Source organism: Malania oleifera, chromosome 1 (genome assembly GCF_029873635.1).
Source record: "Malania oleifera isolate guangnan ecotype guangnan chromosome 1, ASM2987363v1, whole genome shotgun sequence".
Lineage (NCBI taxonomy): Eukaryota > Viridiplantae > Streptophyta > Magnoliopsida > Santalales > Ximeniaceae > Malania > Malania oleifera.
Window position 1 is genome coordinate 146,036,918 of NC_080417.1, and position 136,476 is coordinate 146,173,393.

A 136,476-nucleotide genomic window follows, 5' to 3' on the forward strand; every position below is an offset into this window, starting at 1 on the left:
AATCCTCTGGGTGCAGTTGGGCAAGTGGTGCACCTTACCCCTGAACACGTCATAGAACTTGTCAGTCGGAGACTTGAGCTGTACTTCCACCTCCAACTCACCCCTCAGATCCCCCATCTCAATTCGATTACTTAATTTGCTAATCTAAAAAACGCACTTAACTAGCTAGCTAGCTAGATAGCTGCAATGTGGGGAACACTATATAATATATTTATACGCTGGTGGTAGCTAGAGACGAGGGAGGCTGCTAGAAGGGGGAATGAAGAGTGGAGGGGATGGGGTCAAGCAAATGGCTTGGGGCCTTTTATAGATAGATGGGCATGGGATGGGGGTTACAGTAGGTTACCAGTCAGATTAACAGACAGATGCAGTAGGTATGTCATCCTTTTATCTTAACCTTAATTAATCTCACTACTCATAGATACCATGGCAACAGCTAGCGAAAGTAATAGTCATCTGGGCATTCTCAACCCCAAAAACCAACTCATGGGGTGAGGCTTTCCCTCACACTTATTAATTGACCACCAGTCTCTTTTACAATCGATGTGGGATAACCCCAACACCGAGATAGACTTGTATGTCCTCAGGCCATCTGTTGTATCCAACCAAATCACACCTTACGACTTACGCATTTAAGCAGTGTGACCCAGACAATTTATGTGACATTGTTTTAATTGAATTCAGGCAAGTATTCTGATGGTAGCTAATTAAGAAATTTTTTGGTATTATTGTCAATTATGACAACGCATTATATATATATATATATATATATATATATATATATATATTATTTAATCGTATTTTTAATTATTATTTGATTCAAGAATATAACTAAACAGGTGATGAATCAAATTTTTAATGTATTTTAGTTTTACAATATTGTTATCAAGATTATTTATTTTTCTTTTTTAATTCTTATTTCTAATTTCTAATTTTTATTTTTATCAATATTTAGTATTAATGCCTAAAATTTTCACCTTAACATTGAATCCAATTAAAACAACATCACATAAATTGTCACATAAACAACGCAGGTGGATCAATCAAGTTTTTATTTTAATATAGGCATGGGAGCATTTGAGAGAGTAGCCCAGTTGTGTCCATCCCATTCATCTGCGTTGGCTCTACGCAGCAGAGAGAACCGTGAAGACAGACTCCCACTTCAATGAATATCGGGGCAGATTGTGGTGTCAAACTCAAACTTTAAATTCATATTCAATTTCAAATGTGATGTGAGCAAATTTGGGGACACATGACTGTCAGGCTGCCGACAAACTCAAATTAAATTCAAATTCAAATTCAAATTCAAATATAATGTAATCAAATTTGACTGCATTATTAAGACGTCAGCATCAAGACAATCGGATAAAATAAATATCTACTTCAATTTTAAAAAATTTTGATTAGACGTCTGCATTATTAATATCTGCGTAGACTGCATTTTCTTCATTTCAAGAGAAAATGATGTTTTTTTTTTTTTTTTATTATGCATTTCACGTGTCCGTTTTACGGCCCACGTGACTAATCTCACGTTCCTTGAAGTTATTTTCAAAATAATTGAACATATTAATGATCCTAAAATCAAAAATAAATATCTACTTCAATTAAAAAAAATTTGGAGAAAGATAAAACTCCAAAAATTAACAAAGGATATGATATTAACGAAATCATTGATAGATACAAAAATAAAGAATTCAAATCGAAAACGGAGCCAAGTATTCAAGAACTACAAAGAGAAATAAATGAAATTAAAACAATCAAAGAACAAAATGAAAATTTTAAGCAAAATATGTTTCAATTGCAATCAAGAATAGATAAAATAAATACAAAAGAAAATCAAAAATTAAAGAAATTATTAATTCAGGTGAAAAAGAAGAGTTTCAATTCCAAATTAACCAAGAAAAAGAAATATTTTTTGGATATTTATCAAAAATTAATATTCATAAATGGTATTCTGAAATCAAGATTGTAATTAATAAATCATTTGTTTGCCTTATTAGATGAAGGAGCCGATATGAACTTTATTTAAGAAGGTCTTACACCTACTCATTATTACAAAAAGGCAAAAATGTAATTATATTGTGTAACTAATTCAACCTAGAAAACAATATTTGTACTTGTCAAAAATATACAACAAAAAATTATTCTTGGAACACCGTTCTTCACAATGATCTACCCATTCAAGGTAATTGAAGTTGGCATCCACACTTTAATCAGTAGCCAAAATATTACATTTGAATTTATTAGAAGAAATATACCCTTTTCATATAGAAAATATACGGTTTTCATTTTTCAATTATCTAGTGTGTATATATATATATACCTTTATATCCCTTCTAATATGAGTGCATCAATAAAGATTATTATCTTCTCTTCCAAAACTTAACATGGTACAAGAGCTGAGCTTTAGGCTGTTTGACTCCTCCGTGGGCTAGACATCTTCTCACTACTTAGCTCCTTTGTGGGCTGGACTTCTCCTCATCTCATTTCTCTGCATGGGCTCTCGTCGTCTCATTTCCCCTATAGACTCAAAGGAAAGTATTAATATTTGTCCAATCTCACATCATCTCTTGAGTAGTTCTAAGGTTAATATAAGATCCTCTTATATTTTTCTCCTTAACACATAAAGTTTTGAGGATGGGCTCCCTAACATTGTACAGAGCAAACCTAATTTTTTTATTTTCTTTCTTGCGGCGCCGCGCCGCGCCGCGCCGCGCCGCCCCACTATTGCAGGTCTCTCTTGCCGTCACCCTCTCCGGCCTCCTCTTCTCGGCTGATCTGTCTTCTGCAACAATTCCGACGTCTCTCTACTGCAACTCTCGGTACCCTCTCGCTCAGCCTTTCTCCAGCGTAGCTCAATTCCTCCTCTCCGGCGTTAGTCATCTTCGGTTGTCCAGTCTTTCGGCTTCAGCAGCGTTTGTCTTCTCCGGCGTGTTATAGTCGCACCTCTCGGTTGTTCACCTTTTTGGAGGGTGAACTCCGATTCGCGACGCCAACGACACACAAACCGGTGGTTGTCATCGCCCTCACTCATAAGTTCGCCGCTGCACTCTATGTCACCCCGGCACTGTTCCTTCTCTGCACTCACGAGTCCACTGCTACATCTCCGTGTTTCGACGTCGCTCTCTGCTCTCCGTCGTGCTCAGTGTTTGTGGCATCAGCTCTCTGTTTCGGTCGGTGCACCTCCAGTTCATCCTCAGTTCGTCCGACCGTCTCTCATCTTTTTCCAGCATCGTCTCAGTCCTGATCTGGTTCTCCGGCATCCCTCCCAGTGCTCGCCGCATCTCTCCGGCATCCCTCCCAATGATTTGGTTCTCCTGCCTACACCTGCCACCGCTGGCTCTGGTTCACAAGGCGCGACGTCCCAAGCCAGGCGAGGACGTTTCCTGTATCTGCTTCACAATGCACTTCCGATGTTTCCTGTATCTGCTTCCCAACATCCTGCAAGTTAGGATTTTTAGGTCGGTCGCCATTCTCAGTGCACTTCCGGTATTTTGTTTTTTTTCTTAGGCCGACTTGCAGCTCCCAGTGCATCTCTGTTCATCTTCTCCATTTTTCGGCGTTCTTTCTCTGGAGAAGCACCTGGTGTTTGGCATGGTATCTCAGTCTCGTAGCATTGTTTGTCTCAGTGTACCACTCATCTCCGGCAGTCTCTCATCTTCTCTGATCGTCTCCAGTTTTGCATCTCTCCAGCGTGTGTTCGGCAGTACTCTCGTTTCTCTTAGTTCTCTCATTGTCTCCGGTGCTCACGTGTTCTCCACCGCAGTCATCGTCACTGGCACTCGTCGTTCACTCTATCTCTCCGGACTCTCGCTCTCTCTCATCCCTCAGTTATAAGTTCTTACAGTGAGATTATTCAATCGAAGGTTTATTTTTTGGTCGTCGCAAAGATCGTCTTTGACCCGATTCGGCGGTCTTATTTATCTAAACTATCTGACGTTATGGAAGTATCTAGTTCTTCAATGATTGAACATAATGTCACAGATTCTTTAACCTCTTCTAAGATTGTTATCCCTGGTCTTTCCAGTGAATAATACCCGTCAATTCTTGGATCTTGTATCGCCCTTGAACACCAACTCTGCCAATTATGTTGGTAACCTCGCATCTTGTCATTCTGTTTCGCTTTCTAACACTGAATGGATTGTTGATTCAAGTGCCTCCGATCACATGATTTCCAATTTATTTTCTATTGATAATATTCAGCTTCTCAATCAATCATGCTCCATTAAACTTCCAAATTGTGACATTGTTTCTATAACTCATATCAGCACTATGCAGTTTTCTCTCTTTCTAATGTTCTTTATGTACCTTCATTTAAATTTAATTTATTATCCATCAGCAAATTTACCAAGGATTTCAATTGTATTGCTATATTTTTTCTCACCTTTGGTGTCTTTCAGAACCTATCAACAAGAAAGCTGATTGGAACGTGTGAAGTACGAGATGAGTTTTACCACTTTAAACCTCCCTCTGCCTCAGTTTTCCACTCTCAATGTGTTTTTGACACTACTCTTTGGCATCAACATCTTGCTCACTCTTCCATTTCATATATTCCGAAAACCTTAAATATTTTTTCTTCTCATTTGCCTTGTGATGTTTGTGATAAAGCAAAGCACACTTGTTTACCTTTTTTCTTGAATACACATAAGAGCACATTTTGTTTTAATCGGATTTTTTGTGATATATGGGGTGATTATCCTACAACTTCACTCTCTGGTGCATATTATTTTTTAACAATTGTGGATGACTACTCACGTGCTACATAAGTTTATCTTATGCGTATGAAATCTGATACTTTCATTTGCCTAAAATAATTTTGCGTCATGGTCAACAATCATTTCAATTGCACTATTAAGTATGTACGCACTGATAATGATCGAGAATTTCTATCCACCCCGCTTCAAACTTTTTTCCATGATCAACGCATTTTTCACGAACGCACATGTGTGGATACACCTCATCAAAATGGTGTTGCCGAACGTAAATATCGCCATCTTCTTAATGCGGCTAGGTGTTTACATTTTCAAACCAATCTTCCCATCTCTTTTTGGGGCGAATGCATTCTAACAGCCACCTATTTAATTAATCGCACTCCTTTACCCAACTTCAATCACAAGTCTCCTTATGAACTTCTTTTTCAGAAACCACCATTGTATACGTACTTGCGAGTGTTTGGAGGCTTGTGTTATGCCCAAACCACTCGCCAACATCGCGATAAATTCTCTCCTCGTGAATCAACAATCCATTAATGTAAGGAGACTTATGATTGAATAAAAGAAAACATATAAAATCTTTATCAAGAGAAATTTATCATAAGAAAATAGAAGAACAAATCCAAAATCCAGAAATCAAATCTCAAATTGATTTATTCAAATAAAAACTTGAAAAAGAAGTTTGTTCGAACTTACTAAATGCCTTTTGGAATAGGAAGAAGCATTCTGTTAAATTACCTTATACGAAAGATTTTACAGAAGATAAAATACCTACAAAAGTAAGACCTATTCAAATGAACAAAGATTTGCTTGAATACTGTAAAAAAGAAATACAAGATTTACTTAATAAGAAATTAATTTGAAAAAGTAGATCTCCTTGGAGTTGTGCAGCATTTTATGTTTAGAATCAAGCTGAGATAGAAAGAGGGGCACCGAGACTTGTCATTAACTACAAACCATTAAATAAGGCATTGCAATGTATTAGATACCCTATACCTAACAAAAAAGATTTACTCAATAGACTAAATACAACTTCAATATATTCAAAATTTGACATGAAGTCAAGTTTCTGGCAAATTCAAATTGCAGAAGAAGACAATTATAAAACAGCATTTACAGTACCATTTGGACATTACGAATGGAACGTAATGCCCTTTGGATTAAAAAATGCACCTTCGGAATTTCAAAATATTATGAATGAAATTTTCAATGCTTATACAAAATTTACCATTGTCTACATAGATGATGTCCTTGTATACTCTAAATCAATAAGTCAACACTTCAAACATCTCAATGTTTTTTATGATATTGTCAAAAAAAATGGATTGGTTGTTTCTCAACCAAAAATTAAATTATTTCAAACTAATATAAGATTTTTAGGTCATCAGATTTATCAAAATAAAATCACTTCAATACAGAGATCATTAGAATTTATAAATAAATTTCCTAATGAAATTAGAGATAAAAATCAATTGCAAAGGTTTTAGGATGTCTCAACTATGTTACAGATTTCATTCCAAATATCAGGATTTTAGTCAAACCACTATTCAAAAGACTTAGGAAAAACCCTCCTGCATGGTCTGATGAGTGTACTCAAATTGTTATCAAGTTTAAAGCTTTAGTTAAAACCCTTCCCTGTCTTAGTCTTTTAGATCCTAAAGCTTTTATGATTGTTGAAACTGATGCTTCTGATGCTAGATTTGGGGGTATTCTTAAATAAAGAGTCAATTCAAAAGAAACTTTAGTAAGCTATTATTCAAGAGCGTGGTCAGGACCTGAAATCAATTATTCAACCATCAAAAAAAAAAATTTATCAATAGTATTATGCATTCAAAAATTTCAAGATGATTTATTCAACAAAGAGTTTTTGCTAAGAACTGATTGTGCAAGTGCCAAAAACATTATTGAAAAGGTTATTAAAAATTTGGTTTCAAAACAAATATTTGCAAGATGGCAAGCAATATTGTCTGTATTTGATTTTCAAATAGAATTTATCAAAGGGGTTTCAAATTCAATTCCAAACTTCCTTACAAGGGATTTTTTGACTGGTCCAAATGCCAGGAATCACAGCTAAAAACCTTTATTCAAAACCTCAATCTTCATAAGACCCAAAAACCCAACCTTCGAAAGAAATTCCTTTTCATAATAGGTTCAATCCCTTTTTAAGGCCTTGAACTGCTCAAGTTCCTTCTTTTAAAGATGTTACAGAGAATCAAGCTCAGTCCTCCTTGGCCCAAACTCAAAAGGTATATGTTACGAAAAGATATTTTTCAAAATGCTTCAAAGATCTCATTCCTATTAAACCCGAATGGGATGACTCTACTCCCTTTGAAGTAATCAAGAACTATTTCTTCACTGGGTGCCATTTTGACACTCCCGATCCATTGAAAAATAGGAAGTTTTACTAATTAATTCTAGTAGAAACTAATTCGGTCGTAATCAATCATAATTACGATCTTCATGATTCTACTAAAATTAACTTTTCAAAATTCAAAATTTTCAAAATTATTTCTCCCTCTGAATGGGGATCTCATCCAAGAAATTCAAAACATTTTAAAGGGGTTTTTATTCCACAATTTTTTGACTACAAAGACTACATTCACGCTTGGTCAAATATATTATTCTTACGCAATTATTCTCACGCAATTATTCTCATTTTTGGTTTATACATTTTGACTCAAAAATTTGCAAAACTTTCCCAACTTAGTTTCTCAAATTGTTTAAAAATTTTGGTCCTAAAAAAGAAATTTTCCTAGAAACAATTCAAGATGATCATGATTTGTTTCAAAAGAATTCCATTTTCTCTCAGGATCAATTTGACCTTTCTTTCAAGTTCCTACAATTTTGTTCAAACTTTGTAATTACATGGATTTTCTGCTAAGATTACATTTTTGTTTCGCCAGAAGAGAGTACTTTATGTTTTTCAAAAATTGTAAGAAAAATTTTCAAGGTTTGTTGGTGGGAAAAATTTACTTTACTTGAAAGACAAGTTTGTTCATGGCTCATCCAGCAAATGAATCAATCTCCAATTTCTCAAGGTTCTCTATTAAAATCAAAGGATAGATTAAAAGTCCTCAAAAATAATGACATCATTTCAGTCTCCTCTTCAAGAAAATTAAAATCTTCAAAGTCAGGAAAAATGAAGGCTCAATTAATCAAAATGATCAAGCAGTTGGAAGAATCAGGGGACTCAGATTATGCTAACAGTCAAAATGAACTGTTGATCTTGATCTCAGTTCAGATTTTTGTCAAATCCTTCCAAATGATCCAAAAACTATCTCTTCAAAGGGAAAGGTAAAGAAAAAAAAATAATTCTTTGCCCTCAAGTCAAAAACTACGGCTCCCCGGTCACCAAAGATTGTGTGTGCAAAGGGTATAGTTGAATTTTCTCAATTTTTAAAAATTTTATGGATACATATCTTCTATTGTTTTAGTAAAAAGACATAAATATTTTTTAAAAAAAATTATATTTTAATTTGAAAATAATCATACTTAAAATAAATTAGCATTTTCCATATAATTTTTTTAAAAAAATAATTGTAAAATTTGGTATCTTTTTATTACGCTTCATATAAATTTAGCTTGTTTTATTCTGAAAAAATCTAATTTAAGATTTTTGAGTAATGAACTGAGTGTTATAAAAAATATTTTTACAATTGTTAGTCATGGATTAATTATAACATTAATTATGTAAAAATTAAAAGGTAATTGTAGTTATGAATTTTTTTAATATTCTCCTACAGCTACCTTTTAATTTTTACATAATTAATATTATATATATATATATATATATATATATATATATATAGTAACATTTCGCAATACTTTGCAAGTAAGGCTGCAAACGAATCAAGTTGCTCTCTCAATAAGGGTTTGTTCGAACTTGTTTATCACCCAAATGAATAAGTCTCTAGGCTTGATTTGTAAACGAGCCGAATGTGACCACAGTCAAGCTCGGCTCCTGAGCGACTCAATAACTAGCTTAAATGAGCTCGTTTATTAGACTCGTTAAGGAGTTCGTTAATGAACTCGTTAATAAGCTTATTAAGTTGATCCAATCCTAAGAGTCCAATACTAGTTCAATTGCTTGAGAAGAAAGATAAAAATTTTGACACAATAACAAATAAGCCGAACTCAAGCCCCAGCCCAAGCCAGCCCAACTTTCTGAACTCAAATAGAGTATAGTTTGAGTCCAAGTCAAGTTCCGACTCTTACCAAATCAAAGCTGAGCATACTGAAATTTCGCTCAGCTCGGCTCATTGACAGACCTACTTGCAAGGAATGCGTATACTGTGGAGGTAACTGAAAAGGATTGCTTTTTAAAAAAGAAGAATTAAAAATTATAGGAAGACTTTGAGGATGCTCGTATCTACAGGATGGCTATCACCATTATTGGAGAAAAGGAAAAGTAATAAATTTCATCCTTTCTTCCCTTCATTTTTCTTCTCATTTTTCTTTTGCGACAGTGAGCAACTCAACATCAAAGACCCCCGTAACATCGTGGGCTGATGAGGAAAGAAGAACAGGGGATGGGCCTGCGTCTCACTCAAATGAATAGAATTTCTCAAAATGAAATTGTGCATGGAACTGGGCTAATCATTTTATATATTGTCAACTAGAAATGGCTAACAGTTACATTCTATCGCTTCATTGCACATAAAAAAAAAAAAGGAACAATTACACTGCTACTGTAACCATAATATTATCTGCCCAGCTGACTGGGCTATGAGAAAAATAAGATATGGGGAGAATTTTCATCTTTGTATCAAAAATTTTTGCCTAGTTCAACTTTTTTCATCAGTCTTACAGTGTTGTGAAGAACCGAATCCAATATCCCAGCAACCTGAAAACCACAAGAAAAGAATGTTTGATAATTACACTTACAGATGATAATTCTTTTATTTTAAAAAAAGTTAAAAACGAGAAATAATAACACAAAGGAAAAACACCAACCGTGAAAATGCCTCCAATGATGGCACAAACATTCGTGAGAAAGTGAGAGAAGGACTTAGGGTTTTCTGTTATTAAGACCTGATCCAGAACAGCAGGAGAGTTAAGAAATGACAAAGCAGAGCAGCAGCAGCCTAAAGTGCAAAAATTACGCTATAGGGTCGGCTATATGAATCTGTCCTTCCATTATGTTCAATGCAATTGGAAAAACAAAAGCGAGTAAAATCATATCTCAACACAAGAACTAGAAAATTTTATTCTAGCAAACCTGCATGGGAGAGAGCTCAAAATGGAACTTAGCAACTGGGACATGCATACTCTGCACCATACTACTATGGGCCGTGTACTCGTACTCTTCGACCAATTTTTGCTCCCGCAAATATCTCTGTGCTATTACTTCTGTTTTCACAATCTGAAGATAATGCTCTATCTGCAAGCTCAGTCATTAGGGATAAGTGAATAATATGCTATGTATAAAACACTAAAGAGAATACACAACATTCCAGCAACTATATAACTACTGAATTGCCTGCAAACATTCTAAAAAAATGCAGATATAGAAGTTTTAAGTCTGATTATTGTGAGCTGAATAAGGATGCAAACATGCCGAGCCGCTCATGAGCTACTCAGTCAGTGGCTTGGCTTGATAATGGCTCACTCGAACTTATTTATTAAATTAAATGAGCCGAGCTCAAGCTCAAAATTCAAGATGATCATCTAAACCAGCTGAGCTTAAGATGAATCATATTTGGCTTGCTAGGCTTGCGAGCTGGCTCGATATGAGTCATACTTGGCTCGTTTACTGGCTAGTACTCATGAAATACCTAAAAACAAGAAAAATATCATGACTGCCAAGGTTGCAGTAGCAAAAGCCCTTGGATTTTTTATTTTATGCATTTGAAAAATCCGTTCATTATTAATAGGCCAAGAAAAGGGAAGAGAATAACTTATAGAGAAAAGAAATGATTTAGTTATTCATCAAAGTTTTAATTTATTCAATGACCAGAATTAGACAAGGATTTATAGCTCAAAGATGTAGAACAAAAATTCATTTTATTTGCATCAAGCTTTCAAAGGGAATTCAAGGTTTACTCGAACTATTACTCAACAGAAAATAAGAGCTTTGGTTTCGGCCCATCAGGATAATATTTAAATTTGTGAACTAACTCAATGTTAGGCTCATTAACTATATAACTTTTAAATTTTAAAATATATATCTGTACTAGTTATCAATTATCTTTTACTCATTTATTGTCTTGACATGTTTATTAATTTGAAATGAGCCTTAATCGAGTCGAATTTGAGCTTGAAATTGAACTTGCCAGAGTTATACTCAAGCTAAGCTTGTTTATTAATGATAAACAAGCTTTAATAGAGTCATGCTCAAGCCGAGCTTGAGTTATGCATTTATTAAACGAGCCAAGCTCGTACAACACAATTTAAGCTCGATTCCAGCTCAAGCTGAGCTCAAGCTCTCTTTCAGACAATCAAACCAAGCTTGAGCTGGTCAGCTCCGGCTCAATTCATTTGCAGCCCTAGAGCTGATTTCCATTGTGTAAAGGATGAGACTGACCTTAATAGCCCCATCTGAAAGACAAAAACCACAAATCAAATTCACAAAACAAATCACCTAAATGAATCTTCTTGCCCTACTACAAGCCATCACCATATACTTTCCTTCTCACCATTTGAAAAAAAAAATTTAAGTGCTCTACGTAAAAGAGAAGGGACAAATGGTTAGGTCATTAAAACAGGATAATATGCAGAGAAAACTTTTTAGGATGGGATAACAAAATGTAAAGAACCATTTTCATATGTACGAACATCCATAAAAACTGTTCTGAAGGACCCAAAAATCTAAATATCACATTCTTCTCTAGGCTTTGTAGAAAGGTACAGATAAGCATTGCAGATCAATTTGGCAGCAATCTTCATATCATCAAATTGACATACTAACGCTAAGCATGCAGAGAACTTTATAGAAGCAAATAGACTAACATATTCATATAAAATGAGAAGCTTACAGTAACAACTGCATTCAAATCATGGTGATTAATGTATGACTGGCCATTCAACCTGTCATGGCTTCGACCAAAATAAGGCATCAACTGCTTTGCATGTGTGAACACCTTCGGAGAAATATTTCTACCAAATGAAAAATGGGATATAAAATGAGACATGTTCATGTGAGAAGGATCAAAGGAATGGGATCCAGAACGAGCTGCAATGACAAGGTCACCAGGAACCTGCATGGTGCCAAGCAAATATAATCATACAGAGCCTAGCAGATATAATTGTGCTGTAAAAATCTTTGTGCGTGCATGCGTGTATGTTCACCTTCTTAACGCGGACAAAACCTTCAATTCTACATCCTCCTGCTAATGGTGCAGGTCTTTTTGTATCATGCGTCACATTGCTAGTTTTATTCGCTGAAGCTAGCTTTTGAGACTCTACTGGAATAGATGCAACTAGACTTTCCATTGTCTGCAAGAGATGAGAACCAAAAATCAAGCAAGCCAAACTTCTGTGATAGGCAAAGATGTGTAGGGATAGGCCAAAGGGAAACAGAAGTGGAGACGGAGGAAAATTTGAGAGGGAAAAAATTTAAGTTAGGGTTTTAGAGGATTTGAGAGAGAATTTGGAATCAAGAGAACTTAAATATCAATCAGTGGCAACTAGTCCAAGGCTCTAAGCACATTAAAGTAGCCTCTTACATAGGGCCAAGTCCCAAACCAAATAAGGAAGCTAATTAAAATCATGAGATTGGAAGCATAACAAAGAAATCCTGGTACAAAAATTTCCTAATTTGCATTTTTATGCCTGTATTGAGCGACTTGTTTTCCATCTGTATGGTCAAGAGTCAACTACTAAGTATTTGAATGGTAGAGGGATGAATTTAAACATGGAATGGAGTGATTCCAATACAGACTTCAGTTTGTTCATACCGCAACCAGACTATCAGTATCTCGATCTCCATAATAAGCTTCATGGTCATGCTGTCCATGGTCATCCCTGTGGCAGAAAAAAGTCCATAAATAAGGCTGAATGATGAAAGCTAGACTTTAAAAAGCTAGAACTGGCACTTTATGAAGTGGCACAGACAGTACATCTATAGAGATGGGATAGAATTAACTCAGATGCTTCAAATGGAACTAATAAGTTGAGATAAATCACCATGTTCTTAAACTTCAATAATAAGTTGGCATCACCATCACATAAACTAGCTCACACGTTAAAACTGTGCAGAACACATATCTACATGCTCTTAAGATTTAATTTCTATTCCTTTTTTCTAGTCAGATCAAGCTGTAATTATGTTGCCAGGAGATGCTGGCAAATTCTCAACCACAGAAGCAGTTATTCCTGTTAGAATAAAACTTTACCTAAAAGCATAAGCTGTTAATAGCACGTGGAGAGATAAATACACGATAAATAACACCCGTTACAGGGAAACAATAATTTTTCAGAACACAACAATAAATGTGGGCAACAAGACTTGAACCTAGGACCTCCTAGTAACCAGTCCTGATACACCATGTTAGAATACCACTTCACCTAAAAGCCTAAAGCCGTTAGGCTGTGGGCCAAAAATGTATATCAAGCTTTAACAATTCCTATTAAGATATTCACAGATTTTGGTCTGACGACAATTGCCAGTTTTAACTTTCCCCAATTCATGCTTTTATATATTATATATTGTTTTTTTGGTCGAACGTTGGCTAAAATTTCTACTTGCATAACTGCACAACAAAAGGCATGTCATGAGTAGCACAGAACTAGCCAATATTGGTGATTCCAAGTTTTTTAGTCTATGCAAATTCAAATGAATTGCAACAGCTACAAGCGCCAACAACTAAAAGTGCATTGGATCCAATTGCAAATGATTATGAAATCATCACAAGTTTAACTCAACACATCCGAAACAATCTAACCACCTAATAAATTGAATCTATTGCCAACATATCAGTAAATTCAGAAATATCAAATTAAATTGATCAATGTCCATCTATAAACGGTAAGTTGCTCCTTTGTGACCATTTGGTCATGGATTCAAGTCCAGGGAAACAGCCCCTCTGCAGAAAGCAGGGGTAAGGCTGCGTACACTGTGAGAACCCTCCCCCTACCCTAGCAAAGCAGGGAGCCTTGTGGCCGAGGGGATGCCCTTAAGTTTATGTTTAATGTACATCTATAACCTCTGCAGTGGCATGTCTGTGTATGCTCAGACATGTCAAGAACTGATTTCAGTTATTTAATCTCTTTATATTGGGGGTGGGGGTGGGGCGAACACTTCATTTTCAAGCTAAAGAGTGCCATTAGAATGTCTAGAAAAACAGGGTTAAGTGATTTACAGGGCATTCAGTGAATAACCAATATACGTACAGAGAAGTTAGGGCCGTTCAACATGGCAAACAACAGAAATCGAAATTTATTGAAAATGTAAATATGCACAAAAAGTCAAACACCACAAAGAACAAGGACGATGATATTGTAATTTAATATAAATGATAATCATGTTATGTATCAAACCTATCGAAACTCAGTGAAGACATTAAATTATAAATGTAAATAGTAGTAAATGGAATCACATCTTTTGTCAAGTCTTAAGGACTAAGAGGGAAATTGAAGACAATGAGAATTTAACATGTCAGAGGATACAAAGTATAAAACATATGAGTTTCACCTATAAAAACCATATTAAATCCATCTTAGATACGCACATGCACACTCATGGACACAGGGCCAGCGCAAGACATGTCAGCTGGCTGAGTTAGCAAGCAATATAGCAAGTTACATTGTCACGCACGGACAATCATGCGCATACACCACTCCATTGAATAAGTGTATTTAGCTTATCCTACTAAGTGAACCAACTCAATTTTGTTATTACAGAGTCACAGATTTAAGTTTTTTAAAAAGAAAAATAAGAAAGAAAATTAAAAAACTGAGATTGAAGGTAGAGTAACAACCATGCTAAGATGAGAACAGTGCTGGACAACCACAGTGGAACAAACAATAAACCAAGAGAAGGGGAGGGGAAGGCGGAAGCAAAGCACAGCCTCTTGCCTCTTTGCACATCTTCTACCAATTGAGAGCTCAATTCTTTAGCTGATTTTTATGGCTGTCTATACAGAAATGTCCACAATTGGACTAATCCGGGTGTACTTTTATGGAAGCTCAACAAAATGGTACTTAATGGTCACTTCCTTCCACAACCAGCTAGATAGCCCCTCTAAGAAAAGTCTTAATTTCCCACAGAAAGCTATTTTGAAAACTCTTGTCGCACCAAATTTGCTTGCTTGGTTTGGGAAGATCCTCACTCTTAATAATCTTCAGACAAGGGATTTCACCTTGGTCAATAGATGCTTTCTATGCAAAGAAGATGCTGAAATTGTTGACCACCTACTGCCCCACTGCTCCTGGACCATTTTTTTATTTTTGGAATCAGGTCGATGCTCTCACAGGACAGCTCTGGAACACTGCTGAAACTGTGGGAAAGGAAACCTGGGCAGGGAAGGGTATTTCTATGAATAGAGAAAGGAAAAGAGCCTTGTCCTTGATCCCACTCACTATTTTTTGATTGTATGGGAAGAGAGAAATGCTAGAGCTTTTGAATGAAGAACTACTTCCCCCACAATTTTTAAGGATATATGGCTTATCACTCTTTCAAGCTGGCTAAGTGAGGTGTAAATGCTGGACAGATACAATTTTTGACCTCTTAGCTATAGTATCACACATTTGATTCATTTTTCTGTTCTTTCTTTCTTTCTTTCTTTGTACATGGACGGCACCCCCTTGGTGCCCTATTTATGAAATCTCTCTTTACTGATTAAAAAGAAAAGTTCGGATCAGAGAAACAAAATAAGAGGGATAAAGTATGGCTCACAATTTGCAATCTTGCACAATGACAAAGGAAAATAGGAGATTTTGGAAGCAAACAACATAGAAGATAATGGGGTACTAGGGTTTAGGCATGATGAATCAAACCAGATACTTTGCTAAAGGGGCAACCAGAAAAAATCATAGAAGCACTTTTAACAAGAATAAATAGCATAGATATAGGTATATGGCCTATAAAGTGGTAGAAAAACCAAGATTGATTAGCCAATGAGTCAAAGATCAAACTCAGTTTCTTCAAAACTCAGTTTCTTCATGACAAGGAATAACAAAAAATGTGCTTTGAACTAAGCATGAAGAAGGTAGAAGTGATAAACAGTGTATGGCCAATAAGAAATTTTTTTTAGAAATGCGCCAAATCCCTTAGAACTTAGAGAGAAAGAGCAAGAGAGAGAGAATATGGCAACTAGTATTCCGCATCTCCTCTTTCTAATACTATAAATTTATACCTTACTACACACGAGATAATGTGCCACACCTGGAATCAAAAATATAACCAGCAGTCTCAAACAGTTTCCTTATGCGCCTGTCCATATACAGCAACACGAGTTTGCAGAGATGCACATTACACAGCATTAAGACAGGACAAGAAATACATATGTTCCTTTGTTGCAATATGGAAAGAATTTGGGGCAAGGAAATGAAAACACATTTGTGTTCCATCTGGACCTATGTATTTCGAATTTGGAAATGTCCAAATAAAAATGAACTACTTGGGTTCAACTTTAAAAAATAAAATTGAATTTGAGTAAAATGTACAGTTGATTTTCAAGCCCCAAATGAATGTGTTAGAAGAGAATATGTTATTTCAGCAATTCGCTAGTGTGAGTGGGGATATTTTTGTCCTTAAGACTTCTATTATTAATAATATATATGAGGGTACACATGGAGCTGTACGTAAGTGTCCAGGAAACCTCAGTTTTTCTCTTGCTTTCTTCTTCTTTTCTTTTCTTTTCTTCTTCTCTCCTCCATCTCTGACTACACAACATGGTATCAGAGAATTACTGACCTCTAAATCTGATTTATCAGCTGTTTCTTTAGATACTCTGCTTTTTCATTTTTTCTCTTATCTTCCTCTAATTAATTCTCAAATCTGATTTTCTGGCAGGTTTGAGATTCACTTAGGGACTTTTTTTCATTGTGGTTTTTCTGTGCAGCATCCTTGAGAGGATGCTGTTGGTTTGTGGTGGTTTGCTGATGTGAAGCAGTTATTCTCTGTTTTGGATATGCTGCATGCGCTGTGTTCTGGTCGGTATTGGCATGATGAAGCTGTTTTAATTTTACATGTTCATGATTGTTAAGCTTGCTCAAAATCTTGTTTCAGTTTCTGGTGGTCTCAATTGGTGTTCAATGAATTTGCAGTCTTCTAGTTGCTACCAGCAATAATTCCTGCAGCTTCTGTCCTACCATATAGTTTTAAACCATTGTGCTTGTGTGGGCTGCCTGATTCTCCATAGTTTCTGCGTTGTCCATTCTCATTACTCGTGTGCGCTGATTGTAGTGTATAAGGGGTGGTTTTCATGACCTCTATAGAGAGAGCTTCAGCCAACTGTCAAAGTACATATCACAGCCATCAAATTGGTCAGATCCTCCAACTAACTGTTGTAATCTCAGGTAGTGCGCGTGTATATTTACACGAAAGCGAAGTCCAATTTGGCTGATACTGTCAACATACATACCGCAGCCATCAAATTGGTTGGATCCTCCAATCTCAGGTGGTGCGCATGTATATTAACACGAAAGGTAAGTCCAAGTATTTGTTGCATTCTCCTCCATCTCTAGACTCCAAGGATTAAAAAGATTGGATGAAAGAGAATGATATATTGCTTGTGGGATTATGGAATAGCATGGAGCCACAAATTTCCGCGAATATGATGTTTCATAGAACAGCCAAGGCCGAATGGGATGATCTTCATGAAAGCTACTCTCAAGATAAAAATCAAACTTGTATTTTTGACCTATATAAGAAGTTTTTCAAATATGACCAAGAAGGTAGGTCCATTAGTGAGTATCATAGCACTTTGACGGGTATGTTGGAAGAAGTAGACATCTATCAACTAGTTATTTCTGACATTCAGATGATTAAGAGGCAAGGACAGAATTTTTGGCAGCCAAGTTTTTTTCTAGATTTTCTTAGCTTCAACCCATTCGCAATCAGATTCTTGCTTGTGAATCCATACCATCCATGACTGAAGCATACACTAGAATCCAATGGATCACCAAAGATGACTTGAAACCTTCCCCTCAAGCTTCTTCTCACGATAATTCAGCCATGTTTAGCACTGCCTACATTAGTAGTAAGGGAAGTGTTCAAGGACAAAGATGGGGTTTGGAAGGCAGAGGTAATGTATCTAGCTAAGGAGCTTGTCATGGCAATTCTCGCATTTGCACACATTGTAGCAAGCAAAATCATACTGCTGATTGTTGTTGGGATCTTCAAGAAAAATCAACTTGGGCTAATAAATCCTGTTGCTGAGGGTGACTCCATCGTTAAAACTTGAAAGTTCAAGTGCACCTAGCCACTCCCCTGGGGAGTTGGGTGCATCATCTACCATGTGCTGAGAAGAGTATAACAATCTTGTCCACATGGTTCAACAACTCTCCAAGCTCATTCTTTTACAACTAATGCTATTGTGGGCCATTTAGGTACAACAGGAATTGGGCTTCTTGCCTCTTCATCCTCTTCACAATGTTATTGATTCTAGTGCCTCCTCCCATATGATAGGTAGTCCTAATTTATTTTAATCCTTGAAACCCACTACTTTACACTCTAAGTTTACTCTTATAGATGGTTCAATAACACCAATTTCCATTTGTGGCAATATTGTCTCGTTTCCTTCTATGCCTCTTTCCTTTATCTTATATGTGCCTATATTTCCCTAGAGGCTAGAACTTATTATTAGATAGTCAACAAACAAAATTGCATAATTGTTTTATGGCCTTCTTTCCTTGTCATTGTTATTTAGGATCTCCAGAAAAAGAAGAGGATTAATGGAGGGCTTGAGAAAACAGCTTGCACTATTTCAATGGTGGTGGTGGTTGATCCAATTCTTGTATACAGCTTCCTTAATTTCTACTCATGATGTTTCTCTTGATCAATGGCACACTAGTTTGGGTCATCCAGTGTTCTAAGGGGGCAAAGACCCTTCTTCATTGTGTATCCAAAAACATCCATGATCTCTGTCGTGTCTCATGTCTTTGGTTGCACATGTTTTATTCATGTTCCACATACTAGACAAGTTCTCTTTTTGTGTTGTTAAATGTGTCTTCGTCAAGTACTAGAGAACTCAAAACAATTATAGATGTTATGATCCCTACTCTCACAAGAAATATGTTAGTGCATATGTCACTTTTTTTTAAGGGACCCCTTATTTCTCTAGTGCAGTGTCCTCCTTGGATAATCTATCTTGAGTCCATCCAATACAGACAAAGATAAAAAATTTAGGGTTTATAAAAAATGAAAAGCAACCATAGACAATGCTAGCACCATGCAGTTGCCTCTATTGTCCATCATCATTTTGACTTCTAGTTATGGAGATCCTTCCCAGTGTGTCTTGGATTTGCCCATTGCTCACAAGAAAGGTACTCGAACATATGCACAATCCTTATCCTATTGCTCATTATGTTTCAATTCTTCGCCTTCCTAGTCCTATGTTTTCTTTAGCCTTGTCTATTTCCTTTGTTTCTATTCCTTCCTCACATGTTGAAGCACTTGCCAACCCTAGGTGGAAGCATGTAATGGATGTAGAAATAGATGCTTTGACCACTCGAGGGACATGGGACTTGGTGGATCTTACTCCTAGTAAGGAATTGGTTAGGTGTTGATGAGTCTACACTACTAAATATCTTCATGACAGCTCTATTGATTGGCTTAAGGCTCAATTAGTTGCCAAGAGGTACACCCAAACATATATGGTATTGATTATTTAGAAACCTTCTCTTCTGTTGCTTGACTTAATCCACTTCATGTTTTGATCTCGTTGGCAATTAATTTTGATTGGCCTTACACCTGTTGGATATTAAGAATGCCCTTTTATATGGAAATTTGCAGAAAGAGGTATACAAGGAGCAACCTCTTGAGTATGTTGCTCAAAGAGAGGATGGTAAACTGTGCAGGTCACATGAGGTGATTTATGGTCTTAAGCAGTCCCCTTGAGCCTGGTTTGGAAATTTCAATGTGGTGGTCTCTACATTTGGCTTCATCCAGTGCTATTCTGATCATTTGATTTTTGTCCACAAAACAGAGGCAGACATGGTATTTCCTGTCGTCTAAGTTGATGATATCATCATTACTGGCAGTGACCAAAGTGGGATTGCAGATGTTAAACAAAGGTTTCAAGCTAAATTTCAAATCAAGAACTTGGGTACTCCCTGTTACTTTCTTGATATTGAGATTGCATAGTGTAGGAAAGGGTTGAGTCTATCTCACAAAAAATAAACCTTGGACTAGTTTGTTAGGAGCTAAACCAATAGATACTCCTATGGGTCCTAACATGAAGTTGTCTAGGGATGTTGGACTAGAATTCAAAGACAAACGTCAATATAAGCAGCTGGTTGGCAAGTTGATCTACTTGACTGTCACTAGACTTGACATATCTTTTGCAGCAAGGGTGTTGAGTCAGTTTATAGAAAATCCCAAACCACCACATTGGAGTGTTGTTTGTAGGTTTTTTTCATGTCTCAAAGGCTCTCCCAGCAAAGGTTGGTATATAAATATAATAAAAAATAATGAGATCATAGGATACTCTAATGCAGACTGGGTTAGCCATGTTGATGATTGAAGGTCTACTACTGGATATTGTACATTCATGGGAGATAATCTTGTAACCTAGCATAGTGTCACGGGCTAAGCTTGTTCAGGGCATTATGCTTGCCTATGACCGCTTATCTCGTGTGTTTGGGATGGGTTTCCATCATGTAAATACTAGTGTAGGGTTATTTTCTAGTATTTCTTTCATTGTAAGCCAAATAAGGCAGTATGACTCCTCGGTCACTTTGATGTTTCCTAGTGCTAGAGTGAGAATGGCCTAGAAAGCTCTTTAGGGGAGGGTGAGTGTTCATCAATCATTGTAAAACTCACTAGCAATTGTCAACGTGCTTAGCCTACTTGCCTCCCTCGCTAAGTACAACATGTCAACGGAGGATTTATTAATGAATTACGTTTGCTTCAATATTTACTGCTTGGTTGCCACGGCTTTCATGAATCGATTATAATTTCCGCTGCTATCTGATTGAATGTTAATGAAAGTGCTTCGTGGATGAATGTTGGTAAACAAAAGGCTGGCTAGTTAAGCAAGAGTGCTTTAGCTAGCGCCGCACGGCCCTTCACAACGGTGTGAAATAGGCGGACCGTGACATTTGGTATCAGAGCCCAAGTCGGTGACACTTGGTGAGAGCCCAAGGTTGAGTTGCTACGTGAATTCGATTGCCTTCGTTGTTGGGTTTGGAAAGCTTTGGTAAGTGACCATGGCACCAAACAATGCTGAGAGGATCAGCGTGCTGGAAGCACAGGTTGAAGAGTCAACCAACACTATGGCCGCGGAGGTGGCCCAGATGAGAGAACTTGTTGATGAAGTGAGGGGATCACAAAAACATCAAGCAGGTTTGATAGGCGACATGTCAGAGGACTTTCGCCACACGGTGGAAACTTTGCAAGCCCGGATGGCAGATCTGGATGCAAAGGTGAATGTGATGGTTCTTGCTATGGGGAACTCCAACACTCCGGGAGTTAGCAAAACCAAGGTGCCAGAACCCAGGACGTATGGGGGTGCCCGAGATGCCAAGGAGTTAGAGAACTTCTTGTTTGATGTGGAGCAGTACTTTCGCGTTGTGAGGATGGCCTCAGAACAGGCAAAGGTGGATACTGCGACCATGTACTTGGTTGGTGATGCCAAACTGTGGTGGCGTACCAAGTACAGAGAAATTGAAAATGGAAGCTGTGTGATTGATAGTTGGGCAGACTTGAGGAGAGAGCTCAAGGCCCAATTCTTTCCTGAGAACGTTGAGTATAATGCAAGGAGAAAACTGAGAGATCTCAAGCATACGGGTTCAATCAGTGAATATGTGAAACAATTTTCTGCTTTAATGTTGGATATTCGGGATATGTCGGAGAAGGACAAGTTGTTCTATTTTCTTGAGGGGATGAAACCGTGGGCAAGAACTGAACTTCATAGACAAAGGGTTCAAGACTTGTCAACTGCACAAGCGGCTGCAGAACGCTTGACAGACTACGCTGGTGATGAGACCACTTCGTCCAAACGGTTTGGCGGAGAGGGAAACGGTGGAAAGTCTTTCAAGAATGGCAAACCCAAGAGTGGGGGAGCCGACCCTAATTCATCAACCTCACAGGAAGGTTCGTCGTCTCGAGGGTTCAACACACCCAATGGAAAGGGGAAGAGTAAAATTGAGTGTTTCTTGTGTCGAGGTCCTCATAGAGTTTTTGAGTGCCCTCACAAAGCGTCACTTAATGCCTTACAGGCTTCTATTGTAGAACAGGCAGTGGAAGACGATGGGGAAGAGGATGATGCCCCGAGGGTGGGTTCAGTGCGGTTAGTGAACGCATTGGAAAAGCAGGCAAAAACACCGAAAGTTACACGAGCAAAAGGGTTAATGTTTGTGGACTTGAGGATAAATGGGAAGAGTACTCGCGCTATGGTGGATACGGGAGCTACTCATAATTTTGTTTCGCAGTTGGAAGCAGGAAGACTCAACTTATCCTTAGAGAAGGATACAGGACGCGTGAAAGCAGTTAACTCTGTAGCCCAGCCTACTCTGGGAGTAGCCAAGCAAGTGGTGATAAAGCTTGGACAGTGGGAAGGTCATGCGAATTTCACAGCGGTGCCATTGGATGACTATCCAGTCATTCTAGGAATGGAGTTCCTAATGGGGACGAGGGCAGTGCTGATGCCTTCGGCTGGTTCCCTGTGTCTGATGGGAGATCACTCGTGCATGGTGCAAGTCGTTGCAACGAAAGGAGACGAAGGGAAGTCCCTTTCAGCCATACAACTCAATGAAGGATTGGGTCAGGGTGAGCAGACACGTCTAGCCACGGTGGTGGTAGACAAAGAAGTAGGCCAAGAGCTGGAGCCTACGCCCATCCAAGCGGTGTTGGATGAGGATAAGGAGGTGTTGCCGGATAAGCTGCCTCAAAATGTGCCTTCACGACGGACTGTGGAGCAAGAGATCGAGTTGTTATCAGGAGTGAAACCACCTGCTAAAAGGCCATGTTGGATTGCGCCTAGAGAGATAGTAGAGTTGGGGAAGCAACTTGATGAAGTGGAAGCGGGATGTGTTCGCCCTTCCAAAACACCGTTGGGAGGATCGGTGTTGTTTCAGAGGAAACATGAAGAGCATCTACGGAAGGTGTTCGACAGGCTGAAGGGAAACAGTCTGAATATGAAGAAGGAGAATTTCTCTTTCGCTCGGCGGAGCAACAAATTCCTTGGTCAAGTCGTTGAACAAGGTCGTATCCGGAGGGGTATGGAGAAGGTAAGGATGGTTCAAGAACGGAAGATCCCCACGACAGTGAAGGAGTTGCGTTCCTTTCTTGGCCTTACTGGATGCTGCAGGAAGTTCGTTAAGGGGTATTCGCGGAGAATGACTCCAATGACAGGACTACTGGGGAGGTATTATTGGCCGCACACGCGGGATGATGTGGTTAATTATACCAAAACTTGTCTCACTTGCCAACAAGACAAGGGGGAGCGGAAGAAGTATGGTACTTTCATGGCCGCACCAAAGTACTGTTCGGCAGAGGGGACGACACAATTGTTCCTTGTGACCATTGTGAAACTTTGGGGTTTTCCCCAAGTTATTATTTGTGACCAAGATTTAATGTTCACTGACAACTTCTTAACAGAGTTTTTCAGGATATTCAGGTCACACCTTGACATCTCTTCGAGTTATCATCGACAGACAGACGAACAGATGAAGAGATTCAGAGAGCTGCTAGATGAGTACTTGCGCCATTGTGTCAATGACAACCAGAAGAGTGGCGTGCAACTACTTGATGTGGCTCCATTCTGTGGCAACGCCCAAAGGCGCTCAACTACCAACAAGAGCCCTATTGAGCTTGTTACAGGCCAGCTGCCACTGTTACCTCACACAGTGGGCGAGCCGTATAGACGAAAGAGTCCTAAGGCGTACATCTTCACCAGTGAAGGGAGAAAGAATGCAGAGTTTGCCCAAGCCTATCTGGAGAAAGCTTCTAAGCAGATGAAGAAATGGGCAGAACAGGAGAGAAGACCGCAATTTCATGTCAATTGCCTCAAGCCATTCAACGCCAACACCAACAACCTGAGCAGGAGTCAGTCAAACAGCATAGAGTTGAAGACAGTGCCACCTGACAGACATGATGTTGAAGAGATCCTTGCAAACAGAATGTTCATATCCTCAAGGAAGAAGCGGCAGAAGTTCCTAGTGAAGTGGAAGCGCCTTGATGACAAAGAAATCAGCTGGATTTCTACGGAAGATTTGAAGCCATTCGTGGACAAAGTTGAAGTGTACCTATCGCCAAAAGTCTACGAGGCCGTCGACCGCATAAGTGGGGGAGAATGTCACGGGCTAAGCTTGTTCAGGGCATTATGCTTGCCTATGACCGCTTATCTCGTGTGTTTGGGATGGGTTTCCATCATGTAAATACTAGTGTAGGGTTATTTTCTAGTATTTCTTTCATTGTAAGCCAAATAAGGCAGTATGACTCCTCGGTCACTTTGATGTTTCCTAGTGCTAGAGTGAGAATGGCCTAGAAAGCTCTTTAGGGGAGGGTGAGTGTTCATCAATCATTGTAAAACTCACTAGCAATTGTCAACGTGCTTAGCCTACTTGCCTCCCTCGCTAAGTACAACATGTCAACGGAGGATTTATTAATGAATTACGTTTGCTTCAATATTTACTGCTTGGTTGCCACGGCTTTCATGAATCGATTATAATTTCCGCTGCTATCTGATTGAATGTTAATGAAAGTGCTTCGTGGATGAATGTTGGTAAACAAAAGGCTGGCTAGTTAAGCAAGAGTGCTTTAGCTAGCGCCGCACGGCCCTTCACAACGGTGTGAAATAGGCGGACCGTGACACATAGCAAGGAACAAACTACTGTAGCAAGATCAAGCGTTGAAGTACAATATCAAGCTATGGCTCATACTATGAGTGAGCTTATGGGGCTACGATCTCTTATGCCAAAGAATGGGATTTTCAGTAACAAAGCCAATGGATATGTTCAGTGATAATCAAGCTGCCATTTATTTGCTAGCAATCCAGTATTCTATAAGAGGACAAAGCACGTTGAACTTGAATCTAAGTGTTAGAAGAGAATAGGTTACTGAAGCAATTAGGTGGTGTGAGTGGGGGTATTTTCGTCCTTAAGATTTTTATTATTATGAAGACATGAGGGGGAAAACATGAAGTTGTACATAAGTCCCTAGGAAACAGCCGCCTCACTCTTTTCTCTTGCTTTCTTTTTCTTTTCTTCTTTTCTTCTCTTCTTCTTTTCTTCTCTTCTTTTATTCTTCTCTCCTCCATTTATAACTTTACAATACAATGTGTTTCAAACTACTCACAAACCTATGAATTTCAAACACAAATTCAATATCAAAAGCCCTCACACACTTGATCAGCCGATTGCTTGATGATATTTGAGGGGAAGCTCCTTCTACATTGCTGCAATAGTTGAGAGGTCCTTCTCCATAGTGAAGTTCCTTCTGTGCCACAATATCCTTCTCCACACTGAAGAACCATTTAAATATCCTCTATTACATCTTAAATCTTAGCTGAGCCCGTAAACTCTCCTTAGTTTTCATAGCAGGACAAGTCAATTTACATGGGAGAACCCCCTGATCCAATGCAAATCTCAACCAAAGATCAGGTTTCCTTGAATCATCTCAAATCTCTCTTTCTTAGACATCATTCTCAATTTTGCACATATGTGAAACTGAGACTATATTTCGGGTTCATTCAGTGAGAGCAGTGCTTACTAACTCAGCAATTCTTATGTAATATTTTATAGCAAATGGGAAGAATTTTATCTTTGCATACTAATCTTGATGTGTATATATGAACATATATGGCTTCAGAATGACATCAATTAGCCAATAACTAATTTCCCATTATTAATTATGAGAAATCTGCTGAAATTGTCATGCAGTAGCAGCAGAACACCACAGAAGTAATGCCCAGGGGGAAAATAGGGAGATAAATAGAGAGGAGAGGAGAGGAGAGTAGAGGGGAAGAAGAAGATGAGAGGAGGAAGATGGAGACACAATTGGGGTGAACCACACACGCATTCAATTCTCAATTCCAACTTCCAAAAAGACTACCTCTTACATGGCTTTCACACACTACTTATAGAAAGCCTAAATTACAAGAAACTACACATAAAACCCTAAAGATGCATCAAAATTACAAATGAACCCCTAAAGGAAACATATATTACAAACAACCTCCCATATCCAATCATCCTTAATCAGCCTCTGACAAGGGCTCATCTATAACCCTGCTTCTTGTTCTACATCAATCTCCCCTGGTAAGAAAAATTCAGCCACAAATTTTGAAATGCTGGAGGATTAAAAAAAAGAGGCAATGAGCTTGGATTCTTCAAAAGTCAGTGCCGGAGTGATGCAAGAAAACCTTGTTCCTTTGGTTGAGAATCAGCATCAATAAATATATCGTGAATGACAAACTCAACAATAGGAAGTTTTGAAGACTTTTGATGTGTTTCAAGCATATGCATGCCCTTGCTTGTACTGTCTTCAAGTTGAATAAATTTGGCATAATCAGTATAGCATTTTTCTTTTTCTTGGTTGATTGGTAGAGCAGGTTTCAGATAATCTACTATTATATTGAAAGATATGTGTTCCCACTTCTCATGCCCTTGAATCATACTAAAATCATCCAACCAAGAACAACCAAAAAGTACATGGTCAATACTCATGGGTATGATATCAAACCAAACATTATAAAAATAGTCACCCATTTGGACAGGAATTGAACATCTTTCACAAAAATGTAAGATAGTGTTATGTTATCAACCCAAGAGATATCATATGGCGCTGGGTGGGGCTCCAGATGAAGCTGCATATGAGTGATCCAGTTCATTGGACATCTTCCATCAATGAGGATTTTGCAAATATTTTCTCCCCACATGAGAAAAAAATGAATAAGGCTTGAAGTGCCCAAGACATGAGGAAAGACATCCTTTTTCCCAATAATTTGTGACCATGTTGCTGAAATTTTTTTTTTCACTGCAGCCGATCCTAGTGAAGCAAGTCGATCCAGGAGCTGCTTCTTGTCTGAAGAAATATGCTGATGTGACAGGTAGGATGATGTGCAGGCCTGCTGATATGATGGAATACAGCAGCTTATTCGTGCTGATGTGGCTGAAAGAAGTGGCAGTGGTCGTTGGGTTTAAACTGGCAAGTCTGGGAATAGTGAAAGATTTATAAAGGCCTGGTTCTGTATTCTAACGCTATGTTTGGTATGCAAGAATGGAATGAAATGAAATGGCCATTCCAATATTTTAATTCCATTCCTATGTTTGGAAATGCTTGAAAAAGTGAGAATGGCCATTCCCCAAGAATGCTCATTTCAACTTGAAGTGAGAATAAAAGTGGAGGAGGAATGCCTTCTCTCCAAATGGGAATCAGATTTGAGCTGCAACAAATGCTATCCCCAACTCTCTCGACTTCTCTCCCTAAGTCTCTCGACTCTCTCTTGCTGTAGTTTGTTAAACCAAGGGAATCTTCTCAATCAAAACTACATTTGAGGAAGGAACAAGAGGAACACCAAATCAAAGCGCCATGAATCAGGTTTGGTGGTGTTATCCAAAATCCAAGCTATGGTGACTCCCCTTGTTCTACAAACTTGCACTGTACATATCAAAATTGGTTTAAATCCGGATCTATATCAGCCGCTTAAGTCTATATGTTTCGTCAAGTTCTAGGATTGAGTCTCAATCTTGCTCTATATGTCTGGTTTAATCAGATATATTGGCACTGCACAGAATCAATCAACATTTATGCTCAGGTTCTAGGATTGAAATTGTTCCTTTAGAAATGGTTTATGAAAATTAATTCTGCTGACACATTTGTGCTCAGAACATTTATTTGTATGATTCTTAACTCATGAATAAAAAACTATGCTCTACTAATATAATAAGTTCTGACATAAAATCCCAGCTGCAGATGAGTTTTGCTGAAGTTTGTTGGGGTTATGCTGGGAAAAATATGAAGTGTACCGTGTAGGCTCATGTTTTGTTTATCTGACAAAATGTTCTGTGTTCATTCAGTTCTATATAAATAGTGTTTGTGATTCTGCCAAGCTGTATTTATAAAGTTTGTGTATGTTCACGTTTCGTTTATCTGTCAGTATATTCTGCGTTCATTAAGTTCTATACAATTGTGTTTATGATTCTGCCAAGCTGTATTCATTGGGTTCTATGTTTCTAATTACACATGGCATTATTCAATTTTTTTTTCTATCAATAGATACTTAGTCCAATCCATAGATCAACTTTGAATGGACGATTCATGAATCATCCGATTACTAATTATAGAATCTCTTCCTTTTTTAGTTTCACTTGCTCATATACTTCTCTCTACCCAAATAATAGAATTGGATTTACTTTTGAAAGCTTTTTTATTATTCTTATCAAAATGCTTTTGATAACCCAATTTTTTGTTTCTTTTGAGACCTCTTCCAGAAAGAAGAAAAATGGGTTGCACCCTGAGCTTGAGACATGAGGACTCAAGGAAGCTCTCAGGTTGATCCTGCGGTTGGATTTGTGTCAGTTGGTTAACTTCAGAATTGTCGTATTCTGGACTGTGTTAATTATCTCGTGAGGGATTGGGTTGTGTACCCTAACTACCCTCGATGCTGAAATCAGTTGTGTATTGAGAGTTTACTTGGTGTGAACTCATCCTTGGAGTTGTGTTCGTGAGACTCCTTGGGTGTGGAATCACCTTTGGAACGGGTTGTCAGCTCCAAGCTTGGTTGGCTTGTTGGTAATGATAACCCTATGGTTTTGAATTTCATTGTTTCATGAAGAGACTTCAGGGTATGGATCCATCTTTGGAATTGTGTCTTGTAAGACTCCTGGGTGGAGACTCACTTTGGGAACAGTTTGTTGGTTTCGAGTTTTGAACTTTTCTTAGTTGGCTAAGTTTTGATGGTCTGACTTGAAGAACCTCCAAGATGGCATCTATTCTTGGATGGTAAGGTTGGTTTGGAACCTTGAGATTGTATTAATCATCAGGAGATGGTACTGTACAGAGTATCAGAATTGGGCTATGATAGAACCTAGATAAGATGTGATTTTGGGTTGTAAGGGCTGAACTGAGATAAGTCTTAGCTGGTTTCAGATTGAGTTTGGGTTTTGGGAAGTGGTTTGTGAATCGGCAGGCAAATGCTCTTCAGAACTCCAGTAAAGAGTTTGGACTTAAGAGACAAGGTTGTAAACACAGATCCATATTAAGGATTTAGGTTTCAGTTCTGGGAGTGTATTAATCATCAGAATTGTTGGTATGCTGGTTGGCAGTCAGCTTGCGGTTGAGTTGTAACTTTAGACATGAGAAGTCCTAGGTTGGATCAAAGACCTCAATGTTGGTTCAGAGGAAGTTGCATTTGAGTTTGAATTTGAGTTTTTGGGTTGAAGACCTTACATTCAGAGATGTGTGGCACAAACGACTTTGGATCAGAACGAGATCAAGTCTACCATGGGATCAAAGACGAGATTGGCTCCTGTGAGGAGGTTCAGCTCGTGGTTGGCTGAAGCCTCCTGTGCTGGGGTTCAGTGAGTCTTACCGAAACGTGGTTCGTGGATGTTCATCGGCGAGGACATTGATAGACTGAGTGGGGGAAAATGTTAGGATCTTAAGAGTTCTAGAACACTAACACATGGTTTTAGTATATTATTATTGACTTGAAGGTATGGTCAGTTAACCTTGGTGTGGTTATGCAGTTGTCATGGGGATGGTTTCAGTATAATCTCTATGACATTGTGGCTGGTCCAAATAGTTCTGATGGTGGTGTTCTTGGATCTAAGATGTATGATCACTAGATCCTTGGTGGTTACTCGTATGTGACCGAGAATACTTCAAAGACGTAACTTCTGGGGGAACACCAGGTGAATAGCTCCCCTCCCAATATCCTAATGGTTATTAAGTGAGAACCTTGAGGAGCTCTCAGGGACGGGCTCTTGACATCCTCAAGGGGTGTCCTAGGCTTCCGTGCAGGATTGGGAACCCCACGAACAATCCATACGGGAATGAGATCACATGAGTCTCTCATACCAAAGGTTTGGTGTACGTCCTTTTTAGTCACCAGCTATACAATTGGATGGTGTCATCTAAGACCTCAATTGTGCTGTTGGGGATGAGTTACATTCAGTGCTAATGGAACTTTACTGTTCGAGTTCGGGTTCATCAATGATGACCTTAGTTGGTTCACGGACTGTTGAGTCGTGAGACTTGACCACTGGGTTAGGTAGTTTAAGTGTTTCCTAGGATAGGGATGAGTATTGCAGGGCGGACTTGGTGTAGTCTTGCTGCCACATGGGCAAGATTCATTGACAGTTTAGGAGGATCTTGGCAAGGGTGATTCCTTTTGGCCATTGAGAACTCCATGTCCGTGACATATCCTTAATTCAAACAACTTCCTTTGATTAATTAAAAGGGGCTACGGAATTCTAATGGGTTAACCTTGTATCCAGTTGCTTATGTTGTGAATGTCGGTAATGAACATGCTGATCATGCCCCGATTCTCTTGTCAACCACCAATGTACATAATTAGTCATACTCACCAAGTCTCAATCATTTGAATGCACTAGCCTTTCCTGTCATGAGATTGGATACACTTACAAGTTGTGGAGCGGAATTTGTTCTATTTCTCTATATTACTTTATATCTTCCCACAGCAAAATCATAAATCAATATCTATTGCTATCATTAGTGTCTAAGTGTTCTACATGTGCACCCTACTTTTGGCATACATATCATCTTAGATTACATCACCCTTTTTTGGGGCATTTTTTAGTATTTTTTTTAGAATTAGTTTTAATTCTAGTGGACTGCAATACTTATGCAACTAATGATCTTGAATTGTGATGTTCCTAAAATTTCAAATTTATTTTTAGGAATGGCCTTGGAAATGATGACTTGGAAAAATGAATATATTGGAGGTGCTTCTCACATAGAGTTTTTTGCTGCCCATGCACATGCTCCCCCTACTACTGGTGAGGTGAGTTTGAAGAAAAAAGAGGAAGAAAAGAGTAGATAGTGGCGAAGCATTTTTAGAGATCATACGAGAATTTGTTACTTTTCTCAGCAATGAGCTATACAGGTCTAGTGAGCAAGCTAGCCAAGCAATTGAAGATGCATCGGTTAGAGAATTGAAATTGAAGATCAATGATGAGCTTTTGAAGATATAGGGTCTAAGTATGATTGAGCAGCAATGATAAAAATTGGATCTGATCAAAGGCCAACTAATATTTTCTTCACTATTGTAGATAAGGTAAAACGAGAATAGATGAAGATCATTCTTAGTTTTATTTTGCGATTGTTAGCTTTATTTGACAAATGGTATAAATACTCGTGACAATGAACAATTGGTTTATGTTTTTACTTCATTGAATGAAATTATTGGGATTCATTTTGTCTAAATCTGTATTCAAATTCTGGATTTGTGTATTTAATGAAGTCTTTAATTTTTTTCCCTAGTTAAAACTAATCCTTGAAAGAGTTGGGCATTAAGGAAAGTGAAAGAAAATAAAAAATATATCTACACTAACAGTACTTGATGTAGAGAGAAAATATAATGGAAAATGATTTTCCTTCTTATTTCCATCCTTTTTCCCTAAACAAAATCCTTGATCCCAATAGATTTTTATTTTTAAAAAATTTTATTAGATTTATGGGGGGAAAAAAAAAAGAATTCCATCTGTTAATATAATTACTAAGACCAAACATGATGGAAGTAAAAATGGGACTGTCCACTCTATTCTAGCTTGATTCTATGTCTGCAACCAACTAATAGAATGTGACTGGTCATTCCATTCTATTCCTGTACCAAACATAGCATAAGAAGACAGGTTGTGTTTGTTTTTAATAGGCTAGCAGATAAAGATGTTGGCCTGGGCTTAACTGGTATTAATGGGGCCGGATTGTTCAAAGAAAGAGGACCAATGCCTTTTCTTCCGGGCTCGGTCTAACATACTAGGGCGAAAATGGGCCTAGAAGAAAATGAACCAATACAGGGACTCTGACGTACTAGCAGGTGGTGGAGTTTCTGGCAATGTGTGGTGGTGCATCAATGAGGCGGTGGCAATAGCGCAACAGATTACTGCCAGTCAGAGATCTCATATTGTGATGGTACAGGAGATTTTGTGTGATGGCTGCTTGAGAAAATGAACAAAAACAAGACTGAAAGATCCAGATTTATATATATGTGTGCGTGTGTATCTATATATATATATATATATAATGATTTGAAGTGATTGAAATCTATGAAAGGAGTGAATCTAGGGGAAATATTGAAGATGTCTGGAATTTTGGAGTTTAGACTGAAATTTTACAGTAGCAAAAGGATGACTGGTTTTACTTCAATTAAAGCAGCCACAATGGTAGTTTTAGCCTTTCAGGCAATTTAAATAAATAATCTGTAACTAGTAATTGAATTTGTGAATGCTGTGGAGAGGAGAGACTGACAAAGGCAGGGATGAATGGAGAAGATCAAATATGGACGTGGGATCAGAGATGGAGAAGATTATTCATGGAGGGGAAGAATATGGAATATTAGTGGGAAGGTAAGAAGAGGAAGAAAAGATTGAATGTGAATACGAGGGGATCAGAAATGGACTAAAGAGATCAAATTGGGCTCTAATACCAAATGATGCAGTAGCAGCAGCAAGGGTGACCAGCAGAACAGTATGGGCACGGCCCAGAAGGAAAATAGAGAGAGAAATTGGCGAGAGGAGAGGAGAAGAAGGAAGAAGAGGAGAGGAGGAAGCAGATAAAATTGGGGCAAACACATCAATTCTCAATTCAAATTCACATAACTACCCTGTACATGGCCTTCACACCATTTATAGGATTTGCTGCTGCCAGTGGAGGAGCTCATCCTCCAAGAGAAACTCCAAGCTCTTAAGAATGAGTTAATGTTTCCAGTAATTTTTCTACACATGGCTTTAGGTTTTGTATCTTTCTGAATGCATGTTAGACTTTGATTCCATGCATCTCACTCGCATTATAATACTGTTTTACATTATACTTAATAGTATTATCTGCCTTATTTGTTCATAAATAATTTACATTTATTTATATGGCCGATTAATCAAACCACTTTTTTACTAGTTTTTTTTTCTGCCTGCCCTACTGAAAATATATTTTATTAAAAGAACAAATGTTTAGCTGTTTGTACTGGTGCTTTAAAAAATCACAGTTTACTTATTAAGTAGGATATTTTGCCACACAAGTAGAATGCCTCCAAAGAATCCGGTATAGCATTGTTTGGCTGGTTTTTTCAGAGTACTTTACATACTTTGTGAAAGCAAAAGTTCGTTCTGAATTAGAAATACTTCCGATATGGTGGCCAAACAGTACTCAATGAATGTTAGTGGAGGGATAATGTTTTGAGTCTTTTTGAAAGTTCAAATATTTATTGTTTGGCTAGTGTTGTCAGAGTACTTTACATACTTTGTGAAAGCAAAAGTTTGTTCTGAATTAGAAATACTTCCGATATGGTGGCCAAACAGTACACAATGAATGTTTGTGGAGGGATAATGTTTTGAGTCTTTATGAAAGTTCAAATATGCATCTTCATGAAATTTCAATCTTGCATTGAGGCATATTTCATGTGGATGGGAATGGAGCGTGTCTTTTCATTGTAATGCAGGCTTCTTATGCTTTCTGCCACACCACTTGAAACTGATCGTGCAGTCTCAGGAATATAAAGCCGTTCTACTTTCCAGTTAGGTGGAAGCATCTTCAATACTTGAATTTTGAGTTTGATCTTACCCAATAAATATTACTTGCGGATTGATCAAACCAACATAGTTTTGTTTGGATATTATGAGAATAATGTAATCTTTTTTTAGGTTGCATTTTTATTGTTTACGGTCAAAGTGCTACATGACCGTGCATGAAGATGAATGATAAAGTCATTTCATTTTCCCTTCAAGAAAAATTTTTTTAGATAGTTAAATCCACGGTTAATACTCTTTGTTTGGTGGGAAATGAAATAACTATTTCTAAAAATGATAAGCAGCAGTGGAATGCATACAAACATAATTTCTCTCAGTATTGAAACTGACTACGTAAGAGATGAGGTATTTGTTATACAAGTCATTTCATTTTCCATTCATGAACAGTGAACATACCTTTCTGTCGATCTGGACATAAGGAATGCCCAAACAGAGAGGTAATTCATTTCCTTCTGTGGGGTTTGTTCTACCCTTCCTCTCGCATCTTCTATAAAATGCTTAGCTTTTTACCTTAGCCATTGCTAGATTTAAAGTTAGAAGCAAATGGACAATATACAAGCAGCACATATATTCTGCTTTGCTGCTTTAGCTTGCTGCTAATTTTGGGTTGAGCTTGATCTTTTTTATTAGTAAGATCCAATTCTCAGGATTATTAAAATGTTCCTAGCTAATATTTTTTTTTCCTTGATAGCAAAAGATATTCATTACATAGAATAAGAATGTACAATCAGGAGAAGAAGCAACTCTTTAACAAAGTAAAAGAAACCCCAGGGAAAACAAAATAAGAAAACCAAAAAATGTAAAAAACTGCCCAAGGGATTCCGCACAGCCTAAGAAGTCAACAGAGAATGCCAATCCCACTGAATATCTGACCGAGTTTTCTGCTATCTGTAAATGACACTGTTCTTATTAGTGATTGTATTTGACCAAGTTTTCTGTTCTAGTTTTTATCTGAGCTGTTTTTAGGTAAACAAAAAAGCAGCTCCATATACAAACAACGAAGTAGAGAATTGGGATGATATTGTAATTTAGGGTGGGAGATATGGGATTATTGGGGACTTAAACATTTGAAGATGCAGCTAAAGCAATGGCAGAAGAGGAAGAAAATTATGTGGAATTGATTCCAAGTATTCTGCCTTCAACAACCTTCAACATCTTCAACTCTACAACCACATCAATAGAAGAGAAAGAAATACTTGCTGGTGAAACTGCTAGAGAATTGGCCACCTACCTGAAGACGAAAAAGAAATCTGATTCCAAGGAGATTAATGGCTCATTTTGTTCACAGAATAGCTATACCTTGGAATAAGATGGAATATAGTGAAAATTTTTTAGAATGTAAGTAATAGCTATTCCTAGTATGTTCCTTATTATTTCATTCAACGTGTAGTAAGAAAGGAATAAACATTTCCCATGGTGAAATAAGGGAATAATTATTCCTTGTCTACTCCTTGATATGGACTCAAAAAGTTTCACATAGTTATGTGTTTTATAGTATTATCATAATTTTTTCTATAACTAATATTAACTAACCTATTACAACTAATCTATTCCTATGAATAGACATTCCGCGAACCAAACGTAGAGTTTTAATGTGGTTTCAAAGTTGTTTGTCTGATTCAATACGAAATTTCTAAATGTGTTCAAGTGCTAAGTGACAAAAGAATTTAACCAGTTAAAAAGTCTCCCTCCCCCCCCCCCCCTCTCTCTGTCCTAAAATTCATAGTCCTTAATATTACCCATGCATTTGAAATACACATGTCAAATGCAAATTTGCATTCCTAAATGCAGTCTCCAGAAAATTTGCCAGCTGATCTTATACATGTTAAGAGTCTAAATATAAAAATTTAGCAAAAGAATCAAAATTTAAAAGCATCATACGCATGGATTGCAAAAGGTTGCAAAAATGCACAAGATTATATTGTATTACCTGACGTCACTTCCTTTACGAAAAATACGAATAGAAGGATATCCTTGAATGTGATGCCTGAACATTCAAAATAAGGTACACATTATCAGCATAATCTTAATAGTGAGCAACTAGTCAAACAAGAAGAGAGTAAAAACGGAACAGCTAATCCATGGTAAAAATTTACGACTACTCAAATCTACACAGATTGTAAGAAATGATTTTACATCATACACACGAGCAATCTTGTTTGGAGGCTCTAACAAACAAGTGCATTCCGAACTGTAAAATGAAGATAAACGTACTTATAAGACATGATCAAGGACTTTAATTTGGATTTTGACAGATGTTTTGAGGATCTCAATTTATGAAATTTAGATTTTCAGAGGAATTTCAAGTTCAATTCAAAGAAATATTGGAAAGAATATAAACTATGGAAATTATGAATGATACTTTGGGAAACAAAGCAAAGAAAGGTCATAAACCTCTCTTTCATTAAGACTCCTAATTCCTAAAGAAATGGAAGTCCCAAGAAAAAGGACCTCACTCTAAAAATAAAAAAGTTGTAATTGGATGAAAGTGTCGAATCTAAAAAGGTGAGGCACCAACAGCTCCAACAAAACCTCTCCCAAGCAAATATCCTCCCAATATTAAATCGTCTTACCATTTCCAACTTTGAATCAATTAAAAGGAAAGAACAAACAAGAAACTTGGGAAAAAAAACTTTCAAAGAGCTGTTATGAGAAACATTTCCAATTCCTCCAATATTCCATTCCCAACCATTTTGATGAACTCCATACTTTTTGCTGGGCACTAATGAACTCCCATCACTTCTAGTAACCTAGTGCCACAAGGAATTAACCTCTAGAAGAACCTCCATAACCATTTTCCAACTAATGATATATTTTCAGATATCACATCATCAAACCCCAAACACACATCAAGCTTAAGTCTCCTAACCACATATCAACTAACAAGATGATCCCTCTTCACAGCACCAAACTCTCATAATCCTCACCAAAACCCCTGCCACACTAGCTGGAACTCTAAAAATTGTTTTTTTCTTTTTTTCTTTTTTTAAATGTAAGAACAATAGAAAAGGAAGTGCTAACAAGAGTAGTACAACCCTATTAAGTAAGCTCTTCTCCACCCCTCCAATCTTCTCCCCACTCTCTAAACCATTGGGTACCAAAAAGCAGCAGACAAAGGGTTAACCCCTAACAGCCTAACAGAAGACCTAGATAAGATAAAAGTCAAGTCAGTAAAGCACGACCAGCTAAAGCCTTGAAACACTGTAAGTCAGTATGATCAAAATTAATGCCAGCCAGCCCACCCCTGGACTTGTCGATATTAAACCCCGAAATCTATTTAAAAATTCTTAACAAAATAAGGATCTTTTGAATAGGCCTAAAATCATCTCTTTCACCCATTTTATCCTCGACTTTTCTTACCAAGTCATTTTTTCTCTCCACCTCTAGCTCAATAAAAAAGATGAGGCCTTCTAGCCCTATCCTCCTGACTCAACATCCAACACTCCTCCAACCTATCCAACCCTACAATTTCAAAAAATAATATAGACAATATATATATATATATATATTTCTCTTTGATATTGGAGGATGAAGTGCAAATGGATGGTGGCAAAAATCAAAGATGAAAGGGTCTAAAGAAATTAGCAAATTTTACGAGCTCAATAAAGTACGATGGAAAGGATTTGTAAATGGGTTCCTTGGTTAATTTTGTTTAGTTTATTCTGCATACTTGTGTTTCTTCACTTTCCTTCTTTTTTTCCTTTTTTCTTTTGTCTGTTTTTCATTTTTTTTTTGGTGGATTCCTTGTCCCCACATGTTGCACCTTCTCTTCTTTCTATCTAATATACTTTCTTTTGTTACCAAAATATATATACATTCCCAAACACTTTTATTCTATTGTTTCAACTTATTTTTCACAAACTTCAATTTTTTCATCACTTTAAAGCCCTCCCACCCTTGAACATTACGCTACCTCTACCAAACCTCAGCATTGTCCCAGTAAGAAAGATGTGACAACCACATATTCTCAAATTTGAACACACTAGGACCCCACTAAACAGGATTGGAATATAAAAGTACTGGACAATGACCAAACATAGGCCTAACCCAAACCTCCTAGACAACATTCAGAAAAATAAATAAATAAATTTTCCCAAGCATTTGTAAATAACCAATACAAGAAGGGGCCTGACTATGGTGTGAAACCACCCAAGTAAAATTACCATTGTTCAAGGGAACATCCCTAAGGTTACAACCTCAAATTATAAAATCAAACTTCCTCATACCATTGCTCACCCCCAATATACTTAGCCTGTCTATACAACTCCTAATAGCATTGGAGTCCCTCCCTACCACCCAGCAAGGAGAACAAAGTCTAATGAGGCTAGCTAGCTCATTGAAGAAGGCATTGCATAGAGAAAACTGTTTGGGACCATAGCATAGACTTACATAAACCACCATCCCAAAATCCCTAACCTCTAACAACACCGATAAAGAGAATGATCCAAAAAGACACTCTAAACATAGGAACCCTATTATCCCAAGCTACTATCTGAAACCCCCCACCCCACCCCCCCACCCACCCACAAACTTTATTAACCAATGTATTAACCTAACCATCCTCTTATTATCACTCCTGAAACCTTGCACATTTTAAGAAAGAAGCCTCACAAAATCCTACTATTAATGGCCAATGACCTACCCCCTTTGTCATACTTGATTGAAGAAGTCCCTACCCAACTTATTTGCGTTTTTTCATATTCATTTTCAATTACACAATTCCTCTGCTACATAGCCAAGCAATTGCAAACCCTTCCAAACACAAAGTCACTGACACACTTCTTTTCCAAATTTCAACAAATGCAGCCCATGCAATTTTGTCTACCTCATAGACTCTTCTTTCTCCATTACATAGCTACGCATTTACTCCATTACATGGCCAAAAGTCACAAGCCAAGGTTGTTCAGGGCATCATGTTTGCCTGTGATCGCTTGTCTTGCATACATGGGATGGGGTAACCATTGTGTAAACGCTAGTGTAAGTTTTATTCTTTGAGTAGGATAATGTCTTAGTGAAAATAGTGAGTATGACTCAGTCAATTTGATGTTTTCTAGTGGCAGAGTGAGAATAACATAGAAAGCTCTTTAAGGGAGTGTGAGCTTTTATTAGTCATTGTAAAATGCACAACCTATTGTAAACGTGTTTAGCCTACTTGCCTTTGTCTTAAACAAATACTGACTAAGGAGGTGTGAATAATGAATTGCGTTGCTTTACAGTTTACCGCATGAATTTCATTTGTTTTCATGTTTGCTTATTGCCTCCACTTCATTTGCATTCGATGGTTATGAATTTGTTCATCTGAAAACCGTGGTATGCTTTCGATTGACTAGTTAAGCTAGTGTTCCACACGTCCCTTTCACAAGGTGTGAAGTGCTCAGTCTGTGACACCAAACAATTCCTCCATTATATAGCCAAGCAATAGCAGAGCACTCCAAACATAAAGTCGTTTACGCACTTCTTTTTTTCATGATTTCAACAAATGCAGCCCAAGCAAATTTGTCTACCTTCTAGACTCTTCCTTCTTCATTGCCTTTTCCATTCAGCACTAAGCATTTTTAGAGAGTAGAAGTATTGGTAATAATTCAATCGTTTTTATAGTATGACATGAATAAATCCCAAATGCTAACCTTCTGAACAATTACTTGGAAATAAAAACTCAAAAGAATCAATATGATTATCAATGAATTCTTAAAACTATTTTCCATTATCTACGCCACTATAAATTCAATTTAGAAATGATTGAAACATCATAAAATACCTCCTACACAATTCAACTTCTTCGGTACAATCAACCTTTCCCATGAGAATACGTCCATCCATTTCTAGATCATATCTGCAAGAATGTAAAGAAAAGAAAAAACAAACATGATAATTTGGTCCTTCCCCAAACCCTACATACGCAGGAGCTTTGTGCACCGGGCTGCCCCCCTTCTTTTTTTTATGTTATCAAAATGATGCAGTTAAGGTGTTTCATACAAAACCTAATAGTAAGTACTTTTCCCTGTCAACCAATAAGATATAGAGATGCAAAGAGAAGTACTTTTGTTTTATTATACTAGCTGCCTTCTCCCATGAAGGTTTCTGAAACAAAGAAACAAAAGTGAGACAACATAACAGTAAAAATACAGTATGTGCACAATGGTGTCATAAAATGTCAAGATTGTTCAACAGGCTGAAAGTGAACAAGCAACTGAAACCAGTCAATAATAGCCCACTTTTTTTTTCCCTTTTGGCTAGTTTAATAAAAATGTTGAACATAATATGCAATTTATCACTATCTTACAGCATCCTTAAAATATTTGATTGAGAATCGCAAGCAAATAACAACCACCAAATGACTGCAAAAATGAAAGCATAATATGTTAGCCAAAGTGACTCAAGATTGGCAGCAGGAATAAGACAATCTTTTAGGAGGTCATTGCAGGTGGAAAAAAATTCAAGAGTTTAGATACAAACATGTATCAACTGCAACTGACGAGGGTGCCTTGGATCTTCCCTGCATTTTTTTTATCTTACCCAAGTGCAATGCAGATACATTCAAAGGTTCTAAGGGTATACTCCTGAGGGTGGGTCAAGGTTTCATTTTCTTGAAACTGCTCACAAACAAAGCGTGCAAAATTTCCGAGGATATGGGCAGAGAGAATCCATACTTTTTTCTAGATAGCATGGAGGCCTATAGATTGTGGAATCCTCAGCTGGTGTGACTAGTCTTAAGGACAAGAACAAACAGAGGGTTGAAGGTCCGGCTTAGCAATGTGAGGATTGTGAGAGAAGCATGTGGAGGTCTGAAATATAAAATGAAACCAGTGTGATTCAGCCACGTCTAGTACCAAGTTGTATGTCTATGTGCTTAGCACTCCTCCAGTGAAGGCCTCTACAATTTCAGTGAAGCTAGGGTTCGGCATAGCAAAGATCTATGGGGTTACCAAGTGGGAAAATTTCTGGCTGATTCAAATTTCCACAAAAAGGAGAGATTCTATACTTTCTTTGGAAATTTAGTTTGAATTTGAATTTGAATTTTAAAGGCTTAGGGTCAACTTGCTCTGTACTTCAATGTCTTGGTTCTAAGCTTAATGGGTTTCAGGATAGAAAGTTAAAGAACCAGAATCGAGCCAATAAGAAGGTAAAACATGTTGAGCCTAAGACCACTCAACATCATTGCCAGTGGGTCATTAAAAAAACAATCCCAACTGGGACTGACTTGAAGGAGAAAAGGCCCAACAAAAATCATTCTAACAACCACAGCCCACATGAGAAAGGCTCATACTGATATGGGTCTTGAAGGGTAATCCATGCTCCAAACATGTCCCTCGCTAGAAAAGCTACAGGGGAAAGGAAAAATTCCGGGAAGGACAATACAGAATTGAAGACAGCCTAGTTCAAAATTGATACAGAGGCCGGGAGAGGTTTCGAAGGCCTTTCCAAGTCAGACAGAGGCTTCAAGTTCTGCGGAAGGCTGAGGATGGGGAGATGGCTGGTGGCTTTTTCAGTGTCAACGTGAACGTGGAATATTCTCAACAGTAGGATGTCTTTTCTGAATCTGATCAGCTACTGGACGAGTTGCTCGAGGAAGAAAACCATCTTCTGCAGGAAGAGATTCACGAACATAAAGACGTATATTTGTAAACACCTCCTCGAGTGGATTTGACAGACTCAGATATTTTTGCAGATCACAACACCTGTGAATCTGTTAATGGAGATGGGACCCCAAAGCAAATGACTGCATGTTAGGGGACAAAGACTCTTGATTCTTCTTCAATTCCGAAGCAACATGGTAGGATATTTTCAAGGATCCCTACGTCCACAGAGGGGCCATCAGCTGGAGAAACTTTGTCTTTCAGTATCCTTCCAGAAAAATATGATTCCTGCTTTTCTACTCTTCCAGTAAGCAACTACTTTGTTCCCCTAGGCATGAATCTCTTGCCATCCAGAATGAGTTTGTTAACTTTGATAAAAGTATTCTACCTACTCCTGTTGATGTCTCAATTGAAAAGGATTTTCTATGCGAAAGAGAGATATTGAAGGGAAGATCATGACCTTAGGTCTGCTGGGAGATGATAGGAACAACTGGGACCCACAGGAGGTCCCTGAGAACCTATGAGCGGGACCTCAAAAAAAAAGTGAGAGAGTAGAAAATGAAATGCAAAAATTGGCCTCAATTGGTCAATTATGGATGCAGGGAGGATAAGAAAGGTGAAGTGAGTCAGGTGTCTAGATGAAGCTGTTGAATTGGAAAGTTTGGGGGCTGGGGAGTTTGAGGAAACATTGTCAGACAAAGGAGATTATCGGTAAAATTTCATCTGATATTGTCATGTTTCAAGAGGCTAAGTTGGAGTGAGGGGATGGGTTTCTTGTATTCTTGTTATTAGTCTTTGGGATTTTGGGTTCAAGGATTGGGTGTTGCAAGCATGAACTGGTTCCTCAGATGATATAGGTTTTCTTGCAAGCTGGATGTTTTGCTAGGCTCCTTTTCTGCATCTGTTTTTCTAGAGAAGTGGGTATGGGGCAGCGGCTGCTTAATTTGGTTTATGATCCCAATTGACCTCAGTCGAGCTGATTTTTATGGGATGAGCTTGCAGCAGTCTATAGTCTCTATTCTCCTTATTGGTGTCTTGGCAGTGATTTTTATGTCATTTGATCATTAATGACAAATCAGGAGGTTCTAGGATCAATCCTAGCATGTAGCTTTTGTTTCTTTCATTAGGGTTTGTGATTTACGGGATATTCCTCTTGCTAATGCTCAGTTCACCTGGTTTGCTGCTAGTAATAGAGCAGTGGATACTAGGATTGACAGATTCCTAAAAAAAGGGGCGTCCCTGGGCCACAAGGCTCCCCGCTTTGTGAGGTAGGGAGAGGGTCGTCACGATCTAGGCAGGCTTACCCCTACTTTTATGCAGAGAGATTGTCTATACAAATTGAGAGGATGCCTTTCCTATCCTTACTCAAAGTGCATCCTAAATTCATTTCTGATCATTGCCTTCACAGCTTGAATCAAATCCTATAAAATGGGGTCCAAGTTCATTTCATCTTGAAAATATTTTTTCTGACCAGTAAAGGAAATTTATTGAAAGGGCATTAAGGGGATGCCACCCAGAATACAGAAAGTCAGCCACCCTGAAGAATGTCACAAAAATCAAGAATTACATTGTGTTCATTCACTACAAGCCCACTACGCCAGCTGGTAACAGCAGTAATTCACTGCTCTTTGCTGATCTGAAGCGGTGTGATTGAATTTTTGAACACTCCTATTTCTCTCTTTCCAGACACACCAGAAAATTGCAAGAGGAATGAGAGACAAAGCCTTTCTCTTTTCCATTGTTGCCCAAATCCCTCTCCAGGCCCAAAGCTCCCCTCCCACATATCTGGCAGTAACCCACCGTTGTCCAATCAAGTCAGAGCCATGTTTCAAAGGTTCCTGGTCCATGGACAATGAGGACGAATGTGCTCAACTTATTCTGCATCAGCCAGGCAAAGGGGGCATCTGTTGGTGAGGGGCAACCCCTTTCTCTGCAAGTTATCCAAGGTCAAGATCTTCCTTGTGTTGCCTCCCAGGCAAGAAAGGCAACCTTTGTGGGGTCTTCCAAATCTGAGTCCAAGGTGAGTTAGTGCTGTTTGACTCCAAAGGAAAAAGTGTACTGTAGAAGGATCTGACAGTGAAGACTCCTTTCTCAAATAAGGTCCAAACTGGATGATTGGGAGTGTTTCGGTGACGAAAGTTATAAAGATTACTGCAAAAATTGGTGAGCTGATGAAGTTCCCAGTCTGCCACCAACTAGGAGGTCAGTTAACTGATCATCACCAAGTTCTCTGATACGGGGTTGCCTCTAATCGACAAAGGTGAATTATCTCTAACTCTGAGAAAGGAGCTCTGGGCCTGGAAAGGGATTTGGACCACAAAGGCGAAAAGAAATCTTTGTCCCTCATTCCCTTCGCAGTTTTCTGGCGTGTTTGGAAGGAGAGGAATAGGCGAGTGTTCAAAAATTCATCCTCAACAATTCAAATCAGCAAAGAACACTGGTTTACTGCAGTTCACAGCTGGCATAGTGGACTGTTATTAATGATTTTGATGTAATCTTTGATTTGTGTGACACCCTTCAGGGTGCTTGATTCAGTGTACCATGGGCTGGCATCCCCTTGATGCCTCTTCAATATAGTTGTCTTTACTAATCAAAAAAAAGAGAGAGAGAGAGAGAGAGGGGATTGGATTTTGAAAAAGCTTGTGATCATGTTTGTTGAGACTTGAGATTTCTAGAATAGGGTGCTGCATACAAAAGGTTTTGGAGTGAAATGGAGGAATTGGATATTAAGGGATGTCTATCCTCTGAAGTCTTTTCTTTCCTAGTGAATGAGGAAGCTAAATCTTGGTTTAGAGCCTCTAGAGGTCTTAGACAGGGAGATCATCTATCCCTTTCCTTTTCACCATGGTGGCCGATGCTTTGAACAGAGTAATTGATAGAGCTGATGATCCCATTCTCTTTCTTTATGAAGATATGGGCAGTTTTTCCAATATGTTAACCATTTTACACATGTTTGAAAAAGTGTAGGGTCCTAGGATTAACTTCTCTAAGAGTGGCATTGTGGGTATTGGGATTTGGGATCAACTTGAGTCCTTTTGCTCAGTTAGCAGGTTGAAGTGTTCTAAGTTGGCCTCTTAGGTGGTAACCCTACAGCTAATTCTTTTCGTAACCCTACTGCTAATTCATTTTGCACATGATTGAAAAAGTGCCAGGTCTTAGGATTAACTTCTCTAAGAGTAGCATTGTGGGTATTGGGATTTGGGATCAACTTGAGTGCTTTTGCTAGGTTGGCTAGTTGTGGTGTTCTGAGTTGGCCTCTTAGGTGTTACCCTACAGCTAACTCTTTTTGGGACCTGGTTCTTGTGAGAGCTGTCAAGAGGTTGTATGGATGGAAGGAGGCTTTTTCACTCCTGGGCATCACATTATTAAAGCTCATGCTTGTCTTTCTTCTACCCCACTGTATAACCTGTCCCTATTCAAAATTCCAGTGAGAGCATTGTCTTTCCATGAAATTGTTGAAATTTCCGCGAAATCTCTGCTTTCCAGCACCCTCGAAATCGAAATGGCTGTCAATTTCCATCTTATATAATTTCCATTGAAATTTCAATAAATCATCCAAAATTTGTCAATCAAAATTTTAGCGAAGCTTGTCGAAAATTTAACAAAAAAATAAAATTTCTTGAAATTCAAATGTGATATTTAGGCACAAAGTGAAATTTCTCTCTTCATTTTGTCTTTTTTTTTTTATTGAAACAACAAATTATTACACGAAGGCTTTTAAAATTATATGAAAAGCTGAACTTACAACAACATTTTATTTAACCATTCATGTCTAAATTATTTTTATTTATATAATAAATAATATTTATTTGATTTATGAAATTCATTTATATTAACCAAAGATGTTTAATACACATTATGAATTTCATTTATATTACCCAAATATGTTTAATGCACATATTATATTACGATATGAATATTATATTACAACTATTGAACCTCATACGCCTCATAGATGTATTGAATTTGAAATATATTAGTCCTGAAACTTAGATTATTATGTCTATTAACCATTTCTAAACTTTCATAAAGAATTCCATGCTTTACTACTAATTTCCATTGTTTTTTTCCAAATCAACTCAAAATTGACATTGAAATGGAAATTGTTGAAATTTTAGTTGAAATGGAAATTTAAGACCTTCAGTGAGAGTGGCTCACAAAAAAAGGGAAATTGATGAGGGAATTCTTATGATTGTCAGTAGGTGAGAGAACATCTTGTTAGTTAGGTGGTCATAAGTAGATCCAAAAGGGAGAGAGATCTGAGTCTAGGTAATTGGTGTCCAAAAACACTTATTTGGTGGGGAAATAGTTGCGACGCTTCCCTATAAAACCAAACTCTCTTTAGCACATGGTAATCCACAATAAATTTAGACATCTTCAAAATAGATGGGATGCTAAATTTAAATTTCTCTCTAAATTTATCTTATTTTTTTATTGAAACAACAAATTATCACAAAGGATTTTGAAATTATATGAAAAGTTGAACTTACAACAACATTTTGTTTAACCATTCATGTCTAGATTATTTTTCTTTGTATAATAAATACTATTTAATCGATTTATGAATTTCATTTATATTAACCAAATATGTTTAATACACATATTATATTACAAATATGTTTAACACGCGTTATATTACAACTACTGCCCCTTTTACACAAAATAGATGTATTTAATTTGTAATATATTAGTCCTAAAACTTACATTATTATGTCTATTGACCATTTCTAAACTTTCATAAAAGAAGTCCATGCTTTACAACTATGTCCATTATTTTTTTAAAATCAAAATCAAAATTGACATTGAAATCAAAATTTCCATACTTTTGGAGCTTCAAAATTTTAGACAAAATGGAAATTTAAGACCTTGAGCAAGTGGCTCATAGATTAACAAAATTTATGAGGGAATTCTTATGATTGGGAGTAGGTGAGCGTGATAGAGATCATCTTGTTAGTTGGGTGATCTTAAGTAGATCCAAAAGGGAGAGAGATTTGAGTCTAGGTAATTGGTGTCCAAAAACATTTCCTTGGTGGGGAAGTAGTTGCGGTGCTTCCCTGTAAAACCAAACTCTATTTGCCACATGGTAATATGCAGTAAATTTAGACATCTTCAAAACAGGTGGGATGCTAAAGTTTGGAATCAACATTTTACCTATTTGAGTCCTTTGAAATTTGTCATATTTATCACTCACTTTTCCCTCATGCTTGATACAGTGTAGGTAATAGGGAGAGAATCTGACAATCTGTTTCTAGGAGAATCATTGGATTGAGGAGGCTCCTTTGGATATTATGTTTCCTTATTTCGATAGATCATCTTCTTTCGATTCCCCCATCTCTGCTTTCTTCCCCTCACAAAAGAGTGGGCATTTATAGGATTTTCACTTTGTAAGGAACCTTTATAAAAGAGAGAACAAGAAGATTGCCCCCTTGATCAATGTGCTTCATTCTTTTCAGCTCCAACTGGGGATAGAGTGATAGACAAAAAAGTTTGAGATGTAGATTCTTCTGGGGATTTTTCTTGTAAATCTTTCTTTTCTCATTTGATTCATGTTTCTAATGCTACTCCTATGCCGTTTACTCTTTCATTTAGGAAGCCAAAGTTCCTTATGAGGTTAAGGCCTTTATGTGGACAGCAATCTTGAAAAAAATTAATACGATGACTTGCTTCAAAAGCATAGACCTAACAAGCTTTTATGTGTGTGTCCTCTGTTTTAAGAGTGGAGACCTGTTCACGCTTGTTCTTACATTGTCATTTCTCTCGAACCCTTTGAAATAAATTGTTCGGTTTTTTTGGAGAGAATTGGGTGTGCCCTTCTTCCTTTAGGGCGATTTGCGTTTTAAAGGGAAGGAAAGAAAGTCTTCATGGCAGTGTTCAGTCTTGGCTATCATTCGGTGTATTTGGATGAAGAGAAATGTCAAAATCTTCAAGAAATTGCTTTGAAATAGAGTGGTGTTTCTTACGTCACTGCGGGTTTCAGAAATGGTTCCTTTTGCCATCTATCTATAGCAGGTTGACAGCAGGACAGGGTTGCTTTCCACAAGTAGAGCTGATTAGTAATTGTTAATGTTTATTTTAGTCTTTTAGTATTATTGTTAAGTGTGATAGTGTTATGTTAATTAGTGAGAGTTAGTAAGGGTATTATGATCATTAGAATGTATTTGATTTGTATTACAAATAGAGGGAGAGACCTATCTTTGAGTTAGGCCATTCATTAAATCAAAAATCTCAACATGGTATTAAAGCCTTAAACGTTTTCTAAAGACCAAGTTTCAAACTAGAGATTTGGGGCCATTGAAATACTTCTCGGGTATAGAAGTATCCAGAACTTGTATGGGAACTATTTTGTCACAAAAGAAGTATGTTCTTGATCTGTTGGATGAGACTGGGCTATTGGGATCCAAACCGGATGACAGGATCCTAACAACAAGTTAGTGTCGGATATGAGTGATTTGTTGCCTAATCCTAGATGATACCGAAGATTTGTTTGAAAGTTAAATTATATCACAGTCACTCGACCGAACATATCTTTTGCAACAAGTGTTGTCGTCAATTTCTAGATTCTCCAAGGACGAGTCACTAAGACACAGTAATTCGCATCTTGAGATATCTGAAAGGTCCACCTAGGAGAGTTCTTTTATATCAAGATAAGGGGGACGCACTTATATTTAGGGATATACAGATGCAGATTGGGCTGGATCATCTTTCGAATGAAGATCCACAACCGGGTACTATATCTTGGTTGGTGATAACTTGATTTCTTGGAAAAGTAAGAAACAAACTGTGATGGCTAGGTCAAATGTTAAATCAAAGTATAGAGTTATGGCTCACACTATGTGAGAACTTGTTTGGTTAAAAGAATTAGGTCTTCCACATTCTCAATCTATGGAGTTGATGCGTGATATTCAAGTTGCTCTTCATATTGCCTCCAATTTAGTCTTCCATGAGCAAACGAAACACATTGAAGTTGATTGCCATTTTGTTTAAGAGAAACTTGTGTAGACGCTCATTACTACCACGTATGTGAAGTCCAATATGTAGCTTGCTGATTTGTTCGATAAAATTTTGGGGGTGGTCATGTTAAATTTATTTGTAACAAGCTAGGAGCATGTGATATCTATGCTCCAGCTAGAGGGGGAGTGTCAATGGTTATTTTAGTCTTTTAGTATTATTATTAAATGTGTTAATGTTATGTTGATTAGTGAGAGTTAGTAAGGGTATTACGGTCACTAGAATGTATTTAATTTGTATTATAAATAGAGGGAGAGACCTATCTTTGAGTTAGGTCATTCATTTAGTCAAAAATCTCAATAGTAATTTTCGTTTTCTAGGATTTATAGTTTATTCTTTTCTCTTTTATTTTGGGGGATATCTTCTCTTCCCCATTTTCTCTTAATGGACTCTTTTTCTCCCTTTCTAATAAATTTCTTTCTTTATTTCAGTGTTTTAAAAGGCTCAATCAAGGCTCGCCTCAAGGCAAGGCATGCTTAAAACGCCTTGAGGCTCAATATAAAATACCAAATTCCAAAAAGGCTAACACATTACATGCTGAGGCTTACGCATTTTTACAAAAAGCATGCCATTTGCATCTTTTAGTTGAGACTTACGCATTTTGTGTGTGTGATTCAAGTTAGAATTGGTTAGAAAATTTTAACTACCTGTTTGTATAAAAGGAATGTCATAATGTGAGTTTATTTCTAATAATCTTGTACCTCAACCTTTCCAAAATAACTTGAGTTGTATCTTATATCATCAAAATAGTATGAACTTTGCAATGGTATAGCTATCTCTTGTCAAGATTTATGTCATGAATTCAAGTAGCATTTTTGGATGGCCAACAAGTATTTTGCACAGTACATCTAGTTTTTCTTTTTTACATTATATTTGTCATTTTCTTAATTTTTACTTTATTTTAAATATTTTTGCCTTAAAAAACAAATTCTCAAAAGGCTTAGCCCCAACGCCTTAAGGCTTATGCCTCGCATTTTGAGGGTTAAAACGTTTCTCCTTACACCTTCTCCTTTTAAAGCGTTGCTTTATTTAAAAAACAATTCCATTATTCATAGAGACTCCAACATGCTCATGCTGGAAGTCCGTTCAAGGTTTACACCCTGCCGTTTTGTATTGGTTCATATATAAGGGTATCAATGAGTACGTAACACTATTGAATGAAGCAGTAGCAAGGGGGGCCTAGGTGTTCTCTTTTTTATGTTAAGCTAATTGCCCAGCTCATTCAAAAATAATCAATATTGGCATTTCTAACATGAACAGGAACAAAATTCTACAGGATAGGAGATGCAATGTTTTATTTGCTGTCTTGTTGTCACACAGCTGCAACTCAAAAGTTCAACAGCCATCAAAATCAGTAATAACATAAGACCACACAATCACTGCTTTAAGCATGCAACTCTTCATCACATTCTTCAGCGCACTGGAAAAATATTGCAATCTTCAAATACTAGTTTTCAAGATCTTCCACTTTGAATAAATCAGGCACATAATCATACTGATATTACTGTACAAATAGGCAACAATACCAACACAAATTTTTTATTTATATTTTGAAAACAATTTAAGCAATGCAACTAAAGGGGATAAAAAATGTTACCAGACGGTTACTCCAGTAGCACCAAGGAGCATAAAAATTAACGACCAAAATAGGATACCTGTAAAGTTAAATGCTTAAAATAAATCATATAAAAAAATCAACACAATCAACTAGTAACAAAGAAAATCTTCCACTGCCAGAACAATAACTGGAAATAATCACAACTTAAAAACTGTGACCTGGTCCACTTACAGATGCGAAAATCTATCAAAATTACGGCTGATTAGTGGAACAGAACCTTCACCATATTCTTCATCAGCATCATCTCCATGTTTAATGGCATTTGAAATTGGTCCTGAGATAAACTCAGATCCAGTTGGCCTTAAATTTCGATCTATTGGAAACTTGCTGATTGTTTTTGTTATGTTTAACCTGTTCTGAGAATGAGAGAAAACATATTTAGGCAAATTCATACTGCATTCAAAAACTTCTATATGAAGAACAACTTGCAATTAGGGAGCACATCTAACTGACAATGCTATAAATTTTTTGAGGTAAAAATAGAAAAATAAAAAATAAAAAATGAAAAATATAAATGAAGACAAGTTCAATCTCAGATTGACTTGGGTAATATGCAAGCTGAGCTAGAATAGATTCGAAACATAACATACTATACAAAAATACAATCATAAACAAACATAAAGATAATGCATGTATAAAAGAATGAGATTGCAACGTTATAAAAATTAAGTGCTAACACTGTTATAGCAAGGTTACAAAGATGTGCAAACATATAGGCAGACTAATGGCAATAAATAAGGATAAAAATAGTATAAAAGAAGAAGAGGAAAAAATAGAGCCTGCAAAAGGAGGAGAAAGACAACAACAACAAGAAGCAGCCTTAAGTCCCTCTAGGTGGGGTTGACTACATGAATCCTTTTCCGCCAATTCACCCGATCCAGAGCGTTTTCCTCTATTAAATAACTGGTCTCGTAATTTTGAACCAATTCACTAAACTAAAATGTTTAATTGTACCACTTAATGTTCTCTTAATGCCTCTAAACCAATTAGACATTACTGCTTAATGCAGTCTTAGTTGTATACAGATTCTTCACAAATTTAAACTTGATTTAATGATCAACGCAAGACTTTATTTTATCAAATGATGGTCCCCCGAACAAAAAGTCACAAAATAAAAGAGTTTTAGAGGACATTTCACTATTCTCGTAGCTTACTTTCTCTTCTTCATTTTCTTCTTTCAAGAAGCATCTCCCTTGCCCACTTCCCTGCCATCATCATCTCAACCATCTTGTTCATCAACATCATCTTCTTCTTTGGAGTAAATATAAAACTAATACTAGTTTGTAACTCACCAATTAATTGAATGGGTATCTGATGGTTTTATTCACTCATTTATAAAATGAGTTACCTTGCATGTTGACTCGTTTAACAATCACTCATTAGTTACTTGTCCTGTTGATCCATACCACCCATAGAGAAGAGAGAGTAAGATTTTTGGGAGAAAAATATATTATTTGAGAGAGAACCTTAAAATATTAACAATTTTAATAAATGAAGAGAGGGAAAATACCTCTCGAACATGGCGCAATATGGACTACTTGAACTATATTGCTATTTAAGCAATGGTGCATTTAAAATAGAAATAAACAATTAAGATCAATAAGAGAGAAGAGATCAACAAGCCAGAAATGTTCCTGCGATCTCTTTGTAACTCCTGAAAAGTAGCCCCTCTGAAAAATCCCAAACTGACACACTACGATGAGGCCAAGTACTGAAATTTGTCCCAACCCAGCACCCAAATTAATTCCCAGAAAAAATCTGTGCATTATACTCCAACCATATCCCCATTAACTGCAAAAATGCCACACTTTGATAATGTGGTTCTATCCTTTCTTCTACCAAATCTTACAAAAGAAATGGCCAACAAGTCTTCCACCAAAGAAGGACATACCCAGCTCTCCACATAATACCAAAAAGCTTAGTCTAAATCCTCCAAGCAAATTCACAGTGCAAAAGAAGATGAGACGCTGTCTTGGAATTCTTGTAACAGAGCATGCATGCATCGGAAGAGAGAGCCTTCAGAGGTCTCTTGATTTGCAGCAAGTGATTAGTATTTATTTTATTAAGCACAACCAACCAAGTGAAAGCCTTAATTTTTTAGGAGCCTTGGCCTTCCATATAATAGGATAGAACGTAAAAGAAGAATTGGAATGGATCAAGAATTCAAAAAAAAAATTGCAAGAATACACTTCCGGACTGATCCAAAGACCAAGAACAGGCATCCCTCCCCAAAAAATGGTTACTACCATTCAATAAAGATAACAAATATGACAACTCCACCATCTCCCTATCATTAAGGGGTCTCCTAAAATGGAGATTCCAGGAAATCAAATACTGCTCAGATCACCAACAAAGAAGGATATGGCACTATTTTGCTCAGAACTCAAACAAAAAAGATGAGGGCAAAGTGGAAAAGTAACAACTGCAAGGACCACAAGAAATAAACAATATACTCAAATACTATTAAAAGAAGCCTCTTGCAACAATAACAACCAAGCCTTAAGCACTGGAAGGTGGCTACATGAATCATCTTCCATCATTTTGCACAATCAAGGCCAATATCCTCAAAAAGATGGAGTGTTGTCAAATCCCTTCCAACAACCTCAGTACAAGTTATTCCCCTTGCAGCAGCTTCTAACATCAACTAAATCACTCTCTTTTGCTATTTTACAAACCATCATAGCCACCCCCTACTTTTATTTTATCTTCAACAAGTGCTATGCCTAGTCATCTAACTTACCACAGATGTGCCTAATCTTTCAGAGTAATACTGCTCATCCACATTAACATTCTCATTCCTGTTACATTACTGTCTACATATGTTGTTTCTTAGTTAGCCAACCTTCTGATTGGTATAAGATAGCTGACCGTAAATTCCCTTAGTTTTGAAGGTATTCTATAACCACACAACATACCCAATTCATTATCCTTTACCCAACTTACTTTAACTCTATACATCGCATCTTCTTCAATTTTTCCATCTACTTCATGATAGATTCAAGGTAACAAAATTTACAGCTGGCAGGAATTCTTGATGATCATACTGAATATTTTCTGCATTATTCCTCCTAGAAATACTAAAATTGCATTTCATGTATTATTTCTTACTTCTACATATCTCAAAAGCTCAGATTCTAAAGATTCCCCTGTTAATTACAACTCAGATTCTACTCTTACCTGTTTCATATATCAAGATAATATTATCCACGAACAAAACCTCATTTTTCATAGGCCTAGTAAATTCATCCATAACTAAAGCAAAAAAGATACGACTCAAAGCAGACCCTTGATAGACATCTAATATGATTGGAAATTCTACCATGCACATATCCTTAATGATATCTATAAACCCATTACCTACTCCCTTTTTTTCTAGAACCCACCATAAACTTCCTTACGGAACCTACTGTAAGCTTTGTCTAGGTCAATAAAAAACTATGCCTAAATCGCTCTTTATTTCTAAAATTTTTCGATTAATCTTAAGTACATGGGTAAAAGAAACCACGTCCATAATTGAATGCATAAACAATAAAGGCATTAAAAATTCTATTAGAATAATATAATTGAAGCATAATAAAAAAAATTGTACAATAATGAAGCATGTTGAAAGATAGAAACTTACTGTTCCCAACACATCACTCACATCAACTGATGCAAATTCACATGAAAGTGCAGGAAAACTACAAGAACAATGACAAAAAGTCAGCCAATGAAATTAATAAAAAAAAAATAACGTACCAATATTAGTTGATGCCAAATGTGCATTGCAAAACAAGAAGTGAAATCGAAATGCAAAAGAATTGTAAAATGATGCGCACAAAAAGAAATGCTCAAAAAATTCTGAGTAATGAGCCAAAATAACCATATAAGGTAGATATACAGTATACTATGGTGAATGAAGTTCATGCTTAATATAAGGTAACCATGGCATCTGGTGACACAAACACCATGTCTTTTGCCACCAGCTAACCTTTCTTTCCCTTTTTTTTTGGACAAGTTTTGTGCTAGTTCTTCTTTACTAGCAGAATCCCACCTCTTCTGCTATAGTCCCTAAAGATTGTTATCCCATTATTCAGAGCCAAAAGCATCAGGTGTCTTAATATGCTTTAATCAACTGGAATTCTTGCCCCAACAAAGCAAAACTATCACCCATTCATTTGTAAACTCTTCAATTGGAATTGAAAATATATTTATTTTTCAAAATTTTAGTTTGGTGATCTCCAAATATTTTGAATGAATTAAATATGGGATAAGATTTTAATCTTCTTTTTCTCTCAAGCGTTTTTCAAGTGTAATTCTTGGAGTCATCTGCTCAAGGCATAATCAGGCCCTATGCCATTGTTACAGTATCCACAATGATCTAACATTGCAGATGCTTTGAAAGATGGTGGTTATTTTTCCAAGCCTTTTAAATCAAAACAATAAATATGGATAAGTTAAAGCTCTCTCTCTTCCAAGTATTAAGCAAGCTGCCAAGATAGGAATCTACCAAACACATTGGTTGTAGGGTTAGTCAAGAATCAAGATGTCATGAAGTGGATCGAAAAGACAAATGTGATTGTATTGTGTCGCATTTATTCAGATTTAAAAAGAAAAAAGTTATGTATAAATTAGAGTTCTTGTTCAGATTGCATTGAAGGGGACACCCCTCACAATAGGAAAACCCTTACTTATAATAACTTTTTTGGTTGGGAGGGGGGGGGAGTGGGGCAAAGCTAAATGTCTTTTCCTATTCAGTTCGTCAAACAGTTGGGGCATCTCTTCTTTTCTATAATTTTCTTTTCTGTTACTATTTCTCACCTCTTTAAAATTTAATCTACCATTTTCTTTTCTCCTTTAATTTCCAGTATGTGTGTGTTTACACACAAATTGACCCTATATAGCAGGAAGCTGAAAAACAAGACATTTAGTTAGATATAGTCAAAACAAGAACTAAGAAGGGGCATGAAAATATAAGAACAGTTTTTTTCTCATAGAAAAGAATGATAAATTAAACATGTTTTATATGCTTCACACAAACCACAACTAATACAAAGTAATACATTTGCTATTGCTTTTGTTCTTGTTGCAAATCTGGCTCATGGGATGATTAAGTATTATAAAATGATACCGAAATAACCCATACAATCAATAAATAAGAAAGATTGAAAATGATTCAGAAGAACTTCACAAACTTGTAAAATATAAGCGTGAATGCCACAGAGCTCTACCTGATATTAAATTCAATGCGTAAGAAGTCACCATCAGAACTCTTGTCCACAACAACAGATGTGGTGGTACTCACTGCCAAATAATTATTCAGTTCCTGCAACATGAAAATCATGATATACTTCTGGATACAAAATAAAACCATTACAATGATGATGAATAAGCAAAAAAGCCACTAAAAATAATGCAGACAGACTCACATGGTGAGACTATCGGAGGAAATGAGTCCCAAAAATAGTAAGTTTTAAAATTTAAACACACAGAACTTTAATAAAAATTTTATAAGGATGAATAAAACATGCAGGTGAACAATATATCAACTTAAAGAAGCAATGGAAACTCATTATTACAACCAATGTCGCCCAAAGAGGTGTGAACTACCTACCATTCCAAATAAAAACATCATAGATAGGGCTGCTATAATGGATAATCCGGCACCTGATAATGATGCCTCTGTCAAATCTCTGGGTATTTTCCTGCGAGCAAACGAAATAAATTGATATTTCAGTGCATATTATTATGATTATTATCCATATTGAATATTCATGCCCTCAAAGGGTTTGCCATAGATAAATTTTGGATCAAAAGCAGCAGTTTATTGATTAAAAAGAACCATATATCACCAATCTACCACAACTCTAGCTTCAGTGCAGTAACAATATTATGCTCCAAAAGAGGAAGAGCATAAAATATAATGGCTAATATTTTCATCATCCACCTAAACTCTAGTTCAAAACATCAAAATATACCATCCACGATGCTTTTACAGTCATAACATGGATGCAAAAACTTTATACGTATAAGCCATTTACTCATATCCGAAACATGGAGATAACAGTAACAATAATCTCAACATTCCTTAATGGATCCAACAAAAATAACTTAAAAAATGGAAAAGGACAACTACTCTCAGCAGCATGGACAACAATAAACTGTGGTAGGTGAGGACAGCAAGTAAGGCATTATCCCTAATGTTTATGAGGTGTTTTTCTACCAGTGAGTTTCAAGACCACTCATTTTTACATTGTGCTACTTCTTGGTCCTTGTGGAATAATTTTTTCACTGTTTCTGGTGAGTGGTGGGTTTGTCCCTAAACATTGGAGTATTTGCCTCATATGAAGTTTGGAAGTTTGGAGGTGCCTGGAAGAGGGAAGGTGAAGAAAGTTCTGTGGAGGTGAGCTACGGTTGTGGCTCTGATATCTACCTAATTGGAGCAGAATGCAAAAATCATTGGAGTTCATAATCTCCCTCTACAATTATTACGGGACATGATTGTTATTATAGTTTCATTATGACATTTAGCTGCAGATGCCTCGGAGGAAGTGCCTTGAATCGTCTCCAGTGTTTGTGGAATGCTATTTTACATTGATCTCTTTTTTGTTCTCTTGTTTTCTTTTCAGTTTTTTTTGTCTTCTTTCTCTTATTGGCAGATGACTTATGATCTCCAGCATTCATGGAATGTTATTTTACATTGATCTCTCCTTTGTTCTCTTGTTTTCTTTTCAATTTTTCAAGTCTTCCTTTGATGGATGACTTATGATCTACAGCATTTGTTGAATGTTATTTTACATTGATCTCCCTTTTATTCTTGTTTTATTTTCAATTCTTCTAGTTTTCCTTCTCTTATTGGAAGATGACTTATCCTCTCCGCAATTTCACTCTCTCTCTCTCCTAAGGAACAAAATGGCAGTAGTAATTGTTAGATTTAGTGGCTACATGATCTCATTTGTCTTGTTTTGATGACAACAAACCATTAGTGGTTCTAAGTAAGCTTATTTTTGACAAAAATCTTTTTGATGACTTAAAACATTCTTAGACAAAAGTATATGAAATAATATTAAGTCTAATAAAGTTTAATACTTGTCCAAATGAGTTTTCCCTTGAATATAAGATATCTTGATAATAAAAACACATTTGAAAACTCGTTTTGATATCTTATATGCTTAATATTTCCTTTATAAAATATTCTTGACTTTCTTAACACTTTAGGACAAAAGCTCATTTTGACACAAATGGGACCAAGTATGAAAATGTTTATAAAACTAAAATGTTTGAAAACTTTGTCCCTTTGAAAACGTATTTGAGCTTGTGATTCATTTGACAAACTCTCAAGTTTAACTTTGAAAACTATGAAAGTTGAATTTATGATTTTAGTGCAATCCTATAAACTTACGTGTCCTAATATGCATGCATTTGCTCAACTCTTGCTCAAAAATCATGCAAGAAACACACTCGCAAGAGTTTCAACATTGATTACCTCAAACACTCCATAAAAACATATAAGACTATATTAAGCTTCCTTTGGTCATGCTTGGGTCCTTCCGAGTACGTGTTCTTTTGATCTTTCCTATTTGATGTCTACTCGGCCCGATCTTTGCTTCTCAATTGGTACCTCCGCGTATCCAACACTTTGTACCTATACTAGATAAGATCTACAAAGATGGAAAATACTAGAAACAACAAATAGGTTGATATCATCAAAACATATAAACCAAGATAGTGTAAATGTTAGCCCTGACAGCTACACTATCTTGGTTTATATGTTTTGATGATATCAACCAATTTGTTGTTCCTAGTATTTTCCATCTTTGCAGATCTTATCTAGTACAGGTACAACGTGTCGGATACACAGAGATACCAAATAAGAAGCAAAGATCGGACCGAATAGACATCAAATAGGAAAGATCAAAAGAACATGTACTCAAAAGGACCCAAGCATGACCAAAGGAAGCTTAATGTAGTCTTATATGTTTTTGGGGAGTGTTCGAGGTAGTCAATGTTGTAACTCTTGCGGGTGTGTTTCTTGAATGATTTTTGAGCAAGAGTTGAGCAAATGCATGCATACTAGGACACATGAGTTTATAGGATTGCACTAAATTCACAAATTCAACTTTCATGGTTTTTAAAGTTAAACTTGAGAGTTTGTTAAATGAATCATAAACTCAAATACATTTTCAAAGGGACAAAGTTTTCAAACATTTCGGTTTTATAAACATTTTCATACTTGGTCTCATTTGTGTCTTTTGTCCTAAAGTGTTAAGAAAGTCAAGAATATTTTATAAAGGACATATTAAGCATATAAGATATCAAAACAAGTTTTCAAATGTGTTTTTATTATCAAGATATCTTATATTCAAGGGAAAACTCATTTGGACAAGTATTAAACTTTATTAGACTTAATATATTTCATATACTTTTGTCTAAGAATGTTTTAAGTCATCGAAAGGCCTTTTGTCAAAGAAAAAACAGAGCAATCGTCGACTAACGTAGTGCAGCCTTGAGTCCTGGACACCCTTCCGTATTTCAGACATAACTTTTTTCTAGAAGAGTCTAAAAATGACGATCTTGGTGTCTATGGAAAGCTAAGAAAAAATTTCACAACTTTTAAGTTGGAGACTTTTTCTGATTGAGGGCAATGGTCGACCATATCAGGGGAATGGTCGACCAGAGTAGGGGAATGGTCAACCAGATCAAAGGAATGGTTGATCAACAATTCCAGTAGCTATTTTTCCTCACAGACCAAGTATATGGTCGACCAGAGAAAGTGCATGGTCGACCAGTGGCCTCGTGCCCAACGCTGTTACAGGTAGAAAACGGCTGGTTTTGTTTGGGAGTTTCTCCCAACAGCTATAAGAGCTTTTTGGCTATAAATACAAGTCCATATACTTGTTTAGCATGGTTTTTGTGATTTATACAAGCATTTAGTGAAAAATCTCTTTGATTACAAAACCTAGGCACTAAATAGCATTTAGTTCATTCATTCAAAAGTGTTTAAACTCTCTTGTTCTCCAATCTTGTTTGATACAATCCTTGAGAGAGTGTGTAAGGTTTGGTTTGTAATTTATATCAGCTCATTTGTGGAGCATCCTTTGTATTTCCATCATCTTGTAAGGTTTCTTGTGAACCATTTGTTGGAAGGTTCTTTATGCACCGTTTTAATGGGGGTTCTTTGTGAGCGTGTAGGGATTTATTCCCACATGTAGGGTTGTGTACCCAAGTTGTAAGGCTTGCTCTGCTGGGGAAGGAGCGTTGATAGTGGATTGTGGAATCCTTGGCTTGGTGCTAAGGCGTGGATGTAGGCTGGGTGCTAAACCACGTTAAAATCGGTGTTCAGCTTTTCTCTCCCTACTCTTTATTTTAAGTCTTGTGCATGATTTACTTTTTCTTATATTGTGATATAATTACTTGAAATCTTGCCAAGAATTTTATTTTGTAGAGAATTTTTAAATACGCAAAAGAGCCATTCACCCCCCCCCCTAACTCTATACTGCATATCCGCTGCAGGGCACACGTATATACTCCTGGGCTATGACATTTAACAATTGGTATCAGAGCGGGTCGCTTGCATTCTACAGAGTAAATTCCAGAGCGCAAAGATCCAATGACGTTTTCGGCATCCACCTCCCTTGGACAATCCATCTATCAACCACCCAAATTTGAAGGCGCCGACTACCCAGCATGGAAAAATCATATGGCGACGTTCTTACAATCGTGCGACCAAAATTTGCGGCAAGTCATTGCAAAAGGGGACTTCACCTTCAAAAATGAAGAAGGGGAACCAAAAGAAATAAAGGAGCTCTCAACAAATAAAAAGAGGTTTGTTGAATTAAATTTTAAAGCAAAATATTTTATTTTTTGCGCTTTAAATAGTATGGAAAAAAGTCGTGTTTGCAGATGTAAAATCGCAAAAGAAATGTGAGATTTGCTTCAAAGCACCCATGAGGATCCTAGGAAAGAAATAGACCCCACCTTAGATACATCTAGTACTATTCACCAAGTCACCTTAGGCGAAGCACATTCTTGCTTCGTAGCAAAAGCACAAGAAGAAATTAGTTCTGATGATGATGAGGATGATGCTCCCTCATATGATGAATTGGTGGATAGTTGTACTAAATTAATGGATGAATTAGTTTTAGTAAAGAAAAAGAGTAAAATTTTTTAGAAAGAGCTTGCCATTGTGTCACGGTCCGACTATTTTCACACCGTTGTGAAGGGCCGTGCGGCGCTAGCTAAAGCACTCTTGCTTAACTAGCCAGCCTATCGTTTACCAACATTCATCCACAAAGCACTTTCATTAACATTCATTCAGATAGCAGCGGAAACAGTAATCAATTCATGAAAGTCGTGGCAAGTAAGCAGTAAACATTGAAGCAAACGTAATTCATTAACAAATCCTCCGTTGACATGGTGTACTTAGCGAGGGAGGCAAGTAGGCTAAGCACGTTGACAATTGCTAGTGAGTTTTACAATGATTGATGAACACTCACCCTCCCCTAAAGAGGTTTTTGTGTAATTATCATCCTGGCACTAGGAAACATCAAAGTGACCGAAGAGTCATTTACAATGACTCTACTAGCAAATAACCCTACACTAGTATTTACATGATAGAAACCCATCCTAAGCACACGAGATAAGTGGTCACAGGCAAGCATAATGCCCTGAACAAGCTTAGCTCATGACATTCTCCCCCACTTATGTGGTCGACGTCCTCGTAGACTTTTGGCGATAGGTACACTTCAACTTTGTCCACGAATGACCTCAAATCTTCCGCAGAAATCCAGCTGATTTCTTTGTCATCAAGGTACTTCCACTTCACTAGGAACTTCTGCCGCTTCTTCCTTGAGGATATGAACTTTCTATCTGCAAGGATCTCTTCAACTTCATGTCTATCAAGTTGCACTGTCTTCAACTCTGCGCTGTTTGACTGACTTCTACTCAGGTCGTTGGTCATGGCGTTGAATGGCTTGAGGCAGTTGATATGAAACTGCGGTCTTCCCTCCTGATCGGCCCACTTCTTCATCCGCTTAGAAACTTTCTCCAGATAGGCTTGGGCAAACTCTACATTCAGTCTCCATTCTCTGGTGAAGATGCACACCTTGGGACTCGTTCATCTGTACGGCTCACCCATTGCGTGAGGTAACAGCGGCAGCTGGTCTGTAACAAGCTCGAAAGGGCTCTTGTTGATTGTTAAGCGCCTTTGGGCGTTGCCACATAATGGAGCTACATCAAGTAGTTGCACGCCATTCTTCTGGTTGTCGTTGACACAATGGCACAAGTACTCATCTAGTAGCTCTCTGAATCTCTTCATCTGTCCGTCTATCTGTTGGTGAGAACTCGAAGAGATGTCAATATGTGACCTGAATATCCTGAAAAATTCTGTCAAGAAGTTGTCAGTGAACATTAAGTCTCGGTCACAAATAATAACTTGGGGAACACCCCAATGTTTCCCAATAGTCACAAGGAACAATTGTGTCGTCTCCTCTGCCGAACAGTACTTTGGTGCGGCCGTGAAAATACCATACTTCTTCCGCTCCCTTTTGTCTTATTGGCAAGTGAGACAAGTTTTGGTATAATCAACCACATCATCCCGCGTGTGCGGCCAATCATACCTCCCCAGTAGTCCTGTCATTGGAGTCATTCTCCGCGAATACCCCTCAACGAACTTCCTCAGTATTTAGTAAGGCCAAGAAAGGAACGCAACTCCTTCACTGTCGTGGGGATCTTCCATTCTTGAATCATCCTTACCTTCTCCATACCCCTCCGGATACGACCTTATTCAACCACTTGACCAAGGAAAATTTATTGCTCCACCGAGCGAAAGAGAAATTCTCCTTCTTCACATCCAGACTGTTTCCTCTCAGCCTGTCGAACACCTTCCGTAGATGCTCTTCATGTTTCCTCTGAAACAACACTGATACTCCTAACGGTGTTTTGGAAGGGCGAACACATCCCGCTTCCACTTCATCAAGCTGTTTCCCCAACTCTACTATCTCAAGAAGCGCAACCGACATGGCCCTTTAGCAGGTGGTTTCACTCCCGATAACAACTCGATCTCTTGCTCCACAGTCCGTCGTGAAGGCAAATTTTGAGGCAGCTTATCCAGCAACACCTCCTTATCCTCATCCAACACCGCTTGGATGGTCGTAGGCTCCAGGTCTTGGCCTACTTCTTTGTCTACCACCACCGTGGCTAGACGTGTCTGCTCACCCTTACCCAATCCTTCATTGAGTTGTATGGCTAAAAGGGACTTCCCGTCATCTCCTTTCGTTGCAACAACTTGCACCATGCACGAGTGATCTCCCATCAGACACAGGGAACCAGCCGAAGGCATCAGCACTGCCCTCGTCCCCCTTAGGAACTTCATTCCTAGAATGACTGGAAAGTCATCCAATGGCACCGCTGTGAAATTCGCATGACCTTCCCATTGTCCAAGCTTTACCGTCACTTGCTTGGCTACTCCCAGAGTAGGCTGGGCTACAGAGTTAACTGCTTTCATGCGTCCTGTATCCTTCTCTAAGGATAAGTTGAGTCTCCATGCTTCCAACTGCGAAACAAAATTATGAGTAGCCCCCGTATCCACCATAGCGCGAGTACTCTTCCCATTTATCCTCAAGTCCACAAACATTAACCCTTTTGCTCGTGTAACTTTCGGTGTTTTTTCCTACTTTTCCAATGCGCTCACCAGCCGCACTGAACCCACCCTCGGGGCATCATCCTCTTCCCCATTGTCTTCCACTGCCTACTCTGCAATGGAAGCCTGTAAAGCATTGAGTGATGCTTTGTGAGGGCACTTAAAAACTCTATGAGGACCTCGACACAAGAAACACTCAAGTTTACCCTTTCCTTTGGGTGTGTTGAACCCTTGAGACGACGAAACTTCCTTTGAAGTTGATGATTTAGAGTCGGCTCCCCCACTCTTGGGTTTGCCATTCTTGAAAGACTTTCCACTGTTTTCCTCTCCACCAAACCGTTTGGACGAAGCGGTATCATCACCAGCGTAGTCAGTCAAGCGTTCTGCAGCCGCTTGTGCAGTTGACAAGTCTTGAACCCTTTGTCTATGAAGTTCAGTTCTTGCCCACGGTTTCATCCCCTCAAGAAAATAGAACAACTTGTCCTTATCCGACATATCCCGAATATCCAACATTAAAGCAGAAAATTGTTTCACATATTTGCTAATCGACCCCGTATGCTTGAGATCTCTCAGTTTTCTCCTTGCATTATACTCAACATTTTCAGGAAAGAATTGGGCCTTGAGCTCTCTCTTCAAGTCTGTCCAACTATCAATTACACAACTTCCATTTTCAATTTCCCTGTACTTGGTACGCCACCACAGTTTGGCATCACCAATCAAGTACATGGTTGCAGTATCCACCTTTGCCTATTCTGAGGCCATCCTCACAACGCGAAAGTACTGCTCCACATCAAACAAGAAGTTCTCTAACTCCTTGGCATCTCGGGCACCCCCATACATCCTGGGTTCTGGCACCTTGGTTTTGCTAACTCCCGGAGAGTTGGAGTTCCCCATAGCAAAAACCATCACATTCATCTTTGCATCCAGATCTGCCATCCGGGCTTGCAAAGTTTCAACTGTGTAGCGAAAGTCCTCTGACATGTCGCCTATCAAACCTGCTTGACGTTTTTGTGATCCCATCACCTCATCAACAAGTTCTCTTATCTGGGCCACCTCTGCGGCCATAGTGTTGGTTGTTATCTCAACCTGTGCTTCTAGCACGCTGATCCTCTCAGCAGTGTTTGGTGCCATGGTCACTTACCAAAGCTTCCCAAATCCAACAACGAAGGCAATCGAATTCACGTAGCAACTCAACCTTGGGCTCTCACCAAGTGTCACCGACTTGGCTCTGATACCAAATGTCACGGTCCGACTATTTTCACACCGTTGTGAAGGGCCGTGCGGCACTAGCTAAAGCACTCTTGCTTAACTAGCCAGCCTATCGTTTACCAACATTCATCCACAAAGCACTTTCATTAACATTCATTTAGATAGCAGCGGAAACAGTAATCAATTCATGAAAGTCGTGGCAAGTAAGCAGTAAACATTGAAGCAAACGGTAGTTCATTAACAAATCCTCCATTGACATGGTGTACTTAGCAAGGGAGGCAAGTAGGCTAAGCACGTTGACAATAGCTAGTGAGTTTTACAATGATTGATGAACACTCACCCTCCCCTAAAGAGGTTTTTATGTAATTATCATCCTGACACTAGGAAACATCAAAGTGACCGAGGAGTCATACTGCCTTATTTGGCTTACAAAGACCCTACTAGCAGAAAATAACCCTACACTAGTATTTACATGATGGAAACCCATCCCAAGCAGACGAGATAAGCGGTCACAGGCAAGCATAATGCCCTGAACAAGCTTAGCTCGTGACACATAGTCAAACAAAGGGAATCCTCATTAAAAGAACAAAATGAGAAGCTTATTTCAAATTCTCAAAAAGAGCATGTAAAAATAAAAAGCTTGGAGGAAAAATTGCTAAAATGTAAAGATAAGGAACCTTGTCTTTGTTCCTCCTTAAAAGATGAAAATGCTTCCCTTAAAAGGGAAAATGAGAAGCTTTTAAAAATTGCTCAAAAAGACCATGAGATTTATCAAGAAGAGGTTTGAAAATTGAAAAATCAAATTGCAACTATTTTAAATGAAAATACTATATTGAAAAAGCAAAATGAAAATCATGGCAAGGTGATAAGAGGAAAAAAAAAACTTGAATAAAGTTTTGGAAATCAAGAAAAATAATCCTTCGAAAATAAATTTAAAACCCTCTTGTGAATCACATACTCATGCTTCAACAAGCAAAAATAGTGCAAATAAGTCAAGACCCTCACACACAAATAAAATATGTCTATATTGTGAGAGAAAGGGTCACATACGGTATTTTTGCCCTTTTAGAGGAAATAGAAGCAAAGAGAGGAAGATGAAATGGGTTGTCAAGAAAAGAAACCATTGAGACCCAAAGAAGAGGGGGTACCCAAAGTTACCTAGCCCGGTTAAACACCACTTCCTTAGAACCTAGGATTAGGAATTAGAATTTAGGTTGACCTAAGTTAAAAGTTAAAAGTTAAAAGGGATATAGTGACTAAGTTTGTGCTTAAAATCTAAAAATCCTAGCTTATGCATTTTAAACTATTTAAATTACTTTGCTGGGAACTTTTGATATCCGTGTCAATATTGATCTTCAAATTTGAAAACCAATATAATGCTTTAATTGCATATATCCTCATTTGTTTGGTTCATTTCGTTTTGAAATATTGGCTATTGCTTATGGGATGAAATAGCATGCAAAGCTTGTTATTTAGAAATAAATTTTTATGCGATAAATGACAAAACCTTGTTCTTCTTATGTGAATTACTAAGGTTTTAAATATAAAATTTCTAAAGCTTCGATGTTAGATAAGCCCATCTCTTATGAAGAAGATATATTTTCTTAGTCACATAACTTGTTTTGATGATATATGATTGCTTGGATATACAGTTAGAATGTCTAGATCATAGCATTCATGAAATTAATTTTTAGTAAAAATCATCATAACAACAAGTGGTATTCAAATGAAGTACTAACATGTAATATCTTTATAACATATGTTTTGAATACCTTCCCTTTAGTGGCAATTTAGGAGAACATGTCTCCTAGAGCATTATTAAGTTAAGTCTAGTATACCCCTAGTGCTCTTTGCCACGTAGTAAGGACATACATGTTTTGCTTAAAGTACAAGCATGAATTTTTGTGCTTATTTTTGAAAATGTCCATTTTTTATTACTTTGGATTAATATATTAAATGGTAAGATGGCTCTACAGCTATTCTTAAATCTAGAGAACAATGTCAAAGTAATTCACGTAGAGGTCATCTTGGACTTAGGACTATTTACCTCTACTGGGGATAAAGTAGCATGCACACCCTCACAAGCTCTATAGTTAGGCTTGTCCTATAGGATTCGTAAGGAATGAAACAATATTTGCTATTGTGAAACATTAGACATCATTTCTCCAAAATGCAAGGCAAAGGGACTGAAAAAGCCTATTTTTGGGAAAAAGGTAGAAACCTTTAATTTCTAATATGAAAAACTTAGGTGTTAAATAAAGGTTCAGGAGCATGCTATAGTAGGTAGATCCATCTCTTATGGACAAGAGATATTCCTTAGTTACTTAATCTATTTTTTTTAATGATATATGCTTAAAATTTAGAAACATAGTAAGTACATCTAGAGTATAAGCATATTTTATCCCTCCATAAGAAGTTGAGTGTTAGGAAAATTAATTATAATGACATGGGAACTACAGACCATCCAATCCTAAACTCATCTTTGAATAAAAGTCATCACTGAGAAATCAAACTAGTAAAAAGTTTCTAGAAACAATCTCTAGTACTTACCAAAAGATATCCCATCATGATCATTTAGAAATATCAACCTAGGAATTCTTAGTTATATTGAGTCGAAGATAGAGTATTCCCTCTATGGTTGATTTAAGGGAAACTTCTTAACCTTTGTTAATGCAAGAGCATTCCCTTCCTCAACAAAATGCTACCATAGAAAAATACTCCTGGACCAAATGACATACTTACCATGCTTAAATCACAAGCATGAAGTCTTCATAGGAAAAATGTCAATTTTGATTACTTTGGAACAATTTACTGAATTGGCAAAATAGCTCTCGAGCTATACTCAAATTTTATAAGCATCCCCTACCAAGGAATGTATGACTCATTTTTTTTGGATGCAAATAAAACCAAAGTAATTCAAGAAGAGGTTATCTTGACATTGGAATTATCTACCTCTTATCTTAGATTTACTTTGTTGAGATATTTGTTCAACAAAAGCTTCAAGCACTCAATAAAATTCTTAGGAAAATTCAATATCATATATTAGAGCTGCTAAACTGCCACATAATTCAATGTCCCTTACCTTTAAGAGGAAAATTTGTCCTCTACAGTGGCAATAATGCAAGCTTTTGATTGACAAGTGATGAACTGACTAGATCTTATCCTTAACTCACTTGAATCAGGTCAAGCATCTGTTTGAGAATCAAAACTACATATATATCCAAGTCAATAGGATGAAAAGAAATTTTTTGAATAAACTGGGAATTCATCTTATCATTACCTCAAATCAATAATGGATTCCCAAAATGAACATTCATTCTTATCTAAGAAACCCACACCCAACCATGAGCATCAATGTGTTTGTGATATGCAATTTGGTTTCAAGTATTCACAAATTTTTTGGTTGACTGAAAAAGAAGAAAGTTTCTTCTTATACTCTTATTCATCCATTGTTGAATTATCCTTTAATATAAGAATATTCTACCTTACTTTAATATCAGCTCTTAATCCTTAACAAATGGTAATAAACCTGAGAGATCATCATTCGTAAGTGAGTAAGTAAGCCAATCTAGGCACTTCAACTATTATAATTTAGCACCAATAAATTGGTCTTTATATATTTAGCACATACTCACCTCACCACCATGGAAACTAGTCTTAATAGGCTCTTAGAGTATTTTTAAGATAAATGATTAGCACCTCTCTTTTTGATGATGATCAAAGGGGGAGAAGATATTTGGAGTTATCCATGGGGATAAGATTTATGGTGTTATATATGTGAGGGAAAACATGATGTATGCGTGGGGGGAAATATGCATGCAATGTTATAAAAGTTTGGTTTACTTAATTGTCTATCTTAAATAAACTTTCTATTTTATGGAATGCATGTTTAAAGCTCAAATGAACATGAATTGTTTTTATGCCTTATATGCATATAGTAAGGGGGAGAAAATTATAAATATAATTTAACAATATGCATAAATTAAGGGGGAGGGCATAAATTAAGGGGAAGCTTTAAAACATACCCCATATAGAACACCAATGGTTTGCCATCATCAAAAAGGGGGAGAGTGTTAGCCTTAGTGGCTACATGATCTCATTTGTCTTGTTTTGATGACAACAAACCATTAGTGGTTCTAAGTAAGCTTATCTTTGAACAATAAACCTTAGTAAGAACAAACACAACTGCAAAGATTAAGTAGATTCTTAATAGGTTAGACATCATCAAAAATGGGGAGAATGTTAGCCCTAATAGCTACACTATCTTGGTTTATATGTTTTGATGATATCAACCAATTTGTTGTTCCTAGTATTTTTCATCTTTACAGATCTTATCTAGTACACGTACAAAGTGTCGGATACGCGGAAGTACAAATGAGAAGCAAAGATGGAACCGAATAGACATCAAATAGGAAAGATCTAAAGAACACATACTCAAAAGGACCCAAGCATGACCAAAGGAAGCTTAATGTAGTCTTATATGTTTTTGGGGAGTGTTCGAGGTAGTCAATGTTGTAACTCTTGCGGGTGTGTTTCTTGAATGATTTTTGAGCAAGAGTTGAGCAAATGCATGCATACTAGGACACATGAGTTTATAGGATTGCACTAAATTCACAAATTCAACTTTCATGGTTTTTAAAGTTAAACTTGAGAGTTTGTCAAATGAATCATAAACTCAAATACATTTTCAAAGGGACAAAGTTTTCAAACATTTCGATTTTATAAACATTTTCATACTTGGTCTCATTTGTGTCAAAATGAGCTTTTGTCCTAAAGTGTTAAGAAAGACAAGAATATTTTATAAAGGACATATTAAGCATATAAGACAAGTTTTCAAATGTGTTTTTATTATCAAGATATCTTATATTCAAGGGAAAACTCATTTGGACAAGTATTAAACTTTGTTAGACTTAATATATTTCATATACTTTTGTCTATGAATGTTTTAAGTCATCGAAAGGGTTTTTGTCAAAGAAAAAACATAGCAATCGTTGACTAGCGTAGTGCAACCTTGAGTCCTGGACACCCTTCCGTATTTCGGACATAAATTTTTTCTAGAAGAGTCTAAAAAGAACGATCTTGGTGTCTATGGAAAGCTAAGAAAAATTCCACAACTTTTATGTTGGTGACTTCTCCTGATTCAGAGCAATGGTCGACCATATCAGGAGAATGGTCGACCAGAGTAGGGGAATGGTCGACCAGATCAGGGGAATGGTCGACCAGCAATTCCAGTAGCTATTTTTCCTCACAGACCAGGTGTATGTTCGACCAGAGAAAGTGAATGGTCGACCAGTGGCCTCGTGCCCAACGCTGTAATGACTAGAAAACGGCTAGTTTTGTTTGGGAGTTGCTCCCAACGGCTAGTTAACGGCTATAAGGGCTTTTTGGCTATAAATACAAGTCCATAGACTTGTTTAGCATGGTTTTTGTGATTTATACAAGCATTTAGTGAAAAATCTCTTAAAATTACAAAACCTACACACTTTGCATTTAATTCAATCATTCAAAAGTGCTTAAACTCTCTTGTTCTCCAATCTTGTTTGATACAATCCTTGAGAGAGTGTGTAAGTTTTAGTTTGTAATTTATATTAGCTCATTTGTGGAGCATCCTTTGCACCATCATCTTGTAAGGTTCCTTGTGAACCATTTGTTGGAAGGTTCTTTATGAACCGTTTTGGTGAGGGTTTTTTGTGAGCCGAAAGCTCTTTGTGAGCGTGTAGGGATTTGTCCCCGCGTGTAGGGTTGTGTACCCAAGTTGTAAGGCTTGCTCCGCTGGGGAAGGAGCGTTGATAGTGGATTTTGGAATCCTTGGCTTGGTGCTAAGGCGTGGATGTAGGTTGGGTGCCGAACCACATTAAAACCCGTTGTTCAGCTTTTCTCTCCCTACTCTTTATTTTAAGTCTTGTGCATGATTTACTTTTACTTATATTGTGATATAATTACTTGAAATCTTGCCAAGAGTTTTATTTTGTAGAGAATTTTTAAATATGTGAAAAGAGCCATTCACCGCCCCCCCTCTCTGACTCTGTACTACATATCCGGGGGCACACATATATACTCCCGGGCTACGATGTTTAACAGTAATGTTAAAACCAATATCAATGCCAATGCGACAAGTACATTTTGAAAAACCCACCCTGCACTGTTCATAGCGTTGTAGTTCACTAAAATGCCCAATTAATTAGTACATGTAACGTGAGGAACTGAACTATTTCTTTTATCAGCAAAGGAAGTTCCATTCAAGGGCATCAACGGGATGCCACCCAAGCACCCCAGGGTATCACAAGAACTCAAGAATTACAAGTGAGCCAACAAAAAACGTGAGGAGCTGAACTATGTGAATTCGTAAACGTTCACGTAAATAGCCCAGCCGTCAAATAAATGCTAAAAAATCTCACTCCGAGCAGGAAGGAGTTTGTTCAGTGATTTTTCACATTGGAAGCACAAATGCTTCTATTGCAGGTCCAATTAAAAAGCGAAGATCAACCACCCGCGAACAATGAGACTAACAATAATTCAAATCAAAGGAAGCCAGAGTGGGTGGGGAAAGCATTAACACAATTTGAAATCGAGGGGGTAAAAAAGGTCAAAAACGAAAAAAAAAAAAAAACAAGCAAAATGTCTCGCACATGGATTGATACAAATCTCAATTCCTCAATAGGCGTATACAGTAGGAAACAACGCGAAGGGACAAAAATAACAAAAATAGACAAATAAATGGAGCGATCTGAATCTGACCTGTAGAAATCCACAGATTTAATCTTGCTAGCCGTAATCATGGTTGCAGAGAGAGACAGAGATATCAGAGGTAGAGGGGGAGAGAGTAGGAGAGCTCAAATCCCACTGGTTAGTGTTAAGGATCGCTTCCGCTCAAACAGAAACAGGGAGAGGGCGATATAGGCTTTCCGTTAATTGGTGCTTCCGGGCAAGGAGAGCAAATGAAGGGAGCCTCCTGCCTTCGGCATTTGTGATTTGTCTGTCGCAAACGTACGGTCTGTTTTGCGCTTAATTCGGAAAGGAAAACATTCCACCAAGCTACATCCCTATAAGCTGCTGCCATTTTTGGAAAAATAATTTGTTTGTATAAAGTTTTAATTTTTTAACTCCAAATTTAAAATTTTGTTCTTTTAGTTTTAAATTTAAATTTAGATAGAGTTGAATAAAAATCTAATATATTGATGCGTAAAATTTTATTTAAATCTATTCAATATATTAATTTCTTAATTTAAATTTAAAATTTCGTTCAAACATAAAATTAATAAAAAAATATATTTAAAAATTTAAATGAGAAATTTTATATCAAATTAAACAACTCATTGCCGATGACGGGATCAACCATTGAGTTTTGACCCTTTTTACCATCCCTAAAAATAATGAAAGAGATAGAAGATGAAATATAAGTTTGTATAGCATATGTTTTAGTGCGAACTTGCAATTGGTTAAAAAATTAATTTGTCGTAAGCTTGTCCCATAGATAAAAGATTACCTACTCTGTTGAGACCTAAACTCGTATAAGCTGGGTTCGTCGGCAAAGGGTCACGTTCATCAACGAAGTCCTTCAGATCCTCATTGGCAAAATTTAGAACCTCGTCGACGAGTAAATACTGAGCAAATCAAAGAAATATCTGGAACTTGGACTCGGCGACGAAATGATGGCCTCGTCGACTAGTTTGACTTGGTCAAAGACCCTATAAATATCTATTTTAGTTGTTTAGAAGTTAAGTTTGCTTCCAAACTCTCTCTTTCTCTCTCTACCAACAAAATTTCTCTCTCTCTAAGAATCTTCGTCGTTCGACGCCCATTCCAAAAAACAGAAGTTCCTGTGGGGATCAGAGGAGAAAGTTCTACAACTTTAGCGGATCAGATCGTTATTTTGAGGATTTTCGGATTTTCCCAAAAATCAAGATAAGGATCTGATCTCAAATTTTATTTGATATTTGGATAGTAGTCGAAGTTATAGCAAGGTTATGTTCTATGGTTTTTAGGTTTCGAGGATCCCGGGTCGTTAGTTTGGACCATTTCGTACGTGATTTCGTTTTTGAGATCTATGTAAAGGGAATTTGATTACAACAACACTTTTTGGAAAAATTAAACCGCTAAAAAGTTAGTTTATATTTATATGTATGATTTAACTGTTTATTTGTTAAATTCTATATAATAGAAATGACGGTTTTACTATTTTACGGTTTTTGGTAAAAACAAAGATTTTGGCGTATGATCTCCAAATCTTATGAAAATCACTTATTTGCATTTATATTGTAATAGGAGATGCTTGAATCATTTACTTTTCCTTTTAAATGATATTTACTAGATTTATATCATTTAGCGGATTTTTTTTAACTAAATTTGTGTGATATATGTTGAAATGGAAATGTATGAATTTTCTATACTATTGATATAGATTATAGGAATGGAGTTCCAATTTGTTATACTAAGTATGTTGAAATGGAAATGTATGAATTTTTTATACTATTGATATAGATTACGGGAATGGAGTTCCAATTTGTTATACTGAGTATGTGGAAAACAGAGGTCAGTGATACACCGAATTATATCAGTAAACAAAAAGGGGTAAACTGAGTGGAAAGGCACCGGTTTGAACCCAATGTGATTATCTGAATTTGTGAAAAATATTGGAATTGCACAGGTTACTATATTTTGCTATAAATTGTATATATGATACTGGAACCACAGCTTGTAACCAAAAGAAGTTGAAAGAAACTTCAGAAAAAGGGGTTGAAAGATACTCCAATTCGGGGGTTGAAATAAACTCTTAGGGCTAGGTACCGATGCTGGCAATACAGTGCAACCATACATGAGAAATCAGTATGGGTACGTTAGATGGTCTACCCGTGAGGAGTTAGTAAGCTGCTGGTAAAAATAAACCAGGGAGCGATCGGACCATAAAAGATGCTCGGCTTTGTTTGCACGAACAAAATACTATCAGAGGCAATCAATGCACAACCCATGCCACGGGATAAATAGGCAAATTGTCATATCAATCTAAAGGTGTTCTAATAATCATATGCATGATTTAAATACTTGATGTGCAGATAAATGTTATATGTTACAGTATTATAAACAAATGTTTCAAATGTATGAGTTTGTATGAAAATGTGCATATATGCAATCACACACTGTTGTAACACTTTCTTCCTTACTGAGAGGTGTCTCACCCTATTATACAACCTTTGTTTTCAGGTCCATTAGTACGTCGGTCCTAGTAGCTAAAGAGCCTGGGAAGACTATTTTTGGTTTAGTTTATGTAAGCATTTGAATCCTGTATTAAACTTAGATGAAGTTCTTTTCTGGAGAATTGTAATAACAGGATTTATTATATGTCTGACTTTATGTAATTGTGGATGTATTAGTAAGCTCTGATATAAGACTAATAGAAATTCCAATGGATGTTTATGTTTTCCATGACATTTACATCAAAATTATGTATGATTTATACCCGTATGTCCCTGGTTAGGGCGGATTGTTTACATATCTTGAACAGGTACAGGTGTTTTGTATGAGTGAGTGACACCTGGGTCCGTACCAAAGGGCCAAGTCATTACATACTCCACATCCAATCCTATGTATCATGTGTGTATTAGGATGAAACAAAAAAAATAAAATAGGATACCTAAATGATGCTTGTGTTTTTTAAGTCTTTGAAATCACATTAATTTTGTAGATTAAGATTTTTTGCAATGTTCAAATGAAATAGCATTGAACTAAGGGTTTGTTTTCATTTATCTACGATGAAAAAACAATTTATAAAAATGTGTTTATTAAGTTGTCAAATTGTTTTTTTGTTGTTGATTTCTAACTATTTGTAAAAAAAATTTAAAACTAATTTTTATAATTTTTAGTTGTTCTAACAAGATGTTGTCAAAATAGTTTAATATCTAAAATAAATTTGTTTTCATTAAATCTTTAATTTTATACATATTTTAATTTTAAAAATAAAATAAAATTATCATATGAATTTAAAATATAATTAAAATAAAAATATCCATAAATTTTTTAAAAAAATAAATATTATTTTAAAATATTTTTATGAATCTTTAACTGCCATGTACAATAAAATTATTATAAAGTGAATTCATAAGTATAATAATTAGGTAAAATAGTTATAATAATTTTTATTTGTTTAGTATGCTTAATTTGTACTATTTTGTACTTTTATTGTCTTTGTTATTTGATTCAATGTTAAAAATGTGCATTTGTTTAATCAAGTTCTTAATTTGTCTTAAATTTTATAAATATTAACTAAACAGATTGCTAGTTTTTAATTTCATATTTTTATTTGTAGTGTCGTTTCTTATTTTCATTTTCGTAATTTTTTTATAATGATCTGATCGACTCCTTTATTAGTATCTTTATATTGTCGAGTAAAGAGAATTATAATCCTACTTGAAGTGAGTTCCCTCCTCCTTCTTTGAGTGATTTTCTTTTTAATAAATAAAACTTGAACATAATGTGTTTGATAAATTATATTTTTAGATTTTAAAATTTTAATTTTACAATTTTACTCTTACTTAGTAAAAAAAAGTTGAGTTTTTAAACAAGAAGTGGTAGTTTTTCCTTAATAAATTATTTTATTCGTAATTGTCCTTATTTTTTCTCAAATATTATAAAATTAACCAAGTATTAATTCTATTTCTTATATTATAAAATTAACCACGTATTAGTACCTCTATTTTTTTTATGAAAGATTATTTTATTTCATTTTGATATAGTCTTTTTTAATAAGAAGGGCAAATAATTTTTGTAAAGCTGAATAAATTCCTTTTTTATTTATTCCTTTTAAGTTTATTTTCATTGGTAAGGACCAAAGTGGCCCTAATTCATTGGCATAGCTCATAGAGAATATGGCAAGGCAACAAGTTTGAAACAAATGAACATGGATAAACAAAGAAGGAAAATACATTTTGGAACATGGATTACGGACTTTAAATTTAAATTTGAATGAATTTGAACAAATTTAAATATAATTTTGTATTAAATCATATCTAAATCTAATACAGTTCCAAACTTAATGTCGCTTCAAACAAGGTTAAATCACTCGTACGCGCACGCAAACAGTCACAGGTATTTAATAAAACTTGTGCGTATACTTTGGTCATTTTTGTTATTGTCTTTGTTTGATTGGTTTCCAACTGTGTAGGTTTAGAAATTTGGCGTCCAATTGAATGATGCAAAATATTTTTTTTCTTTGGGGTATTGAATTTATGATGAGTTTGACCCTCCTTTATTGCATTAATTTTTTTAAATAAATATTAGGCATAACCTGTTTGCTAAATAGTTTTTTTAACTTTTAAAAGTTAATTTTTAGTTTTTTGTTTAGTAGCTTTTGGAAGTTGTGTATTTGAAGCTCTTAAAAATTAAAAACTAAGGGTTCATTTAGTTTTGGAAAATAGTTTTCATTTTTTATTTTAGTTTTTCAAGACTACAAAAAATTAACTAATTTTACCTTTTTTTATAATATTTAAATAAAACAAATTAACAACAATAAACAGTTTTATCACTATTTTCTTCTAATTTTTTTATTTATATTTTTTAAATAATTGCAAAAATACACCTTATTTTTTTAAGTTTTCAAATTTATATAGAAAAGTTGGACTTTAATTTGTGTGATTATGTATATAATTTCTTCTAAATCAACACAAATTTAAATTTAAGTACCAAAATATATGATTCCAGATATTACCTTGTACAAAATTTGAAAAATTGGGAAACCTTATCTTCTCTATGATTATTTGAAAATCTAAAAATAAAATATGATAAATTATGTTATGGATTTAAACAAACATTTTATAATTCATTGGAAAACTAAAAATTATAATACGAAAAAATGTTTTCCATAACCAGGCCCTAACTTTTTTTCCAATAAGATATTATGTTCCACTGTTATCCTTATTTTTTTCAAATATTACAAAATAATCAAAATATTAATTACATATTCATTTTAATCATTTAAAATTTGTTTAGACACATTACAACTTTTTTACCAAACACTCAAAAGTTTTTTTTTTCTTTCTAACAAATTTTTTTTTTCACATAAATGACAAACAACTCTTACAAAAAATCTCTATTAACTCCTTCTCATAAGTTAAAATTTTTAAATCTCTATTGGCTCTGGGAATTTGATAAGGATTGTTGACTTGGCGGCGATCTGTCCGTCTTAAGAAAACACAAATTGGATGGTCAAGATCGCGACATGTAATTCTCTATCCGCACAGCTCCAAATGCTTCACATGTCAGTTTTTTACGATGACACGTGTTCCACTAATGATTTTTTTTCTTTTTCTTTTATTTTATCTCCGCTCCTCTCTCCCTTCTCTTTTTTCTCCTATTCTTTCTTTCTGCTCTCTCACACACTACTTTCTCTCTCTCCCTCTATATTTTCTTGCACCAGATCTCTCTCTCTCTCTCTCTCCCTCTTTTCAAATTTCTCTTTCTCTTCTATCTTCTTCTCTCTCTTTTTTTCTTCCCTTTTCTCTTTCCACTGATCTCTCTCTACCTCTAGCTCGTTCTTTTTCTTTGTTCTACCTTTTTCCCTCATACATATCTTTCTCTCTCTTTTTTGCTCATCTCTCTCTCTCTCTCTCTCTCTCTCTCTCTCTCTCTCAGATATTTTATCTATTTCTCTCTCTCTCTATTCTTCTAACTCATCTCTCATTCTCACTTTTTTTGCAGGTTTTGAGTGGTGCGTGTGGTGTTAAGCTATTGTCTCAATTCCCAAATCCAAAGGTAACCCTCTCAAATTCCACTCTCATTTTCTCAATTTTCCCTTTCTTCCATTATTTTCTTTGATTTTCTTGGATTTTATATGACATTTCTCACGTTTTTCCGCAAGCTAAACAAGGGTTTAAAGGCTAGTTGACCGGGGCATTAACCTAGGCTAGATTAGGTTGGGTTGGGTGTAAGATCTTGGTTAAGTTGGAGCCACGAGGTCTTAGGCTTAGTCAAGTTGGAGTAGGCGTAAGGTTGGGCTTGAGTGGGGTCTTTCGGGTATGGGCTTTGGCTAAACCAATTGGACTAAGGCATGGGGCGGTTGACATAAATTGATTCAAACCCAATTGGGCCTTATGTGTTTTGTGCTCAAATTGTAGGTGGGTTCTAGGCTTAGGTCAGTTAAGTCTTTAGGCTAAAGTTAGTTTTAATTGACCCAAGTCCACATTGACTTGGGAAGGGTTTGCATTAGATCTGAGTCATTGGACCTGCATTGGGTATTCGAGTCCATTAACTTAGACCCAAGTTAAGTTGATTTGGATCCAGGTCGAATCTAGGGCATTCGAATCTAGGTTATTGGATCGGGAAGTGGGTTTGGGTATACGAATCTTAATTTGGATCTAAACTCTCGAATCCGGATCAATCTATTTACATGATTCAGTAAGGATTTTTTCAAGTTTAATTAGTTAAAAATTGACTTCTATTCAAAGATTGTTCAAATTTAAACTCAAATTACAAAATTCAATTTTTACATATGCCTAAAATTAAGTTGAGTAATACAAAATTTAAGGAACCAACCTCTTGTTTCGCAATATTATATTGCTTCTTCCTTTGCCCGTACTCTGTCTGAATTCCCTTTTGCCAGATGTCCAGTGCTTCTGCAATTCAAGCCTCTCCGTCTCCTATTTTTCTTCACCTTTTCAATTTCAATAAATCAAACTCTAAGCAATTCTTTCTCAATTTTTCAATAAGTAATTCCTTTGTTTTTCTCTCATGTCTTAGCCTCTGTGTGTCCTCCTTCCCTCATAAGCCCACAATTTATAAGTATGGGGGATTACTCAATTTAACACTGATTGGATCAATCAATGCCTAATTGGATCAATCAAATTTATTTAAATTTACTCACATGTTTTAATTCACAATTCTCACATGTCTAATTGCATAATTTCCTTTCGTGCTTGTAGATTTGAAGTTGAAGATGCTAGCCCACCATTTTTATTTCATTTCTTAATTTTTTGTGTGTTTTTTTTTTTTAATGTTAATGAAACTTCCCTTATATTTTTTTATTTTTCCTGTATTTTCCTTCATTTACTGCATTAATAGATTTTTATCAATTTATATTATATAAGCCCCAAACAAAATAGGCTGTCTACATCCTCCATAGTTTTAAATTGGTATTTATGTTCTCTCCTAACGTATAATCAATATTAGATTTAATGATTCAAGATATTCAATTTCAATTTACTTTCTAATGTTTGAGATTATGTTCAATGTTTCTCGAAATTTATAATTTAAAAAATATTATTCCAAATTGATGTTATTAAACTTGATTTGACTAGACTTTGATAGTCGACCTATAAAACTAGATAATTTGATCATAAATTGAATTGAATATTTTATTAATTTAAAAAGTACATGACCAAGTCAAAATATTCTATACACTTTTTTATTGATCTTATATTTGAATAGCCTTTGGATTTGGATTTGTATTGGATTTGGACAAAATGTAATACGAAATCGTATAAAAATTTATTCAAATCAAAGGTTCGAAATTTATGCTTTTTAAACATAGCATGAATGTTTTTGTAAAAATTAGTAGTTTGTGAGCATAAAAGATGGGTTGGAATTATAATCAACTCATATAGTCAACCTGTAACGCCCCGAACCCGACAGGGATCTACAGTGCTACTATCTATAAATACTATATGGTGGAAGCAAAATAAAACCTCAAATATATTTTATACTAAAGTACTAAATAGCATCATTACAATAACATCTTCAATATCAAAATTTTATTGTTAAAAATTTCAAAACATTAAAACACAACCAACTAGTACTACATTAATATTTATTCTAAATTTCTCTTTCTAATCCCACACACGCACTTGCTATGCCTAATTTCTAGTACGCTGTAGAGACCCGGAAAATAGAAATGATTAGAAGAATAGAAGAAAAGAGGAAAATGATTTGGTGAGGAGAAAATCAATAACGATTTTCTAGAGTACTAAGAAAGCCGTTGATGGTTATATAATTACCGCAACCGGGTAAAAGGGTAAACAGTGAAATCGGATGGGTTAAACACAAAATCGGAGACAGTTTTCTAGGAGTCCAAGAAAATCGTCGACGATTTCTGCCAAAGACAAAATACTATAAAAGGGCTACAAGTCATTTTTCTTGTAAAAATTCAAAACTCTCACTCTCTCTCTACTGCAGCTTGGTAAACCCTCTCTCTCTCTCTCTCTCTCTCTCTCTTCATTTTCTCACTCTAAAATCACCCCATCGACGATCAGACTTCGTATTTAAGGCCTAGTAGTGATCCTCATTAATTTGACCCAGGCAGAATTATGTTTTGAGGATCCTAGACACCACTTCAAAGTTGAGATAAGGGTGGTAAATGTTGGTATTTCATTTATTAAATGAACGATATGAGTTTATAGATATTTAAATGAGTATGATTGTGGGGTAGAAGTTGATTGAATTGGCAAAAATATAAATTTCAGGGTTTTGGTGCGAACGCCGAAGGCACAGGTTTAGGGTCCCTGCGGACGTTTTCTCAGGGAATGAGGTAAGAGTAATAAATAGTTGGTTGTGAGATGTTTTATTAATTAAATGGAGTATGTGGGTTCGGGAAAATGTGAATGTGATATTATTCTGGGGAATACATAATTTTAGGGTTTTTGAGTTCTGAACGCCGCGGGCGTGATTATAAATTTTAGCAGGCCTCTTGATAATCAAGAAAGGGGAATAAATTAAGCCAATTAATTTTTCAAAAATTTTATCAATTAAAGTATAACATGTGTTTATGGGATTTGATTTTTATATCTATTATATGCTTGTGAAAATTCAAAAATTTGGGTTATAGGAAAGTTTTACACATGATCTATATTATTTTTATATATATATAAGAAAATACTGTTTTTCCCGTATAGATTATAGTATAAGAATTTCATTTAAAATTGTGTGGCATAAGAAATATCAAATATAGTATAGAGATTTAATAAAGAGTTTTATACAACTGTTATCGAACCATGATTACATACAACTTTTACAGAACCATGATTATATACAGATTTTATAGAACCATAATTTACAATCATTATAGAACCATGATATATAGTTCTATGAATTACAGTTGTTATACAGAATCATGGTAATACAGTTTATAAAGAATCATGGTAATTTTAGTTATATAGAATCATGGTAAAACAGTAATATACAGACATAGTATTATATAGTATAAGAACCCTGATGGACCAAAGCAGATCACAGAGCACAGTACCGTAGCTATACAGTATAGATAGTGCAATCACACATCTTAGATAGAGTGTGGAATTGACAGTCAATTGTGCCTAAAGGAGATACGAAGGCTCCCTGGCAGTCAGGTCCAGGTTGAGGAGGTCAATCGTACTACAAAGGTTATAGTTTGACTTAGCCTGGTAGGTCAGCCAGAGTTAAGTCCAGCCCACAAGTCACACAACCTGAGCATGCGGGGTTAATTCATGCATACAATTATTCATCTAGAGAAGCTTTCACAGTTATATAGATAAATGTATATAGTTTTACAGAGAATAGGAACTATCTATAACAGTTAAAAGTATGTTTAGGCACTATCGACTGTCAATTCCACACTCTATCTAAGATGTGTGATTGCACTATCTATACTGTATAACTACGGTATTGTGCTCTGTGATCTGCTCTGGTCCATCAGGGTTCTGATACTATATAATACTATGTTTGTATATTACTTGTAACACCCCGAATCGCCACGTGGGCCTGGGGTGCTACTTTAGTGACGTTTATGTACCTGATACCTTATTCCTCATATATGAAACACATATACGCAATGAAAATAAAATACAAAATCCTCAAATTACATTATCAGAGTTCTAACTATCTTTATACACAAATATCTCCATTTTCACATAATTACATCTCATAAAACTATATAAAAATAAAATCTCTATCCATACATACCACCTACATAAATTTAAACCACTAACTTGGCTCCTCTATCCTGCTAGACCTGATCCCTAGGATTTCCTGAAAAGATAGTTTGTAAAGTAAGGGTGAGGCACAACTCAGTAAGGAAAAGATTAAATTAATGTCAGTGTGTGGCCAACATGCATTTAGTGTATAGAAAATAATTAGTTCACTAAGTAAATAAACAAATTTATGAAATCATTCTTATTTTACACTCACATACACAATTAGCTGAGGATAGGGAAGATTATCCACCCATACAAGTAGTTTCCCTCTACTCTAATACCATTACTGCTATTAGGGCACTCACCTTTCTTAGCAAGCCCTCGAAATTATCTTATTAATTATTCGTATTCACATAAATTAACAGATATGCATATAAGACACTTCTTGTGACTAACACGCCATTTACTTCCCTCATGGCATGAGTTATGCAGCCTGAAGGCTGGACTAATGTCCTGGGGGATCCACCCAGACAATAGTCATTTGTACTCTCTGCTAACATACTTCGTAGGTATATGCAGCTCCAGCTACAGGTCCGATTGCCTTTACCTAGGGGGGTACATTCTCCTCATATAGGCAAATCGGACAAGGTCATCCTACACCTCTCAGCACAGGTGTGGGCGTACACGGTCACATAACAAATCCCTTGCAACGGTACCGTGCTCACAATACACTGGTCTCTAGGGTTCCTAAAGTATATCATGCAATTTAGATAATCGAAATCGCCATTTAAAACATCAATTTACATATATTTCTTGTTATTCCAAAAACCTGGCTCCTGGCTACAAATACAACTCGGCATATAGCCGTCAATTAAAACTCGGCCCTTGGTCGCTAAATAATAATCCTGACCCTTGGTCAATCAAACAATACCCGGCCACTGGTCGTTATTTCAAACTCCTGCATTTCATAAACAGTTTTAGTATTTTCGCAAGTATTTCTAGTATTTCTCAAACAATTTAGTATTTTATAATTTCCAACCCATTCAGATCATCTGCCACACAATTTCACATTTAAACGCACTTATACAAAATAAATAAATAAATATATATATACATATATATATATATATATTCAAATATCCACTATTCATTTTATACAAAATTACATATCATATATCCTAATTTTGTAAAATGAATTAATCTGAACGGGGGTTTTCGAAAATAACTTCTGAATTCTCAAATCAAATTATATATATAAACATAACAATTAAATTGATTCAAATTCCATAAAATTACTAACTTAACTTAATCCCCTTACCTGAACTAAAAAGTCTGGTAAAAATTCCAACCCACGCCCGAAGCGTTCAAAACTCCAAACCCTGAAATCACATTATCCCCAATAAAATAAACTCAACCCCAAAATTATAATTTCCATAATATTCCAAGGCTTACAAAATTCCCAATAACTATTTAACATTTCTTATGTAACGACCTGCTAAATTTCCATACATTTTTTTTCCTTTTCCTTAAATAATACAAACCAATATAATAAATCCAGCAAATCATGATCAACCTAAACCCATGGGTATCAGGGATATAATAGAAACACATAACGAAAGCCTAAGCAGCAGGAAACATAAAATCTTAATATCATAAACACAAAACCATCCATCTCAACACCAGAGTTACTATCTCCATTGTAATTAGGTATATACATCCTAAAAATAAAGACCTAGGGACATTTCCCACAAAATCCAACTGCCCCACCAAAATTTACCCTTCAGAGAGGGCAGATCAATAGTATTATATCAGCGGAGCTTTATCCGCTCTCCTATTAGGGGCTCCTGAAATGTTTATGAAATTTTGGGATGAGACACCTCTCAGTAAAGGAAATAAACTAATACTAGTGTGTGGCAACATGAGTATTTCCGTGTTCTATATAAAATCATACATAAACATATTAGTATAATTGTCTATATCATGTATGGGAAACATATATTCTCATATCGTGGCAAAACATACAAGATTTTCATAAACATAATTCATCTCATATAATATAATACGAAAATAACCCTAGTAGGTTAGCTGGCTGTTGTCATGTATTATCCCCACATGACTGGGTTGTGTGGTCCGAAGGAGGGACCTGATAATGGTTGGCTGACCACTGTCAAGTCAAAAGTACAGTTTGTAAGTCTGATGGATCTGCCAGACCTGGTCCGTACACCAGGGGCGCTCACATTTCTTAAAACCAAATCAACTATCCAACCTCATGCTACTCCTTACGGCAGCGTTAACACAATATCATGATGATCATGAACACATAGCAGCGGTACCGTGCAAGTGCTAACCTAAACCAAGCCAACCAGGTTTTGATAACATATAACATATAATCAAATTGTGATACATGGATATTTCATACTAATAATTGTCAAGTTTATCATCACATAATTTTGCGTATATATACATCATGAAAATCGTCGGTTCGTACGCCGGCATTTCGTATTTTACCATAGCTTGGCTCGTATGCTAGTAAAACATATCCACAGCGCGGCCTGTACACTACCAAATCATATCCATAGCACAGCCCGTACTTCGCCAAATCATATCCATAGCACGGCCCATATGCTGGCAAATCATATCCATAGCACGACCCGTACGCCGGCAAATCATATCCATAGCACGACCTGTACGCCGGCAAATCATATCTATAGCACGACTCGTACGCCGGCAAATCATATCCATAGCACGGCCTATATGCCGACAATACATGTAAAAATTCTCGACTCGTACGCCGATTTTCATTACAAAGATCTATATCATTATCATATTCCCAGAAAACAATATTTCATTATAAAATTCCACTCATGCCAAACGAAATAGGTTTTATACATATTTAAACATATCATCTTTATAGCAATATTTTCCAAACATAAAGCATATATAAATATATTCATTTTCTTGAAATCAGATGCTGTAATAACATACATACATTTTCATAAAATAACTAGTTTAGTTTATCCCCTTACCTAATTCTTGAGAAGCCCTTAAGAATACAGTCCCGCACCGTTCAACACCCTAAAAACGACATTTCCTAGAACTAAACTTCAGTATTTCTATGCGTACTATGCTTTCTACAACTGTCAAGAAGTCAAATATTGAGTAGAAAGTCTTACCCTGAATTTGGGATGAATTCCAAACTCGTCCCACCAACGATCCGCTCCGGCATACTTGTAGAGAACTTTTCCAGGAGCGTCGTGGTGGCTTCAGATCGTCGAACCAGTAAAAGAACGGTTTGAGATCTTAGAGAGAAGTAAGAGGAACCGAAATGAGGAGTGAGAAAGGATTCCTGCAGGGTTTCAGCCATAAAATGAAAGTTTGGCCTATTTATACACTGGCCCTCGTCGACGAGGTCGCAAAGACAATTCATCGACGAACTCTTCCCTCGTCAACAAAATTCAGGAAAGCCCAAACTCACTCTTGGTATCTTCTCGTCGACGAATCACACCCTCGTCGATGAGTCCAATATGCCGCGTCGTCGACGAATGCTAGGCTGCCGCCGCCTTTTATCCTAATTCCATTTTCCTCTCTTTTTAATATTTAAATACCATTACTCTACGGGTCATTACATGTAAGAACCCGAACCGTTGTATGTGGAGTTGATTTTGTAAAAGAGGAGTAAAATGGAAATTCTGTAGGCTTCGTCAACAAAGCCAGAATTCGTCAACGAAGGTAGTAGGATTTTCGTTGACGAAATTCAGAGGTTCGTCGACGAAGAAAAGCCGCGAGGCGAAAAATGGAAAATATCAGGGTTCATTGACGAGGCCTCCGTTTGCTCGATGAAATGACGGATTTTTCGTCGACGAAGACACCTTTTCGTCGACAAAATCCCTCGGGTCAAAGGTCTATAAAAGGATATTCAGGGGGTTGCTTAGCTCCTAAGTTTGGTTTCTCTCTCTCTCTCTCTCTCTCTCTCTCTCTCTCTCTCTCTTCGATTCCTTCGCCGTTTGTCGCCGGATTCACAAATCCACAGTTATTGCGAGGATCTGAGAAGGATTCTCTACGTTTCTATTGGATAGGAATCTCGTTTCGAAGGATTTTGGGTTTCGGGCCAAAATTGAGGTAAGACTTGGTTTCCATTTCTGATTCGATATATGTATAGTAGTACGGATAGTAAGTATGTTTTGTACTATGGTTTGAAGGTTTTGGAGTCTCAGTTCGTAGTTTTGAGGACCGTAGAGTTCGTAGTTGGAATTCGGGTTAAGGTAAGGGGATTCTGTTTATATCAGTTCATTTTTGAAATGAGGATCGGTAAGCCTGTAAGCTACAATCGTATGTACGTTTTGACTACTTATTTGGGGAAATCTATCAAGTAAAAACACGGGATTTTTGGGTTACAGTTTTCAGGAAAATTGGGGGTTTCGGGTATCATCTCTTGTTTGTTTGGAAAATTGTTTGTTTGTTTTAAAACTGTATTATTGAGATGACCGTAATCCATATTTGCATAAACTGTATACTTGAAATTGTAAACGATAGAATTTGCCGTAAACCAAATAAGTGTGGTATGTGTGTATGTATGTAAATGTTCCACGTATTTATAAAAACAGCTATGTGGCGGCTTATTACCATACGCTGAAATGTATAGGGACGTGAGTTCCAAAATGATTCCAGGTATTTGTAAAATAGCCAGGTTTCGGGTAGTTACCGTGGCGAGAGTGGTCGGCTCTATATTCGGGGTGTGAAATATCACCAGTATGGTTCGGCTGGTCACCGAAGGTGTGATCTACACCATTTGTAGCAATGGATTCATAGTAGGCCTAGGTCGACGCAGAGTAGTTTGACACGTGGCAATGTAATCGGGGTGAGACTAGGTGACCTTGTGTAGTTGCGTATGTAGCAATGGATTCACTATTGGGCCTGAGTCGTAGATCTTCGTAGTTGCATGTGTAGAAACGTAACCACTGTGAGACTAGGTGACCTTGTGTAGTTGCGTATGTAGCAATGGATTCACCATTGGGCCTTGATCGTCGCAGCGTAGTTGCGTATGTAGCAATGTAATCCTTGTGAGACGAGGTGACCTAGTGTAGTTGCGAACTAGTGTGACGACACTGACGTATGTATGTATGTATGTACGTATGTATTTGGGTATCGTATGAACTGGAATGGGTTTTTTGTGAAAATAATGGAACTGTATGGAAATGTATGGAACTGTTTTGCAACTGTACGAATTGTTTCAACTGTATCGTATGTATAGTGTTATGAAATATGTAAAATGATACTGGTATGCCACACACTGATATAACCTGTTTTCTCCCTTATTGAGAGGTATCTCACCCCGAATATATACAAATGTTTTTCAGGTCCTTCGGGTAGCTGAAATTAGCATCCTAGCATCCGGAAGCGTGGGGTGTTGTTTAGCTACTACTAGTGCCTGATAGGTATGAGTTTTTGTAACCGGGTTGTCTTGATGGATTTTGTAGACACCCGTAGTATGTAGGGTATTTGTAGGGATGTATATCCTTGTATGGTATAGACTCTAGTATAATACAGTTTGTGTAAAGAAAGACCATATTCCGCTGCGTATTTTGATGAGTATGGATGATTGTATGTATGTATGTAGGGCATCCGTTCACCCTTCGGGGGACCCTCTTTGTATGTGGTATCATGTATGTTTTAATTGATACAGAGACAGGTTAGGTTACTTAAATTCACCCCTGGGTCCCATTTCCGGGTTCGGGGCGTGACAGCTTGGTATTAGAGCTAACCAAATTGTTAGGTCTTGTAGACTTGGTTAGGAGTATTGATGTGTACATACTAGAGTATAGGATGTAGGAAATGGGTAGTGTTGGTCGAGGGTTGTTCTGTTGCTAGATCGGGAGGTGTCGGTAGTATTCCGTGTTTTTCCTAGAATGATGATTCCAGTAAAGGCAGGGCAGACCATTGATAGACTCATGTCAGTGTGACAGGACAGGCTTAGACCTGTGAGAGTAATAGTTGACATGATTAGGTCTGTGATTATGTTAACTGTGTACGATATAGGAATTCTAACAAATTCTTATTCTGTTTTCAGTATGGAGCCCAAGGATAATAACTTGAAGAGAGGCTCTGAGGAGACGGCGAGCGACGAGTCTCCTTCTGTATCTCGTGGTTTGGCGAGACAGGTGATTTGGGAAATTGGACAGAGTGTTAGGAGACGCGAGAGCTCTCCTACTAATGCAGGGTGTACCATTGAGAGGTTCACATGCATGCACCCTCCGATATTTACGGGAGGACCTGATCTGATAGTGGCAAAGGACTGGATTAAGAAGACTGAGAGGATTTTGGGAGTCCTCCACTGCACTGAGAAGTAGAAGGTCTTGTACGCTACCTTCCAGTTGACTGGGGAGGCAAGGCGATGGTGGACAGCGGTGAGTCTGCTTGAGAGGCAGAGAGCTGGTCCATCTGATATGACGTGGAGCCGCTTCAAGGAGGTATTCTTCAAGAGATACTTTCCAGTCTCCACCCGAGATGCGAAGGCTAATGAGTTTTCGGGCCTGACGCAAGGAAATTTGACGGTGTAGAGGTATGCTTCCAGATACATCGAGTTATCTCGATTTGCACCGTATTTGGTTTCGAATGAGCATGAGAAGGCGCGGAGGTTTGAGAAGGGTCTGAGGAAAGATATCCACCGTCTTGTGGGGATGCTGCAGATCCATGATTTCTCTGTTTTGGTGGATAAAGCCACCATAGTTGAGACCGACCTTCGGGGAGATGAGGTAGTGCAGGTTCAGGGAAAGAAGCCAGTGTCTTCTGGTCCTCAGAGTGGCCCTCAACAAGGTCAGTGGAAGAAGAAGAAGAACTACAGCTCTGGTTATCGGTAGAACACCGAGCGGCCGAATGCTCAGGGGGATCCATCCTCCGCACCATGCGCCAAATGCCATAAATGGCATGATGGCGAATGCCAGTCATTCTGGGGTGTCTGCTACAATTGTGGTGATACAGGCCACATGGCGAAGAGATGTCAGGAACAGAGGAGGATTATGCCTACACAGAGTTAGAACTGTGGGAGTAATCAGATGCCTCGAGGGAACTACCAGGCGACTACGACTCCGATGAGGGTATATTCACTTTCTCCTGCAGATGCGGAACACGCTGGGAACGTGGTGACAGGTACCATGTTGTTGCTTTCGAATAAAGCTGTGGTGTTATTTGATTCAGAAGCAACCCATTCGTTCATATTTGCTAGATTTGTGAAATTGTGTGGGATTGAAACCCAACTTTTGGAGGAATGTTTGGCTATAACTACGCCGACAGGGAGTATAACGATTTGTAGTAAAATGTTAGGAAATTGCCCAGTTGTGATTCAGGAGAGATTGTTACCGGCGAATCTTGTAGTATACGACATGTTAGGTTTTGATGTCATACTAGGAATGAATTGGTTGTTTTCCAGCTATGCGGTGATTGATTGTCGGAAGAAGGTGGTAGTTTTCGACCTCCTAGGAAGCAGAAATTTGAGTTCGCCGGATCGTGTGTGCGTTCTACGCCACAGATTCTATCAACTTTACAGGCGAGGAGGTTACTCTTGGATGGTTGTCAGGGGTACCTAGCTTGTGTGAAGGAACCGCCAAGGGATGAGTTGAGACTCGAGGACATTCAGGTGGTCAACGAGTTTCCAGATGTGTTTCCGGACGACTTACCCGGTTTATCTCTGGATCTTGAGGTGGAGTTTACGATTGAGTTACTGCCTGGTAAGGCACCGATCTTTAAAGCTCCGTACCGGATGGCTTTAGCAGAACTTCAGGAGTTAAAAGAGCAGTTGCAGGAATTACTGGACAAGGGATTCATTCAACCTAGTGTTTTGCCTTGGGGAGCTCCAGTATTATTTTTGAAGAAGAAGGACGGGTCGATGCGTATGTGCATTGATTACCGTGAGATCAACGAAGTGATGGTGAAGAACCGTTACCCTTTACCTCGTATAGATGATCTTTTTGACCAGTTACAGGGGACGCAGGTCTTTTTAAAGTTTGACTTGCAGTCAGGATATCATCAGGTGAGGGTTAAAGCAGAGGATGTAGCAAAGACTGCTTTCCGAACCAGATATGGCCACTATGAACTTTTGGTTATGCCATTTGGGTTAACCAATGCTTCGGCGGTGTTCATGGATCTAACTAATAGGGTTTTCCATGAGTACCTAGATTGATTTGTAGTGGTATTCATCGATGACATTCTGGTATACTCGAGGAGTACGGAAGAGCATATGGAACATTTGAGGTTAGTATTACAGATTCTGCGGGAGAAGAAGCTATACGCTAAGCTGAAGAAGTGTGAGTTCTGGTTGAATCAGGTCGCGTTCTTAGGCCATGTGGTGTCTGAGGGCAGCATTTCCGTTGATCCCAGTAAGATTGAAGTTGTGGTCGACTGGGCTAGACCGAAGAGTGTGTAGGAGGTTTGGAGTTTTTTGGGATTGGCGGGTTACTATCGTCGGTTCGTGGAGGGTTTCTCTAAATTGTCTGGAACTCTGACACGGTTGACTAAGAAGGGAGTGAGGTATGACTGGACTAGTGATTGCGAGCAGTGCTTTCTTGAGTTGAAGCACCAATTGGTTACTGCTCCAGTATTGACCATTCCTTCAGGGGATGGGAGTTTTGTGATTTATAACAACGCGTCGTTGAAGGGTTTGGGATGTGTGCTTATGCAACAGGGTAAGGTGGTAGCTTATGCTTCTCGGCAACTGAAAGAGTATGAGAAGAATTAGCCTACACATGATCTGGAATTGGCTGTTGTAGTTTATGCCTTAAAGATCTGGCGACACTACTTGTACGGTGTTTAGTGTGAAATTTTCACTGACCACAAAAGCCTTAGGTACTTTTTCACGCAGAAGGAGAGGAATATGAGGCAGAGGCAGTGGCTAAAATTGATTAAGGACTACGATTGTACGATCAGCTATCATCCAGGAAAGGCTAATGTGGTAGTAGATGCGTTGAGTCGGAAGTCAGAACATGCAGCAGTAAGTGCAGTTATAGCTCAGCATCATGTTAGGCGAGATCTGGAAAGCCTTGGTGTAGAATTGGTGTCTGGTGATCATCAGGCTTTCATTACTAACTTGGTGATTCAATCGACCTTGTTTAAGCGTATTAAAGTTGCACAGGCTAATGATGGAGAGTTAGCAGAGATTGTGGAGAAAGTGCAGTAGGGTTCGGCTGCAGATTTAAACATTTTGGATAAAGGTGTGTTGAGGTTTGGGACTAGGCTGTGTGTTTCAAATGACGATGAGATCAGAAGGATGATTCTAGAGGAAGCGTATCGTTCTCTGTATACGGTACATCCGAGTAGTACGAAGATGTATCGAGATTTGCGTGAGTCCTTCTGGTGGAGTGGTATGAAGAGGGATATTGCCCGGTTTGTGGAGCAGTGTTTAACGTGTCAGTAGGTGAAAGCTGAACATCAAAGGCTGGCAGGGCCGTTGCAGCCTTTGCCTATTCCGATATGGAAGTAGGAGCACATTTCCATGGACTTTGTTACCGGATTACCGACAGTGCTTCACGGACATAATGCTATTTGGGTAATTATGGACAGGTTGACGAAATCTGCTCATTTTATACCGATGAAGGTTAGCTACCCTTTGAGTAGGCTAGCTGATATGTATGTGCATGAGATTGTGAGAATGCACAGGGTACCGGTGTCCATTGTTTCAGATCGGGGTCCGAGGTTTACTTCTCTATTTGGGAGGAGCTTGTAGGAAGCACTGGGGACGAAGCTTACTTTCAGTATAGCGTTCCACCCCCAGACTAATGGACAGTCAGAGAGGACGATATAGATCTTGGAGGATATGTTACGAGCTTGTGTATTGGACTTCGGTGGTAGTTGGATTCAGTTTCTGCCACTAGTGGAGTTTGCCTATAACAACAGCTTCCAGGCTAGTATAAGGATGGCACCGTTCGAAGCTTTGTATGGTCGGAGGTGTTGATCTCCTTTGTATTGGGATGAGGTCGGTGAACGTCAGGTTTTAGGACCTGAACTCGTGTAGCAGGCATCTGAGAAAGTAGGTTTGATCCGGGAGAGGATTAGATCAGCTCAGAGTTGGCAGAAGAGTTACTCGGATATTCGCTGCCGTGAGTTGGAGTTCGAGGTAAGGGGTAAAGTATTCCTTAGAATTGCTCCGATGAAAGGAGTGATGAGATTCGCAATGAAGGACAAGTTGAGCTCGAGGTATATCGGACCATTTGAGGTACTCGAAGAACCTAAAAAACATTTGTATAATCGGGGTAAGACACCTCTCAGTAAGGAAGAAAACAGGTTAAATTAGTGTGTGGCATACAAGTGTCATTTCGACATAAAACATAACACGATATAGTTCCAGTATTTTTCACAATCTAGTTCCAGTACATAAGATACCAAACATACGGTCAGTGTCGTCACACTCAAACACCCGATACCCTGCAATAACCAAAGCCTCATAGAGATATCGTTGCTAATACGGTGTCCACTCACACCCATCGGTAACCAGTTGGAACAAACTGGCGATATTTCACACCCTCGGATATAGAGTCGAACACTCTCGTCCACGGTATTTAGTCGAGACGTGGCGTTTGCCCACTGTAATTAGCCGAGACATGGCAAATTTCACAAAACCTGGAACAACTCTGGAACTCATGTTCCTATACCCCTCAGTTTACGGTAATTAGCTGTCACAGCTGTTTTACAAAACCTAGAACATTTTACATACAACAGTTCATTCCACACTTATTTGAGTATACAACAAATCATATCGTTTTCAGTTCAAGAATACAGTTTACTACAAATACAGGTACGATCATCTCAATACTACCATTTAATACAACATATGATTTTCCAACAGAAATAGAGATGATACCCGTAATCCTCAATTTTTCCCAAAATTGTAACACAAAAATCCTGTATTTTCACCTCATAGATTTTCCCAAATAGGTAGCCAAAACATACATACAATTGTAAACTACAAAATTCACTTTCTCTCTCTCTCTCTAAGAACTCAAAATTCACTTTCTCTCCCTAGATTTCTTCGCCGATCGTTGTCTGAATCGATGATCCAACGTTATTGTGAGGATCAAGGAAGGATTCTCTCCAAGATTTTTGGAATGGATCTTCATTCCGAGCATTTTCAGGTTTTGGCTTAAAATTGAGGTAAGGCTCGATTTTCATTTCTGTTTCGGTAGTTATGTAGGGATAGAATTGTGAGTATGTTCTGTACTGTGGTTTATACGTTTTGAGAACTCGGTTCGCTATTTAGGAGTTGTAGAGTTCGGGATTGGATTTTCAGGGAAAGGTAAGGGGATTATGTTTATGTGGAGGAGAGATGCAGTGCTCCCTGGCAGACCCAGGTTGGGGCGTTACACTGGGTCCCATTACTGGGTTCAGGGCGTGACAGTTTGGTATCAGAGCTAACCAGGTTTTTAGGTCTTGTAGACTTGGTTAGGTGTAACTATGTGTACATACCAGAGTATAGGATGTGGGAGATGGGTATACTAGGTCAAGAGTTATAGTGTTGCTAGATAGGGATTCGTTGGTGGTGTCCTGTGTTTTTCCTAGAATGACATTTTCACTAAAATCATGGTAAACCATTGATGACTTTTGTGTCGGTGTGATAGAACAGACCTAGACCTGTGAGATAGTAGTTAACATGATTAGTTGTAAATAATTGTGTTAACCGTACTTACATAGGAGTGCTACTAGATTTCTATCGTGTTTCAGAATGGAGCCCAAGGATAATAACTTGGAGAGTGGTTCTAAGGAGACTGCGAGTGATGAGTCTCCTTCTGTGCCTTGAGGATTGATGAGGCAGGTTATGTAGGAAATCTGGCGGAGTATTAGGTGACGCGAACACTCTCCTACTATTGCGGGGTGTACCATTGAGAGGTTCACACGTATGCACCCTCCGACGTTTTCAGGAGGACCCGATCTGATGATAATGAAGGACTAGGTAGAGAAGATCGAAAGGATTCTGGAGGTCCTACACTGCACAGATAAGCAAAGAGTCCTCTACGCTACCTTCCAGTTTTCTGGGGAGGCGGGGCGTTGGTGGACTGTAATGAGTTTGCTGGAAAGGCAGAGAGCCAGTTCTTTAGAGATGACATGGAGCCGTTTCAAGGAGGTGTTTTTGAGAGATACTTCCTGGCCTCTACACGCGATGCTAAGGTGGATGAGTTTTCTGCTCTATTGCAGGGAGATATGACGATGCAAGGGTATGCTGCTCGGTATATAGAGTTGTCCTGTTTTGTGCCGTGCTTGATCTCAAGCGAGTATGAGAAGACTCAGAGGTTCGAGAAGGGTTTGAGGAAGGACATCCGTAGACTAGTGGGTATGCTTTAGATTTGTGAGTTCTCAGTTTTGGTGGATAAGGTCACGGTGATTGAGACCGGCATCCAGGAGGATGAGGTGGATCAAGAATCGAAGAAGAGGACAGTACCTTCTGGTTTTCAGTCGAGATCTCGTCAGGGGTCATGGAAAAATAAGAACAAGGGTTCGAGTTACCATCAGAATACTGAGCGTTAGAGTTCTCAAGCGAGTTAGTTGGGTGATCGTTGTATCAAGTGCCACAGATGGCATAGCGGTGAATGCCAGCCATTTGGGGGTAACTACTACAACTGTGGCCAGTCAGGTCATATAGCTTAGGATTGTGATGCGCCAAAGAGGGGTACGCCCGCTTCGAGTAAGAATTGGGGAAGTAATCAAGTATCTCGGGGAACTTATTAGGAAAACACAGCTCTGGCAAGGGTATACTCACTTACTTCAGCAGATGCTGAGCATTCGGGGAATGTGGTGATAGGTACTATGACGTTACTTTTAAATAGAGTTGTGGTTTTATTTGATTCGGGTGGGACCATTCCTTTATATTTGCTAACTTTGTAAAAATGTGTGGGGTTGAGACCCGAGTCATGAATGAAGAATTTTCTGTAGTTACACCATCTGGGAGTGTATCATTCTGTAGAAGGATGTTAGAAGACTACCTAGTGATAATTCAAGGAAAGTTGCTACCGGCGAATATTATAGTATACGATATGTCAGGGTTTGATGTCATATTGGAGATGGATTGGTTATTCACCAGTTATGCTGTGATCAACTGCCATGGAAAGGTGGTAGTATTCAGACCTCCTGGGGAGCAGGAGTATGAGTTTGTGAGATTGTGTGTGTGTTTGATGCCACAGGTTCTATCGGCATTATAGGCAAGGAGGCTACTCTCGAACGGATGTCAGGGGTACTTAACTTGTGTGAAGGAACCACCGCAGGATGAGTTGAGGCTCAAGGATATTCGAGTGGTTAGCGAATTCCTGGATATGTTTCCAGAAGACTTACTTGGTTTACCTCTGGATCGTGAGGTGGAGTTTACGATAGAGTTGCTGCCTAGAAAGGCACCGATCTTTAAAGCTCCATACCGGATGGCTTTAGTAGAACTTCAGGAGCAGTTGCGGGAATTACTGGGCAAGGGCTTTATCCAAACTAGTGTTTCGCCCTAGGGAGCTCCACTTACTTTTGTGAAGAAGAAGGATGGGTTGATGCGCATGTGCATTGATTACCGTGAGATCAATAAGGTGACTGTGAAGAATCGTTACCCTTTGCCTCGTATTGAGGATCTTTTTGACTAGCCACAGGGGACGCAGGTCTTTTCAAAAATTGACCTATGGTCAGGGTATCATCAAGTGAGGGTTTGATCTGAAGATGTTGCGAAAACTGCTTTCCAAACTAGATACGGTCACTACGAGTTTTTAGTCATGCCTTTTGGGTTGGCGAATGCTCCGGTAGTGTTAATGGATATGATGAACAGGGTTTTTGATAAGTACCTGGACCAGTTTGTAGTGGTGTTCATCGATGACATTCTGGTATATTCGAGGAGTTTGGAAGAGCATGAAAACCATCTAAGGTTGGTACTACAGATTCTGCGGGAAAGGAAGTTGTATGCCAAGCTAAAGATGTAACGACCTACTATTTCTTTGATATTTTATTTTTTTAATTATTTTTTTATAATCATATACACAAATATTCTCTGTCTGTAATACTACTAATAATTTCTCAAGCTCAAAGGAACACTAAAGAAACTCTATGCACCATACATATCTAAGCAGCGGTATACAAAAACTGGGAACTACTATATACAATACCAGAAAACTACCATGTTCTGAAATTTATTTACAATACAAAAATACCCAGTGATGTCACTATAGTCTGAAAACTATCCCAAAACATTGGTATCTCAAAAATACCTACCCTTTCCTATAGGGCGGTACAAGCTAATCTCTATCCGCGAGCCTGATCCGCTCGTCTAGCTGGATCTCCCAAAAAATAATAAATCACTAGGATGAGTCGACGCTCAGTAAGAGGAAATATGCTATTACTATGTGTGGCAGCTGAGTTACACATTTAAAATACTGAAATAATATTGATATTGTAATCTGAGTAAGCTGATAAACTGTATAGAATATTTAGAATATAATTTAAAACATAGTTGTGTATCTAAGTTAGCTATCTGAAGGTACTGCTAATATAATAGTATAAAGTGCTACTGTGTGATATATCTGTACATAGGAACTTCTGCTATACCCTAGGATCTGTATATCATGATATATCCCCTCATGATAGGGTTGTGTGGCCCGTAGGCTGGACTTACTCTAGTTGGCTTACTAGGCAAGTCAATCTGAATCTCTAACATCTACCAATCTGTGTAAATCTAGCCCACTGCAATCACTCTGGGCCATCTCTAACCTCTATCATTGTCTAACCGGCTACCACAACCCAGCATGCTAGGGAGACTGCAATCTCTCTTCGCACGGTTAGACGGAATCCACATACTATCTAAGTCATGTGGTTACACGTGTTTGAAATAACAACGGTGTAGTGACCCGAAGAATAATAACATTTTAATAATAATAGGGAGAGAAAATAGATACAGAAATAGAAGGAGGCCGTCCGCGTTCGTCGACGACATTGCATTTTGGAGATAATATTAAATAATCATAGTTGCGGGAAATTGCCAAGCTTCGTCGACGAACACAGGGTTTTGTCGATGAAGGCTTTAAGGATTTCGTCGATGAATACAGGGCTTCGTCGACGAGAAAGTACCGAGAGGGGTTCTGAGGTAGCTTGAATTTCATCGATGAATACAGGGCTTCGTCAACAAATTTAATGAAGGATTCGTTGACGAAGTGACGTGTCTCCTCGACGAATCCGGCAGTATAAAAATGGAAAAACCAGGATTTTTATCATTTTCTCGCCGCTCTCTCTTTCCTACGACTCTCTCTCCCTTCTCTCTTCATTTCCGGGCCCACCAGTCGCCGGATCAATGATTCGAAGCTACCACGACGCTCCTAGTGGAATTCTCTACAAGTTTGCCGGAGCGGATCATTTAGGAAACGAAGTTGGATTTCATCCCAAATTCAGGGTAAGGTCTTTTATTGAGTTTTTGACTTTTGGCAGTTGTAGGAAATGATGTAGACTAAGAAATACTATTGTTTTGTTCTGGGACATTGTGTTTTTTGGATGTTGAGTTAGGAATCCTGCGGGTATAGAGCCTGATTTTTATAGGGGCTTTTCAAAGTTGAGGTGAGGGAAATATGCTATGATAGGAGTTTTTGTAATGATATTAGAGATTTTATAGATGCATAACTACACCATTTTACTATACAAAATTTTCAGAATATGAGTTTGAAACAGTATTTGTTTTAGAATATGAGTTTAAATGCTTGTGTGGCCTGAATATATTTTTATGAGATGAAGAAATTTATACAGTTATTATAATATATCATACCATACTGAATTGAGGGACGACGATACGTAACGCCTCAATATCAGTGAGAGATTATACAGATTATATAGATAAGGATATACATATATAGATAAATTTACATGCATATACAGTTTTTATACGAGTAGTTTCATGAACAGATATTTATATATATATATATATACATATACATGTATGCATATTTATTCAGATCAGTATGTGTATCACAGTTTTATACAGAATGTTATATATACAGAGATTACATGTAACGACCCGAATAAAATGGTAATTAAATAATGAAAGAAAAGGGATATGGAAACCGGAAACAGAAGGAAGCCGTCGACTTTGTCGATGAACACTTCGTGTTTGTCGACTACATTGAACTTTGGAAGGACTAAAGGAAAAGGGGGTCAGCAGGGCTTCGTCGACGAGAAAATACCGAGAGGGGTTCTGAGGCAGCCTGAATTTCGTCGATGAATACAGGACCTCGTCGACGAAATTTGTGAAGGACTCGTCGACGAGGAACGGGCTCGTCTACGAAATCCCCTGTTTTATATATACGAAAATCCATGAATTATTTCATTTTTTAAGAAATCTCTCTCTCTCTTCTCTTTCCCCCCTTCGGCTCACTCTCTCTCTCTCTCTTTTCGTTTGTGGGCTATTTTTATGCTGGATCAACGATCCGAAGTCACCACAACGCTCCTAGTAGAGTTCTCTCCAAATCTGCTGGAGCGGATTGTGGGAGAAAGCTAGTTGGAAATCATCCCAGAGTTGAGGTAAGGCTTTTTAAGCCATATTTGGTCTTGCGCTAATTATAAGAAATATTGTGCGCATGAAAATACTAAAGTTTAATACTGGGGGTTTTCTGTTTCGGAGTATTGGTTAGGAAACCCCTCAGGTGTTAAACTTGAATGCTTTTGGGTAAAAAATTTTCTACTCAATATGTGGGTTTTTAACAGTTAAGGAAAATATTGTATGCTTAGAAATACTGAACTTTAATTTTGAGATTTTTCATTTTCAGCGTATTGAGTTAGGAACCCTACGGGTGCGGAGCAGTTTTATTAGGGTCTTTCTAGGGATCAGGTAAGGGGATAAAGTAAGCTAGTTTCCATTTTTGAGAAAATGCTTATATATATATATATATATATATATTTATCATTTGATTTATGGAAAATGTATATGTTTGTATATATATATGTTTTATATTTGCAAAATACTGTGAAAATGATTGTATGTTGAATATGTGGAAAATCTATTGTGTGGCATGAGTAAAAATGCTGTGAAATACTGTTTTTCTGGGAATGTGGGTGATATGGATTTTTATGATGGAAAATTGGCGTACGGGCCGAGGTTTTTATGTGATTTACCGGCGTACGGGTCGTGCTATAAGATGTGATTTGCCAACGTACGGGCCGTGATATGTGATTACTGTTTACCAGCATACGGGCTGTGCTATGTGTAGCTGGCGTACGGGCCGAGCTATGATAAAATGTGTAATATCGGCGTACGGGCCGATGATTTTCATGATACATGTATATATGTGAAATGATATGATTGATGTAAAAATAAATGATATGAGATATTTATGTATCACGGTTTCAGTATATGTATATGATATCAGAACCTAGTTGGCTTGGTTTAGGCTAGCACTTGCACGGTACCATTGCTACGTGTCCATGGTCCTCGTGATCATGATATCTGTGTTAATGCCGCTGTACGAAATGGTGTGAGATTGGATGGTCGATGTGGTTATGTTCGAGGAGTGTGCTGTTATCGCCCCTGGTGTACGGATCAGTATGGGTAGACCCATCGGACCTACAGACTAGACTATCGACTTAGCAGTGATCGACCAACCATTGTCAGGTCCCGCCTTCGGGCCACACAACCCAGTCATGTGGGGGTAATACATGACAACAGCCAGCTAAACTACCAGGATTGTTTTATGTTATTATTATTATTATGACATGAGTTGAGATATGTTATGAAAATGCAGTATGTTATGCCGTGTTGATTTATATATATATATATATATATATATATATATATATATGGTTTCCCTGATTTGATGAAACAGTACTAAATGTGTTATATATGATATATGTTGAACACGAATTACTCATGTTGCCACACACTAGTATTAGTTTATTTCCCTTACTGAGAAGTGTCTCACCCCTAAATTTCATTAACTTTTCAGGAGCCCCGGATAAGAGAGCAGGAAAAGTCTCGCAGAATTAGTGTTGTTATTTGCCTTTTGCAAAGGGTAAGTTTTGGTAGGGACAGTTAGATTTTGAGGGAATTGTCCCTAGATTTATTTTTGGGTTATGTATACTGAGAGTTAGTGGTTGTAGTACTCTGATATATATTGGGCACATTATGATGAGATGTATATAATTTTATACTTTCTGCTGCGTAGGCTTCTGCTGTATGTTTTGCTATATCCCTGGTACCCACGGGTCCAAATGGATGGTGACCTACTGAGCTGGATTGTGGGATATGTAGTATTGATTTTATGATGATATTATTATAAAAAAAATATGTGAAAAAATGAGCAAGTCGTGACATTACAGCATTTACAGTACAGAAAGGAGTTACGGTAATTTTGGAAATATGATGAAAATAGTAAAAGAGTATATATATGTATATATGTATATAGTATCAGATCCCTGAGGAAAGATACACAGATAGATACAAATTACAGAGCACGGTACCGTTGCTAGATACAGATAGAGTGCAACCACATATCTTAGATAGTATGTGGGTACCGTCAGCCGTGCTTGGAGAGTGTGCAGCTCCCCAGTACATTGGGTTGAGGGGGCTGGTTTGAGGAGGTAGTAGTCAGTCCCGAGCTTAGGAGAGGATGCAGTTTGGTCGGGCTGAGGTAGTGTAGAGTATGATGACTTATCTGGAGGGCCAACCAGATAGAGTCCCGCTTACGGGCCGCACAACCCTGTTATGAGGGGTCAAATCATGACGTACAGAGTCCAAGGATACAGAATAGTTATATGTATGAAAATAGTTTTACAGTATATGATGAGAATAATATGATATATTATCAGTATGAAAAGTAGAAAACATATGATAGAGTATATTTTAATTGAGAAAGAAAGAAATGTTTGAAAGATATGTTTTACAGATTATTTATTGTAATACTGTTCAGTTGCTATTTTTAAGTATTCTTAATTTAGTTGCCACACACTAGCTATAACATATTTCCACTTACTGAGTGTCGACTCACCCCATTATTTTACCATTTTTCAAGTGAGCCAGCTAGGCGAGCAGATTAGGCTCGCGGATAGAAAATAGTTAGATCACCCTGGTTATAGGGTGAGTTTTTGTCAAAGCTTTATATCTTTTTGAGTAGATGACACTGGAGGGATATTTTTGTATGGTCTGTATATTCTAGATTCTGGTATTGTACAGTTTATGTATAAATGGTTTTATGATTTGTGTTTCCGCTGCGTAGGAATGTTTATTATATATATTTAAAAAAAATGAAAAAAATGAAAAATGAAAAGAATTTTCAGGTTGTTACAAACGGTACCGTGGTCTACTGTATGTCTCTATCTGTAATATCCACAGGGGTCGTAACCTGTGTAATACTGTATACATATATAAATATATACAATCATCTTGCTGCTTTTAACATGATTTCAAAACAACCATAACACTATAAATATGAGCTATAATATCTGAAATATCTATCTAAATTATTTGTAATATCTATTTAAAATATCTAAAATATTTTTCTGTAATAACTGTGATATCTATCTGTAATTTTTGTAATATCTGTATATCTGTCTGTAATTTCTGTAATATTTGTCTAAGTGTTATGGTTTAGAAATTATGTTATTCTAAGAAATACTGCAAGTCTCATTTATTGCTATAACCTATAAACTCATGTCACACATTTGGGTAATTAAAATCTCATGCTTAATTTCTGTAATTCTACTGTAAAAATAATTTTCACGCTATTCTGGAAAAATAATCTGATCTGCATGCTTATAAATACTCATTCATAATTTTCTGTTATATATATAAAAATCTCTAGCATAGCATATTTCCCTTACCTAAACTCTGGAAAACCCCTACTGTACGCTGGCCCTATACCCACAGGTTTCCCTGTTCAACATCCTGAAAACATCATCCCCTAGAACAAAATATCAGTATTTTATTGCATACTACATTTCCTATAAATGTGGGAAAGGTAAAAACTGGATAAAATACCTTACCCTGAAATTGGGATGAATTTCAAACCATCTCCACCAACGATCAGCTCCGGCAGACTTGCAGAGAACTTTGTCAGGAGCATCGTGGTGGCCTCAAATCTTCAATCTGGCGAGAAATGGAGCCGGGATCGAAGAGAGAAGGAGAGGAAGACGTTTTAGAGAGAGAAATAGAGTTTCTCACGAGATTTCCTACTGAAAATTCGAGTTTCAACTATTTATAGGGCCGGCTTCGTCGACAAGTTTCAGTCTGCCTTGAACCCTCTCTCGGTATCTTCTCGTCAACGAGATGTGTCTTTGTCAACAAGATCCTCATGTATCCTCGTCGACGAATCCCCTGTGTTCGTCGATGAGGCCCTGATTAATTACTCGAGTTATTACAGAAGAAGTGTGAGTTATGATTGAATGAGGTTGTGGTTTTAGGCCATGTGGTGTCTAAGAGCGGTATCTCAGTTGCCCTAGTAAGATGAAACCGTGGTCGGCTGGGTGAGACCGAAGAGTGTGCAGGAGGTTTGGAGTTTTCGGGGACTAACAGGTTACTATCGTCGATTCGTGGAGGGATTCTCTAAGTTGTCTGGGCCTCTGAAATGATTGACCAGGAAGGGGGTGAAATTTGAGTGGACAGAGGATTGTGAGCAGTGTTTTCAGAAGTTAAAGCACAGTCTGGTTACTGCTCCGGTTTTGACCATTCCTTCTGGGGATGGAGGTTTTGTGATTTATAGCGACGTGTCTCTGAAAGGTTTGGAATGTGTGCTTATGCAATAGGGTAAGGTAATAGCTTATGCTTCTCGGCAACGTAAGGAATATGAGAAGAATTACCCTACGCATGATCTGGAATTGGCTGCTGTAGTATGTGCTCTGAAAATATGGCGACACTACTTGTATGTGGTGCAATGCGAGATTTTCACTGACCACAAAAGCCTCAGGTACTTTTTCACGCAAAAGGAGTTGAATATGAGGCATAAACGGTGGCTTGAGCTGATCAAGGACTACGATTGCACCATTAGCTATCACCCGGGGAAAGGCAATGTGGTGGCTGATGCGTTGAGTCGGAAGTTAGAGCATGCATCAATATCTGCAGTAGTAGCTCAGCATCATATAAGATGAGATCTGTAAAGCCTTGGCATTGAGTTGGTGGCCGGAGATCATCAAGCTTTTTTTTGCTAGCTTGGTGGTCCAGCCGACTTTATTTAAGCGTATTAAAGCCGCACAGGCTAGTGATGCAGAGTTAGTTGAGACTGTGGAGAAAGTACAACAGGGTTTGGCTGTGGATTTTAACATCTATGAGGGAGGTGTGTTAAGGTTTGGAACCAAGCTATGTGTTCCAAATGACGATGAAATCAGAAAGACGATTCTAGAGGAAGCTCATCATTCTTTGTATACGGTACATCCTGGTAGCACAAAGATGTATCAGGACTTGCACGAGACCTTCTGGTGGACTAGTATGAAGAAGCAGATTGCTCAGTTTGTGGAGCAGTGTTTGAGATGTCAGCAGGTGAAAGCTAAACATCAAAGGTCGACAGGGCCGTTACAGCCCTTAGCTATTCCGGAATGGAAATGGGAGCATATTTCCATGGATTTTGTGACCGGATTGCCGCCAGTACTTCACGAAAAGAATGCTATTTGGGTGATCGTGGACAGGTTAACAAAATCTGCTCACTTTTTATCGATGAAGGTTAGCTACCCTTTGAGCAGACATGTACGTGCAAGAGATAGTTAGAATGCACGGGGTACCGATATCCATTGTGTCAGATCAAGACCCGAGGTTTACCTCTTGTTTCTAGAAGAGCTTGCAAGAAGCACTGGGGATGAAGTTTACCTTTAGTACAGCGTTCCACCCCCAAACTAATGGACATTCGGAGAGAACAATATAGATCTTGGAGGATGTGTTACAGGTTTGCGTGTTAGACTTCGGGGGTGGTTGGATGCAGTTTTTACCACTTGTAGAGTTTGCCTATAATAATAGCTTCTAGGCTAGTATTGAAATGACACTATTTGAGGCTCTGTATGGTAGGAGGTGTCGATCTCCTCTGTATTGGGTTGAGGTTGGTGAACGTCAGGTGTTAGGACCTGAACTCGTGTAGCTGGCGTCTGAGAAGGTGGGTTTGATCCGGGATAGGATTAAATTGGCTCAGAGTTGGCATAAGAGTTATGCGGATGTTCGCCACCGTGAATTGGAGTTCAAGGTGGGGGTAAGATATTCCTGCGAATCGCTCCGATGAAAGGGGTGATGAGATTTGGGAAGAAGGGCAAGCTAAGCCCGAGGTATATTAGACCATTCGAGGTTCTTGAGCGAGTGGGTCCAGTAGCACATAGAATTGCACTACCCTCAGCACTCTCGAGGATCCACGATGTGATCCACGTATCCATGTTGAGGAGGTACGTGCCGAATCCATCGCATGTTATTAGTTATGAGGGCTTGGAAATTGGGGATACTTTGGCATACGAGGAAGTACCCGTCCGGATTCTGGACCATAAAGTTCAGATGTTAAGTACCAAGGATATACCACTACTGAAGGTGTTATGGCAGAATCACGAGGTTAAGGAAGCTTCTTGGGAACTGGAAGCAGAGATACGTCGAAACTATCCATAGTTGTTCTGAGTATATGTGTATTACCCTACTTTGTATGGAATAGGTGGTTAGTCTTTGGGAGTGTGTGTTATTGTGAACTCCTATGACGGTTTATGTATGTAACTACGGTATTCCTCCACCATAAGTGAGGGTATACGTGTATTGTGTCGGGGCTTCGTTGTAATAGCCGCCGATTCTTTCTAGAGTCGAGTGTGTGTTTAGTTGTGTGAATGAGTTCGTAAATTAGAGATTACAAATTTCGAGGACGAAATTTTTGTAAAGAGGGTAGGTTGTAAGAACCCAGACCATGATACATGGAATAAAAAAAAAAAGAGGGGCAAAATGGTAAATTGAGCAGGCTTCATCGACAAAGGCCCTTTGCTATTCGACGACGAAGTTCAGGTGCTCGTCGACGAGGAGAAGCCCAGAGGTTTTGGGAAATTGGGAATCTCAGACTCGTTGACGAGACCACCATTTCATCAATGAACCGTCTACTTTGGCTCGTTGACGAAGACGCCATTTCGTCGACGAGGTCGGCCAAGTCAAAAGGCTATAAATATCCTTTCCATTTCTTCCAAACTAAGTAATCAAAATATCCTCTGTCACTCTCTCTCTCTCTCTCTAAGAACTCGAAATTCACTCTCTCTCTCTCTCTCTATAGATTTCTTCGCCGATCGTTACTTGAATCGACAATCCGACTTTAGTGCGAGGATCAAAGAAGGATTCTCTTCAAGATTTGTGGAACGAATCTTCATTCTGAGCATTTTCGGGTTTTGGCTTAAAATCGAGGTAAGGCTCGATTTTCAATTATGTTTCGGTAGTTATGTAGGGAATAGAATTGTGAGTATGTTTTGTACCGTGGTTTATAGGTTTTGAGAACTCGGTTCTTTATTTAGGAGCCGTAGAGTTCAAGATTGGATTTTCGGGGAAAGGTAGGGGGATTCTGTTTATGTCGATTATTTTCGAAATCGGACTCGGTAGAACTATGGTTCACGATCCTGTATATGTTTTGGTCACTCATTTGGGGGGATCTAACAGGTAAAATTATGGGTTTTTCATGTTACAATTTTGGGAAAAAGGGGGCATTGGGCTGCATCTTTAGTTTTGTTAGAAAACCATGAATATATTGTGATATATATGTTATGGGGATGGTAGTGCCTTGACTTTTTCAAATTGTATATTTTTTGAAAATCATGATTTTAGATTACCAAATGGGTGTGGATTGTTTGGTTATATGAACATGCATGAGTTGTGTTTTGCTGCAATGAAATAGGAACTGGGTTCCGAATTGTTCCACATTGTGAAAGAGTATCCGACTCTATATCCGAGGGTGTGAAATATCACCTGCCATGTTTGGTAAGAGTGTCCGGCTCTATATCTGAGGGCGTAAGTCTTACCGACTGATCACCGAAGGCTGTGGATCCACTAGTTGTACGGGTACGATGCCATGGAAGCCTGGGGCTACACCATGTGCCGAGGATGCCGTGTAATGCGGGCTGGCTTCGGGCCAAAGGGTGTGACGACACCGGGTTACTTGATCATGTGTGTGTGCATGTGATGCACTATACTGGAATTATTTTGTGAAAATACTAGAATTGCAATGAACTGTGTATGTTTATTGTCATGATAACACTCATATGCCACACACCCATATAACCTGGATCTGCCTTACTGAGATATGTCTCACCCCTATTATACGTACATGTTTTTCAAGTCCTTCATGTAATCGGAACTAGCGTCCTTATGTAGGGAGCGTAGTGGTCAGTGTGCTGTGGATTGCACTTGTGTAAGTGCTAGGACTTTATCGGGCTGTCATTTTAAGGTATGGATGGCACCCGGGTTTATGTTTTGTTTTATAGAGCCGAGACTCCTTTTGTATAGACTTTGGTATGGTACGATGTATGTATAGAAAGAATATTTTTCGCTGCCTATTCGTCGTATTTGTGAATGTGTATAGGGTGCTTAAGAACCCCACGGGGTTGGACCCTCATTCATTTGGTATTGCATCATTGGTGATTTGTATGATATAGCGATAGGTTAGGTTACTAATTCATCCCTAGGTCCCATTACTGGGTTCGGGGCATGACAGCTTGGTATCAGAGCTAACCAGGTTGTTCGGTCTTACAGACTTGGTTAAGTGTAGCTATGTGTACATACCAGAGTATAGGATGTGGGAGATGGGTAGAGTAGGTCAAGGGTTGTTGTGTTGCTGGACAGGGGTTTGTTGGTAGTGTCCTGTGTTTTTCCTAGAATGACGATTTCAGTAAAATCACGGTAAACCATTGATGACTTTCGTATCGGTGTGATAGAACAGACCTAGACCTATGAGATAGTAGTTAACATAATTAGTTGTAAATAATTGTGTTAACCGTACTTGCATAGGAGTGCTAATAGATTTCTATTGTGTTTTCATAATGGAGCCCAAGTGTGATAACTTGGAAAGTGGCTCTGAGGAGACTACAAGCGATGGGTCTCCTTCTGTGCCTCGAGGATTAACGAGGCAGGTTATGTGAGAAATCGGGCGGAGTGTTAGGAGACCTGAACGCTCTCCTACTGTTGCGAGGTGTACCATCAAGAGGTTCACACGTATGCACCCTCTGATGTTTTCAGGAGGACCCGATCCGATGATAGTGGAGGACTGGGTTGAGAAGACCGAAAGGATTCTGGAGGTCCTACACTGCACGGATAAGCAGAGAGTCCTCTACGCTACCTTCTAGTTGTCTGGGGAGGCGAGACGTTGGTGGACTGTAGTGATTCTGCTAAAAAGGCAGGGAGTTGGTTCTTTAGAGATGACATGAGCCATTTTAAGAAGGTGTTCTTTGAGAGATACTTCCCGGCCTCTACACGCGGTGCTAAGGTGGATGAGTTTTCTGTTCTTTCACAGGGAGATATGACGGTGTCGGGGTATGCTACTTGGTATATAGAGAGTTCCTTGTTTCACGTCGTGTTTGATCTCAAGCGAATATGAGAAGACTCGAAGGTTCGAGAAGGGTTTGAGGAAGGACATTCGCAGACTAGTGGGTATGCTTCAAATCTGTGAGTTCTCGATTTTGGTGGATAAGGCCATGGTGATCGAGACCGGCATCCGGGAGGATGAGGTGGATCAAGAATCGAAGAAGAGGATAGTATCTTCTGGTTCTCAGTTGGGAATGTGTATAGGGTGCTTAGGAACCCCACGGGGTCAAACCCTCGTTCATTCTGTATTGTATCATTGGTGGTTTGTATGATACAGGGACAGGTTAGGTTACTAATTCACTCCTGGGTCCCATTATCGGGTTCGAGGTGTGACAGTTCATTTAATGTCATTCTTTATGAAGCCGTTGACATAAGCTCCGTTCCTAGCACCAACTCAATATTAAATTCAATCTCCTCTTGGAGGTAACCCCGATAAATCATCTGGGAAGAATATCTAAAAATTGATCACCTAATGGATAAAGAAGTTTGAGATTCATTAACTCGTATGTTTCTTTCATTGCTGCCAAAAAACCCAGACATGTGCCCAAATTCTATCATTTCACAAGCACTCAAGATGTCAAATATGAAAGCTTGTTAATTAGAAAGAAAATCCTCACTCCATTTGGATCTCTGAGTACTATTTCCTTTTGGAAACAATCAACTAGGTGTATGATCAATAAATAACCACTAATGGTTAACCTTATTCTTAAACAAAGATCTTGCAATGATGACTCATACTCATCAAGGACCTTACCTGCTGGAACATCTCATACCAAGATGTGTAATCATTCGCCTCTCAAATTAGACGTATAAAAGGCACTTCAAAACTCTCATCATAACTTTGTAATTCGTTTGAGTAAAAATTATATGAGCTTCTAAACATTCTCTGAAATTCTAATCACCAATTCTTTTTTAATGCTAAACTAATACATAGGCTTACACCTTAAAATCAGGGTGAAGTATCATTTTCCTACCAAATTGGTTTCTAAATTTTTCTTACTTCCAACAGTTTTAAGATTCCACTTCCAGCCTATGTTGACAAACGTTGAATATCAAAATATAGTTGGAAGATATCCTCAATGAAAAACAAGGATTGCAATTATGGCAAGATCAAGTCCTGGTAAACTGACTCAAGCCAACCCTAATCTGGTTATAGTGACTAGACAATATTCAATAAACACGTGTCTTGGTTCTTAGTACAAAATACAATACTAATGAAGTTGTTTAATCAGCTATGATCAATGATCGAACATTATCTGGCAGCATGAATCTTGTGTAAAATGGACCAAGAAGGAAAGAGTGCTATTCATTTGCACTAGAGAGTTGCTAATAGTAGAAGGATTAGATTTTGGAGATAGCTTCAAAAACTACAATCAACTGCAGATCACCACAAAAGATTCCACATTAAGTTGTATACGAATCAAATCCCATCTGAGCTGATGCCCAAGCTATTAAATTAGTGTCCCATTTCCTAGTAGGATTTGCATAGGATAGAGCAAAAAGATAAAGCTTCAAGTCCTAGCATGTATGGTTTTCCTTCTGGATAGTAGTTTTTTAATGGTCTGAGTATCTGTTAACTTTGGTGTGATCCCAAGAGAGGGGTGAATTGGGTTTTTAAAACTTTTCGGCTAATTTAAATGTTACGCCGATTCACCACATATCATATCCCATTCATGAGACAAACGAGTATGTAAAATAGTTAAACTATGAGTGCGGGCATACATACACGTGTGCTGCATATCTCATTTAAATTAATTCTGTGTGCATGCAATATGGTTATAACAAAACATGAACAAGCATACACATACCGAACTTAAAGTGTGTAAAATAAATGAGATAAGGAGAGAGTGACACACAGATTTGTTATCGAGGTTCGGCCAAACCAGCCTACGTCCTTGCCTTCGATATACCCCCCAAGGATTCCACTATATCTACTCACTTAACCGGACGAAGCAGAAGCTGTTTACATCCTCTCCTTACGAGACAATGAAAATCCCAGCTCAATTACTAGGTTGAGCCGAACTAGTCTCACTTATGGGGCTGAGACTCCCCAGTTTAATTTTTAGACTGAACTGAACCGGTCTCACTTACGGGGCTGAGACTCCCCAGTTCAATTAACAGGATGAACCCAACCATTATATGGAAAACATTTTTGTACATGAAAATGCTTCTAAAATATACAAGCATAAATGTACACAATAAAGCTCATAAATTATGCATTCTCTAAAGAAATGAAATAATGCCCAGTAGAGAACAGGTGTGTTTCTCAAAATGATTTTTGCATTATAAAGATTTTTTTAATGAAAGCATGAATGCAAAACTATATTTCTCCAACAACATATTTACCATGGAAATATGTGAAGAAATCTCAAAGCTTACTCTGAAGATGATTTTCAAAGTGAAGAGTAAATGAGAGTGTGGAGCTTTGAATGAAAATAAAATGCCCAAATAAACACTCTCTTATAAAAATAATTTTCAAGAAATAATTAAAGAGAGTTATTGGAGAGTAAAAATATTTGCCCCAAAATGATTTTTGAAATGAAATTGTAGTTGGGGGAACTTTGATTAACTAAAAACATTGCTAATCAAAGTTGCTAATTTTGACAACTGAAGGGGTATTTATAGTTTTTCTAAAAATTATGATCGTTGGGGACCTATTGGGAATTTTGGAAATATTTTAATTAAGTTTTAACCTAAATTGCCCTAGTAAAAAATTTGCAACCCAAGAGTTTCGGTCACCCGAGCCATAGGTTCGGTCGCCCGAATACTCACAAAGCGAAAAAGTAAGTTTTAAATTCGGGTGCCCGAGGGTAAGTTCGGTTGTTTGAAGTTAAGGTGATTTTCCAAAAGTCTGAGATTAGGGTGCCCGGTCCTGAGTTCGGTCTCCCGAGGGTGATTTGAACGTGAAGTTCGGGTGCTTGGGGAAGGTTAAAAGTGACTGCATAAAGGTTCAGTCGCCTGGGGACGCTCAGTTCAATTTGGTTCGGTCACCCAAACCAAGTCAAACTTGTTGACCAGTTAACCATTCGGTCGACCGAGGCAATTTGACTTGCCTGGGTTCGGTCACTTGAAACCTCACAAACTAAAGCTTAAGTCCTGTTTCAGTTAAAAATTAAGTGCGAGGACCTAGGGTCTATCTAAGGTCTAGGCATATTAATTTACCCTAAAAAACCTGGCGTCAGTAGACGCCGTAAGGTCATTTGATTAAGCTACGGTCTGTCTATGGCATTACTGAGCATCCAAACATATCATGCATGCATATGCATTATATTACAGACCATATAGAAAAATAAATGCATATACAACTGAAATATGTCTTCTTCTTCCTTCTTTACTTTTTGACTCCATGGAATATTCTATATTTGAGCTTTAAGACCTCCCTTGGCTTCCATGTTTTCTTGATCTTATGTGTGACCTGAATAATACTTGTTCATGCACTAAAACACGCACACAAGAAACACTTGTGTTTGTCAGCATCAAAATAGAGATCGGACTCAAAAAGCCAACAATATCATTATGATTTTTCTTCTAGAGTTTCTAAAGATGATTCTATTAGGTGTTATTTGCTTCATAGGATCCTTCAGAATTCTTGGCAATGTGTTGCCCATGACATCTTATTCTTATGTTTGTTTCCATATTATGGCGATAACATTACTTCCCAGGAAATAAAGAATTTCCCCAAAACATAAGAGTCCAATTGTTGCCCACTTAGTATCTTACATTCTTATGGGCATCTTAATTTGAGGATTAAACAATCCCCACTATTTTGGCTGACTTATGGAAATATGAAAATATGTAGTCGATGCACATTCTCACCGACCCATTTTCTTTTTCACAAATAATACCGACGCTTCCCAAGGTTACACGTTGGGCCTAATAAACCCTTATCTAATAATTCTTATAACTATTCCTTTAACTCTTTTAATTCTGCCGGTACTATTCTATACGGCGCTTTAGAAATCGGCACTATCCCCGTAACTAGATTAATAGTAACCTCTACCTCACGATCAGGAGGTGGTCCCGACAAATCCTCGGGAAATATATTAGGAAAATCCCTTACTACCAAGATATCCTTTAATCTCAACTCCCCTTATGGGGACCCCCTCGAGATGCCTGATTACTTCCTCGGTACTGATGTTGTGGAGGTGGATAGTTCAATGTCGCGCGGTAGTCCCATGCCATATTTTTAGGCCCACCGCACCGATAGCAAACAGCTGGTCTTCCCCTGCACTTGCCCTAATGCCTTTGATGGCATTTGGAACAGATAGGACGCTGCGAACTCCCCTGACGAACTTGAGATCCCGTATCCTGTCGCTGGCCTAAGAAATTACTAGGTCACCTCCATGAGCCCTGACTAGTGTTGGTCTGAAACCCTTGAGGCAAGGGTCTCTTCTTCTGGTTTGCGGCTTTCTCCTCCTAAATATTGGCCTCAACTGCAGTGGCACTGTCCACCAACTCAGGGAAAATTTGAGTCAACAATGCCACCACCTGTGCGCATATTTCCTGCCTTAGATCTCTCTTGAACATCCGAGCTTTCCTCTACTCATCCACTATAACTGTAGATTTTCTCCTTCTAATCCACGTAGAAACCTCTGAGCATTGAAACGGAGGACGAACGGCGAAGGATCGTAGAGAGAGAGAGAGAGAAAGAGAGAAAGAGAGAGAGAGAGAGAGAGAGAGAGAGAGAGAGAGAACTCGCTGGTTCTAGAGAGAGAGAGAGAGAGATTTTGGGTTTTCTTGAAATGATATTTATAGAGCCTTTGACCGAATCAAATTCGTTGATGAAGTGGCGTCTTCGTCAACGAACCAGCCACTCAGTTTGTGGGTGAAGCTCTACCTTCGTCGACGGACCCTATTCAAATATTTTTTTTGGTTTCACTCGGTATCTCTTTGTCAACGACTCTCTGAATTTCGGCGACAAAGAGCTGAAGGGACTTTGTCGATGAACATACTGCCTTCGTTGATCAACCCTGCTATAATTCCCTTTTTACCTTTTTCTTATTTATTTTCCATATTTACGGGTTCAGGTCTCTACAATCTCCTCTCCTTATAAGAATTTTGTCCTTGAAATTTGCTAATGGATACTACGCATATTCTACACTTACGGCTCAGTCTTACCAAAGAGCTGACAGCCACCTATATAGCAGCTCCGGCCCAAGTTTATTACATACCCTCACTTTTGGCAGAGGAATACTGTGGTTACAACATAATACTTTGGGAGATTATAATATACATACAAACTCCCGCAAAGTCATACATACTTTACTAAACACACATACATTTACTTACATATCCTTTGGCTTTCCTATATAACTCTAACTATCTCTGAATAAGTGAGGGTACTTTTGGCATATCTCGAACTCTAACTCCCATGAAGCTTTCTCCACTGCATGGTTACACCATAATACCTTCACTAGCGGTATTTCCCGTAACTGCTGAACTTTCCGATCTAATACGTGTACTGGTACCTCCTCATACGATAAAGCATCACTGATCTCTAGAGGTTCGTAACTCAGCACGTATGATGGATCTGACACGTACTTCCTCAGCACTGACACATGAAATACGTCATAAACTCTGAATAGTGTTGGTGGTAAAGCCACTCGATAAGCAACCAAACATATCCTTTCTAGGATCTCGAAAGACCCATTATACCGAGGACTTAGCTTCCCCTTTTTCCTGAACCTTATCACCCCTTTCATCGGAGTGATCCTCTGGAATACCATATACTTCCTACCTCAAACTCTAGCTCTCATCATCGAGTATCAGCATAACTCTTCTCCCAACTCTGAGTTGCCCTAATTCTCTCCCTGATCAACTCGACCTTTGTAAAGGCCTGTTGAATCATTTTCAGACCTAGTATCTGCCGCTCACCTACCTGATCCCAGTACAATGGAGATCGACATCGACAACCATACAATGCCTTGTAAGGTGTCATCTCTATGCTAGCCTGGTAACTATTGTTATATGCAAACTCAAAAAGCAGTAGATATCATATCCAACTCTCACTAAAGTCCAGTACACAAGCCCACAACATATCCTCTAACGTCTGAATAGTCCTCTCAGACTGCCCATCTGTCTGCAGGTGGAAAGACGTACTGAACGTCAATTGTGATCCCAAGGCATCCTGTAGACTCTTCTAGAAATGAGACGTAAAACATGGATCTTGATCTGAAACAATAGAAACAGGGACACCATGGAGTCGTACAATCTCCTACACATACAACATAGCCAGCCGATTTAAAGAATAGCTGACTTTGATTGGAATGAAATGTGCAGTCTTTGTCTGCCGATCAACTACAATCCATAACATTTTTCCCATGCATCGCCGCAAGTAATCCCATCACAAAATCCATCGAGATGTGCTCCCACTTCTACTTGGGGATGTCAAGTGGCTGAAGTGGTCCTACTAGCCTCTGCTGCTTTGCCTTGACCTGCTGACACGTTAGGCACTGCTCTACGAATCAGGCGATCTCTCTTTTCATGTTCGGCCACCAGAAAGATCCCCTCAGATTTCGGTACATCTTCATACTGCCAGGATGTATGGTGTATAGCGAATGGTGTGCCTTCTCCAGAATGACCCGTTTAATTCCAGAGTCATCTGGTACACATACCCTGTTATGGAATCTCAAAATACCATCATCGGATATACTAAAATTTGGCTTTAACCCACTCTAGACTCCTTCCATAACCTAAACTAGCTCTGGATCCTCCTTCTACGCTACTCGGATCCTCTCCTGTAAGCTCAGTTGTACCACTAAGCTAGCAAGAATAGCCTGATGATTTCCTTCCGCTACCTCCAAGCCTAACCTTTCCAAGTCTATACAGATCTGATGTTGGACTCCCACTGCTGAGATCGACGCATCAACTGACTTCTGACTCAAAGCATCGGCTACCATATTTGCTTTTCCTTGGTGATAACTAATAGTACAATCGTAGTCCTTTATCAACTCAAGCCACCTACGCTGTCTCATGTTCAGTTCTTTCTGGGTGAAAATGTACTTAAGACTCTTATGATCAGTAAAAATCTCGCACCTTTCACCATACAGGTAGTGTCTTTAACTTTTCAATGCAAACACTACAACTGCCAATTCCATATCATGTATCGGGTTGTTCTTCTCATACTCTTTGAGTTGACGAGAAGCGTAAGCAACCACCCTACCCTACTGCATTAGAACACAGCCAAGACCCTTCTTAGAGGCATCATTGTAGATAACAAATCCACCATCCCCAAATGGAATGGTCAGAACTGGTGCAGTAATCAGTCCTTGTTTCAGCTCCTAGAAACTCAGCTCGCACTCGTTAGTCTAATCATACCTCATGTTCTTCCTCATGAGTCGCGTCAAAGGACCTGCTAAACTGGAGAACCCTTCTACAAAACGACGGTAGTAACCTGCAAGATCCAGAAAACTCCTGACCTCCTAAACATTATTAGGTCTCGCCCAGTCCACTACTGCCCCTACCTTACTCGAATCCACTGATACTCCTTCTTTGGACACTACATGCCCTAAAAATGCAATTTGTTCCAGCCAGAACTCGCATTTCTTTAGTTTAGCAAAAAACTTCTTCTCTTTAAGCATTAGCATTACCAATCTTAGGTGAACTTCATGTTCTGCAGCACTTCTAGAGTACAGTAGGATGTCATCAATAAATATTACGACGAACCGATCTAAGTATTCATGGAAACCCGGTTCCTCAGATCCATAAATGCTGCAAAAAACTTGACCGGTGCAAACTGCAAGTGCACAGTATCGTAGTTTTATAATATAATGATGTGTAGAGTATCGTCCTCAGGGATTGATGTCTTAATTTTACCAAGTACCGAAATTTTACTAACCTTGATTTTATTTGGAAAAATTAACAATTTTAGACTGCAAAATTTAAACAAAGCTACTTTAAATAAACTATTCAGGAGAATTTAAAACTGAATACCACGTGTCAAATTGATGATGGTGAAAACTTCTAGGAAACCGATTTCACCTAGTTTCTCACTATGTTTTACTCATTTAGCTAATTTAACTTCGTTTTCTCTGTTTGTTAGCAAATCGCCAATTTTTCCAAAAGCTTCTTTCGATAGTCAATCGGAACCTATTCTTGTTTATTATTTAACATAAGAGTATGCAAATTAATAATGCAAGAACGCAGTAAGACCCTCGATTTTTTATGCTACGTAGGTTCATACAAGTCTTTCGATCTCTATATTTACCTACACTGAATTATCCAAGATCTATCCTATAATCCCCCCCTTTCGGTAGCAAATCACAAGACTAAAATCATTTAATTAATGGCCAGTTAATTAAAAGCATTAGGCATAGAATAACTCAAACAAACATTAATGAAAACTATTTTAGATTAGCATCAAAGAGCAAGCATAGTTCGAAACTGGCTACATCGTTTTCCTAGAATTCAAAAATTTAGTTCATTCCGAAAATAAAATCCAACATAACAGATTTCACCATATTTTCTTCGATTTGGAGCGTACGGGAAAGATCAACACTTGCCGCACCGCCGTCGCGCGTCACGAACACCGCCGTTGTTCGCCGCCTTCCGATTCTAAAAAGATAGTATTTTTGCGTGCTTCCAACTCTCCTTTGCTGGCTGTGTGTGTATCTTCGCAGCACCCCCAAAAGAAAACCACAAGAAAGCTCTCCAAAAAATAATTTTTCCAAGAAACTCTATGTGCTTTTGTCCTCCCTTCTCTTTCTCCCCAAGAAAAATCCTTTTTTTTCTTCCTATGGTGCGGCCTCTCACCCCTCAGCCGCAGCGCACGCTGCTCTCTCCAAATCTCCTCTTGCACACGGCACTCCCCCCACAAGGAAACCCTCCCTTGTTGACTTTTCCATCCTTTCCTTTTATCCTTTCTTTCTTTGCTTTTCTTTCCTTTCTTTTTTTCTTTCCATTCTTTTGTCTTTCCTTTGTATGTACCCTGTGCACACTGCCCTTATGAGATGACCTGGCTGCATGGCTGGGTCACATCTCATTTTTTGATTTTTTGATTTTCTTTTTTTTTCAAAGGTACATGAACTGCCCTCCTCTTTCAAGCCCACTTTAGACCCTCTTATAGCTCGTAACTCTCAAATTTTAAAACATAAAATATGTAGAGCTCTTTTTCAGCTTTTCCCAGAATTTTGAATCATCTCAATCGGAGCTTGTATGAGAAAGTTACGCCAAGATTACGAAGAATTGTCGAAAAAATCCATAAAACGGCGTATGCTAACTTCACGTCTGATTTCGGCCTTGATGCTGCCAGTATTTTGCAAAACACAAAACATGAAAATTGTAGATTGTTTTCTTATCTTTCTACGGCATCTTGAATCATCTGAATCAAAGGTTGGATGAGAGAGTTACGCACAGATTGCAAAGTACTGTCGGTTTTTTTTTAGCTTCCAACAGTTGCTCTGCAATAAAAAACACCAAAATTTCATACATTACTCAATAAAACCCAAATTTTATAAATAGAACACAATGTTAGAATATTGAGAATAATTAGGCATTTAAATACAAAATATCATTTGCAATGCATGAATTAAAGCACCTAATTACACAATTTAAGCGCGTAATCACAGGTGCATTAGTCAAACCGAATGGTATAACCATGAATTCGTAATGGTCATACCGAATTCAAAAAGTAGTTTTCGGAACATCCTCCATTTTCACCTTCAACTGGTGATACCCAGATTGTAAATCGATCGTAGAAAAGATCTGCGTGCCTTGTAGCTGGTCAAACAGATCATCAATCCTAGTTAGCAAGTATTTGTTCTTTATCGTCACCCTATTAAGTTCTCTGTAGTGGATCCACATCCTCATCGACCCATCATTCTTCTTTACAAATAGCACAGGTGCTCCCCAAGGAGAAACGCTCGGTCGAACGTACCCCTTATCTAGCAGCTCCTGAAGTTGTTCTTTCAACTCTCTCAGTTCAGCTGGAGCCATACAATATAGAGCTTTTGATATCGGCACCATACCTGGAGCTAACTCTATATCAAACTCCACCTTACGATCTAGAGGTAATCCCAGCAAATCCTCTGGGAACACATCTGGGAACTCGTACACAACAGGAATTTCCTCCAATTCACGTTCCCCTGTCGGTGTGTCTTTCACAAAGGCCAGATACCCTTGGCATCCCTCCAAGAGTAACCTCCTAACCTATAAAGCTGAGAGAATTTGTGGTGCAGAGCGCACACACGACCCTAAGAATCTGAATTCCTGCTTCCCCGTAGGTCTAAACACCACTTCTCTCATGTGGCAATCGACACTGGCATAACTGGTAGACAACCAGTCCATACCTAAAATAATATCGAAACCATGCATATCAAACACAATGAGACTGACTGGTAGTACTCTCTCCTGAATTTCTACTGGAAAGTCACGGATTACCCTACTATATACGACTACTGACCCTGAAGGCGTAGACACCCCCAGTTCATAATCTAACTATTGAGTCTCAATGCCACATAATTTAACAAATCCTCGAGAGATAAAGGAATGCCTTGCTCCCGAGTCAAATAATATAACAACTTTATTGGAAAGCATGTAAATGGTACCTGTGACAACATCTCTTGCATTCTCTACATCACCAGGAGTCAAAGAGTACACCTTAGCCTGGGCTATCCCCCCTTGTTGACCACCCCGTTGTGCCTGAGACCTCCTCCATACGACTGTTGTGGAGCTCCACTATTCATCGGCATGCAACAATCTTTCTTCTGATGTCCCATCCTACCACAACGAAAACAAGCTCCAGAACCCAACAAACACTTCCCTAAGTGAGGTTTACCACATATAGAACAAATAGGTGGAGATGCAATATGCTGCAATGCACCACTGTTGTTCTTCTTCCAATTTCCCCGCTTTGCCCCTCCATAAGAACTGGAAAGCCCAAGTCTCTTCTTCGGAACCTGAACCTCAAGGTCCTCCTGCAAACTCTCATCTACTATTATGGCTTTGTCAACCAGAGTAACAAAGTCTTACATCTGCCAAATCGTAGTCTACTTCCTGATCTCCTTCTTCAGGCTTTTCTAAAACTTCCAAGCCTTCTTTGCCTTGTCCGAAATCATGAATGGAGCAAAACAGGATAGCTCTTGGAATATGGCAGCATACTACTGAACTAACAACAACCCCTGTTCCAGACTCATGAATTCCTCCATTTTGGAATTTCTGACCATGGCTGGAAAATACCGTTCAAAGAATATATCTTTGAACTGAGCCCATGTCAGAACCATGGGAGTAGGTTGATGCTCTTTAAGCATCTTAACTGACTTCCACCACCTCTCTGCTTCACCCATCAGCTTGAACGTCCCAAAGGCTACCTTCTGCTTCTCAGTGCAGTTCAGGACGTTTAGAATCTTCTTAATCTCCCCAATCCAATTCTCAGCTCGAATCAGATCCGCACTCCCCACGAAGACAGGAGGTTTCAGTCATGTGAACTGGTCAATGGAGCATCCCAACTCAGCAAAGGGACGATCTTGACCCTTATTCATCCGGACAACCTCAGCCATAAGCTACTGAGCGAAGTCCCGTAGCACACTAGTAGAGTCACTGCCAGCCTCATGGCCAGCACCCTAACTACTACTGCCTCCAACGTTGGCAGTAATATCCTTGGACACCATCCTGAAAAGCAATTGAGAAACATCAATTAGAAGCTTAACAACCTACTTATCAGCTACTATCACGAGACTACTGAACTCTTTTCTCATAAGAACCTTCCTAGTACCGACGTACTTTAATGACTCACATTCTCATTCCTACTCGAGTTTTGCTTTTCCACTTAGAAACAAAACCGCCAATAGATTGCCGTGATTTTCTGAACTCTTCAAATGATCCAGAAAAACACAGAAGTCTGTCAATGGATTTTTGCCCTCGGGTATACTAAGCTAAACTTGAAAATCATAATCATATCCTAAACTCTGGTATAGTCTAGTTTACAGAACCTAACAACCTAAGCTCTAAGCATATCCATAACCAGGCAGTGCAATTCACATCACACTTCCGGCTAGCTATGGGTTCTAATACCAAACTATAACGTCCCGACCCTTAATATGGCCTAGAGTGCTATTATACATACATAACCTGTACAATTCCTAATAACACACATAATTACCCGCCCTAAATAGGGACATATGGGTATTTCATAATGATCTGTACTCACATATATTGCGTAAAACATAAACATTCATATGGATTCTAATAGACATACCAGAGTATCTAAATGTTCCTTACATATATTCAATCATACGTAAAACATAACTGTATTACATTCCCAAACAGAAACCCATCCTGGCTAAATAACCCAAAACTCATACAAAACTTACGTTGACTAACCAGACTCTACGCTCCAAAGTCTTTCTAGAAAACTAAGACCAATTTCTTGTAACTCCTAAAACAAAGGTTATAAGATTGGGGTGAGACACTTCTCATTAAGGAGGAAGCTATTACATTTCATATAAACTGGTTCGTAAAATATTGTTTTTGCTGCTATTAAGAGTTTCAAGCATCTCCAACTTTAGTTTTAGTGCAAATAAAGAAGTTTAATAAATTTGGAGATCATGTGCCAAAAACCCCATTTTTGCAAAAACCGTAAAATCGTGAAAACATAAGAATCGGCATTTATACTCGGTAAAAATTTGTAAATAAGCAGTCAAAAAGTACATATAAACGTAAGTTACATATCCCGTGGTTTTGTTTTTTAAAAATACTGATGTAAACAAATCCCCTTACCTTAATCCCGAAAACTAAATTACGAGCTTATTGATCCAAAACTATGACACGAACTCCTCAAAACCTAAAAACCAAAGAACAATACTTCAATATTATTCAATCTACTACAAATTTATCGAAACGAAAATGAATTCAGATCCTTACCTCGATTTTAGGGAAAATCCCAAAAATCTTCAAAATGACGATCTGATCCACTATAACTGTAGCGTTTCTCCTTCTGATCCACGCAGAAACCTACGAGCTTCAAAACAGACGGTGAATGACGAAGGATCATAGAGAGAGAGAGAGAGAGAGAGAGAGAGAGAGAGAGACAACTTTTGGGTTTTCTTAACCCTTAAGCAACTAAAAATGATATTTATAGAGCCTTCGACCGAGTCAAATTCGTCGACGAAGTGGCACCTTCGTCGACAAACCAGCTGCTCAATTCGTGGACGAAGCTTTGTCTTCGTTGACGAACCTTGCTGTAATTCCCTTTTTACCCATTTCTTATTTATTTTTCATATTTACGGGTTCGGGTCTCTACAGAAAATATGCCGAGACTAAACAACCACAGTTAAGAAGATGCCGAGTACTTTATAAATTAAAATGAAAATGAGAATAAAATGGAAATGAACAAAATGGAAATGAAATGTGATATGTGAACGATGCAAAATGGGAAAGAGTCATGTAAAGTGAAATGCTATGAAATGTCAAAGTTAAGAACATGAACAGATGTGAATTACAAAATAATGACAGATAGAATAGCGTATTATGGTAATATCAGTATTTATGCTAGTAGAACATGTTACGTTTGGGCAAGACAAACTCTTTGCCCGATGGCTTGCTGAGAAAGGCGAGTGCCCTAATAAGTATCAGATGTAATAGTGGGATGCATAATGTACTAGGGTAGAGGGAAACTGCTTGTATGGGCGAATAGATTTTCCTATTCTCGGGGGCCTTCACTGATAAACTTTTGTATGAACTGTGTGAGTAGGAGATTAATCTATCACTTGAGGGCTTACTGAGTAAGGTGAGTGCCCTGATATGCTTCAGTTGTGACATTTGGGTTGCCTATTGTATCAGAGCAGAGGGGTGTTACTTGTATGGGCGGGTAATCACCCTTATCCTTAGGTAATCTCGTGGGTAAAATACCTTACATGTGTTTGAATAGGATCAGAAAATGATTTCAGAAATTATGTTAATGATTTGCAAATGAAGAATAATATGTTATATACAAACCTCATGTTAGCCACACATTGTTTTAATATATTGTTTCTGCCCTTACTGAGATGTGTCTCACCCAAACACAAATTCATTTTTTTCAGGACTTCCACGTGATCGAGCTTAGGGAGCTCAGGGTTGTTATAGTATTTTTGAGTTAGAAAGAAATGGTATAAGCTTGATGATATTTTTTAGCTGTATTAAGTTTTTATGTTTTATGTTTTAAGTTTTCTGAGTTATGGATGGTTGTGAATACTGGATGTTGGAGATATGTATATATATGTAGATGTAGGTTGATGGATGGATTATTTGGGATGTTATAGTTAGAAACTCTGGTATTTATTATTGGAGGATTATATTTATGTTTTTCGTTGCGTAAACGATAATAGAATGTTAGGTATCAGGTAAATGAATGGATGACATGGCACCCGAGTCCCACCAAGAGGGTTTTGGGGGCAACGAAGCACGGTTTATTCAAGTATAACGCACCGGACAGGGTTTTTGGGTTGGGGGCATTACAATTTGGTATCAGAGCATTAGGTTTTGGGTTCTGCAGACTCTATAATGGATTAATACCAAAGTATAGGATTGAGTTACGATAAGGATAGGGATGTGTAGATTAAGATACCGTTAGGAATTCTGAATTGTGTTTTGTAAGCTTGGGGGCAGAAATCCCTTGATGGTCTTCTATATTTTTCTGAAGAAGTAGCTAGCTTTAGAAAATCATGGTAAATCCATCGATGGTGATGTTTCCGTGCATAGAAATTAGAACTCGGGATTTGAACTCAAAGGTTAGGTTGGTTGATTTGTGTAGAAAAAAAAAATCTTTGAAGGAGAATAATTTAAGTGATGTGATTTAAGGGTTTGTGGTCAAGTTGGGTGTTTGATATTTAATTTGGAGTATATGGAAATGTGTGGTATGAGGTTGGTTAGTTGATTTCAGAGGTTATGGTATCGGGGGAAACCAGCAAGTACCTCTAGGCAGAGGTGGACCAGCGCAAGTGTACTTGTTGATCCCGACTGAGGCAGATATTGCCAAGGGGGCAGGTATGAGTTTATGTTCAAGATAAATCACAGTTTTATTTAATTATGGATAATGTAGAAATCTATATAATGATATGTATTAGATTGTGTGAGATAGTTAGTTAATAAATTTTAAAAAACAAATGTGAACAATGATTAGGTAGCGAATTTCGAGGACGAAATTCTTTTAAGGAGAAAAGAATGTAGTAATCCGGGAAAAAAAAGTTAAGAGTAATTATTAATTGATTAATTAATTAATTAATTAATTATTAAATTAAATAAATAAATAAATAAAAATGAATAGTAAAAAAAGAATTGGAATAAAGATATATATATATATATATATATATAAGTTTATTATAATATATTTATATAAGTTAAAGTATTATATATATATATATATATATAGTAAAGCTTCTGTGGGAAGCTTTCAATCTTCAGATTGCAGCGCCTCTCTTCTCTCACTCTTTACCTCTCGTTGTCTCCTCCGTTCTCCTCCTCTCTCTCCTTATTTTCTTCGTCAATATTCAACAGATTGTAAAATCGAAGATACCGTTGGGTTCTTATCTCCGTCACCGACATTTCTACCAGAGCGGATTTGTCGTGGGAGCGGCGTAGGCATCACTCATGAGGAAAGGTAAACCCTTACTTTTTACTCAATTTCTCCTTAGATCTTCAGCCAAATCGACGATCGGGCGCCACCACGGGGTCATAGTCTCAATCATCGTCATTTTGGGCAGAGTAAATTTTCAATTTGGGTATCCTGGGCACCACTCCAAAGCGAGAGTGAGATTTGGAGAATTAAGTAAATTGGTTATATTTGAGGGTATAATTATTTATTTGGAAATTTTGGGCCTAAGAAATGTTAAAATAGTATTTTATTTAGGGTTGATTTAATGGAACTAGGATTTTTGATTGAGGATTCGGGTGAGCGCCGCAGGTATCTTTTCAGGATCCCTGTTGGCGTAGTTCAAGAAACTAGGTAAGGGGGAATATATATATATATATATATATATATATATATATATTAAACCAGATTTTTATGAATTAATTGGGAAATGAAATATGTTATGAATATACGTATATATGTCTTTGTATTGGTTTAAAATGCCAACCGTTTAAATTATGCTTTCTGAGCCTAGGGCTGTTTTATTATATATATGTGAAATTGAACTAATGAAAGTGGAAGATATTTTCGAGATAATTATGTAAGAAATGAAAGGTATATTTTCAACATATAAATGTTAAATGTAGGTTGACTTATTTTACAAGAGATATATATGAATTCTATTGCTAAATAGTGTGGCATGAGTAAATAAGAATTCTGCGTGGAATTATGTTATATGTATAAGATGCAGGATATATAGAAAATGAACTAAGTATGAAAATGTTATATGAAATACGCTGCATGTGAGTATTAATGCAACTATAAAAAGCAACCACAGCTTAAAAGATGTCGAGACTAAATAACCACGGCTAAGAAGATGCCGAGTATTTTATGAATTAAAATGAAAATGAGAATGAAATGGAAATTAACGAAATGGAAATGAAATTTGATATGTGAACAATGCAAAATGGGAAAGAGCCATGTAAAGTGAAACGCTATGAAATGTCAAAGTTAAGAACATGAACAGATGTGAATTACAAAATAATGACAGACAAAATAACGTATTATGGTATTATCAGTATTTATGCTAGTAGAACATGTTACGTTTCGGCGGGGCAAACTCTTTGCCCGATGGCTTACTGAGAAAGGCGAGTGCCCTGGTAAGTATCATATGTAGTAGTAGGCTGCATAACATACTATGCTAGAGGGAAACTACTTGCATGGGCGAGTAGATTTCCCTATTCTCGAGGGCCCTTGCTCGTAAACTTTTGTATGAACTGTGTGAGTACGAGATTAATCTATCACTTGAAGGCTTACTGAGTAAAGTGAGTGCCCTGATATGCTTCAGTTGTGACCTTTGAGTTGCGTATTGTATCAGAGCATAGGGGTGCTACTTGTATGGGCGGGTAATCACCCATATCCTTAGGTAATCTCGTGGGTAAAATACCTTACATGTGTTTGAATAGGATCAGAAAATGATTTCAGAAATTATGTTAATGATTTGCAAATGATGAATAATATGTTATATACAAACCTCATGTTGGTCACACACTGTTTTAATATATTGTTTCTTCTTTTACTGAGATGTTTCTCACCCCGAATACAAATTCATCTTTTTCAGGACCTCCACATGATCAAGCTTAGAGAGCTCGGGGCTGTTATAGTATTTTTGAGTTAGAAAGAAATGGTATAAGCTTGATAATATTTTTGAGTTGTATTAAGTTTTTATGTTTTATGTTTTAATATCATGCATGTACGTGGGTGGTGATGGATAAAGCATGGATTATACATATTTATAAATGTGAGTGTGTGGTGATGGGTGCATGTATGAGGTGTTTCATGCTCCTCTCCTGGTAGCTTCTTTATTTTAATTTATTTTATTTATATAAGCATAGTGCTCCATTATTTTATAGATAGTGCTCCATCAGTATACATAATTATCATTATCATACTAATATTGTTATTGTATCTGATGGACGGGAGGGGGCATGGGGAGAAGATAATGGGGATGCGGTCGTCATTTATTAGCTTGTCCCTTTCCAATAAATATATGTATATATATATATAAGATTATATTTAGGGGTGGCAAAATGAGTTCACGGGTCGGGTTTGGGCAGGTCGTGAATGGGCCGGGTCGTAAACGGGTCAAGTCTTAAACAAGTCATAACTATGTAAATCCTAACTAAACGAGTGGGTCACGGGTTATGTGTTTAAAAAAATAATTTAATTATTTTATAATTTTAAAGCCAAATTATGAACAAAGATCGTCTCTCTCGGACCTCTCGATTGACGCCTAACGGGTTAAGGAAGAAGAAGAAAGGGTTTTAATCAAAATAAAAATCAAAGCGATTAGTACATGTATTGTTTAGTTTTATTGTATTTTTATTTTCTTGAATAAAATTAGGTTTGCCCAATTTCCAAAAAGACACCAAAAAAGTTATTCCGAACAACCAAAGTGAAGGGGCAATGAAGAAAACAATCTGAGCAAGTCTCCCTGTTCCTTAAACAAAGGACACAAACATCGGGTGATAGGAGTACAGGACCTTAGTAGGTCTTCTCTTTTGTGTTTTTAGTTATGATTTTCAATCAAAATCAAAATAAACGGAGATTTCATACACAACCAACGAAGACATTACCTTAACCAGATCCAACAGTGATGTTGTTAATTGGAATAAATATTAGCTTCACGAAGAATCCAATGAATCCCATCACGATGAATTCGATAGTTGCACGGAATGCTACCTTGGTGAAAACTGCGCATCCGACAGACACACTCAAAACATCACAATATGCCCAAGGTAGAAAAGAACAGCGCTGGATTGGAATCCAAAAGTGAAATCGAACACCAAAATGCTAACCTTGGTCCCTAGCCACGAGAGACAATGATCTGAAAGTACCTTTGCAATCGAGTTTATGGCACCTCTTGACGAGGCGTATGTTGTCCTCAGCGAACTCTCTCAATGTATCCAAAACTGAGCCTAGGGCATCCATTATTTGCAAAGAGAGAGAGAGAGAGAGAGAGAGAGAGAGAGAAGCAGAGCTCGGATTGACCTATTTATAAATGGGCGGGTCACAAGTTGACCCGTTTATATACAGGTTGCCTTTTATAAACCCAAACCCACCTTATCCGGGTGAGTCACGAGTGACCCATTTTTTCAAGTCTAATTATATTATTTTATTATTATTGAATGTAGATTTAAATTTAGCTGGCTAAACATGCATGATATGCATGTGGGTGAGGAGACTGATAAAATATTTGATAGGTGCGGCTATGTATGGAATTGGGGACATGAGACTGACGGCATATAATAATTGAATTGATGGGTAAGGTAGTGTATATATTTATATATATAAAAACAATTGAATTATAGATTTGATAATGTAGATGGTGCATGAAAAATGTGTGCATCTTCAAAGTAAGAATATGGGTACTCTTTATTATTACCTACGTAAAGGATGTTGATTTATTGTTTTGACCCTTAATACAATTAATGCAACAACATACATATTCAGAATGTACATATATATATATATATATATGTATGTATAATAATTGATTGGGTGTATAAAGGATGAAAGCTTAAATTTCATATATTATTTTATATCCATATGTATGATTGAGCGTCGGCAGCCCATATACTTCCTTATAATTTTTATTTATTATTGTATATATATGTATATCGGATGCATGAGGTGACTTAAATATATACACCCATTACTCACCATATATATATATTTTATTACCCATCACTCACCATGCTTTCCTTCTTATTATATTTTATATTTTATTATTATATATAAAAGTAGACAACTATTAGTGAAGGAAATGTCAGCTATGCTTCATTCTTATTATTATTTATATGACCATATATATATGACATATATATATATATAACAATAAAAATAATTATCAAAAATAATAATTATTTACATATACAAAATAATTACACTATTTTCTTACTCGAAACCCTAAACCCCTAAACCTTATTGTAATAATATTTATATAATAATATACATTATAATTATAATATATTAATTATAAATAACATATTAATATGAATATTATATTATTAATAATATATAATATTTTTATTATATTAATATATTATATATTATTATAATAATTATATAATATTATATTAATTATATTATTCATATATTCAATGTATTGAATTGGGGACATGAGTTTGGCAGCATATAACAATTTAATTGATAGATAAAACAATGTGTGTGTGTGTGTGTGTGTCTATAGAGGACAGGAGAGAATAGAGGAAGATATTAATTATAGATGATTCCTATAAATATAGTCTTAATAATAATACTATAATAATATATCTAATATATATTCTATTATATTACTAATGATCTGCTATAATATTTTCATACTTCTTTTCATTCATCCTCATCTATCATTATTGATATATTAAGAAATCTATCTTCGTCCCTCTCTCTTCTCTCTTCTCTTCTCCTTCCTCGCTGCTAATCCATCTCCCGCCTTCCCTATGGATCTTTTCCTCTCCTTCTCTCCTCCCCCCTCTTCTCCTTCTTTTTCCTCTCTATAACCACATATTCTCATTCTTTAATCCCTCTTCCTCGTCTTCCTCTCTCTCGTCCCTCCTTTCTCTTCTCTTCTCCTCTTTTTTCTCTCTTCTCCTCCTCCTCCTACTCCCTCTTCCTCCGTCTTCTCTCCTCCTTTTCTTTCTCTTCTCCCTTCCTCTTTCTCATTATCCTCCTCACTCCTTTCATCATCTCCTCTCTTCTGTCCTCCCTTCTCTCTCAATAATTATAAATCTGATATCTCCTATATACTCCTCCTTGTCTTTGCTCCTTTTTCACTTTTTTTTTTTTTAGAATCTCCCTCCTTCTCATCACATCATACATTCCAGCTCAGCAGGTCACAATCCACCTGGACCCGTGAGCACCAGGGATATATCAAAACAGAAAGCAGAAGCCCTAGCAGTAGAAAATATACAAACATGTACATCTCAATACCATATACCACAATATACCAGAGTTACTACAATCATTGTATTTTCATATATACATCCCAAAAATAAAACCTAAGGACATTTCCTACAAAATCTAACTATCTCTACAAAACTTACCCGTCAAAAATGGCAAATAGACCGTACTATATCAGCAGGTCTTTTCCCGCTCTTCTATCTTGGGCTCCTAAAAAGTTAATAAGATTTAGGGATGAGACACCTCTCAGTAAAGGAAATAAACTAATACCAGTGTATGACAACATGAGTATTATGTGTTCTACATATACCATACATAACATATTCAATACTGTTTATCTAATCTGGGAAAACATATGCATATCAAAACATGGCAGAACATACTGCATTTTCATAAACATTTCTCATCTCATATCATAATAATAATAACATAAAAACAATCCTGGTAGGTTAGCTGACTGTTGTCATGTATTACCCCCACATGACTGGGTTGTGTGACCCGAAGGCTGGACCTGACAATGGTTGGCCGACCACTGCCAAGTCAAACAGTAGTCTGTAGGTCCGATGGGTCTACCCAGACTGGTCCGTACACCAGGGGCGATAACAACACACTTCTTGAAAATAACCACATCGATTATCCAATCTCACACCACTCCGTATAGCGGCGTTAACACAGATATCATGATCACGAGGACCATGGACACATAGCAACGATACCGTGCAAGTGCTAGCCTAGACCAAGCCAACCAGGTTCTGATATCATATACATATACTAAAATCGTGATACATGGATATCTCATATCAATAATTATCAAATCAATCATATCATTTTTCACATATACATAATTCATGAAAATCATCGGTACGTACGCTGGAATTACACATTTTATCATAGTTTGGCCCGTACGCCGGCAAATCACATAGCACAGCCTACATGCTGGCAAATCACATAGTTCAGCCCGTACGCCGACAAATCACGTAGCACAGCCCGTACGCTAGCAAATCACATAGCTCGGCCCGTACGCTGGCAAACATATCCACATAACACAGCCCATACGCCTGCAAATCACATATATATATATATATATAAATATTTTGGCCCATACGCCGATTTTCCATCAAAGAAATCCATATCGTCCCCATTCACAGAAAATAGTATTTCACAACATTTTTATACTCATGCCAACTAAACAAATTTTCTACATATTCAACATATCATCATTTAAACAGTATTTTCTAAATATTAATCATATATATAAATATATTTATTTTTCCTGAAACCAGATGCTACATATATATACATGTATTTTCTCAAAACAAAACTAGCTTAGTTTATCCCCTTACCTGATTCCTGAAAAACCCCTAAGAAAGTCTTTCCCATACCCACAAGGTTCTCAACTCAATACCTAGAAAATGAAAACTCGCAGAATTAAAGTTTAGTATTTTCGTACGTACAACATTTTCTATAACTACCACTAAGTCAAATTCGACTTAAAAAGTCTTACCTCAACTTATGGATGATTCCTAACGTTCCCAATCAATACCCCTGGAACTGAAAATTTCCAGTATTAAAGTTCAGTATTTTTACGTGTATATCACTTTCTTCAACTGTCAAAAATCCAAATATTAAATATAAAGTCTTACCTTGAATTTGGGATGAAATCCAACTTCGTTTCCCTGACGATCCGCTCCGGCAGACTTGTAGAGAATTTCGCCAGAAGCGTCGTGGTGGTTTCGGTTTGTCGATTCGACGTAAAACTAGCTCGAAATCTAAGAGAGAGAGAGAGTGTATGTGTGTGTGAGAGTGCACTGACCGCAACACCAAAAAGAATCCAATTCAAATTTGATTTTTTTTTTACTTTTCAAAGCTTCTTGAAGAAGCTTGTGGTATTATATATATATATATATATATATATATATATATATATAATATAATAGTTACTTACTTATGTATATATATATATATATAGATTTTTTTTTTTGTCCTTATCATACTATTCATTTTACTTGTTAATTTAATTAATTAATTTTATTTTATTATTTTACTATTATTTTTTTTAAAATTTTATTTTTCCCAGTTACTACAATAATAAAAATTAAAATATAATATTATTAACAATATTAATATATATTAATATTATAATATGAAAAGAACTCCAAATTAATATATATTATATAGAATATAATATATTAATATACTATTAATAATAAATATATAATTAATTATAATATATAATGTAATATATATTATATAATAAAATTTCATATAATATAATATATTATAATATTAAATTATAATATAATTTAATATATTATTATAATATATTATATTATATATTTTAATGTATTAATTAAAATTATTATATAATTTTTATTGAAAACCAAATCTCATTTCCAATTTTTACGCATTATTATAATAATATATTATATTTATATATATATATATAATTATAAATTCATATATATATATATATATATATATATATTTTAATATATAATTAATTGACCCTTAATACAAGTAATGCAGTAACATTTAGAAATATTGCCGACACCAAGCACACATGCAATCTGTCATCTAGAAATATTGCCAACACCGAGCACGCATGTATTATTCTGATCATGACAAGCAGTCGAAGTCATGGCTGACGTCATCTCGAGAGAAAGCATAGTCTGTCATTGTTCTGAGGATTGCCGTGAAATCTTCTGGAGTCTTAGCTTGAGCCAATTTTGCTTGGAGCTAAGATTTGGTAGATTGAAAAAATAATTAAAAAAATAAAAATTAACAAAAGAATTAGGCAATTGGTGTGAACAATTTTTTCAGGAAAATCTCAATGGTTTGACCGAATTTGTCTCACCATTCATGTTTGCCGATAAGCTTATTTGAAATATTATATTATTGTAACATCGAAATCTTCATAACTTTTCCACGAGGGAATTGTGGTAGTGAGTGAAAGAAAAACTTATGTTCGAGGAAGAAGATGTTAGTTCCTTAAAATAGGCCTCGAAACTCAAACAAAATAAAGCAAAGTTTTTAACATTAAAACAACATTTGCTAGATAACAATCCACTTATTTTATTTATTGTTATGGGCTTTTGTATTTCTTTTAACTTAAATATTGGATATGTGCGTACTTTTGGAATTTGGGGAAAAATTGTTTCCATCTTATCAATGCTTTTTTCAATTCTATCTATTTATTCACCTATAGTTGTAAGATATTCATTTGTACAATTATTTTGTTTAATTTGTATCACACTGACTTTGGGTTGCAAGTTGGTGAGAATTTTCTATTTTTGCTTAGGCAAATGTTAATGTTTCTACCTCTTTTTCGTTGTGTTGAAATTCAAGTTTGTCTCTTGGAGGATGATTTTCCACAAATGTATTTGTCTTTGTTTTGTAGATCCTTTCTTTTCTATCGATTGGGTCACAATTTTTTTTTCTATTACAAAACCAATCAAAGAAACATATATTTCTTGCAAATATTTGTTTGCAAGCCAAATAAAAAATTGTTGATGACCGGCATCTTTGTAATTGTTGGCTTTCCATCTTGTCGACTTCCCATTAAAGCTTTCATTATAATAAATGATTGCCGACATTTGTTTATTTAAGAACTTTGTCTTGTCATCATCCAACTTACTTTTAAAATGATTTTACCGACATTACATAATATTACTTTTATTATTGTTGACACCTATTAAAAAATTGATATGACCGATATTTTATCGACATTGCCGACGCCGAACAAGTATGGATTCTACCATTTAGAAATATTGCCAACACCGAGCTAATATTATATATTCATAGTAATAATATTATATTATTATATAATATTAACAATATAATATATTATATATTAATAAAAAAAATATATAATATATTAAGCAATACTATATATTAACATTATAATATGAAAAGAACTCAAAATTAATATATATTATATATATAATATAATATATTAATATATTATTGATAATAAAATATATAATTAATTAAAAAATATATTATATTATATATTTTACTATATTAATTAAAAGTTATTATATGATTTTTATTGAAAGTCAATTCTCATTTCCAATTTTTCACGCATTATTATAATAATATATTATATTTATCTATAATTATAAATTTATTATTATTGATTGGGTGTATGAAGGATGGATACTTAAATTTCATATATTCTTTTATATCTATATGAATAATGATTTTAATTAATTATTATACCTAATCCTATCCACATCATGATTTAATATATAATAATTCATTAATATTATATTAATTATATTATAATATTTATATAATATGTTAATTATATAAATAATCTATAATATATAATATATTATTTATAAAATATATTAATTATATTAATTATAATATTATTATAATAAAATATTATATTATTTACTAATATATTATTATATATTTAATTATACATATATAACCTTCCTCCACTCTCTCTCTTTTCTTCCTTGTTTCTTCTTTGTCTAATTTTGTTGACTTGTATATTTTTTTATAATTAATAATACATTATTAATTATTGTTAATATTATAATTAATAAAATAATTATTTATTATTAATATGATATAATATATTTTATATAAATTTTAAAAATAATATTAATATGATGTTGTACATAGTATAATATAATATAATACATATTACATAATTCAAAAAAAATAATATTAATGTTATGATATCATTATCTATAAATATATAATAATATTTCATAATTATTAATATTATTAATACAAATATATATTAGTTCATTTAAATAACAATATATTATTATAAAAGAATATAATATTATTGTGTAATAAAATATATTGTTTTGATTGTTATTTTATCATATTATTATTTTATATTAAATAGAAAATTATGTTATGATATCCTAATTTATGAGATTATATTTATATTTAATGATTTACATATTAAAATACAATAATTATAGGATATAAGATAAAATGTAATATTGAGATAATGTCGGTAAAACAAAATTCTAATAATAAAAAATATGATAAATTAAAATATGCAAAGTATAATCAAATATATAATTATCAAAATGTCTTTACTTTCAAAATTATTTTTTATTATATTTATTTTATAAAAATCACAATATACTATTCTTGTCATGAAAATATTGAAAACTTTATTATAGTTTCTAATTTGTGATTTGTCATCTATATTCTTAATTTAGTCATAAATTAAGCCTAATTGCCTAGTCTGACGATAAAAGTTTTTCTTCATCTCTAAATGAAAAGTATATTATACTTTATTATTACAAAATTAAATAAGATAAATAAGATAATTGAAAAAAAATTCGCATATACGTCAGCTTTCCTACAATGTCAATTAATCTAAATGATAAATATTAATAATATATTATATTATATTATTATATAAATGTTTTTACTTTCAAAATTATTTTTTATTATATTTACTTTATAAAAATCACAATATACAATTCTTGTCAAGAAAATATTGAAAATTTTATTATAATTTCTAATTTGTGATTTGTCATTTATATTCTTAAGTTAGTCATAAATTAAGTCTAGTTGCCTAGTCTGACAATAAAGATTTTTCTTCATCTCTAAATAATAAGTATATAATTCTTTATTATTATAAAATTAAACAAAATAAATAAGATAATTGAAAAAAAAATTCACATACACGTCAGCTTTCCTACAATGTCAATTAATCTAAAAAATAAATATTAATAATATATTATATTATATTATTATAATAATTATATAATATTACATTAATTATATTATTTACATATTCTATGTTTTAAATTGGGGACATGAGACCAGCGGCATATAACAATTGAATTGATGGATAAGACAACATATATATATATATATATATTATAAAATATATTATTAATTAATAATATCAATATAATTAATAATATTATAATAATATTAAACACAAATAGAATAATGTATAGTTAAAATAATATTATTAATGATAATATTATATTAATATTATTTATATAATAGTATATATTAATATATTATATTATATTTATTAATCTATAATATATAAATATTATTAAATTTTAATATAGTATATAATATAGCATATTATTATTAATTAATATATTAATAATAAATAAATATTAATCGTATTAATATATATAGTAAAATTATATTAGTATTACTAATTTTATAATATTATATATTTTTTATAATAATATCATATTATTATATAATATTAATAATATAATATAATATATTAATAAATATTAATTATATATTAATATTACTATTATATTATATTATATTATTATATATTGTATATTAATATATATTCTTATAAAAATTATATAATATTATATTAATTATATTATTTATATATTCTATGTATTTAATTGGAGACATGAGGATAGCAGCATATAACAATTGAATTGATAGGTAAGGTAGTATATATATACAATATTATTAATTAATAATATCAATATATTAAAAATGATAATATTATATTAATATTATTTATATATTATAATATATATTAATATATAATATTATATTTAATATATAATATGTAGTGATCCTAAAAAAATTAAATTAAAATAATTAATTAATTATAAAATAATAATTATTAATAAAATAATATAATATTTTATTAATATAATCTACTATTTTATATATATTTATATATATATATAGGTTATTTAAGTTAAAGTTTCAGGAAGAAGTTTCAGAAAAGAAATTGATTTGAAGACCGAATTTCTCTCTCTCTCCTCAAACTCTCACTTTCTCTCTCTAGATTTTCTCTCCATCTGTAAGTCAAATCGAAAAACGAACATCATATTCAGATCCTAACTTCGCTCCTGAACATTTTAATCAGAGTAGATTCGTCGTTGGGACGTTGTGGGCACCACTCCGGGGTTAAGGTAAGGAAAATAAATTATGTCAATTATTTTCAGAAAATTTAATAGATTGAATTATAGTATTTGATTACAAAAATAATATATATGATTTTTTGAGTATTCAAGCATATGAGAATGATAATCTTGAATTATTACATGTATGTTTTGGGGAAAAATCGAGAATTTGAGTTAGAGTAAACCTTAGAGATGATTATACCATTATTTACAGCAGAATAATATAGTTTTTCCCAGACAAATTATTATATTATGAAATATTTACTCAAATTGTGTGGCATGAGAAATGAATTTATTACTATATAAATAAACTTAGTAGTATATTTTATGAGAGTATACAACATAGTATAGATTGATATAGAATTCATGATATGACAGACTTATATAGATCATGATATGACAAATTTATACAAATCATGATTTGACAGATTTATACAGAATTATGAATATGATAGGTTTTGTATGGATTATGAATATGACTAGATTTATATAAAAATGTGAAAATGAAAACATGCTATTGTTTATGTTCTAAATAGTATTATATAGTATAAGAACCCTAATTGACCAATTATGTACAGAGCACGGTACCGTAGTTATTATGTTATATCAGTGTAACCATACTATTGCAAGAGAGTTGGTCATTGGATAGTTGATTGAGCCCAGAGGAGTATAGAGTACCCCCTAGCAGTTCGGACCAGGCTGGGTAGGCCAATTGTACTTACAAACGTGTATAGTTTGACTTAGTTTGGTAGGTCAGCCAATGATAAGTCCCACATTCAGGCCGCACAACCCGGTCATGTGGGGTTATTACATGATGATATAGGATGCCCATTCAGGGAAAAATTCTTTTAAGTATATATATAACAAATGATTCACGTACACAAAAGAATCTATTACGATAAAATATGTTTATTTTGAAAAGTATGTACTTTCCAAATATATAGGTGTGAGTACCGATTTACATGATTTATCGATTAAAGTTAATTACCTAAAGGATATGTTTATGCTACACTAAAACTCATATTACTACACATTGATAATAATTTATTCCGTTTTATTGAGAAGTGTCTCACTCCAATAACTTTAATATTTCAGGAAATTTAGAAAGATGAGCTTAGCGAGCTCTGAGAGAGAGGAGACTCAGATACTATAGTTCAGGGTAAGTATTAGTGAAAAAGAGTTATGGTTTGTGTATCTTGGGATATATTAGGGATCTTTGGGGGAATATGTATGTATTTATGATAATATTAAAACTCTAGTATTGTATATGGGGATTATGTATATTATGCTTCCGCTATTTGGTTTATAGATTGAATTTTGGACAGGTGTACCTGGTGATGTAGGACAATTTAAGGAACTCTAGTCCTACCAAAGACCCTCTCACAAATGTGCACACACCAGATACACTTTAAGATGAGAATTTAATTAACCACAATGACCAAAATAAATTATATGCGAAAACTATAGGTTGTGGAAAATTCAAAAAGTTATAGGTTTCATGTAGACTTGTCCTTAGGATCTAATCAAGTAGGATAAGATAATTACTTGAAAGATGGTAAATTCAAGCCTTAGAATTAAACCTAAACATGCAAGTTATATATCCTTAGAATAAGACACAATCAAGCATTCAATTATGAAAATCTTTGGACTTTGAAGAGTTTGTCTGCAGAGATTATTCAAAGACATGCAATGGATATTTTGAAAAGGCTAATGGAAGGTAAATATCATATTGGCTATCTAGGGTTTATTTTGGAAGTGATTGAAATGAACTTACTGAAATTATTCGGAATGATGAACACAACACACTCGAACCTTGCTTGAAATCCCGAATGGTGATTTTCGGTGCTTCTTGGGGTTGTGATTGATCTTGCTTGATTGTTGAAGTAATAATCTCACACAGCAACTACTGGAATAGTAATATGAAAAATGGATAATGATAATCTCGTGGCCTCTCACCACTCAATCTCCAAAGGAGAAGGGCCGTGGTCTCTCACCACTCACTCACAAAGAGGGAACAAGCTTAAAGCTTAAGCACAAGACAATAAATCTTGATTCAATTCAAAATAATTGATGTCCCTAATAACTTACATGCACAACTATATATAGAGATGTTGGAACAACCCTCTAACCATAAGTAAATAAAATATAACAAGTTTTGAATAAAAAATGATAAAGTGAAATCAAAAAGTCAAAAATGTAGAATTTTCAAAACAAATAGTTTCATTCTTCGGCCTTCTAGATGTTCAATACTTTGAATTATCTCACCTACCATATACCAAATTAAAGATATGGAAGTCTTATTTGCAACACACTTTGAACCACTTCATTTGGACTTTTTTTGAGAAAGTTATGACATATTTGGTGAAGGTGTACAACTGTCCATGTGATGCAGAATTTCTGGACGAATGGGTACTGTTATTGGGTTGCCAAGTCGTGCACAATTTGAAATTCATGGTTTTCCCTATACCTAAAGAAAGGTATGGGAGTCTTCTTTCCAGCCCAATTGGAATCGGGTTATTTGGACCTCTATAGATGAAGTTATGCATTTTTTTGTAAAGGTGCGCAGTTGCCTTCATCCCAGCGAATGTATCCACGTGACACCATCTCAGCGAATGTTATGCTTGGGGATTGTTTATTCCTATCATCTCTCCTTCGCTACGAAGAATTCTGCCCTGTAAAATTTTATTGAAGATTCTCGGTGTATAGTTCTGGGTTGAGGCGCAGAACTTCTTCCTGTAAGATCCAACTTCGTTCTAATAGGGGCTTGCCTTTCCATTTGACCAAGAATTTTTTATATGATCCAGCCTGTGTGTTGTTTTATCATTCAAAATCTTTTCAATTTGCTCAAGTTTCTTGGGTTGAATTAATGGTGGTGGCAAAGGCAATTTTGGCTCTTTCATAGTATTTGTGTCTATAAATGGGGAAAGATCACTTGCAGGGTTAGTATGGCTAAGCTCTGAAAAAGAATTAGCTTCAAGAAAAGGGGTTAGATCCTCAACATCAAATACATTGCTTATGCCATAATCAAGAGGAATATCTAACATGTATGCATTAGAGCTTATTTTCTTTAGGACTTTAAATGGTCCCATCTTTTTAGCATGAAGCTTTCTTACCCTTCCTAAAGGAATTCGTTCGGGACGAATTCGAACCATAACCATATCACCTTTTGATTATGAACGGGAT

At 36.8% G+C, this 136,476-nt stretch overlaps 3 protein-coding genes across 3 annotated transcripts in view; all 3 read right to left on the bottom strand.

Moving 5' to 3' along the window:
• Positions 1-361, bottom strand: part of LOC131145599 (MLP-like protein 28) — a 1,747-nt gene extending 1,386 nt beyond the window's left edge. The window contains exon 1 of the mRNA XM_058094776.1: positions 1-361. This exon is cut by the window's left edge and continues 73 nt beyond it. Coding sequence (XP_057950759.1) covers positions 1-117 — 117 coding nt within the window. The 5' untranslated portion in view covers positions 118-361.
• Positions 362-9,287: 8,926 nt separating this feature from the next.
• On the bottom strand, positions 9,288-70,574 carry LOC131145607 (protein disulfide isomerase-like 5-4). The gene is made up of 15 exons (XM_058094785.1): positions 70,294-70,574; positions 55,321-55,411; positions 54,938-55,032; positions 53,350-53,407; positions 49,899-50,083; positions 49,707-49,764; positions 39,565-39,605; positions 39,283-39,357; positions 35,455-35,511; positions 12,608-12,674; positions 12,000-12,146; positions 11,687-11,908; positions 9,931-10,092; positions 9,666-9,743; positions 9,288-9,555 (listed from the first exon to the last, which is right to left on the bottom strand). The coding sequence occupies exons 1-15, from the start codon at positions 70,332-70,334 to the stop codon at positions 9,478-9,480; spliced, it is 1,455 nt and encodes a 484-aa protein (XP_057950768.1). The 5' UTR covers positions 70,335-70,574; the 3' UTR covers positions 9,288-9,477.
• Positions 70,575-124,087: 53,513 nt separating this feature from the next.
• On the bottom strand, positions 124,088-124,456 carry LOC131145617 (protein transport protein Sec61 subunit gamma-like). Its single transcript, XM_058094795.1, has 2 exons — positions 124,348-124,456; positions 124,088-124,203 (listed from the first exon to the last, which is right to left on the bottom strand). Exons 1-2 carry the CDS (start codon positions 124,439-124,441, stop codon positions 124,088-124,090), a joined length of 210 nt encoding a protein of 69 aa, XP_057950778.1. The 5' UTR covers positions 124,442-124,456.
• Between the last annotated feature and the right edge of the window lie 12,020 nt (positions 124,457-136,476).

Bases quoted from the DNA above. Each gene is read 5' to 3' on its own strand.
- LOC131145607 (XM_058094785.1), bottom strand. From the start codon at position 70,334: ATGATTACGGCTAGCAAGATTAAATCTGTGGATTTCTACAG. The intron at 53,408-54,937 runs GTAGAGCTCTGT...TTGTTCTTGTAG, and splicing joins CGCATTGAATTTAATATCAG to TTTTCCTGCACTTTCATGTG. The intron at 39,606-49,706 runs GTAACATTTTTT...TCTTTGTTTCAG, and splicing joins GCTACTGGAGTAACCGTCTG to AAACCTTCATGGGAGAAGGC.
- LOC131145617 (XM_058094795.1), bottom strand. From the start codon at position 124,441: ATGGATGCCCTAGGCTCAGTTTTGGATACATTGAGAGAGTTCGCTGAG. The intron at 124,204-124,347 runs GTACTTTCAGAT...TCGGATGCGCAG, and splicing joins CCATAAACTCGATTGCAAAG to TTTTCACCAAGGTAGCATTC.